Consider the following 104,497-nt stretch of genomic DNA (forward strand, 5'->3'; position numbering starts at 1 on the left):
GTTGAGGGATTTCTTCTTTATTCCATATTAAACAAATTAATTTATGAATTTGACATATTAATGAATTTCCACAATATTTAATTAACTCAGCTGGTATTAAATCAATGCCAGGTGCTTTGTTATTCTTTAGCCTTTTAATAGCATCTTTAACTTCAGTCAAGTTAGGTTCTGGAACTAAAGGTTCTGCTGTGTGTACTTCATTCACTTCTGATTTATCTCCTACATGGACATTTAACACACATACAAGAATGTAATTCTTGAGAAACAAAGAACTCCCTTTCCAAAGACACACCCAAATGTCAATCTTCCCCTTCCACGTAGTACACCCTGGATTGGATTTTGCAGAATAGTGAGGTTCTGTCATCTGGAGTAACAGCCAGTACAATCTATGGGGCTCGTGCTGCGTCGTCCCTGTGTGTTTGTGATTGCCCTTCATCCATTTCATCACTGTTCATCCTCATCATGATGATAGCCAAAAGTGACAGAAAAGCGAAGTAAAATAAACTCAATCGATCATTGTGATAACAAAAATTCTTGACCAGAAGTATAATTCCTTGACTTCTTGACCTACCTGTTGATTTCTATACTTTCTTGACTGGTAGGCATCTGCCACCAGTGAAGGATCTAGCAAATCACCTATGTGGATTAAAATTTCATGCAATGGTACATGTTCTGTCAAGTAAGAATGAGAAATTTCACGTTCAAAGCAAGGCACTAATGTGTGCAAACTGCACTATAGTGCTTTGTAAGTCTGTGTTTCAGTGATTATCACATGAACTTGAGCTACTAACAAGACATGAATACCCAATCAATTTACAATTGCACACAACATCACAATTAACCTTGAGATGTAAAAAGAGCAAAGTGGAATAACATCTCATTACAATTACAATTCCTCAACCATATAATACTGTTATAAAGTAGTTGGGGGTGAGCCAATACCAATAACGATGCAGTATGTTATCGGCAAAAAAAAGTAAAGTGCCATGAAGGCATATAGGGGGTATGGAGTTAGGGCCACACACTTTCTTGATCACAGCCAAAGGTTGGGGTGATGTGATCAGCACCATCCCCCAGAGTTTCCTCCAGGTACCCACTTCATACGATGCTGGGGTGGGTGCCGCAGCCGTTTGAACAGTGGAAAAATCCCAGTTCTAACTTGCCTGGGATCGCCCACAGGCCTCTTGCATGGTAGTCAGATGCCCTAATGACTGAGCTACCGTGGCTGTATTCATCGTAATTTATTTACACTTTTCCGAAATTTTTTTCTTTCACAGGGTCTGCAAAAATGCCACGCAATGATTTCGCGGAGTCTAATTCTTGGAATTATGCAAAATTCAAACTTTATTTCTTATTTTGGACAAATTTTGGTTTTTGTGAGTACATAACATGTATTACAATATTCTGATGTAATTCTTGAATATTTTAATGCATATAGTTAGAGAAGAATACTTCCACACTATTATTCATCAATATTTTAACAAGTTTTAATTAATAGAATTTTAAAGTATCGGTATCGGAGATAATCGGTAAAAGTATCAACATCGGTTCAAAGTGGTATCGGCTCAGCCCTAAAAATAATACACATGGGATTCAACAAAATAAATCTTTTATTCTCAAATTGTAACAATATAGTAAGGCCACTGTTATACACGATTCATTCTATGCAGTATTGCATAATTACATTATTGCACAGCTGGAACATAACAACATAATACTTTACAGTTATTTCATGTGTACTATTTTGATGTAAATGTTTAGGCACATGTGTACAAATACAGTGATGCCTGGCACAATAATGCCCCACGTAACAAACATGTGCATTTAGTGGAAAATGTCCCAAATTATGGACCACACGTGAATATTGTCATGATTAACCTTTCAGCAGGTGTGCTTTATTATTGGTTACAATTCATGTAAAAAAATGATTGTTGTAAACGCACTGAAAGAAAGATGGACCCTGAAGTAACTGTCAATGAGCAACTCTATACATATGTACATACTGTAGTGTATGTACTTTTTTGTAACTGTATTGTTATGAACTGTATTTTCTATAACTATAAATCAGTAAATTCCTAGCATTTCCAGCATTGTGGTGGTGTTTTTGATATTCCTTGCAATTTTTTTACGATGCTTCACAATCTCGGACCAGGTTTGGGAATGAATCAAAAATTATTCCTATAGTAACCTACAGGCAACAGTGCACGCAGCACACATAAATGATTTGTGTAACGAATGCTGTCCTGGAATGGATTATGTTCATTATGCGAGGCACCACTGTATACATTTTTGTAAAACATATCACAAAACCTTGATTCATAATGTCCATCAGAAAACTTGTAGATAATAGACAATAAAAATAAAGTGGGGAGTATATAAAATGGGCAAACAGTGATCACAAGTAAAATCTAATGACTTTAAAAGGACAAAAAATTCTGGCTAATATAAAGCAGTTATGACATAAATAGTCGATGTACGTTTTACTTCCATAGGTTAAATATCATTCAGGGCTTTAGAAATTGAACAGTGAATCCCAGAACTGTACTTGACATTGAAACATATCTGACAAGAGTACTGTCTATTATACTTCTAACAGACTGACAATTTATACAAGTATTCATACAAATATCACATCATTATCATCACCAAGAAATACAAACAACATTATATATGCCTTCAGTACAATTTCCTTATGATTATTAATTTTCAGATTGTCTTTTATTTTGCTTTATTGATGACTATTTTTGTTAACATACCTCTCAGCAGTATGCTATGCTTTATTCCGCAACTGTTCCTCCTTAATAAGTCTTGCTAGGCATGCAAAACCCTGAAAAATAAAATTAAAAGATGTAATTCATAATTGGGAAAAGAGAGACGCGGTAGTATATAAAAACGGAGAAACTAGTACTCACTTTTATCCGCGAAGCTGTTTTTTCTTCTTTTTCGATTAATTTCAGTGTCCACTGCCACCATCCTCGTTGGAACTTGCTGGTGGCCACTGAAATTAATCGAAAAAGAAGAAAAAACAGCTTCGTGGATAAAAGTGAGTACTAGTTTCTCCATATTTAAAAGATGTAACATTTTCCATGTATAAATTCACAATGTATAATGGACTGTTGTATTTTCCTGTTTCTTATTTTATATTGCTTTCTCCCAAAAATTACCATGAAGAAAGTTCATTTACATTATGAATAATATATTTGCAATTTTTATATCAGACTGTGGTAATATCATTATGGGTCAGTTTTTTATTATTTTAATTACTTTGTGTGTGATCATCCTTGGCATGTTATAAATCTTCTGGAAATCACATTGAATAATTGGTATGTAACAAGACCCTGTTAGGCATCTCAGAGACCGAGCATGTTGAGTCCTGGAAATCATAATTTTGTCCCGTATGAGCCCAAGGTTTGAATTTTGGCATGGACATTAGTGTACTTTCGCAAGTGCCCTTCATCGATTCCATCTAGTCATTGTTCGTTCTCAATGTCACAAGGCAGAAAAGCAATGTAAAGTTGGAAAAAAATATGAATGATGATTAGGTGACATTGAGGAAGGCACACTCTTAATGATACTCAGGTTATGACTTGAACCTGTAACCTCCGTAGCTAGATCATGCGTTGACTACTGATTGTGCTCACCCACTGAGACAACATGAATTTTAAGGGTTGCCACATGGTCAAAAAGTAAATAAGGAACAAAATCATATTCACAAGTTGAAAATAAGGGACAAAATCACAATCGCAAGTTGAAAATAAGAGAGAAAATCACCATCACAAGGTGAAAATAAGGGACAAAATCACAATTAGCAGTTGAAAAACAGGGACAAAATCACAATCACAAGTTAAAAATAAGGGTAAAAATCACAATCACGAGGTGAAAATAAGGGTCGAAATCACAATTAACAGTTGAAAATAAGGGACAAAATCACAATCACATGGTTAAAATAAGGGTCAAAATCACACTCACAAGGTGAAAATAAGGGTCAAAATCACAATCACAAGATGAAAATATGACAAAATCACAAGGTGAAAATAAGGGTTAAAATCATAATCACAAGTTGAAAATAAGGGTCAAAATCACAGCCACAAGTTGAAAATAAGGGTCAAAATCACAGTCACACAGTAAAAATAAGGGTCAAAATCACAATTAGCAGTTGAAAGTAAGGGACAAAATCACAATTAGCAGTTGAAAATAAGGGAAAAAAAATCACAATCACAAGTTGAAAATAAGGGTCAAAATCACAGTTACAAGGTGAAAATAAGGGTCAAAATCACAATTTGCAGTTGAAAGTAAGGGACAAAATCACAATTAGCAGTTGAAAATAAGGGAAAAATCCCAATCAGAAGGTGAAAATAAGGGAGAAAATCACAATTAGCAGTTTAAAATAAGGGACAAAATCACAAGTTTAAAATAAAGAGAAGCATGTATACATACTAAACATTTCTATTAACTTTTTCAACTTCACAACATAATTGAGCATTCTGCATTACATCACTGTGATGACCATGTGCTATTGCCATTTCTTTGTTGCAGTATTTGCAACCTGCTGTATATTTATTATCCCACTATCCTTAAACGACAGGTGAAAATTTTCTTCCTCCAACTACGACTTACGAAATATACACAGTTGTATCAGAAGACTATGTTTACCACTCACCTTGAAAAACATAGAACAGAACCATGCACCAGGCTCACTGGAAGAAAGCAGAAGGAGTGCATACCTGCTGAAAATTTTGTCTACTCTTTTCAGTACATCTATAGGTGTTTTGAAACATGTACTGTGTTCAGATTTTCAAATAGATATAAATAAAAATTGTTAATAAGGATGAATGAAATGTAATACTTATAGCCACCATTTTAAACTAAAAGCACTACAAAAAAAAAAAAAAAAGGTAAAGTGTTCCCCTGTGCATAGCACCACGCCATGAAGGCGTATAGGGGGTGTGGGGGTAACGCCCCACACTTTCTTGATCCTAAATATAATACTAAATAAGATATTTTCACTTGTAATTTTTCTTCTGAACTGTTTTCAGTAGGTCTATAGGTGTTTTGAAACATCTACTATGTTTAGATTTTCAAATAGATATAGAAACAAATTGTATATCAGGAGGAATGGAAACTTATATTTACAGCCAACATGTTGAGTTACATACACTGTATACAATATTACGTGTACACTATGTGGAAGAAAGTCATTCGACACACCGGTTTCAACTCTGAAACGAACTCCTCATGGAAAAGAGAGTACAGATGGGTATATATACGGCAGCACGAGGCTTCTCAGATCATTCACTGATAAAATGACGGAAAGGAAAGAGCTCAGCATGTTTGAAAGAGGGATCATAGTAGGCTGTTCCATAAGAGACATGAGTAGACGTAGCATACCTGATGCCCGACAGGTCCCTAAACAACCCCAGAACATTATGCCTTCGTCATCAAGAAGTGGAAGGAAAAGGGACACTGCAGCAATGCACCACGAAATTGAACGACCGGGACAGGAGAGTGCTGAAGAGGGAGATTCGGAAAAACAGGACCCATCCGATGCATTCGATTGCAGAATAGTTTCAAAGTGCGACCAATTTGACTGTTTCAACCAAGACACTTCACAAGGAGGCCCATGCGCTCGGTTATCATGGTCGAGCCGCTGCCCACAAACACCTGATAACAAAAAACAAGAAACGGCAGGGACTACGCTGGTGTAATGAGCGGAGAAACTGGATGGTGGAGCAATGGCAGAAGGTCCTATGGAGTGATGAATCACGCTTCACACTGTTTCAATCAGATGGGAGAGTGTGGGTATGGCAATTACCCAGAAAACATCTGTTACCCGAGTGTGTAGTGCCCACAGTGAAATATGGTGGTGGCGGCATAATGTTCTGGGGTTGTTTCAGCTAGCATGGCGTGAGTCCACTGGTACCGGTGTATGGCCAAATGACATCTGCGTCCTACCAAGATATTCTCAACAACTCCATGCTTCCCACATTGTGGCGTTTCCATGGAAACGAAGAATGTGTGTTACAGGACGATAATTTGACTTGTCATGTTTCCAGGGCTACGACGGAGTGGTATGGCAGAAAATAATGTCACCCGACTGGATTGGCCTGCTCAGAGCCCTGACCTCAACCCCATCGAACATCTATGGGACAAACTGGAGCTCCAACTGAGGTCGCTATCGCCTCGCCCTTCTACACTTCCAGGGTTGGTGACTACACTGCAGGAGGAACGGTGGAATATCCCACTCGGTGTACTACATGACCTTGTGGCCAGTTTACCATGCTGTCTAGCTGCTGTTATCGCTGCCAAAGGCGGACAACCTCCTATTGATTGCAAGAAAACTGATGGTATAGTGGAACCACAAACAAAACAACCTGCGCAGATCCGCGACTCCTGTACACCATATTCCCACGAGAAGGGGAGGGAGAGAGTGGACCATGCTTCCTTATGGCCCGAGGTGGAGGAAAGAAGGGAAAGCTGCGCGGGGACTTTTTGTCCCAAGGTTTTTTCCTTGTGGTCGATCTATATCCGCTGACATGTGGTGTCCAATGACTTTCTTCCACATAGTGTAATACTAAAGAGAATATTTCACAACTTGTATTTCTTCTACTGTACATGCACAGTTGAGTTTCAGTAGATTTCCAAGACACACACAGTAGAGTACAGTTGATAACAGTATATTATGTCTACTGAAAACAGTAGAAATTTCCAGCAGGGGTCACAAACAAGTGGGAAAGCAGATTTGGAATTAATATCTGTCCTACAATGCACTGGTGAAAGAAAAGTTAATGATCTAGATGTTCAGAAATATAGATACAGCCAAGGAAAATGTAATTTTGGAATACAGGATAATCAACGTGCAGGCCATGTTACTTAAATAAGGGACTGTCCCTTAAAATCGACTAAGCCTGACAAACCCTATGGATTCTAAAAGTAGCTCCCACTGTAACGGATGCCATAATGTTCAAATTGTATGCTACACAAAATAACTTTGCTTACTCGATCGATTTCTTCTTCATTGGCAGTGGAGAACGACGCTCTAACAAATTGACATGGCTTTTCAGGATCTATCATGAAACCATGGCCTGGCACACACATTATATTATTCTTGAGCCCCCTCTCCATTATCATGTCATACACATCCTTGACTCCATTTATTTTCATCCATAAAAACATGCCACCAGCGGGAACATTCCATTCTGCCAAACCTTGAAGGAAAAAAACAACAAAAAAACAACAACATATGTTTCACATCTAAAAGAAAATTAAATGACATCAAACACCTGTAAATTGCAGTTTCAAAGTTGTAGAAATGACACAACTATTAGAATCGTTATCACACAAGGACATATTTAGAGACTTATCAAGTAGGTTACTTAAATTATATAATCAAAATATACTTGTTTAACATCTGTTGTGTACACAAAGGCAAGGGTTAGATTGGGATCATATGGTTTTGAATAAGTACCCAATTTAGATTTTATGCTCAATGCTACTTATGCAAAAAATATTAATCAGGAACTTTACTTTTCATCAACTGGACATAAAATCATTTTCTGTTATTCAAGAAATATTTGATTTTTTACAATAAATTCATTGCCACAACAATTGTTATTATTATTTTTGTGATTTAACTACATGTAAGCTAGATAATAAATGTGTTCTATTATATATCTATTCTTATGCTGTCTTTTTGCCTATTCATGCAATAACAATATTAATTAATTTACCATTTAGCTATTAATTATATTAATTCCTTAATTACAAACCTTTATATTTATTATTTGTTATACAATTGGTTTGGACTCCTCCCGAATATATTTCTACATACATGCATGCTATCATTAAACACTGAAATTCTTTTCCTATTGGCCATGTTACCACATGCTGTCATAATCTGTAGTCAGCCTCTGTAGTAAAGGTTTGGTGTAGTGCTCTACAGAGCAAATATCCTAAATTTGAATCCTGGGTAAAGCATGGATGTCTATATTTACTACCTCACTTCCCAAGTAACCACAACCATTGGGCCAACGTCAGTTTTTGCATGGGAAAGGTTGGCTTTACGTTAGTTGGCAAATTGACGTTCGGCCAACGGTGGTTGCCAACATTTGCCCAACCATGGAAAAGTGAGTCAAAATCAGTTTTAAAAACAACTTTTTAATGCTAAGACAACTTTCAGGAGAATGCTGTAAATTCTAGTGTAAAATAAGTGACACGTAACAGTGTTTCTTTTTTAATATTTCAGTCACAGCACATACTGGAAATATAATATATTTTTAATGAAAGTAAAATATATTTTTAATTTGCAGTCACTCATCAGTCCTTTGTCAGTTGCCATGCATAAAAGATGTATTGGTAATTGCTTATTGTTTGTCTTTTTAGCTTTAGTAGAACAAGAACATTCTTACATGTTTATTGTGAAGGTGGTTAAACAATGTTAGGTGCAGACTGAATTCCATGAAAGGTGGAAAATTAAGTAAACACTAGAAAGTTTCTGTGCTATCTCTTGAAGGTATGGTACCTTGAAAACAATTATTCAGAAAGTGCTGTGTATTGTTTTTATTTTCATAAATAATTTGTACTATTGTTCACCTTTGGCCTCCCAATAAATTATGTATATATCAGAAGACAAACCTATGCATTATTTACTTTTCAGTATGTTGGGCTAACGTAAAACCATATGTTGGCCTAACATAAAACCATACGTTGGAACCAGAGCCAAAATTACCATTGCCCAATGGTATGTTTTTACGTTGGGCCAACCATTTTCAGTACAGTTGGCCCAACGTTGGGCCAACCACTTTTAGTTACTTCGGTTATTTCATTATTCCTCATAATCGTGGTTAACCTAGAGAAATAGAAAAGAAGCATACAATTAACAAACTAGAAAATATTTTTATTTTTACAACTAGAGTTGTACACTCCTGTTCAAATGAAATGACTAAACATTTTTAATCTTCAGAGTTTGAAATCATTTCACAAGTATCTTCTCAAGGGTTGAACCTTTGTCGTGAAAGTTCCATGATCGAGTCTAATTTTGTAGAAATGTTTACAGTACAGTTTTTCCGCAAGATTATATTTGCCTTGTAATCATGGGGTCTTGGGTTCGATAACTGGTTGTGACACACAGTGTCTCTGATACCACTTTAAACTTTAGATCCAGTCACAATTTTGTCGATCTGTGCATAAAAGTGGATCTAAAACAAAACTCAAAGCTAGACTGTATTCAGTTATTACCATGGACATCCGGAAGGGGGGCAAGGGAGGACCATGCCCCCCCCCCTGGAAAATGAATGTCCACCTAAAAATTATATATTTCGCACACAATTTCAGACTGAAATAGTGTTTTTAGAAGAGCCATCACTATTAAGGGGGAACATGTGCCTCCTTTGTCCCCCCTTGAAAAAAAAAGTACCTTGCTTGCCCATGGGAAAAACTTGTCGACAGTGCCTCTGAGCCTCAGGTTTACCCAGCCTCTAATGAATGAGTACCTGAGAGGTAAATATGGACCTCGTGAATGTGTGAATCCTCTACTTCCACACCACCGATGACATTGATATGGTTGCAACATGCGGGAGAATGCTGTACCATTTTTACCCATGCATATATTTTTTCATTACTGTGTAAGAACATAATGATTTTTTTTCTTTTAATATTCTGACAGTATATAGAAAGTAAGTAGATTTGAATATTGCCAATGCTGAAACTTATCACCGCTGTTCCGCTAATATGGCAACATTTTAAAACTTGCAGTTACATGCATACCTTTTAAGTGTTTTTCTGCTAGTTTCACCATTATGTCCCTCTTTCCTGCATAAAAGTCCTGAACATGCTTAAAGTGATCCATTAGCTTGTCGACTCCCCAGTGTTCAAATATTTGATTCACCAAAGCCTAAGAGACAGAAAGAAATAATTCTGAGTAAAGTGCACAGCTTTGTTTAATTATTGGGTTAACCCATTACCAAATTTAATCCCATCGGAAAGGTCAAGAAACTACAATTTATATTTAAAGTTTGATAAGATTTTCAATCTAAACTGTCTTCTTCTTGACCGTATCAACAGTAAAGTAAAAAGTAAAAGTAAAGAAAGTACTCCCCCGTGTAAGGATGTATTTAGGGGGATCCAAGGGGTCTGGACCCCCCGAAAGATTTACTAAGTACTAAAATTAAACAATGAAAATAGTGAAATAATAATATTACTAAAGTCAAATATTAAAAATATACTTCTTTGAATGACAGTACCAAAGAAGATTTATGCAAGATTTATTACTACTTATAATAATATGCATAAAATATTGCCAGGAACTTTACCTCTTGTCAACTAGATCTAACATCCTTCTTAGATATTCAATAAATATTCAATTAGTTATCTATTCGACATTAATTTTCTTGCCAGGGCAGTATTTTTTACAAATTTTGCCGACCGTAACTGTACGTCAGCTAGATAATGAATACGTGCTGTTATATCACTATTCTAATACAGTCTTGTTACCTATTCATGTAATAAAAATATTATATTAATTAATTTGAATATTTTAATTTATTATTATTTTGAGACACTTGGTTCGGACCCACCCTCCCCAAAATATATTTCTAGATACGTGCCTGCTCCCGTGTTTTGCACCATGACATGGTGGGGAGTGGATTTAGGGCCCCACACTTTCTTGATCATGGTCGAAAGTGGGGGTGATGCGACCAGCACCATTCTCCTGGCCTTTACCCCCCAGTTTCCTCCAGGTACCTACTTTATATGATGCTGGGTGGGTGCCCGAGCCACTTGGAACAGGTGGAAAAAATCCCGGTTCCCTCCCACCAGGGATCGAACCTGGGTCTCTCAACATGGTGACCAGATGCCCTAACGACTGAGCTACCACGGCTCTCTATCGACTGTGTTGTAAATTTTGGTCAACGGCACTGTTTTGTAGTTTGTACTGACATGTAGAACTATACACTTGAATCACACTGAAATAATATCACTATCACTGGTATGTTTTTGTCATTGTAAGAATTCGGTAAAATTCATTTAGATTACAATACTGCTGCATCTTAGGAACTTTTGTAGGAAATTAAAATTTGGCAGTCAATTCACTCAGTAGGCTCCAACAATGTAACATTACTGTCTGTTTCTTTAAAATTTTGGTTAAATTTATGTTACTGTTTGCTTATTTTCTTATTTGGGAATACTTCTGCAGTTTTTCCCATATCAATGTACTGTATATAAACTTACATGTGTCTTCTTTACCTTGTGTACAATTATATTATTATTTATTTTGTAAAAAATCCAAAACTACATATAAATGTGTGATGAAGGAAGCATCCAAAATGTGTTTAAATGTTTGGAATAAAAGTAAACTGGAACAGTGTGTATGAATACAATGACTAAACTACTAAATTACAGTATATGCAATGCATATAAATTATAATAAAACATACCTGAATCATATTTATGTTACGTCATTCACACGAATCAAAACAGCAAGTGTGACCATCGAAATAACATTTCTTAAAAAGACAATACCTATTAAAAACCAGACAAAATTGGAATGAGACTATTTTTATTCATAATTATCTCCTGCATCCCGATGTTTTGCTTTGAATATGCATTATACTGCAACTGGAAAATATCCACAATTTGCTACATGGCCATTAAATGAAGATTATATGAGGGTCGTTCAATAAATAAGTTTCCTTGTGCCATAAAATTTGTTACAAAAATAATTGAGTAACACTATGCACATGGTTGACAAACTCTGTCGCCTTCAAGGAACGATAGGCATTTCTCCCGCAGATGTGAAGGTGCATGCGCAGAGGGGGAGGAAACAACGGAACATCGTGAAACGCCAGGCTCACGCCACTAGAGAGGAGGGCAGCATGGCAGGTGCACGTGTATTGGACAGTTGGTGTCAGGAAGAAGTGGGTGCCGTAATTAGGTACAAATGGGCAAATGGCTTGACATTCACAGGAAGCTGGTTGCTGTGTACGGTGACACTGTAATGTCTGTGCAGATGGTCAGAAGGTGGTGCAACATGTTCACCGAAGGCAGACTAGGGATTTTTGATTAAGTTTGATCCGGTCATCCTTCAACTGTCTCCACTGATGAGAACATCGTGAAAGTGAACTGATCCGGGCGAACACAAGAATCAAGGTTCGTGAGGTGGCGAACACGTTGAACATTTCCCTTGGGACCGTCTACAACATCATCCATGAGGACTTGCGAAATAGGAGTGTTGCAAGGCTTGAACCTGGACTTCTTTTGCACAGGGCTTCGATAAGCTGGTGCAGCGTTGGGACAAATGCCTCAATGTACAAGGCGATTATGTTGAAAAGTAGTACAGGTATGTAGTTATCTAGACATGTAGAGTTTTCATGTATATATTACCAAACAAAAATATTACAACATATTGAAACTTAATTTTTGAATGACCCTCGTAATTACCTAGATAAGAAACAGCGTATCTCATTACCTGTGAAAAGGATGACGCATGTAATATTGACGCTTGAACATGCAGTTCCAAATTCTGGATGATAGGTTTTGGTCCCGTAACAAATCCCAAACGAAGTCCTGAGCTGAGTACTTTGGAAAAGGAGTCAAACCGAATGACTCGACCCTCAGTGTCTAATGAGAGGAAGCTTTGTGGGTTTTCCTGAAATGAAATTAGTCACACATGTATGTACAGCTATATGGCAACTTAGCATAAACATAATTTTCTAATAAGCGATTACAATGATTTGAATTTTTATTTTCTTCCGTAGACCCTTGTTTAAAAGGGCCATGGAAAACGTCAAGATACGAAATAGTATTTAGTTATTGCATCATTACACCAAACTAAAAACAGAAAAATACATCATTCCATTACATTACAAATCTTACCCATGTTGGTTCATGCGGGAAATTATTAAAAATCTAATAGCAAAATCACGTCACCACAAAAAATGGAAACAATGAAACATCACAAAATTAAGTATAAAACTTTAAGAACGAAATTAAAATGGGAGATCAGTAAAGCTTACCAAAATTATCTTGAAATTTCAGAAATTAATCTTGCTCACGATACTATTCAGTTTTGGTCTCTCATTAAAAATCAAACAAAAAATCCACCTGTGCAGCCAACTAGGTATAATGATAAAACCATTGACGATAATGAAAGTATCCAAGATCTCTCTGCAAAGTATTTTGAATCCGTATACTCCAAAGAAACATCATCCTACAAAAATCCACATCTGAATGTAAACATGAACTCAATTCCTAGTATCTTAAATATCACTGAAATATCACTAAATGAAATTGAGCAAGCAATCAAAAAACTTAAATCTAAAAAAATCTGCCGGTCCTGACTCAACCCCCCTTATGTAATTAAAGGATGTTCGAAAATTCTTAAGTACCCTCTTCACACCCTTTTCAACTTGGCTATTATTACTTCGAGATTTACATCAATGTGGAAAACATTTGAAATCTGGCCGATTCCCAAAGCCGCTGACAAGGCAGACATATGTAACGACAGGCCTATTGCAAAATTATCAGTACCAGCAAAACTCTTTGAGCAGATAATATACAAACATATATATGTCCATATTAAACCCATTCCTTCCCCCAATCAGTTTGCATCCTTTTCCCATAGGAGTGGGGAAAGATGGGGCGAAGTCCAGATTTTTATTCTTTTTTCATGGAAATTTGGGGGGCACGGCCCACCCCACCCAGTCTTTTTCACTTTGGCGTTCTGAATTGTACACAGTTGCATGCCCTGGTGTCTTAGCTTCAAAACAAAACTTACCCGAAGCAAATTGGTCCAATAGTCTACGAGTTATAACGTTTTTCCGAAATAAGTGTAAACGTTTAAAAATCGCGAGGAAAAGCCTTGGCGAATCAGGGGTTACATTCCGCAAACCCGCCCGGTGGCGTAAAGGTTAATACAGAAATTAGCCAACAATAGCCTTTATCCTCCACTTAAAACCCTTTTCTCTTCCTACCTGCAGAACTGCCGACAATGTGTCATGTATCAAGGCTGCAGATCAACTGAATACATGGCCAGTTCAGGAGTCCCACAGGGGTCAAACCTTGGTTCCTTGATATACTTAATTCTTATAAATGATTTGCCAGAGCTACTCACGAAATCTGAAACATTCATCTTTGCTGACAATGTTAAAATATATAAAAATATTGTAAATGCTGGTGACTGTACAGTGTTACAAGAAGAGCTGGGTAACTTGCTTGAGTGGTGTGAAATTAATAAAGTCAGCCTGAACTTAAAGAAATGTAAACACGTATCATTCACCCACAACAGACACCTTATTCAACATTCAGTCACTATTTTTAATATGTTAGTACAAAGTGAGAATCGTTACCGACCTAGGGGTCACTTTTGACCACAAGTTAACATTCCAACTACACATTGCCTGCATTCTAAGTGAAGCTCACAGAAATTGGGGATTTATAATGAGAATGGGTAAATAATTTAGAAAAAAGGAAACATTTATATTGCTGTATTATACGCTCATCAGATCTAAACTCTTAATATGCATCTCTTGTTTGGAACCCGCAATTCAAGAAACATATCAAAACAATTAGAGAAACTTCAAAATAAATTCCTCAGATATCTACTATTTGCACTTGGTGGTACATATCCGAAACTCATTCCTAGCAACTTATTACGCGAAATCTTTAATATTTCATCACTCGACGAAAGGAGGCAAATAAGTCAATTAACTTTCCTCTCCAAACTTATTAGATAATAGATTCTTCTCATCTGCTGTCAAATTTAAATTTTTACGTACCAAACAGTATGTTAAGGCCAAGAACTGACCTGTTTCAAATCCCGTTGGAAGAACCAAAATGACCGAAGCTGAACCCATGAGGAGAATGTGCAAGTTATTTAATTAAGTTTCTAAGACTAATTTTTTGTACGAGGGTCACTATTTATATTTGAGCCTTGGCAACACTGATTGAAGTTAGGCGCGATTTGACGTTTGCACGGAATCTTCTGGCATTATTGACCATAACGTACTTCAAATGTTTTGTCAATAGCTTCATTTGTGTTTTTTATGTTGCCTTGGAGATTGCGCGACAACAATAAAATGGAATTAACTTGTGAACATTTTCGTGCGATGATTTTTTACGATTTTCGACGTGGATTATCAAGACAAGAGTGCATCGATCAACTTACTTCCACATTTGGCGATGAAGCCCCATCCTTTGCCACTGCGAAACGCTGCTATAACGAATTTAATCGTGGCCTCCATTCGCTCACCGACGAGATTCGCGAAGGTCATCCAAAATCAGTTGTTGTTCAAGAAAACATTGATGCTGTGCAAAACCTAATACTGCAAGACTGTCATGTGACATACTGTCAGATTGAGGCAACCATAGGCATTCGTTCCACCAGCATGTATAAAATATTACATGATCATTTAGCTGTGAGAAAGGTATGTTCTCCTTGGATCCCACACAATTTGACAAAAACTCAAAAAGATGCTCGCGTCAATTGGTGCAAACAAATGCTCAATAAATACAATCGTGGTGCTTCAAAAGACGTATATAAGATTGTAACAGGTGACGAAATCATGGATATATGCATATAAGCTGGAACGTAAACAGCAGTCGACTGTATGGGTGTTTCAAGATGAACCCAATCCAACAAAAATTGTTCGCGCTCGAAGCACATCGAAACAAATGGTCGCCTGTTTTGTCAGGAAAACTGGTAATGTGGCAACGGTGCCTTTAGAGGAACGTAGAACGGTCAACTCTGAATGGTACACAACAATTTGTTTGCCAGAGGTCTTCGGTCAAATACGGAAAACAAACAAACGCCATCGGATCATTCCTCATCAAGACAATGCCAGCTGTCACACATCTCGTCTAACAACAGACTTTATGAACAGTCAAAAAATCGAATTGATGGGTCATTCGCGTACAGTCCTGATTTGGCACCCAATGACTTCTTCTTGTTCCCGAATGTCAAGAATAAATTGCGTGGACAACGATTTTCATCGGCGGAAGATGCCGTTGATGCGTTCAAAAACCATATTATGGAGGTGTCTCAAGAAGATTGGAAAAACTGCTTTGACAAATGGTTCGAACAAATGCAAAAGTGTATTGACCATAAAGGAGAATACTTCGAAAAACAATAAAGCAGTTTTCAATGCCAAATTCCTGTTTTTTCATTGTTAGGCTCAAAATATAAATAGTGACCCTCGTATGTTTTGTTTTGTTCATAGAATTTTTGTTTTCATTCAGCTTGTAGGGTTATATACAACAGTTCAGTGTCATTTTTATTGTATTGCCTCTGTGTTTCCTTTGTCTCTATAATCTAATAATTAAATTCTTTTCACGATTGTTATTAAATGTATAATGTATATCATTCATATTTCTGATTGATTTTCTTAGTTATGTTCTTGTTTATGTCATGGTGTCATCCCATATTGGAACACTGTAAACTCTGCGTATGGAGACTGTTGCCCACAAGCTTTGCCTCACTGCTGGATGGGATTCCTGGGCCGCTTCAGTGGACCTGCTTTTAAACCTTTTAATTTTTTTAATATGGGCTTTTTAGGAACACAGGAACTTTTACCTTATCAGAAACAAGGGTTTTTATAAGTGATTTTTACCCTAGCCTTCAAAATATATCCCTATATAATACGTTTTACGTGACACCATGACTGGTGTCTAGATATTCGTGTGAACCTGAAGAAGGAGGAAGTATTGACCTCCGAAACGTAGTTTGGATAAATTTATACTCACTCACGTAAGTTCTGAATTTTTGATACTATTTAGGTATTTACTCTTTTATATTTGATAGTGAGTAATACACACTTCATCATTATGTAATTAAATAAATAAATAAATTACAATATAAAAATAAACACATTGGCATTGCATTATTAAACAAAGAATGGAAAAAAATATTATTCAGTACATTGGCATTGCATCACTAAAATAAGAATAAAAATTAAAAAAGAAAAAAGTTTATTCTAGTTATTATGTTTGTAGTTCCACTATCATGAGATTTACTTGTAAAATGTATAAGGATTGAGCATGTTTCTATGAATTCTGCGAGACTAGAGAGCTCTTCCTGTCAAATATTTTTTTTCTTCTTGTGTATTTGGTTATTTTTAGTCATACTTGTAGTATTTATAATAAACGTTATTGGTTTATAGATTATAGGAAGTATATTGTCATTATTTGTAAACTTCAAATGAAGGGGGAGGGGCATGCATTGAAGTAAGATCGGTACTTTAAAATGCACACGGAACGTCTGAAGGAACCCATACTATGGTTGGAGTATTGAGTGTGTTTTATGTGAGCAGCGGAATTGTGCCAAGAACTCGTCCATGTTAAATTTTCACACATTCAATGCAAACGTATTTACTAAGCTACGGTTGTGAATGAAGGAAACTCAATCGGCCATTGAGACGTTTCCAAACGTACCATGATGTCTATATCGGCATTGAAGCCAACCATGACGAGGTGAGAACGACGAGGTTTTTGAAAGGGGTGCTTCGCTGTTCCTGCAAGGTCAAAATGGTCTGCATTCCTGTTGCCGAGAGCAGAGGCTTGGTAGCGGAAACTTGTATACCTAGAGACTTCAACTCCCTGCCCATTCGACCTGGCAACAATGCAGAACACTTCTATTACATTTCAGGAATGTGCTGACAAGTGTGGTGAATAGTAGTATTTTGAACAGGCGTCATTAAATTCAATGTAAAAGTGAGATTGGGTACATGGGATTCCCAAAAGCTACGTCCGCCTCACCGTTGTCTAGTAAAAGGTACTAACTTTTCACTATATCCCAGTCAATGTACAATTCAGTAAACAAACATAACTACATAAGTGTTTTTTTGGCATAGATAGCAGATAAATTACGTGAACTATAAAGTGACATATAATCGTGTCACTAGTAATTAATTTTCTGTGTACGCAACTAAAGTTACCAAACGTTTTGATTAACCTGGATGAGTCATAAAAAGATATGTTTGTATTCACGACTTATTTAAACATTATCTCTTTGTGCACAAAAGGGAGGCATTTCACAAGAAAGTGTCTGTTGTAACAATTTTACTAATCTCTGATTAATTTTCCTCAAAAGCGGAATATTTTGATTAAACTACCACCTCCCCAACCTCCCCCCCCCCTGCCTTGCTTAAGGAGAGCATCTACGTAGTTTTATAGAGAGAGTAATTGTATGGGTAATTTGATGTTGGATATTAATTGCTGTACATGCACGTACTAAGATTCCAGATGAGTTCATGTGAAAGTAATAAATAGTTGGCACACATATTGTTTGCCATTTAAGTGTTGATGTGAGTAAATTTTTGGATGGGCAAAATAAACGTAGAGTATTAGGTCAATTTTATATTGAGTGTTTGATTGTTTATGCTAATGACGTAATAAAAGACTGATTGAATATGTTGAAGTAATCTAAACAATCTTTCATATTTCTTGTACGAGATCGACATGATTTTTGTTAAATTTTGGGTACGTATGCATGTTATTGTTGAATAAATTGCAGTTAATACAAATATTGAATTATGTCGTAATTATCCCACAAAGTACTAGAATGTCGTATAACAGTAATTATAAACTGAGTAAAACATAACGTCATTGGTGGGGTAAAGTAGTTGATTGTTGATTGATAATTTTGTGCTTTACATGTATATTGAGTATTTCTTGAGTTGGGGCAACTTGGTAATATTGGCGGGCTGTAGAGCGAGACCTGATTGCGAACCACATTTTTACTGTAATCTTACCCCACAACATTTCCATTATCAAGGAGGTTCTAACGGACCCTGAAGTGACGCTATAAAAGCATCAATAGCTTCAAACAAATAACACTTTAAGTTTTACTAACTTAGTGTCTATCCTCCCATGGACCTGCACCGTGCTATCCTTTAAGATCTAGACAAGTAGAACGTTACATGGTACATCGTTTATGTACTGAATAAAGAGCAAGGGCCCCAGGATTGATCCTTCGGGTACACCTATTCACACTTTCCTGCTTTCTGACTTAAAGTACCACGTATGATGTATCTTATTTGGGTAATTTGCATTCTGTCCTGTCGATAGAATTAGATAACTTCATAAGTTGTCCCTCTTATTTCTATGTTGCTTAGTTTGACCATAAGCTAGTCTTGTTTGACCCTATTGAATGCCTTGGAAAGATATACAGTGTTTGCAACTTCGTGTTTCTCTAAGATTTCTGTTATGTAATCTATTAACTTTGCTAGAGCTGTGTTTATTGATTTCCCTTTCTGGAATCCATGCTGGTTTCTGTTTATGATGCTATATTTGTTACAAAAGTTTGTAATCTTTTTTTTATATAATTTTTTCAAACATCTTTGAAAAAGTGAGATGGGTCTGTAGTTCTCAATGTCTGTTTTAGTCCCTTTTTTCTAGAACCTTCGGTAATGCACCATTCCCTTTTTATTGAATTGTAGACTGCATACAGCAGGGATTCTATAATAGATTCTGAGCAGGATTTAAGTTCAGTTGACCATTCATCAGGCCAGTGAGATTTTTTTGTTTTCAAAAACCTCTTATGATTTTCATTAGTTCATCAGACCCTATTTCTGGGATATATATACTGTTTAAGAAATATTTGTGTGTTATTATCTCTTGTGTGTTGTCGCCATTTTCATTCTCTCGTTTGTGTTGGTTAAGTTAATAAAATATTCATTGAATAAGTTATGTATGCCATTTGGGTCAATAACTTCAGTGTCATCCTTAATGACATTTATTGAATTGTTTATGTTTTATACACAGTGCTTATTTACAATTTTCCAAATAACTTCGGGTTTATTTACAGATTTTTTATTTGTTTACTGAAAATATTTGCTTTATGCTTCTTTATGGCTTTCTTGAATAAGTTACGTATGCCATTTGGGTCAATAACTTCAGTGTCATCCTTAATGACTTTTATTGAATTGTTTATGTTTTATACACAGTGCTTATTTACAATTTTCCAAATAACTTTGTGTTTATTTACAGAGTTTTTTATTTGTTTACTGAAAATATTTGCTTTATGCTTCTTTATGGCTTTCTTGAATAGTTTTTTTACATTTTTGTATTTTTCCTGATGTTTAGTGTCTTTTTTTCATTCTAAATTTTTCATATTCATCCTTCATATTACTTCTGAAAAGTATAATGTCTTCTGTTAGTGGCACTTTCTTCCTACTAGGGTAGATGACCACATGCTGTGTGAATCTTAACTTTAATTGCTCAAGAAGGTTGATTTTTTGTGCATGTAGAAATTAACTTACCTTTTCAAAATGCAGAAAATAGTATGGATCATCTTCCAGTATGAGCATATCATATTCACAGGCTATTTTGTAGATTTCTTTCTTTCTATCATTTGAAACATTAACGCCAGATGGGTTACTTCCTGTTGGGTTGATATAAAGCAGCTGAAAGCAACAAAACATATTCACATGCTAATTATATATCACCTCCTGCATTCAATAATCTCCATGATTAGTTAATTATAAAAAGGTTTGGAAGTTGAGGGCGTATATAAGGTTGAAGGGTGGGGGAGGTGATGAATATGGGGCAGGTCTTGCGCCTGTGGGGTGAAGTGTCTGGGGTGGGGGAGGTTGGTGTATTTTCGACCAAGATGTTTTTGAGGTTGGGGGAGGGGGTCAGGGAAGACAACTCTCTGCGTTGGTCCTGAAAGATATCCCTGGTGTCAGGATCAGTGTGAAGGAGGAAATGTAGGCTGTGTTTGATTTTCATGAGGTGAGGGTGGTATTGGGTCATCAGAGCTGGAGGGTTGGTTTTGGATTGTTTGGTGTGGGTGTGGGAGGTGGTGGCTCTGGTGATTTGTTTCTTGATAAGGGTGGAGGGGTAGCCACAGTTTATTAGGGCTTGGTGCAGGCGTAGGTTGTATTTTTGGCAGGATGAGGGGTATGAGTTGAGGCGTTTGCCTCTGAAGACTAGGGAGAACAGGATGGCTTTTTCTCGTGTGGTGGGGGTGAGAGGTGGTGGTAAGTGTTGGCTGGCATCAACATTTTCAGGATACAGCATCTCCATTGTCAGGATAAAAGAAGGAAAGAATAAAGGTAAAAGAAATCGCTCAAACTGAAACCTTGCAGTTACTAGAGAATTCTAGTGATTATTTCTACTTTGTCATGATCAGAGGGATTACATACCCTGAAATATTGAATGGTCCTTTTCATGGGCGTCTGGAAGGGGGGGCAAGGGGGGCCGTGGCCCCCCTAGAAAATGAAAGTCAAACAAAAAATATGTATTTCACACATATAATTTCATTTTAGCCACAATAATATGTGTTAATTATTGCATCAACACCATAAATTCAAATTTAAGCAATGTTTTTTAGGGAACAACACTATTTTTGGGGAAAAAAATACCTTTCTTGCCCCTCCCTGGAAAAAATCCTGCAGACGACCATGGTCCTTTTGTGAACTTATAATTTCACGTTGTATTCCATGCTGTGCTTCAATCCTGGTTTTTTATGCAGGTAAGACTAAGTAATTTTCTGCATGATACATCTCGTATTTGTAGCAAGAATTTCCTTCGAAGTATTTTATCTTAGCATGTTTTACTTTCCATAAACCTACCTTGGGAACACCTTTAACCTTCAATTTATCTTCTGGTTTCCACTGGGAAGAAAGTGCTCGTCTTAGATGTTCTGCAGACATTCCATGACAATCCTCTTTTATGGGTATATATTGTGGTTTGAATGGACCCAGCTAAGAATGAAAACCACAAAAAAATTATTTGAAACTTCTATGTATGCTACTCTGAAAGCGAACTAGAGTACTGTGTAAAAATGTGGTGGGAACATTTGACTGTAAAGAATTTTCAAGTATAGAATGAAATAATTCTGCAACTACAGTGGTAATTATCATGAATTGATTATGACCCATTGACAGTGTAGTTGAACTTTCACAATTGTGCATTGGCAAGGCTGTCACCTTGTAATCAAGGGATTTTGGGTTTGCTTCCTGAGGTATTTTGGATCCCATTTTAAACTGAGGTCAAGTCCTCATTAGATTATCTATGCTTAAAAAACAACCCCCCCCCCACACACACACACATACATCATATCGGCTAATGTTGCCTTGTTGTTGCCTTGTAATGAAGGGATTCTGGGTTCGCTTTTACCTGGAGACAAAGCCCAAGTAACCAAAAGTGGTTGGCTCAACGTTTGGCCAACTGTACAAAAAATGGTTGGCCAAATGTATGAACATACTGTTGGACAACAGTAATTTTGGCCATGTTTCCAACATTGGGCCAACAGGTGGTTTTTACGTTGGGCCAAGGTACTGAACACTAAAGTATAGATTAGGAGATCTGGAGCCACAGGGTACACAACATGATACCCTGCCAGGTGACAAGATTTGAGATATCGACAGATGGTGCAACCATGATAAATCACTCCTTGAGACGAATACTGCTTGTGTTGTGTTACATAATTTACTGTAAAGCCAAATATAAACTTTAGTACAAATTATTTTGTGTAAACAAAAAATGTACATAACACTTTTCTTGTTCATATGGTATCACTGTTTTCAAGATACCTTCACATGGTAGGACAAAGCGCTTTGTACAGGGTTTACTTATTTTACACATTTCAGGGAATTTAGCCTACACATAGCATTGTTTATTTTACGTAATATAGATAATAAGCCACTTTGTCAAGAATACCTGTATGAATGTTCTTGTTCTGCTACAGCTAAACAAACAAACCATAAGCAATTCCCAAAACAGAAATATCTTTCTAAAATCTTTAAATGTAAAAAGCATGAACTGGTTCCTGCATTTTTCACTAATTTTTACAATCTAGCATAATATTTTACCCTTAGAATACTAGCTGAACTTTATTTCTGTTATTAACTATAAAAATAACAAGCTTTCTGTCTTTTTGTATGAGGGTGTGCTGAAAAGTAATGCCTCCTATTTTTCTTGTTACAGTGTAAACACATTTTGGATTTTGAGCAACTGTGCATTGCACTCATCAGACTTTTCCACTTCTCCATTGCAAGTTTCAAACTTCTATGGCCAGGGGGTGTTGAACTATAGCAAGGGAAACTGCACCATGTAATCATACTATGTCGGTGCACCTGAAGTAGGGTGAAGTGATTGAGTTTCTAACGGCAGAAAATATGCACCCAATTGACATTCATTGGAGAATGAAGGCTTTTTATGGGGATGAATGTGTAGGCGATAGTACTGTATGACCTTGGGGGTGTTTGTGCTCATAATGAAAATACCAGCCGAGGAACTCTCAACGTGTGTGACAAAGAACGGAGTGGAAGGCCAGCTGCGTACTGCAACTGATAAGGTCATCGGAATCGTATCGATGAACTCACTTGAGTGAAATGTCGCATAACCCAGGCAGAGCTTGCGTTCATGTGTGGCATATTACGGGAGCGAATGCAGACGATAATCACAGATCTGGGATACCGAAACCTTTGTGCATGGTGGGCACTTTGGAAGCGCACTCCTGACATGAAACGGAAGAGACTGGACATTAGCCAACAGTTGCTTCAGCACTACCTATCTGGCTCCATTAGATTTTCATGTTTCAAAAGCTTAAGTAACACTCGAGAGGAATTCACTTTGATTCTGATGCAGTGCAAACAGAAGTGAGGCAGTGGCTCCATCGTCAAGATCAACAATTCTACAGTGACGTTTTATGAAACTGTTCTCTCCTTGATAGATGTGTGTTGATCACCAGAGTCATTATGTGGAAAAGTAATTGTATAGATATGGACAAAAATTTTTTAATAAAAAAATAGGTGGCATTACTTTTCAGCATGGCCTTATAAATTGAAACAAATTTCCAAAAAGGGGACGGGGGGAGGTTGAGGGAATCATGATAAGTGCGGTAACATGGATAAATGCTAAGAATTTTATTCTACACAAAAAAACACATCAAAATTGAGATATAATTTACATAGGAACACTATTATAAAGTTTGAAAAAATCTGAACATGTGAAGCTTAAAACAATACGAAAGTACATACTATTGCCATTGTTCCCGAGTACAGAGGATCTTGTATGACTACAGGTTCGCCTTCTTCTAAAACCATTTCTATTACTTTAGACAATCCATCCAGGCTGCCAACTGTCACAAGCAAGTCTGTATTTTCCCACTGGGGTGGATTGTGAATCCTTTTCTGAAGTTCCTTGAGTTTAGCAAGCAATGGAGGCAATCTGAAATGGAACAATATTGTGTTCATTTTGTACAGGATGGCGCACATCATTGTATCTACCAATATCAGTTGGAAATCTATGACAATAAAATTTCACATTTGTGCAACAATGATAATAATTTTGGTCATATAATTATTCCAAATTTATTCATATAATGCAATTAAATGTGTCTGAAATTACTTCCTGTATTATAATGGGACGGATGGAAGGAATGGACAATATGGAACGTGGTTTATGATATCCAAAACATAAGGAATCAAGTGATTCAATTTGTGCCTATTGATTGATTGATTTAGTTTATTTTACTTCGCGTTTTGTGCCTCTTGGCTAATTTGCGAAGATGGGGATGAGTGATGAAATTGATGAATGGACATTCACAAACAACCAAGCCCGACCGAGATTCGAACCCGGGACGCTTGGCGTCGCAGCACGATGTGCTAACCACTCGGCCACAGGGTCGGGCAATTTGTGCCTATTAATGAAAGAATAAGCAAGATAAGACTGAGAGGTAAATTTAGAAACATTACTATCATAACGGTCCATGTACCTACAGAAGATAAGGACATTACGGTAATGGAAGAGTTTTAAGATAAACTAGAAGAAACATACGAAAAGGTACAGAAACACGACAACACAATAGTAATAATAGGAGACTTTAATGCCAAATTAGGAACCAAAGATGAATGCACAAAAGTCACTGGCAAGCATTCATTACATCTAGAAAGTAATGAAAATGGAAAATTTTTGATCCAGTTTGCAATAAGAAGTAGAATGGTTGTGAAAAGCACATTTTACCCATAAGGAAATACATCTGGGTACTTGGAAATCACCGGATGACAGTACAACTAACCAGACAGATCATGTCCTAATTAATCGTAGATACACATCTTCAATAACAGACGTAAGGAGCTGTAGAGGACCAAATTGTGACACCGACCATTTCCTTGTCAAGACAAAATTGAGAGATAAGATATGCAAGAAAACACCTCAAAAAAAGGAATGGATATAAAAAGATTAGAAAGAAAAGAAATAAAGGAAACATATAGAAAAACGATAAGGAGTAAATTAATAGAAGGAAAAGAAGAAAGTATAGGGATTCAAAATAGATGGCAAGAAGTAGAAACAATAATTAAAGGTGCAGCGAGGGAAGTAATAGGCTATGAGAAGGAAAAAGTAAAATAAAAATGGTTTGATGAAGAATGTTAACAAGCAATATAAAAAAAGAATGAAGCTGGAAATAAAATGATACAAAGGGAAACAAGGTGTGATTGTGAAAGATATAAAGAAATGAGATGGCAAGCAAACAAAATTTGCAAAAGTAAGAAAAGAGAAATTATTAAATCTAGAATAGAAGAAATTGAATACCTCAGTAAACAAAACGAAACCAGAAAAATTTATGCTGCACTGAAACGAATGAATAGAGGATATCAAGCCCAAGCAATTGGTTCAAGGATAAAAATGGTGAACTTATAGGAGAGGAGCATATGACATTACACAAATGGACAGAACATTTTAAAGAACAATTACATCAGGGAGATGAAGAAGCAAGAGAGAGGGAGTAGGAAATATGGAACAAGAAACAGACACTTCGGAATCATGTGTGGAAGTGTATGAGGAAGAAACACCAACAGAACAGGAAATTGTAAATAAGATTAAAGAATTCAAATCTAACAAAGCGCCAGGAGTAGACGAAATTACCTCTGAACTAATAAAGTATGCAGGTCCAGAAATGAAAAAAGAAATATGTAAATTGGTAACGCAAATATGGGAGGAGGAACTAATGCCCACCGAAAACTGGCCTCCTCTGCCCTATACACAAAAAAGGAGATAGGATAGACTGTTCAAATTACAGGGGTATTACACTATTAAACGTAGGATATAAAATCCTTACAGGAATTATTAACGACAGATGAGAAATATTCAGAGAGCATAATTGGTGAATACCAATGCGTATTTAGAACAAACAGAGGCACCACCGATCCATTATTATGCAACAAATAGTTGAGAAAACTACAAACATGGAATAGATTTACACATACTATTTATTGATTATAAGCAAGCATTTGACAGTGTGAACAGAAGAAAGCTTCTACAGGCAATGAAACATGTTTCAATTCCAAGAAAGTTGATTAAGTTAGTAGCAATGACTTTGGATCAAACCACGGTAAAAGACAAAATAGGACAACAAATAGGGGAAGAAATTTCAGTATACAAAATGAGTAAAACAATGAGATGGGCTATCCACTACATTATTTATATTGGCTTTACAAATGGCAATACACCAGGTGGATAAAAGAGGCACAATCTTTTTCAAAACTAGTCAGATCTGTGCTTATGCTGATGACATAGCAATAATCTCCAGAACTGAGAAAGAACATTACAGAATATTTAATCATCTAGAACAAGCAACCAATAAATTAGGATTACAAGTAAATACACAAAAAACAAAGTACATGATTGTAACTTCAAACTATCACAGAAGAAAATATTGAAATAGGTAGTAAAATATTTCACTGTGTGAGCACATTTAAATACCTTGGATTATTGATCGACAACCAGAATAACATAACCAAAGCTATCAGACAAAGAATTGAAACAGGGAATATGCAGTGGCGTCTCGTCCCTTGGGGCTTCCGGGGCTTAGCCCCTAAAGAAAAAACGGACGTATTCATGTAATTATCAATCACCATAACGCATAACTATCACACAGTCTTTTAAAAGGCTATTTTTACCCATGTAAATTCATCGTCTGTTGCAATGGATACGACAGCGCTCCTAGCGGCATTGATGTCAATTATCGTTTTCCGGGGCTCGTCGCAAAGGAAGGCGTGGCCTACACCCACCTACACTACAGTGAAGGTCACATGCTAGCAGAGAGAGGAGGGGAGAGTCCAATGGATTTGAGTGCTGATTCGGGGCTACTTCCGTTGCGTCGCGTTCGATCTCGCATGTTGTTCTGTAGTGTTTTGGTGGCTTTCATTCGCTATGTTTGAGTGAGTTTGGCAGGGTTGATGTTCGAACACAAATTGATGAAGGAAATAGGCTCTCAATTATAAGACACAATGAATTTGTCCAGAAAAATAGGCATATATTAAATAGAATTATAGATTGCTTAAAATTATGTTGTCGACATGAACTTGCTCTACGAGGACATAATGAAAGAGAACAATCTTTAAACAGAGGCATCTTCCCAGATTTATTATCCCTTCATAGAACTCTATCAGTAGATTGCATTCATTTTTTATTTAAAATTATTTAGAGGGTACCTTTTCAAAAACAGTAAAAATGACAAACATAGTTTTAATAACTCCAGTGGCAACAGCTGAATCTGAACGATGTTTCAGCACATTGAAGCGTATTAAAACATAGTTTTAATAACTCCAGTGGCAACAGCTGAATATGAACGATGTTTCAGCACATTGAAGCGTATTAAAACCTGCTTAAGAAATGCAATGGGACAAGACAGACCAAATGCCTTGGCACTTGCTTACAATAGAGATAGAATACATTTCAAACATAGAGGGCTTCAACGAAAAAGTAATAACAAAATTTGCTGAGCAGAAGAACAGGAGTCAACATTCGTAGAAAGGTATGTTTCACAACAATGCCTGTTTCTTTTGTAATCATGTGAATTGTCATTATATTTTAAATTCTTTAAAAAAATAAGTCCAGTTTTGTAGTTTAGAAGATAAATACCCGTTTTTTTGTAATTCATGTAATTTGTCATTACATTTTAAATTCTTTCAAAAAAGTAAGTCCAGTTTTGTAGTCTAGAAGAAAAAAATACCTATTTTTTGTAATTCATGTGAATTACACATGAATTAAATTTAAAAAATAAGCTCCGGCCAAATTTGAGGCCACAAGACGCCACTGAGAATATGGCTTAACACATTGGGGACTCACGACGGGCATAGCCCGCAGTGCACTTAAAGTCAATGTGGACGAACGACGGGCATAGCCCATCCTGTGGTATGCAATCGCTTTGCTGATTGAACTACAGGCTATGTTCGTACTTTGTCTCATGTGCGTGTTCATTCAAGCCCCTCTGTTGAAATTCCGACCGCTAGGTGACTCATGTGCCATTTTTATCTCGCACCTGCGACGGTTTGTGTTTGGGTTGATGTACGTTGCATTGTTTAGAATGACGTCGTTAGATCCAGACTGCATAGCGGAAATTCTGCATGAGGATTCCGCCTCAGAGTTTGAAGTTAGCGACGATTTTGATGATGCAGATGAATTTGAAGATTTGGAAGGTAGGTTATATTCCTAATAATTAATTGTTGACAATATAAACAGTGTTGCAAACTATAGCATTTTATGAATGAAATGAGAAGAGGTAAATTTTTTGGGTCTATTCATCTTGCCTCTTGCTTGATTCTCCTACATGCACTGATGTATTTTTAGTTTTTCCATTTATTATTTTGTATAGTGTATGTCAAATGAAAATTTATTTTATTTATTTAGTTTATTTATTTATTTGTTTAATTTTGCAGATGATGCTGAACCAACTGATCCATCGTCTGGTCCTGTCCTGCAGCCACTTTTTCATACAAAAGATAATTACCTGTAATTTGTAATTATTTTTTGTTATGTGCACATAAGAGGTATTCTTATGCAAGATTCAAAAGATGTATTGATAGTTTATGTAGTTAATTATTGAAATTTCCAGATTACGAACTTAAAATATCTCTATATTAACATTTGTTACAATGTTGTAATGTTCAAAGCAACAGATTGTGGTGAAACTTTGTATAGAGGCTATGCAGACCATGGGTAAATAAAGGATGATGAAAAAAAAAAGAAGTTAACATTTTTGACAAAAGGTTGGAATGTGGCACTGAATAACGACAACCAGAATTCAGACAGGACAACTTTATTTTCAGTTGATGTCAGTGCAGCAGTGTTTGTGAATGTCCCTCTGGAAGCGTAAGACAGTGTCATCAATAGTCGCATGAAGGGTTTCCTGCGAAATAGTAGCAACATCTCGTGTTATGCTGGATTTCAGCTCTGGAAGAGCCCCTGTACACAGTCAGAAATCACATGGGTTCATGCCATCTGATACCAAAAGTGGTAGGAAAACAAAGAAACAATAAACTAAATCAATCAATAGAAGAGAATAACAAATGAAATAAATGTTGCTTATTTAATTTCAATATCTTTACAATTATTTGAGTCCTTCCAAAATATTCTCCTGAAAAACACGCATGTTTATGTATTGAAACACAGAAAGAAATAATATGGTGTATCTACAAAGGACCTGAAATATGTAATTTATAAAAGTTACATAAAATTATTTGGAATTTACCCTTGCGATGGACCATACTGCAGGGCAGAGTCCAGTGTTTTTCCTTTCATAGTAAACGAGGAGCCATCTTTCAGCAGAATTTTTGCTTCCTCAAATGGAAACATGCTTGAATTTGGAAGACCACCTGCGAGGAATACCGTTTCCGGAGGTGCCTTTGCATATAGTTTAGCTGTAAAGAAATATGAACAATTAAGATTATATTATTATTATTTAAAAATGTCTGCTGGGTAAACAGAGAGAGAGAGAGAGAGAGAGAGAGAGAGAAGGAAAGACAATTTGTGCTGACTGCTCACACTGATGCCTTCCTCACACACATTCTGTGTTTGGGCCTCACCGACGGCATAGTGGTAATGTCATCCAGTGACGTGCGGTGACATCGACACTTGGAGTAGCAATCAGTGGCATGCCCAAGTGGGGTTGATGGGACAACCCCTCCCCCCATTAGGGCCCAGAATTTCTAAAAGAAAAGAACATCAAAGGCGGAAAAGATTGCAAATTGAGGAATGACTACTAAAAAGGTGCACGTAACTCCTCTCTTCCGAAAATAAAAAAAAGATTTGATTTGACTACTAAGCTAGAAATCCCGGGTTCGAATCCCGGCCTGTCCACGGGTGTTCTTTGCGTATGTCCCTTCATCAGTTTTATGGTATCATCTTCGCAATTAGCCAAACATGGCAGAAAACTGAAGTAAAATAAACCAAATCAAACAATCAATCAACAATTTGATTCTTGTTACTTAGGGTCGCTTTTTGCCACATTTGATTAATTGCGATGATGATATGATAAAATTGATGAATGGACACACACAAAGAACACCCATGCCCAGGTTGGGTTCGAACCCAGAACCCGTACTGTCATAGCACACTGTGATAACGACTCCCCCACGGATGTTTGTCAACAACAAAGACGAGAAAAAAGTGCTAACCATTCGGATACGTGGGTATCGGTAAAGCAAACTATAGTTTTCAATTGTACATGCTTAATGCTCTTTGGAAAAAAAAATGCATTGCTTGATTTCCCTAATTCCTCCATCTCATGATGTTGATACGGAAGGATCGGGGTTCGAGTCCTGGCCTGTGCTTGAGTGTTTCTCTTGTATCCACCCCTCACCTGTTTCATTGAATCTACGTTTACCATCATGGCAAAAATTAGGTAAAGTGATGGAAGAGCAACGTTAAAAAAAACAAATAATTTCTTCCCAGTGCATCTCCAGGGCACTGCAAAATCAGGAGTCCAGAGTTCTTTGTTTATGATTGTCCCTCATGACTTCCATAAGCTCATTAGCTACTTATTGCGATTAAATCTATACAGATAGAAAAAAAGTTATGGGAGGTGACAAAAATTCAATATATTAAAGGGGGATAAACTGGTAACAAAATACTTTTATGTAGTTTCTTCAATAATATTAATTTGGCCTCTTAGTTCTGGGATACATTTTTCATTCCAAATTATTTTATTATTCACTGCAGAGTACAACACATAGGAACAAGAATTTGCGCTCGTCATGGTTTCGAATCCTGGCCTGGACATGGATGTTCTTTGTGAGGTCCCTTCATCAATTTCATCATGTCATCACTCATCCTCATTTCTGTGATAACCAAATGTGGCAGAAATGTGAAGTAAAATAAACCAACCCAACAACAACAAGAATTAGCGTTCTCTTGCCCAAATAAATACATCTCTATTTATGACCGATTAGCTAACCATTTTTCTTTTAGGCCAACAGATTAGTACATTTAAATGAAACACTACTAAGACGAGAGCGAGAGAGCATGAGCAAATATTTGTTATATCTTCCGTATTTGAAAAAAATAAAAGAAAGCATAACATTTCAAAGCATTTTTGTCTGCACATAATACGTTCCCATTTCATAAAGAATAAAACAATATATTTTTACATCCCACATTATACATACATATTATACAACGTGTATAAATTTGTGGTGTAAATACAGAGAACATAAGTACTGCAGAAATTTCTCCCCTGCGTTCTTCAGAGGATTTATAAAGGAATCGAAGGGAAACTAATCCCCTATCTGTTCCTATAGGAGATAGACCGGGGTACCATAAACCACGACCACCACCATTGCAGTGGGGGGCGAGGTACAGGCAGAATTCTTCCCTTCTGGTGGCCGTATCTACATAAAACTGGTGAGGTGGAGGAAAACCCAGCTAGAATAGTAGCCCCGCCCCATCCAGTCTTGCTCGCTCTCACCGAGGGACGAGAAGTGCATGAAAAAAGAAGTGTTTTATGTGAACTGTGGCTTCAACAAGACAATAAATATTGTGATTTGAAATGTGAGATTGATTGATCTATCTCTGCTAGACTAGCTACTCCTCAGTGTACGTCACTGATGTCATCCTTTTGTAATCAAGGGATCGTGGGTTCGATACCTGGTGGAGGTGCATAGTGGTTCGGATCGCACTTTAAACTATAGGTCCAGTCCCGATTAGCCTTACTGTGCATAAAGTGGGCTTAAAACAAAAAATCAATTAGTCAATCAAACCAAAATCTGAGTTTATGAACTACTGCATGGCCATTGGGAGGAGGTGCGGGGGGAGGGGGGTATCAAACTGTTACATCGACCCCCTTGGAAATTGGCACCCCTCATTTCAAGTTTTATTTTTATTGTTCATTTAGTTAGTATTCGAACAAAATAACCAAAGTAAAAAATGTGTCAGAATGAAAAACTGAACATAAAATACAGGAACCATATTCTACCATCTACACCAAAGAATAAGTTGCTGCAAAGTTTACAAAATTCTAAAAGGTAGAGTTTTCAGTGGGAGGTCACACAAAATAAACTTTATGACTAAAATTGTCCATTAACTTTTAAAGTTTTTTCTTGAACGACGTGTGTAAAAATTAATAGAATTGCTATGCATTTCATTACACTGCCTGCATGAAATGTAAAAAAAGAATTAAAAATGGTTATGCTAGATATTCACTCACCTGGCATATGAGTCTCACATGGAGATGATGATAACTTTGGGATAAAATCTGTTTACAATACTATTATTGTATATTAATAATAATCATAACCCTTATTATTGTTGTTCTGCACCATGGCCGTGCAGTCTAGGGCATCATGATTTGGGCTACGGGAAGCGTGCAGCTTCAAGTCTCTCGGGGGAAGTGTAACGATTTTTCTCATGAGATTTTGGCCAGTGTAGGGACATGATGAATTTGGGGAGCTACTAATGAGTAGGAAAGCCCAGTCATGCAAACCTACAACAACTGAGTGCTCGTCGTACTGACCACACGTTACACCGTAACTAGGCTTACCTATTTTTTGGGGTCCAACCCAGAACATATTTGCGATCAACTCGTTGCTGCTGAATTTCAGTTTTCTTTACAAAGTATGCTTAAAAACCTTAACATTTTATTGGAACATTAAACTATAAATTGTACAAGAAAAAATATTAACATTATTTTCTAAAATCAATCAATTAATTTTCAAATGTTTAATTGAGTAATACATTGTCTGATGTTTAGGAAGCCTCCCTGTTCTCTGTTCTGTTAGTTGACTCAGTTGAACTTTTCACTAGACATTACTTTTTTTCAGAAATGGCTTGTTTGTTTTAATAACATCATGAAATTCACAACATGAAACTTCTGAATTAATTTTAACTTTCAGCAGATGTTTAACAGTGGATACTAGAAGTCTACCTCTTTCTGCTGACCAAATATTCCCCATAATTGAAAATACTCTCTCAACTGGAGCAGATGTTCCAGCCAAAGACATAGCAAACTCAACCATTTTAGAAATATTGGTACATGAAATATCAGTCTTTTGAAACAGCTTAAAAATTGGTCGTGAATATTCAATACCGGTAGCTATTTTCTTGTTCAGATTCTCAAAACCCCGGACATTTTGCAATCTCGGACGTATGGTAAGCCTAACCGTAACTGGTTGATGATCTTCCTTCTCAGCAGGTGGAAGTGAAGCTGGTAGTAGGTAGGTAGGCCTTGGTCCTCACAGGCTGTTGCAGTATGTTGTTTTTTTTATTGTTGTTGTTATTATTAATAATTATCGAGACAGAACTGGTCTCTGAAATGTTGGTGTTCATATATAATAAACCAAGTACAGTGCTTAAAAGTCTAAATAATTCAACATGAAGCAAACACCATGATCAGCTACAAAAACAACAGCAACAAAAGTGATATATTACACTTAATACATAATAAATATTCGCCAAGATGACCGTGTCATACTCACTTAGCTCCCTTATAAGAGAAGGCTTCCTTCTCTGTGCAAACTCAGTTATGAAGCGGGAATAATTCATGTTTATTGTATCTTTGACTTATCTAGAAGAGAAAAAAATATAAGCTTAAAGAGGAATACAAAAATAGCAATTCATGAAATAATGAATTAAATGGTATGAAGTATAAATCACAAAATGTAAACCCTATCACTCTACTTCCATTAATTTGTAATGTATTATCCAGTAGGATGTAGAATAATTTATTATAATTTTACAAAAAATCTTTATCTCATGATTAAGTCTTCTTAAGCTGTTCTTTGTTACTGAATGATCAAAGATATAGATGAGCCTTAATCTTTAATTAATAAGTACTAGGGTTATGGGCATTACTTCAAAAATTGCCATGGGGATGGTGGTCGGGGGTCAAGGAACTCATTTTGAAGCATCAGGGTATTAGATATACACCCTTCTCCACCCAGGGCTGAAAATTTACAACTGGAGGGAACAATCCAGAAAGGGTGATTCACTCCCTCATCCTCTTCAACAAATACCACCCTGCTGTCATACCATGGAGAGTACCAAGTAACTTAATGGAAATCTGCTGATTACCCAGACTTGAACTTAAGTTTCAATCATATGTTGAGCCTATTGCTTATGAATGATCATCAAATTGTATTTTTATTGTTTTAGTCACTTTTTCTGCCTCTTTAGGTAAGTCATCACAAACCAAAATTAGTGATAATGCCTTATCAATTATTTGAATCTAGCGTTTCTGTTGACATAAATCTTCAAGGAATAATTTCATAATTCATGGTTGTGCCTGTGGTTCCTCATAAAGTATAATTAGAAGTTGGTTTCAACATAATGCCCTGACTTGATTTTTTTGTATTTAGTGTCAATTTTCTGCCACTTTTGGTTAATCACAATGATGAGGATGAGTGATGACATAATGAAAGGACACTCACAAAGAGCACCCATGCACAGGTTAGGATTCAAATCCAGGGACCCTGGAGTATTAGCGAGCTCTGCAAACCACTCAACATAATGTCATCAAGATGGAGTACATAGGGGTGACACATTGGACACCTCTTTCCTTCAGAAATGTTTAGCTTATTCATTTGTTAAAGTCCGCGTGTTCATTATATCCCCAGCTGTTAACAAAGGGAGCGATACTCTTTGTTAAAAGAAACACCCAAGCTGACGGTTTTCTTTTGAAGTAGAAGCAAAAAACTGGAGTAGGAAAGCTATGTTGCCAAATTGAAGAGAGATACAGAGGAAAAGCAGAAGGAAATTAAAGAATATGGAAAGAGAAAATAAATACAGATAAAGATTAAAAAGGAGGTGTTTAAGGGTATTATTGAAGGGGGCGAGAGAAATATCCAACTCTTACATATTAGGCCTTAATTGACACGGGGGTTCTGAATTAAACGTTGGGGGTCTTACATTATGGCTCGTATTTTAGTTAGAGGGAGATTGAACATTAAATTGAGGGGGGTATCCAATTCTTGTGTATTACTATTGTCTTAGACTGTTGCGGAAATTCTGGTGTGGAGATTGAGAATTAATTTTTTTGGAGGGGTCAATGTTGTCTAAAATTAGCATGGAAATTTTGGTGGTAGGATTGAGTATTAAATTTAAAGGAGGAAATAGGAAGCTATTGATAAAGTGTTAAATCTTAGATTGTCAAGAGATTTCTGTAGTGGAGAGAGAGTTCAAATATTAAATTTTGGAGACTGTATTTAGCGATATTGTATGTACAAGTTTTCGACCCTAAACGTGCTAAAAGAGAAGCTGGAAAAGGAAGTATTGACACCCCATTCAATTAATATTCTTGAAAACCTGCAAAGAAATGGGTGTAAACGTTTTCTTGCTCGCTTCACTTGCAATCATGTGTTGCGAGAATGCGTGTTTGGCGCTTTACTGAGGTGAATGTGAAGTTTTATACTATAGCTGCATTACAAGACATAAGCGATATTCTCGATATTCATTAATAACATCACTTCTTAAAATATAATGCTTAGTGTTGGTATACTGCTTAATTTAAAGCGGGTGCATCATTTGGGACAAAAATATATCAAATCTGCATTTCTAACTTGTCACAGGAAAATTTTAAATTTGCACTGAAGAAAAAATCCAAGTAATTATTGTTATGGATTATGGTTTGTTACTAAAATAATTATATTTACCCCAGGAAAACAGGGGGTGGGGGTGATTTCTTTGAGAGAGGAACCCTGTTATATTATCGCCCTGAGGTTAAGAATTTCTAGCTAGGGTTCTGTAATGTCTTGTGAAACAAATTGAATCTGCCATATGGCTGGAGCATATTATTTGGTTTGCCAAGGTTGGATTATTCTATCTTTATCTTAAGTTGTGTAACAATTTGTGTTAAATACTCAAATTGAGTTTTATAAACCCACTCAAAAATACTATTTATATGCATATTTACATATTTTAATTTACTACATTTAACCAATCAATGTGCTAGTTTTAAGTTTTTTCGAAAATCGAACAATCAAAAAACATGGACAATGTAACATGGTATTTCATTCAAATAGACATCAACTATTACACATTCATCCAAACTATTTTCGGGGGATTATGAACGATTTTAGGGGTGGTCTTGAGTGATGGGCACCCCTGTTTAGGGAATAAGGGCAGATCAAGTATAGTGTTCTGTAAAGCTAAGAAAAAAGTTACTTTCCGTAGACACACTGTCGTAATTAAATACTTTGTGGGGATTACGATATGGTTTGAGGACGCGAATGATGTTTTTTTTGGGGGGGACACATGATATGATCTGGGGGGGGGGGGATGGGCACCTCTGCTCTCCAGGAAGGAAATAATATCCTGCAATGTTGTCTTCATTTCATACTTGGGATTTTCACTAGCAGCTGTGAGTGATAACTTGCATTATGCAAAGTCTAAGGAAAAACTAAAAGCACAACACTATAACAAAGCAACAAAAGAGCAGCATAACACAACAATGAAATAACACAACACAACTAGTTAAAAAAGATCAACCCTGCACGTGGTTATGGAGTAAAAATAACGAGAGGCACCTTGCAACTACAAGAAATGTAAAGAAAATGTGGCAACAACGTCTGAGTGCATGCACTTATCGGGAGCGGTTTGGCTATTGTTTGCTATTGTTGCCAGTGTTAAGTTTCATGAGGGTTGCCGATGGGGACATAATAAACGTGCACACTTTATATAGTTTGGAGAGGACTTCACATTTTTTTACGAAGTGACTAGTCTGGTCTGACTTTCTTTCAAGTTGCGACTTTCCAAAGAGAACTCAACAGAAGAATGTATATGTGGGAAATCCATTCCATAAAACTGTTAAAATCATCATGCCATAATTCTTCAGAAACTCAGATGTATATCCAAGTGAGACCATCTAACCATGTTTTGTTGAATACCCACTTATGCAAATTAAACAAGGCAAAGCTATCACCTGTGTATTACACTGTGCCATGAAGGCACTTATGCAGACATACGGGAAATGTAAGGCCCCCATTCTCCATTTGAGGCATAGTGGACGTGATGTGATCAGTACCATGCTCTAGCTGGCTTTACTCCCAGTACCCATTTATTACAGACATGGTGAGTAGCCACTTTATGCAGTTCCAACAGAAGATCACCAACTTCAGATCTCTCATTCAGTGCAGAGACTCCTTCTGACTGGACTACTGCAGCTCATACATATAATTCATAATCATAATCCCTATTCATCCGTTGACCCATTTTGCATGGGTATGGATTTAGTCAGATACATGAAAATATGAAAAAAATGGCGGCCACGGTAGCTCAGTCGTTATGGCATCTGACTACCATGCGAGAGACCCAGGTTTGATCCCCGGCAGGGGAGAACCGGGATTTTTCCACTTGTTCAAGCAGCTCTGGCACCCACCCAGCATCATATAAAGTGGGTATCTGGGGAAAACATCACATCACGACCCCTTCGGCAGTGATCAAGTAAGTTTGGGGCCCTAACCCCACACCCCCTATACGCCTTCATGGCATGGTGCATAACACAGGGGAGGACTTTACCTTTTTACATGAAAATATAATATAAGCTATGGTATGCAAGCTATTACAGTATAAGAACAAAATTTTGATTTCATTCCATTGACCATCATACAGTGGTTGATCCAGTCTTGAAAGCCAGCGAAGATAGCTCCAATGGGACTTGAATGCACTGACCATACACCAAGCATCACCCTGAAAAATCACTTGGCAGGCTTTATCACTAAAAGGGCTATTGTGCCACAAAGTTAAGTTTTTGCTTGTATAATCACCTTAAAACAACATGCCATTCGAGAACACCCCCAGCAATGATGGAGTGATCAGCATAATGAAATATGGAGTCTGAGTCCTAGGTTCAAACTTGTCCAGGCTTTGATATATTTGTGTTTGTCCTGTTAGCTTACAATTCATCTTTAATGCTGTGATTAACACAAAAGAGGAAAGCAACACAGGAGGCTGAGTTTGTTTTCTATTGCAAGTTCATTGTCTCCGTTTATTTGGTTCCTAATGCCCCCCTCCTCTTTTTGAGATGGACTGAAAGGGACATCCATGAGCAAGCCACTACATGCAAGACATTTTGTACAACCGGGAGAAAACTGCCGGTCTTGAAGAATCATTAAAACACACCCTAGTATTTGAATTCCTTTTTGGCAGACAAGTCAGGTAATGGTAAAAATTAAGACTAAATACGCGTTGTAAGGTTGTTTTCCAGGATTGGGCATGTTGGTAATGCAGCGTTTTTTTTCGCTAAATCCCCAACAAAGGCATTTTCTTTTATCTTTGCCGACTGTACACCCAACGGCAAAATAAATAGTATGTTAATTGCCAATCACCATTCAGTCTTTTTTCCACAATGATCATGAATTGAAATAAAAACGTCTATAGGTAATATCTGCTTCGCATCAACAAAATTCTATACCATAAAACAACAGAGGATGTAGAATAAAACAGAATGAAAATAGCGATGGATAACTTGCCATTATTTTTGCCGTTGACTGTACATACCCAAGGTGGATCCCTCCAAGTGCACCCGATAGGTTGCCATGTGCACAGGCACGTGGTTTTTGAAGTAACAAAATTTTCCACACACGAGCTAACGTAGGTTAAAATATCCTTGAAAAGCATTCATTGGAAAGAAAAAACCCACTAAAATTGCAGTACTGCAATTTCATGAAAACTCGTACCTGCAAACCAACCCTACGTCAGAAAGAAATACCGAAAATTCCCGAACCCAAGAAGTGACCAATGTATTCACAACTCGCATGTAAAAATGCCACCTTGCACCACGCAGTATCATACAAAACAGTGACAGATGTAGTTACGCAGGGGGGGCCACTCCGCGACTTGCACGTTATTGGCTAGAGCTTGTGACGTCACCAAGCGGACACGAGCGGTTGAAAGCTATGCGTAGAATGTAGCAGATGGCCCATGAAACGCTGTGTTTTCATGCATCTTTTGATATTATACACCAAAGCTGTTAATTTGATTTGACAGCAAGAGATCAAATACGCGATAGAAGAATACATTTATTCCAAAACAATGCATAGTTTATTTTTTGCGTGATATCTTGTCCCTGCAGGCTGTAGTCCACTGCCGGCTTTTCTTTCCAGCTAACCTATTGCATTTATTTTAAATGTCTCATTCTAAGGAAAGTTCTTGTCCGGGCATATTCTGATATGTCTTTTTACTGAATGTCCTGGAATTTCCCTTTAATATTTTTACGCTACTTTTAACATTCTCCAGTTGATCGCCACGATGAGGATAAATTTGTTTTTGTTATTTATCGTCTTCTTCCACTTTTGGCTAATCGCGACGAACAGGATGAGTGATGATTAGTTTAAATTGATGAAGGGACACTCGTAGCAGGCACGTATCCAAGGGGGAGCTTAGGGGGCTCGAGCCACCCCGAAAGTTTGCGGTTTACAATAGTTAAAATGAGGTTTTTGGTTTCTTGTGGTGTGAAATAAAATAACGTGACGATAATTTAAGGAGAGAAATAATTATCGAGTCAAGCACGTATGCAAGGTGGGAATCAGGGGGCTCCAGCACCCCATTCAGGAAATTACGCTACATAAAATTAGGTTCATGGCTTCTTAAATAATGTGATGATAATTTCAGATAAATAATTTTCTAGCCAAGACACAGAATGTTCTATAACCCTGTTATTGTTAATAGCGCGCACCCAAGGCGGGATCAGGGGGCTGGAGCCCCCCTTAATTTTTTCAGTTTACACTACATAAAATTAGTTTTTTTTTATTTGATTTATTTCATTTTACTTCGCGTTTTGTTTCTCTTAGCTAATTTACGAAGATGGGAATGAGTGATGAAATTATGAAAATGATAAATTGACATTCACACACAACCATGGCCGAGCGGGATTCGAACCCGGGACCCTTGGGGTCGCAGCGCGATGTACTAACCACTCAGCCACAGGGTCCGGGAAAATTAGGTTTTTGTTTTCTTGAATAGTGTGCCGATAATATATAAGGAGAGAAATACTTACCAAGGCAACACGGAGAATGTTCTATAACCCTGTTGTTGATAATATTGCATTAAAACTTTTCTTGCGCTTTCGGTGTTGTCGCAACACTATGCAAAGACTTGTCAGCATTTGGAAGCTGCAAACGTAGCGCCACACGTAGGACGATTTATTGTAATTTTTTAATCTCTGGAAAGCGCGAGAGGGAACGTTCTTGAATAAGAGAAGGAGTCGAACTACTGGCAACATTAACGAATCGTTTTATCTGTGGAACGTTCTAGAATATAATGAGGTTAAAATACGCGGCTTCAATTTCCAGGTTGATCTGTACAACAGAATCGCTTAATGAGTATTCAAAGATAAGTGTGATAGTTCATACAGTCGATTAGTGATCAGTCAGTGTCTATTGGTGGCTTTATAAGATCCAGTGATTCGAAAATGAAAAGGACTAAATACCATAAAGTAACGAAGTCTACTACTAGTTCCAGTTCGGGTCCAAAGCAGAAGGCATTAACGACAGCGGAATTTCCGGAGCCTCAGTGTAGTGCTAGTTCGGGTCGAGGGGCGAAGAGATCGAAGGTCTCTCTCTAAAGTGAATATTTAAGCAGTAACGGGTATTGGAGCGGTTAATTAAAAAAGAAATAAGCTGCACAGATCAACTGAAAATCAAAGTTTTGAGTGATGAGTTAGTTGTGCCCGGACCAAATTTTCCCAGAATTTTAGAAGAGGAGGGTTATGCATACTATTTTCGGTGGTCAGTCCTCATTTTGCCATCTTTTCCTCTCTTTGACGTTCATGTTTTTAAGGAATACTTTGTCAAATTGGGTTATGACCTCACCAACCCTCCCCTGGGCACGTCACTGGAGATAAATGAATAAGCATTTAATCATATTGGGAGAAGAAACACTAGATGTGTTGGGATCGGAAGGGTTTTCATTGTGAATTAATTGTTTCGAACTGTATTCGAGAAGACTTACTTTGTTTCGTGCCAATATATGACAAGACTGCGGAAGTTGTGACAGAAATTGTGAACACTTGCGAGTGCTTAGGCCTCAATATGAATAATTTGGTGGGTTTCGGCTTTTATAAGAACTGTAAACATGGGAGGACAAGACACAGTAGTGGTGTTGAGGCTCGAATCAGAGAGAAATATTCGAGAAATTTCTGCGTCCAGTTCGCAGCCAACAGTTTGAGTCTCGCGTTGTCGAGTGGATTGTCCATACCGTGCGTGTGTAACAGCTTCGTAAAAACACTCGAAGACGCCATAGATGTTTTGATGTCTGATGATAAGAAATGGACAAACACACATACTGAGATGGTTCCGGCACACAATGTTAATGCATGGAAACAGAGGAGTTGAGTGGTAAAAAATGTTCCGATTTCACGTTCTGAATAATTTGGCAGCCTTGAACAGTGGCGACGATTTTGGGGATAGTTGCTCCCCATTCTTTTGCCTTCACACTATGACCTCTTTATGCTAACCCTTGTATACCAAGGGAAGAGAAAGTAAACTTTTCTTGCACCCTCACTCCCCTTTTGAACCCAATTGCCACCACTGGCCTTAAACATACAGTTGTGAGGTTCTATCTATACACCTTAAAAATATGGTGTTCAGCCCCCCACGAAGGGAATTCCTGGATACGTGCCTGACTCGCAGAGAACACCTATGCCTATGCTGGGACTTGAACCGGGCCGGCGAATGAATTAGATGATGGTTATTGTATAAATGGTGTCTTTTCGGGAAACATTCAAATAGCAATATTTCTTTCAGGTAATATATCCTAGGAACTTCATTCTTGCGGGCTTACTAGGTTCTGGCATGTTGGCCAACAATCTGTGTACTACTCTGTACTGTTTGTGATCCACATGGATTTGTGATCATCCATTTCATCTACTCACCATTCATTTTCATCTTTGCGATTAGCCAAGGGGTAAATTATACTTGAAATAAAACAAAAGCAATACAAATACAAAACAAAAATAATGGAACGATTATGCTGTTACGTTTTCCTGTATTTTAGGCACGTCGCATTTATCAGCCAACAGTCGGAGATTGCTTTTCGGTCGAATGATACTTCTAATAATCGGAGGTAAATGCAAGCTGAGAATTATAATTTGATCTCTTATCCACCTGAGTTGAGGATCTAATTTTTTGGATTTTATTTGTAACAATATTTACTACTGCGAGGAATTAAAAAAAAACTTACGGCTAATTTCGCCACTGGCTTCCTATTCTATAATAGTTACATTTGTTGTAAGGACATAATACATTAATTTACTTTGTATAAATATTACATTATCCATCGCTTTTCCTAATTAAATCTCATACCATATCCAACACACACATAAAATGTGTTTTACTAATAATACAGGTAGGTTTGGTTTGAGTTGGTTTTTTAAGTCTACTTTATGCACAGTAAGGCTAATTGGGACTGGACCCACAGTTTAAAGTGGGATCCGAACCACTTTGTGCCTCCACCGGGTATCGAACCCGGGACCCCTTGATTTCAAGGCGATGACGCTACCACTGCGCCATCGGGGAGGACGTGTTCCTTGCATTTTTCTTCCAGACGGCCAAGGGTACTTGCAAGGGGCACAAAGGGGCAATTGCACCCTTCGATTTAAAATTTTATACAAATAAAAATACCTAGTCTTACCATAAATACTGTCCCAAAGTTGTAAGTAAATAGACACAAAATGGTGAGAGATATTGTAATATCAGAATAACATGAGGTGCATGGATGCATTATGAACCAAAATCACAAATAATTATTCGAAATGGCCACCATTAGCACTGACACACTTCTGAAGTATTCATGGCCACTCATCAATGGAATTACGCAACACATCAAGTGGAAACTCCGCAGCTGCCTTCTGAACAGACCGCTTTAAACTGTCAATATTGGGATGTCTCTTCTTGCAAGCCATCTCCTGAAGCTTGGACCACAATTTGTAGTCCAAAGGGTTTAAGTCTGGACTGGAAGAGGGCCAATCTGACGTGGAAATGAAGTCAGGAACATTTGCCTCCAACCACTGCTGGGTGGTGCGTGCTTTGTGTGCTGGGGCTGAGTCCTGCTGGAAGCTCCAATTCTCTCCATGGAAGATGGTGTCGGTAAGATTCTTGCATAGTTTCTCAAGCACTGTCTGCTGGTACTTTGGCTGATGTTTTTACCCATTTTCACAGAAATGGAGCGTGCCCTCATAGCAAATGTTCCAGACTTCATTTCTACTTCAGATTGGCCTTCTGCAAGTCCGGACCTATACCCTTTGGACTACAAATTGTGGTCCAAGCTTCAGGAGATGGCTTGGAAGAAGAGACATCCCAATATTGAAAGTTTAAAGCGGTCGGTCTCTTCTGAAGGCAGTTGCTCATTTTCCAGTCGATGTGTTGCGTAATTCCATTGATGCGTGGCCACGAAGACTTCAGAAGTGTGTCAGTGCTAAAGGTGGCCATTTCGAATAATTATTTGTGATTTTGGTTCATAATGCATCCATGCACCTCATGTTATTCTGATATTACAATATCTCTCACCATTTTGTGTCTATTTACTTACAACTTTGGGACAGTATTTATGGTAATACTAGGTACATTTCGTAAAATTATCTTGCTCGCTTCGCTCACAATTTCTCCTATTCTTATAGTCCAAGTTCAGAGCCATAGCTATATGGGGCGGCGGGAGTCGGCCCTGGGAGCCCCCGTAAAATTATTTGCGCCCTATTAAAACAATTTCTTTCTATGAAACTTAATATCAAATATTAATGATGACACTGTAATCCAAGAAGTCATTGGTCAATCAAGGGATTCCTATTTTTGTCAGGTGTCGAAACATGTATTTCAACTATAATATAATACAATTCACACAATATTTTGCAAAATGGTTAACGTAACCAGTAGGCAAACATTGTATGTAGTGATACAAGAGTCTCCCCTTTGAAGGAAATAGAGTCCGTGGTGGACTAAGGGACCCATGTTTTAATGTTTTAGCAAGGTCAAAAAAAGTATTACAATTTTTTCCACAATTCATCAAAGTGCAGATCCTAACCATTATTATGTAATTAATCCGATTTTGCTTGTACAACACAACACAATGGTGTTGTTGGATTCTCGATAGATTCCTTTGTGCGTAAAAAATCTTGCGTACTGGAAACTAGAGGGAATCATTATGAAGCATGATTTATAAAGGGTTCCCTTAATCAGTTCTGCAGAGAGGCCCAAAGCTGTTGTTAGTCATCAATTAACATTATCGACCTGTAAATATCAAGTAGGGTGAAGACACATAATGGTTCGGATCCCACTTTAAACTGTAGGTCCAGTCCAAATTTATTTATTTATTTATTAAGTGTGCATAAAGTGGACCTTAAACACCAAATCAATCAATTACAATATCAAGTAGGTACAGTCTCTATTAGCCTATTTATGTTAAACTTTATATTCTTTGGCAACCTGGAAAGGTCATTATCGAAATATTGCTATTTGATGTTGCTCGAAGTTTTTTTTTTTTTTTTTTTTTGTTCGTTGCAGTTTCAAGATACCATCCCTTTTCTGTTACTTATAGCTTTTGGGGGAGGGGGGCAAGTGCCTCTGTGTACTCTACCATAACATGTGCCAATGCGACACAATATATTAAAATATTGCCCCCTCTAGGATTGACTTCGCCCCCCCCCCCTACAAAAAATTCCTGGCTACGGGCCTGATAGAATAGCTTCTTTGGTCATTATTTACATGGCAGCTCTTCTCATTGATTGACGAGAAGATTGAAAGGATGTGCAGGGGAGAAACGGCTGTCCTGTAAGTCGTACATTATATTTTCAGCACAATTTCTCAACAAACGCACATAAAGTAATAGTGCAATTGTTAATTAGTGTTCGCTACCTACGAGATGTTCAAAGTATTATTGTCGCGGACGATGTTTCAACTTCAAAGCTAATAAATCTTATCTTGCACTCAATATTCAATGAAGCAATACTTAGAAACTGAGTTCCGATTGTGTAAAGGTTTTTGAAAGTTGCATACGTGATGATACGGAAGGCGAGTGTGGAAGAAAAGGCCAGAGGCGCAACCACGAATTTTTGTCTGGAGGGAGAAAGTACCAGGATAAACGTACCAATAATAATAATAGTAATAATAATAACATTAATAATGTCATTATTATTACTAGTGGTAGTAGTGGTAGTATCAAAGACGTTATTATCCTCATAAATTACGCAAAAGGTAGGTAGATGTCTGTGCTAAAGCATTTAATTGGAACAAACGATTTGAAATATTTTTTCAACACCAGAAATTTTACATTAGCTAATAATTGAAAACAAGCACACAAACTGTATTTTTGAATGTCAGAAAATGAATGATAAATGCGTGCCGAAGATATTTTTTTGGTACATATAACATGTATAACTTTCATATGTTTTACACATAAGCAACATGGAGCGACATAAAATAAGAAAATACATATGCAAGATGCTAACACTAAATTATGTACGTATTCAAAGTTTTTTCATTACACATATACAAGACATATTATTTAAATACATCACATTAAAAAAAAACAATTATATTGCGAGCGAAGCGAGAAAGTAAATTTTTTGATCCAATTTTTGCAATTTAAAACAATATTGATTTAATAAGGAACAAATAATAGCACATGGCGCCAAGGCATTCTCTCTTTCACATTTTTTAAAAATTAGATTATTTGGCGCCCATGACCGACTCCCGACGCCCCCTAGCTACGTCTCTGAACTTGACGAGACTGAGAAAAGCTGGCACTGCAAGCAAAGCGAGCAAGAAAATTTTAGGAAATGTATTTTTATTTGTATAAAATTTGAAATAGAAGGGGGCAATTTCTCCTCTGTGCCCCCTGCAGGTGCCTTTGGCCATCAATGTTTGCCCCCCCCCCCCTAGAATTGACTTCCGTCGAAGGTTGGGGGACAATGCCCCTGCCCTCGCCTGTGGTTGCACCACTGAGTAAGTCCGAAATTTGGAGGAACAAATTGAATCAATCCTGCTGCAGCAACTTTTTGGGAAGCGATGATCACTTTATTCCAGGCGATTTTCTTCTATTATTATTGCACGTGGCAGGAGCACAAACATGTTGATTTGTTCTCATTCTACCGGCATTCAAGAAAAAGTGTGTATAAGTAAATAATCGACCCATTTATCTCAAGCTTCCGTATACGATAACGAAGTAAATTCCATTCTGTCCGCTTAATGACGTCATAGCGCGCACAGCATCATGGGAATAAATCTCGGAACCTCGGGAATGGCATACCTTATAAAGGTACCTTGGTAGTTACGCATGACTAAAGTGCTAAAAAGTTCAACCAAAAGGTATTATGTCTGTGGTTCAACCGCGTGCGTAATTACAACCGGAGATATTGTAACTTAAGCGTCCTAACTGTATATTTATTTATTTGATCATAGTATCTACACGTTAAAAAAGAACCCAAAAATTTGCATAACATTTACAACCATTTTACAACTTTCTACTTTTAATAATTGCAATTTCATAATCTTATCTTCCTTGAAATATTAAGTATGTTCAGTTGACAGAAATCAATTGTAACTGCATGGCTATTATGAAGCAGGAGTTTCAGAAAATACGGCATAATCTTGTATAATTCCAACATCGTAAATTACTGTCATCCTTATCGATTCTCAAGGATAACAGCAGACAGCACGAACCACAGGACGACCAAATCGAAAGTGTTTACGTTGCAGTTGAATGACTGTCATTTTTTTCTTCCTTAGTTGCCACATTTGTATTCTTCCTTCAATACAAAGTACTTTATTTTATCGCTCGTTTCACTATATTGCAATAATGACTATTGTCCTACACTAAAGTAGGCACACGGTTCTCTCCTGCCACAGAATCTAATTTTCTGCAACAAGAAAATAATAAAAAGTGAAATGTAACTAGTGGCAACATTGATGAGCGTGTTCATCCATCAAGCATCACAGCTGAAATGAAAGCACGGTTGTGGTGTTTGTTGCTTACAGAAAGCAACAGGTGTTGTTATTGTTATTTTATCAATGTCTATCATGAACTACGTGCAAGTACTTAGGTGACAGTAGTGCTACATAAAATATGACAGCGGCAACAACAAATGCTGGGTCTTCCAGCCCAGTGAAAATTATTGCAAACATATTCATATCTTTTATAGGTGCAGGTGTTCTTGGTTTACCATATGCCTTTAAAGAGGTACGTAATTTTTACTTTACCCGGAAATATTAAATAATTAATATTGTACCACGTTTAATTCCTACGCACTAGCTGGTCCATTGGAAATACAAGGCAGAAGATTGTCAATGGAAGGAACAGTGTACACAGCATCAAGTAAAAGAGGATACAAGTTGAAACCATTCTTAAACTCCTTGAACAATCAAGTGTGGAACTGATGCATCCAACCAACATGTCAGCAGTAATAAAAATTTGTTAACAACAAGACGTCTCCCCTCCATTTTTTTTACATTGTAACTTTTTGGTATAAGGAATAGTTATGAACTTACTGGTGTGAATGGAAGAGAAGCACATTGAATCATTTCAGTGTGCTTAAATATATGTATCATATTTCCTTCACAGCAATTATTGGCAGCCAAAAATATTCTCTGGTAAATAAATAAAATAAAAAGATTTGACCGGCCCAAGTTATATTTACTTTTTTCTGGTATCATTATTATAAACACACATTATGTACACGATGCTCTACATTGTTAAACTTTTTGAACTATCAAGCATATATCCCTAGATGATGCACCCAACCAGCATGTTAGTAGTGTTAAAATACATAAGTTAATGATAACAGTATATCCCTCCTACTGACATTTACTTTGTGCTGCAAATTGACATATTCACTTATTTTTTAAAACATTTGGTAACAGTTTAGTATATCGAGACACATTTAAATCAAATATTTTGTGTTTCGAATGGTTCGTACTTACCAATTGTGTATTGTGGAACATAGTTCAAGGTGCCATTAAGCTTTTTACACGAAAACAAACACAAATTTTCACATACAGAGTACTTCTTTTGATTCATTTCTTCGCTTTCGTAACACACAATATGGCGGGCTGAGGTTGACTACCAACCTTCTTCACTGAAAAATACCTACTATCTTGTTCATCACTTGTGCAAATTGTACATTATGCACGGGTACCTGACGGATAGCCCCACGAACCATTATGCACGGTAGCTGATGGATAGCCCCATGAACCTTTCACGGATAACCCCACGAACCATTTCCGATAAGGTTAGGTTAGGCAAGCATAGTTAAAAAAAGGGTTTGGAAACTCTGACAGGGGCTTACGTCATCAAACGTATGCAGCATCTGGTTCTTGTTGGGGAAGCAAATGAAAACAATGGCAATTGTGCATTGGTGAGATATTTCTCTTGAAAAATACATGAATTCTCGGTCAAATATATTCCACGATGAAAGAAAATACCTCGAGGAACGTTGTAAACCTTGGAGAAACTCATTTCCGTAAGTAGTTTCTTCTGTAAAATTGAAGAAATGTGTCTCCGATATACTAAACACTAAACTGTTACCAAACATTTTCTACAATTAACCTTTAGCGAACAGTAGCTCCTCCCAACTAAGCCTCTCAGAAGCCTCTCAGGGCAGGAAATTTACAAGGATGCAGTGCCCAGTGCTGCACAAAAGGATTTGTTGAGGGGAAACTCTTTACTGTAGCAATGGGCTTTTTTTTTTCTCTCAAAGATTCATGTTCTTGTGGGAAGCAAAATTTTGGTGCTCCCTTCTTAGAAAGCACAATTAGATTAAGATTTTACACCAAAAAATCCTATTTGGATAGCCCCGGTGACCCCTGCAATGCACAGAAGTGAATATAAACATCTAACATGTTCTACTAATATGGACCTACCGTGAGAAGTTGTGTTGATAATCATTGAATAGTTAATCATTTAAAAAAAGCTAATTGTATTATGCAGTAGTAAAAAAAGCCTGACAGTTTCCAATAAATATCCCAGTCTAGCACTACACTATGTAGTAACGGTTCCAAATGTTTAATGATTTTTGCAAGTTTTATGGGGGTATTAGGAAGTGTTTTAAAACACTGTAAATTGTGGAATTAAGTTTGAAGCTTGTAGAAACCAATTAGCACAGTTAAAAAGTTTCACTAAGTGTTATTTACTGAAGAAATTATGATCTGAAAAGTAGTTCATGCAAACATTTGCATTTCTTGGTGTCAGCCATTTTTAGAAAAAAAAACATGCTTTAAAATTCATGTTGACCAAAAGAAAATAGCCAGCTTTTGACAGACATCCAATTCTTGTTTTGCATTGTTTTAAGTATTGCATACCTTCACATGTATATTGTTGTTAGAATAATCTAAAGATGAATCTAAAAATATCATGATTTTTGAGAAGCATTTTGGTTATGTCAACAATGATGTGTGTGTGCATTATGGCCTCCATTGTGTTTTGTATGCTTACGTGAGTAGGTTAGGTGGATCAGGTTTGATGCTTTTGACATAATACTCCTGCATTTTTGAGCAGAGGTTAAAGTAAGCTGAGAAAGTTTGAGATCCACTGTCTTACCAAATCCCTAACCCTAAAACAAATTGTGCTAACATGTTTTATGTTGAAATGTTGGATAACCTTTATTGGTTCCTAGTTTAAAGAAGACTGCTATAGGGTTGAAATGTTACTTCTGAAGTGTTTTATTATATAATAAAGACTGCCTTGGTCGGCATTTTTAGTGTTTTTCTAACATGGAAACAAGGTTTAATAGTATTATCTTTTATTAATGTTTAAAATACTACTATGTATTAATGAAGAAATACAGAAATAAATAATTTTTGAAGCTTTCATGATGGTGATGAAGGTTTTTTTGGGATGTTAGTCAGGCCAGTTCCGTATGTGCTTTCGAGAGCTAACATGACACTCATCTTCAGATATTAAAATCTGCCTCTGGGCTTTTGAGAACTAACACCACTCTCGTCTGCAGGGAGTGATGATAAGCTCTCCCTATTTTGTAATGCTGAGAGTCGAGTGCTGGATGAAGACTTCAATCCCTGAAGATGAGAGTGATGTTAGCTCTTCGAAGCATGTCTGAAAATGATCTGGCTGATTTTCACCGAAACAATATAGCTGGTTCATATCAAAGTGAAATTCATGTGCAAACATACATATATGTTTTGTTCCCTGAATAACTACATTGGTTTGTCATTGTTAATGTTTTTTTTTTTTCCAGGCAGGAGTAATGGAAGGCATACTGATAATGTGTGTGGTGTCCTTCTTCAGCGTGAAAGCGATGCTTATCATTATCGACTGTAAATACCAAATTTTACATGGAAGGACTCATTGCAGAAGCTTCAAAACCAAGACAGCTGTGTCAGAAGTTAGTCTGCCAAATGGCGACAAAGTTGCTGTCCGTCTTCCTTTGTTAAGTGATACCGAAGACGATAGTGATGACCCTTACAAACTGAACCGAGTGAAATACCCTGAGCCAGATGTTCACCTAACTTATGGGGATATAGGTCAGCTGCTTTCCTGTATTATGAAGTGCTGAAAGCAGAGTATCGCATGCTAGTTAGTAATGGAGAGAGAAGCGATGTGAACATAACCATAGTTATGAGTAGGGGTAGACAAAACTAAAAATAATTCATGCACATGGCTCTATTTCTATGTTGTTTTTTTTTTTGCATCATGAGTGCAACTAGCATAAGCTATGAAATGTAATCTTAAAACATTTAATTTATTAATTAATACAAGATTGGATTAAAGTAATTAATTCTTACACCTGAGTGGTCTTCCTAAAAAAATGTTCACGTGGTAACAGCATAAATAACTATGAAAAACATTCTAATATATGGCCGACTATCATTTCACTCCTGATTTTTAGCTAGCAACAGTGCAAAAGTTTATAATGGCATGTTTATTATTCTGATGTTATGATTAGACCTCGGATTTTTAGGTTCTACCAGGTAACCAAGAAAGTTCATGCGGTTTTAGTACAAAGAAGAAAAGGTCCAAAACAAATGTGTTGACCTTATATTTATTCTGCAAAATATCCACCATCCGCTTCTACAACCTTCTCCCATCTTTGTACAAGCCTGTAGATGCCATGTTTGAAAAAGTCTTTGTGTAGGGTCGCAAGAAACTGCACCACCGCGTTTTCAACCTCCTCGCGAGTTTGGACATGTCGATTGCGCATATGGTTGTCCATAGACAAAAAAAGATGGTAGTCTGATGGAGCGATGTCGGGTGAATACGCTGGATGTGGCAGAAGTTCCCAGCCGAGAGAAGAAATCACCTCCAGGGTCATCTTTGCTGTATGCGGTTTAGCGTTGTCTTGGTGGAAAAGAACACGCTTCCTATTCACTAATGCAGGTTATTTTTTTGCAAGCTGTTCGGCCACTCTTTGCAATTGCACGGAGTACACCTCTTTGTTGATGGTTTTACCACTTACTAAGAACTCATAATGCACAATCCCAGCCGTAGTCCACCAGACACACAGCATCACCTTCCGCTGATGAAGAGCAGGTTTTGCAGTTAAAGGTATGGTGTCATTTGACGATAGCCAATGGTATGAGCGTTTCTTGTTATCGTACATTACCCACTTTTCATCACACGTCAAAATGCGGTCCAAAATTGGACAGTTGTTGTTCCTAGTGAGCAAGGAAGCGCAAATGTTCAGTCGTTGGAGACGGTTCGCAGCAGTCAGCTCGTCTGGGACCCACTTACTCAGTTTCCATGATTTGCCAAGCTCATGCAAGTGCACACGAATTGTTTCAGCACTTACCGCAAATCGTTGAGCGAGTTCTTGACACGTTTGACGTGAATCCTCTTCAATTGCTGCCTTCAGTTGGTCCACATCGAGAGATTTTGGTCTGCCCGAACGAGGTTTGTCTGCCAGTGTCTCATCGCTACTCGAGAAGGTCTGAAACCACTTTTGCGCTGTCCGTTCACTAATTGTACCTTCTTCAAACGCTGCACATATTTTTCTTGCTGCTTCCGCTCCTTTTGTGGCCAACTTGTACTCATACAGTAAACACGCCCTGATTACTGCATTCGACACAGCCATAGTTCACTGCGAATACTTGCTCCCGAACTATCGACTGCGACCTGTTATCTACGTTAGCCAACGTGCCAAGGAATGAGCTTTCCGCCAATCACACATACATGTATCCCTGGCGGCTGAACTGCGTACTACCCCACGAAAACTACGGGCAGTTGTAAAAACCGCATGAACTTTCTTAGTTACCTGGTAAAAAGTGTGCTTTTTAGGTTCCTAAAATAGGCTCTAAAAATCCTAAATGGGTTCTAAAAATCTTAAATTAGGAATGAAGAAGCCTGAATTAGGTTGCAAAAAAATTAAATTGAAAATACTGATTAGATACAATCGTTAAAAACAAAATTTCACAAGAACCGTAATAACTAAATATTAATTTTATAAACAACTTTTTATTTCTTTATATCATTTTCTATATTATCTACAAATTATTATAACTACTACACTTGTGCTGTTAGCAAAAGTTACTTGTTGATATGAGAAATGAATCACATATGTATAATTTGTTGCACAATATCTGGGAATTATGAGTCAATTATTGCCTCTGAAAGTTACTCATGAACTTTGGTACAAGCGTATGTTTTCTCTATTCCCATTTTTCCCTCCGTAAACGTGAAAAATTGCAACTTTTATTAATCCAAATCCCATTAAATTTATACATGTTTATAAATGTCCTGAGACAAGTTCAGTTCACTTTTCATTTTTATTTTTTTTAGGAAGAAAAAGAAAGCTACTTGGGAAACAAAACAAAATTTTCTCAATCCTTTATTTTCTTGTGTGTGGATAAGGGTGTGGGGCGGGGGGGGGGGGTGACAGGGTGAGAGTCTGTAACATGTAAGGTTGGAATAGAGAAAACGTCTGCTTGCATCCTTGAATTTTTGGAAAGTTCGCCTTGAAAACCAGGAATTATACGTGAATTTTATCATGGTCCTAGTGACCACCATGAATCTTTTTGCATGTTATCCACTCACAAACTTTTGTCTGTGAGGATCATTTCAGATCCTGAAAATGATCTTTCAACAGAAATTTAGTCAGTGATGCAAATTTGAATGCTGAAACGTTACTTCGTAAGGTGTGAATGCCAAAAAGAACCAAACTGACGCAAAAGTGAGCAAGGCAACCCAGATCAGAAGTTTGCACTTTGGACTGTGCAGGCAGTAGAGGCCACTGGGTGTCAAAACTGAGGTGGGGGGGGGGGGGGTGGACAGTTTACTTTATGTTAGTAGGCGAGCCTTAGCATTGAGAGTATAGTACAGGGGTTAAAGGTAGGGGGGGAACTGCTCCCATCGTTTAGAGCCTTGTTAAATACCATGTACTTGGAGGGAGGGAATTAGACAGAAAACATGTTTCAAACACGCCAGTCATTGAATTATTTTGCCACCAAACCTAGTAAATACCTAGCTGAGAGGTAAAAATCCTGTAAAACATAAAAAAAATATAAAAACCTAAAAAAAAAGGTTTAATTTAGGCACATAAACCTAAAATAGGTTATTTTAGGCACAATAAAACTTCGTCAGTTGTTGCGTTTTTGAATGAAACGCTGACATAACTTGTTATTTCTTATTTACCTGCAAAGCAAAAAATAGATTAAAAACCTAAAAATCCAAGGTCTAGTTATGATACAGAAAAAACACAAACATTAAAAAACACACACTATACTCATTATAAATAAAGGTAATGCAAAATTCCATAAGTGAACTTGAAATAGGTATATTAAAAAGAAAGAAATTTTGACACCCATAGTTGTGGAACGCAGGCATCTGTAAGACTGAACTGCATGGTGGACCAGTCCTTTCAGGACCACTGGCTGCCATGTTACTTTTACATTGGGTGATTCATGTTTTCTACACCCGCCGCAAAATGACTTTGGACCTCGTAACAAATTCACAGAAAATTCATGTGATAAGCTATTAGATACACAAAAAATGCATACGGAGTCATGTTGACTTTACTTTTAAGAACCATTTGGATGCGCTTAGGCATGGAATCATTAAGACTTTGGAAGTAATTTAAGTCCTAAAGATGAGATTCAACTTCCCATTGTTAGAAAGGTTTCCATGGAAACGAAGCCTAAATATTGGACATGTAATGAAATTTTCTACGGAATCCGATAGAAGGCATCGAGCTGAATCCATTGTGCGTAAAATCATTTCTCTATCTTAATTAGCAATGGAGATATGGGCATTTGAAATTAGGTAATTGTTTATTTCAAGTCATCTCCATGGAAACAACAACAATGGCTAAAAATGAGATTCAACTTTCCATTGTTACAAAGGTTTCCATGGAAATGAAGCGTAAATATTGGACATGGAATGCATTTTTTTACGGAATCTGAAATAATAGCTTTTCACATGAATTTTCTGTATTTTTGTGCTTTTGTTATGACGTCCGAAGTCATTTTGCAGCGGGTGTAGCTTTCGAGATGGGAGTCGGCTGGTTTTGCTTTCAAGTAGCTCTCCACTTATTCTCGAAATTTGAAGCTTCCACCAGGATTTGAATTTTGTTATTTTGCATCGCCTTTCTGCCACTTTTGGCTAATTGTGGTGATGAGGATGATTGATGATATCAAATTGATGAAGGGACATTTGCATGGCCAGGGTAGGATTTGAACCTGAGACCCCTCGTGTTATAGCATGCTGTGCCAATCACTCCTGTGTGGATGACAGTGCTTCAAGCAGGATTTGAAACCAGGATTGCTTGCACCAAAGCTGAGATAGCTAACAAGCTATTCTGAATCCCAGGAATGATGTGGTATTTTGTTTTACGGGTGAGATAAATCTTGCGGGAGATCCCAATGTACTCCTCAGATTTTTTTTTAAATTTGCTTTCTTTTATAACCAAAGATCTCAGTGTTTCGTGAAATGCAAACTTTGTGTCAATTCATGGAAGCCACTACAGACTCACCAAGACTGGGTTCGCACTAAGGTAGTCTTCAGACCAAACTAACAAGTGATACTTGCCATTTGAAAACGAATCTTTAAAAATATAAAATGGCATGACAAGTTTCATGTGTCACTAGTGTTCTGACTCAATCGCTTTCATTGTGTCAGCTTGGTCAGTTGGTAGCGCAAGCACCGTGAATGCTTTTTAACAGACTGGAGTGGCCATATCACTTCAGTCTGAAAGCTCCCTATCATGGTATAGTGTGTAATTTGCATATATACAATAACTGACATCCACAAACTCTCAGAATCAAGCAATTCAAAAACACAGTGCTTGTCTGTATTTTATCCACCTCATAAGGAAGGAATTCTTAGTGCTTGAGTTAATATAATATTGTGGATTTGTAAAAAAAAATGTCATGCAATCAGCATACAATGTACTGGAAACCTAATGATTACACTCTGGAATGTGATGTCAGAAACAGCTTTATCAGTTTCAAATGCTATACACTAATCATATTATGAACACAAAATTAGTCATATGCTACACAACATGCATAACTTGAATATTTTCTTGAGCATTATAACAATTATAGAACTTTTATGCACACGCATGTATTGTGCTGAAACTTGATATAGAGGATAGAGATGATGAAGACCATGGGAAAGTGAATGCTGATGGGAAAAAAAGTAGTTCAAATTTTCACCACCAGGTTGAAATGTGGCATCAAAGTAACAGCAACCAGTAATTTGAGATTATGTCAGCAGTGTTCAATATGCACCCTGTCAATGCGAACAACCCTTTGGCAGCATAAGACTGTGATCTATGGGTGCACAAAGCGTTTCCCACAATCTGCGCTTTCCAGATTTCACCAGCGTGTATCAGACTGGTGCACAAATTCGGTGAAATTCGGAAAGCTTCACACTGTAAGAAATGAAAGTTAGATTCAGAATGCACACGCATATTCACATTTATCAGGAAAAATTCACCATCAGTGACCAAATCACAGAAGATATTTCATGAATATTATATATTTTCACTTAACGCCATCTTATTTTGCATGTGCAGTACGAATTTAAGTGGTTTTCTTTTGAAAAGATATAAAATTTTGCAAATGGATCCTTTCGTGCATGTTGCAGCAGAAGACGGATGCATGTTTGCATCGGCATACTTTATTTCACTTTGCGTGCAAGTGAAGGAGCAGTAGTATTTAAAATGTCGACAGTTTATGCCTGCATCCACTTTATTCGCCCTCAGTGCAACAAAATTAGTATGATATTCCATACTATTGCCTAAAGGATGCATATCACGAATCAGAACAAGCTTCAGTGCAGCCATTTTGACCATGAAAAGGTTACTTAAGATAGAACTAACTACACCTTCACCAGCCGCATCATCTCTTGAGGCTGGTGTAAATTGATGACGTAATGGTTTAACCTGGTGAAAGTTCTGATGCGCCCCGGTAAAATACGGAATGCCGAAGCGAGCATCAGCAGTGCACTAGCCCATCCACCGGTGAAATCTGAAAAGCACGGTAAGCTTTTCACTTTTGCACCAGATTTCAGTGCCACATTTTAACCTGGTGGTGAAAATTTGAACTATATTTTTTTCCACCAGCATTCGCTTACCCACGGTCTCCGTAGCCTCCGTACCAAGTTTCAGCACAACCCGATTCTTCGAGAGAGGACTCTTGAGTAGGGCAACTAAAATTTTGGCCACCCAGTACAATTTTTTTTGTAGAATTTGTCAGGGTTGCTACTACATTGGCTGAAAAGAACATATTCCAGTTGGGAAACTAGTTTGTATCCATATTTCTCAATGGTGGTTCAATTACTTGTGGTCTTGCTGAAAACTTGAAGGTTTTTTTTTTTTTTTAGAATATGATGTGTGTGTGAGCGTTCGTTTGTTTATAGAGTTGAATTTTAGCAGAGGTCAGTATATTGCTTTAATCTCATACCAATAACATCAATTTATGCAGGCTTTATTATATTTCGTGTCTTGTTTAATTGTACCTTTTTTTTCAGGTTTTTATGCTCTAGGACATGGTGGAAAACTGTTAGTTGATATTACAATTTTAGTTTCTCAGATTGGTGAGTGCTAAGTTTTATTCTTATTATGTTTGATATGACAATTGCTTTTGAATTGTCCTAGGTTGCGAACTTGTAATTGTAGTGTTTAGGAAGAGTAACTATTAAATTTTGCCAATGTATTCACTTTATTTATTTTGTCTTGTTTTCATGCCAAAAATATGGCTGTGGAGCCTTTTCTTCTACTTGACCATGTTTAAACAATATTTAAAAATGAAATTTTAGTACCTAGTCTACATTAAAATATTGAAAAAAAAGAGAAAAAATATGAAAATTTACAAATAAAAGAAAAATATTCATGTAAGGATAACAGTCTAATCTATAAGCACTGCAACACAAAAACAAATACCCCCACAAACATGCATGTGCACGCTCACATATTCTCAGACAATAATATGGAGTTTGAAATGCTACGTTGAATTGTGGGTGTCAGGACTCTTCTGCAAATTAGTGAATTCAATTTGTACCTAGTATAAAGTGCTTTGCTTGCAGCTTTTAAACATGTCCTGAAGGTGTGTCCTGGATTGTGAAGAGTGGCGTGAAACCCCTATGTTGCATGTCACTTGTCACTACATTCTTAAAGCTCCCTAAAGTGTGCATGCTTGTGTTTTTTTTTTTTTTTTTTTTTAACTAACAGAACATATTAAGACAGAATTGTCTGTTAACAAGATTCAAAATGTGCATCCAGCATTATTTATTTCGATGTTCTGTTGTTACTTAGTTATTATGCACTGTATATTGAGGTTTACTTTTACAGTGTACAGAGAGTTGTTAGTTTGATTTGATTTTTGTTTTGTAGCGTTGCTTTTCTGCTACTTTTGGCTAAGTGCAACAGTGAGGATGAGTGATGATGTGATGAAGGGACACAAAAATCACCCATGTCCAGGCCAGGAATCTGCTCTAGCATTGTAGCGTGCTGTGCTTACCACTTTTTCTGTGGAGATCGTCATATTGTTATTAGTGAGGATAGTATTTCAAATACTACCTACATGGTCCCTTAAATATAATCAAACATCATGCCATAGTGAGATTTTTTTTTTCTCTTTATGTTGCTAGAATATGACTTCATCAAATGCATATTTCTCAATTTTGACCATTTTCGATTTTCAAAACTCCCCTCTGCTTACATTTAGATATTGCTTTGTATCTTTGTATCATCATGAGCAAATTGTATATGGTATGTGTTTTTAAGCAATAAATACAGGGTGATTATAAAGTTTCGATCCATTTCTGTGAAAAACAGATATTAGAATCAAACCAATAATGAGAATGGAAAACCTTACACTTAGTAACACATAATCTATCAAAACTTCTGCAGATAATGTAAACCCAACCTCAGAGTAACACATAATCCATCACAGGTTGAACTTAGCCTTATTCCATATGACCACCCTGCATGTCCACACAAAACTCCCAGCGACGCACTGCTGCACAAACCACCTTTTCTAGCTAGACGTTTGGGTGGTCATATGGAATAAGGCTCAGTGCAACCTGTGATGGATTATGTGTTACTCTGAGGTTGGGTTTACATTATCTGTAGAAGTTTTGATAGATTATTTGTTACTAAGTGTTAGGTTTTCCATTCTCATTATTGGTTTGATTCTAATATCTGTTTTTCACAGAAATGGATCAAAACTTTATAATCACCCTGTATAAGCTTCATATAGCCATTTGCAGTGTGTAAAATCTTGTATTGCAAATACAAGTAAAAGTGCAAGTATTGTAAATGAACAAGAAAATGTGTAGATCTATTTATTTGCAAATTGGCAATAATATTAATCCTTTCACATTTTACTCCTTTGCAACTCTCTTGTCTAATTTTATTCATTTGCCAATTGCATAGTTTTGCAAGGGGTCATGCAAGCGACTAACAAAACTCTAAAATAAGCCTCATTTATTGCAGAAATCTATTTTTACCACCTATCTTCCTCTCTATTTTTCTTCCAGGTTTCTGCTGTGCATACTTAATATTCATTATAGAAAACTTAAGCCATTACTTCCAGTCATTAACTAATATTCATTGGCTCTTGATTCTTCTGCCACCCTTGTTCACACTCACATTGCTACGTCATCTAAATAAGTTGGCAGTATTTAGGTAAGTACTGTTTTTTTAATTATATATTTTTTTGTTTGTTTAGTAAAGCGAGTTTTTACATGCCCACAACTTCTTATTTCAAGGTGACAGCTTTAACCATTCATCTGAAAGTAGGATCTTGTTTGAGAAATGAACTTGTTAAAAGATTGTTCTGTTTTTATTAGGGCTGAGCCTTTACCCATACAGATACTCCTAGTGATTTCCACCGATACCAATGCATGAAAATTATAACAATTAGAAGTTGTTAAAAGTATTGATTAAAATTAGTGAGTATTCTACTCAGATTGTACAGTCCCGTGCGAATTAATTGGAACAAGATATTTTTATGCATGATAGAGTCTCAAACTTGACTATAGTTTCATGATGATGAATCTATGACAAATCGTGTAATATAAATTATATAACAGAAAGAAGAACATATTAGCTATTAAGAAATATTACGAATATGTAATTTATTGTTTCTGAATAGTGTAATTGATGAATTAGGGTATAAGTACAAAAAAATAAGTGTGTAGTTATTGTCATATTTCAATTAATTTGCACGGGACTGTATGTGTGTATGTGAATTCGCCCACTGATAAATGTATGAACGTTGAGAAAATATTTCAAATAAAGTAGGCCAATCAGAAATTAGGTCTACAGTCCCGTGCGAATTAATTGAAATACGACAATAACTACACACATTATGTATTTTTTTGTACTTATACCCTAATTCATCAATTACACTACTCAGAAACAAAAAAATACATATTCGTAATATTTCTTAATAGCTAATATACCATAAGTTATTACTTACCTCGCATTATATACCTTGATTAGCCTGTATAAATCACAATCTATCATTAAATTATTTAAAATATTTCAAAGATCCTTTGTAGTAAATAATGTGAGTGCCAACTATAAAACAGTCAATCGGCAACTTGTGTTCAATAGAATGCACAATTAAGAGGTATCATCATGTCGACAATAATTAAGGAGATTATACGAAAAGTTAGGCAATATACTAGCGGTAATATTGTAGCTGGCGTTGGATATTAAGGCGATTCGCAACAGGTTGTCCCACAGGTATGTTACAATGCAACTGTGTCATCAACTTCTGGACAACAAGGGTACGTTCAATTAGATACAGCACTATCTTTTTCAGAATTGGAAAACAAATTAGGAGTATCTGTAAGTATGAGTGGCAAATATGGAATGTTTTCTGCAGAAGCAAAAGCAAATTATATAAGATCTATGCAAGATAAGGATTACTCAATATCACTCAATTATTATGAGTATGCTACGAATAATGTAGCAGTACAAGTTGCAGGTCATGGTGAGAAGGCTTTAACTGAGTCTGGTAAAGATTTTTACAATGGTGGTAAGAATAAATATTTTGGGTTGTTATGTGGTGATCATTATATTACTTCTTATCAACAAGGTGCATTATTGACCATGGGCCTTAATATCAAATTTAGTAATCTAATGCAAAAAAAGAATTTGAGGAAAAAGCTGGTGCCACATTTGGTGATATTTTATATCTTCTTTCTGTTATATAATTTGTATTACACGATTTGTCATAAATTCATCATGAACAATAGTCAAGTTTGAGACTCTATCATGCATAAAAATATCTTGTTCCGATTAATTCGCACGGGACTGTAAGTAAAAAATGTTCAAGAGAGTGCCTTGATTAGACACTATTGTGGTTTTGCGAGTATTTTCAACAAATTTGCACAAATTACATATCTTATATTTACATGTGTGTGTGTGTGTGGGAGAGAGATAGAGAAAGATATATATATATAGATAGATATAATATTTCTGCTTTGCCATCAGAAAGGCTCCTTTTTATAGTCATTTATGATGCAATAAAGGGACAAAATTTCACATATTCTTCCCAGAAAGCTATGTGAGTAACATGTCAGGTTTTAAATATTGTTCAAACTTTTTTTGCATAATTAACAATGATGCTCTTTTTTTGTACAAGGCAAAATTAATTTGGGAATTCAAGCAATCAAGTTCTGTGCTGAGTGCAAAGATAATAAAAAAAAAAGAATCAGATCTTATGATTGTAATGTTGAATATGTTCTTTGTGCAAATTTTTGGAAAAATAATGAAAATTCAGGTCCCTTAATCATGATTAATATGAGCATTCAGAGACAAGTACTAAATTGGGAAATATACGCGGTAAGTATCAGTCCTTTAAAAATGTGCTATAAATTTCTATAACACTGCTTTGAAATCTTTTCTGATTTTATTTAATTTCTGATTTAAGTGCACAACTGTGTTCTCCTGCGTGTAAATCACTTTTACTTTTTTTTTGTGTCTTTTCAGTCTTTTTGCACAAATTTCAAATATATTTGCCTTTGGTGTGGTGTTTTGGTTTGATTTTGAACATTATCATGTTGCACGCTTCCATCCGAAGGAGTTTGCTATCAAAGGATTCCCATTCTATTTCGCAGTAGCGATATATTGCTATGAGGTATGTGGACGTAAATAGAAATTGTAACTCATTTTATTATTAAGATTGATTTGAAATGTTCTTAAATGCACAATGGAATATGTAAGATAATTGTGATAAAAATTCCATCTCTAATATTTGTTATGTTCTCTATCTTCATACTGGTAACAAAGCTACCTCAGAAAAGTGCAAGTTTTAGCAATACAGTAAAAATAACTGTACAGGGTAATTATAAATGATTCATCGGGATTGAAAGGGCTGCATTAAAAATATATATAACACATGCAATAAAGAATGATACTGTACATGAAAATAAACAGAAACTGTCCAAGTTTCAGACATACTTTCACAAATGTTCAATGTGGCTTCCTTTCGTCACAGGACACACATCTTTGCGATAGTCTAGTTTGCCCCACATGTGCTCTAGCATATCCCTACTAATGCTCGTAAATGCAGCTGTAATGCGATCCTGCAGCTCAACCAAAGTTGTTAGTAGAGGTTGCACATTCACTGTGTCTTTCACATGCCCCCAAAGGAAAAAATCACAAACCATTAGGTCGGAAGATCTAGGAGGCCATGGGAAAAGCACTAAATCATCTTTAGCACATTGCCCAATCAACGGCGTGGGAGTTCTTCATTCAGGTAGCGACGCACCTCAGTGTGCCAATGGTGCCCCATCAAGTTGGAATACGAAGTTATTGGACTCCTCTTTCACTTGTGGAAACAGCCACAACTGCAGCATATCGAGGAATGACATACCCGTCACAGTGTTCTTTGCGAAGAAAGAGGAACCGTACACCTTTGATTTAGACACTGCAGCAAACTACATTCACTTTTGGGGAATCTCGTTTACGTTGCACTGTGGTACTTCAGTACCCCAGATAGGAACATTATGGCGATTAACCTTGCCAATCAAATTGAATGTCGCCTAGTCTCTAACAGCAGAAGCTCAAGAAAACCATCGTCCAGCAGAAACCAGCACTAAACCTGGACAATGGGCAAGCACACCCAACTTGGCACCCTGTCCTCAGAAAGATCCCCGACCCGAAAAAGAAAAGATGCTATGCACCTACCCGACCCCCCTCCAGTCACGCGGGGAACAGGAACGGCACATTACCGAGCAATTCTGCCCAGCCCCCCAACCCCCAACTGACAACGCCACCGGACAACAGGAAGCAGACGACACAAACCAAGATGCGCGCGCCAGTGCTGCCGAACGGGAAAAATCGCAACCACCGCCGCCCGGGAACAAACAAAGTAGTGACGCGGTACCATCTCCGCTTCAAACGCCGTACCCTTTTGTGAATGAAGACAGTGGATCTTCGAAATTAATAGGATTGAACCATTAAATTGTGCAACGCGGAAGTACGAAATCTTCTAAATTTCACGTAAGTAATTTTAAACCGCGTTTACCGCAACCACCATGAATTCCTGCATGGAGTTACAAAATTCATATAGTTTGATGAGGTTGTCCGGTTGTAACATTTCCAATGACTGTATGCGGTACGGTTTCAGTTGCAATTGGGTTCGCAAAATCTTCCAGGCAATTGGCTGCGGAATATCAAGTTCCCGACAGGCGCGATATGCTGACTTCTGTGTGTTACGCACAAAACAAACTCGCTCCACTGTTTCATCAGAAACACTTGGACATCCTGTGCTTTTATCTTTTTCACAGGCAACCAGTTTCCTTAAACTATCGATGCTATCGCAGAATGCTTTGGTGACCTGGCGGTGCAGTTGCAAACTGTCTCCGGAATGCATGCTGTATGATAACAACGGAAATACACTTCTCATATTCCAAAACCCATAATGCTTTCTGCTGCATAGATGCCATTTTAGAAATTTGGTTTGTGCTGCCATCGGTCAGCAGGTGCCAAGGTTACAAATATGAGAAATTAAACTTTCAGATGTGTTCTTTCGTTTCATGATTAGCACACGCATATTGTATTAATAGTTTTGGAAATATTTCACTTTAAAACCCAATGAATCATTTATGCTTACCCTATATTCTCCTGCCCGAGAATAAGATTTGTGGTGGGAAATAAAGTACAGTATTACAATAATGAAATACTTTCTCCTATTATGCGAGGTGTATTCAGAAAATTGATTATATATATTGCAAATATTTCGACACCAGAAGTGTAACCATATTTTCAGACTTATGCACTGTAACTGCAATTTTAGGAATTTTTGCAGTGCCACACTGATGTAAAATCCAGAAGAAAATGAGGTATATTCTAAACAAAGCAAGTTGTACTCAACCTTTTATCTTTGTCCTTGAAAACTTGCCTGAGGGATTGTGAGAGTCACCAGAGCATCCCTTGTTAAAATCTTAACCGCCTTGTTGGGATGTTAACGAAGAATGAATTCAGACGCTTGCAAATATGAATTTTTGATTTTCTCGATATTTTTTTGCTTTTTAAGGACAAAATGTGTTTAACTTCACAAGAAAGGCAACAATTTCCATTTATGCCAAATTCGCATTTTTTTGTAAGTTTGAATGCATGAAAAATATGTTTAGAACATGTCACTGCATATACATAAACACTTTTTTTCCCAATAATTAGCATTTTTTGATGTTATCATGTTCATAATTGGGAAAAGAGAGACGCGGTAGTATATAAATATGGAGAAACTTTTATCCGCGAAGCTGTTTTTTCTTTTTCGATTAATTTCAGTGGCCCCTGCCACCATCCTCGTTGGAACTTGCTGTACTGTTGCTTGGCGTGCATCTTTTGTTTGTAGCACACAAACCTAATTCCAAAATAGCTGATAAACTGAACAAACACAAACTGTACTTCCTCTCCCCCCCTTAATAACCCAGGTGTATACGATGCAGAGTGCGAATGCAAGGCACATTACATCGGCAGGTCCATCAGAGCTGTCAATGAAAGAATCCAACAACACCTAGCAGATGTGAAAAAAGCCCAACCCACTACTGGTCTTGCTATACATATCAAATACAATAGCCATAAAATTCAAAAGGTTCAAGTCAAACACACTGCCCACATGCTCGTAGACACCAAAATCAAGGAAACGCACGCCATAATGCACTTCCCGCACGAGCTAAACATCGATAGCGGGCAAACGCACCACACTTGGATTCCCCTACTGCAACAGTTATCGCCCGGAAATAGCAGACGACACAGACCCGGATGCACAGTTAACAACAGTGCACCTAGCGGCAGCCAGAGAACTACAAACAAAAGGTGCACGCCAAGCAACAGTACAGGAAGTTCCAACGAGGATGGTGGCAGTGGCCACTGAAATTAATCCAAACAAAAAAAAACACAACAAAAAAAACAGCTTCGTGGATAAAAGTTATCATGTTTGTGAAAAATCAAGGTGGGAAATAAGGTAATGCAAACTTGATGAGAGCTAATAATGATACATTTTGTTGTCTTGGTCTTAGTAAAAAGCTTCCGTGTAGTGAAATTATAAGTGCTTGGGTCGTTGGTCAAGCAGTCCCATGTTTGATCCCTGGTTGGGGTGCCAAAATTTTGGTGTTATCGTGTATCGTAAGGATAGTTCAGGAGTGGACCCTGGTCTTGAAAGTCATAAAAGAGCAGTGATGGGACTCTCTGTGCTGACCAGGCATCATTCAATGAAAAGCCACTTGGCAAGCCTTTGCCCCTCAAGGGCTGTTGATGTTAAGTTAATGTCTTAATAATAGTTTCAGTAAACACAATGAAAATGAACATTATTGAAGGCAGAGGTACAATCTGCAAGGTAATTTCTTACGGTGACACACAAGAAGGTACAAGCAACAACGTCCATGATTATAAAGAACTGGGGATTATTGACATCCTTTTAATACCCGTGTATAACAAATTTTTCCAGTGGCTGAGTTTTCTTATGGCCAAATGCTGATTGGAGGATTATTTAATTTTATTGTTAGTTTCAAAATAAATCCCACCTATTACTTTACACCTACCAGTAGTATGAAATCCAATATGAATATTCTATATTGTATTGCAGTTATAGTGTTTTGTCCAGTGACAGTAAATAAATAATGTTGACATCTATTGGGAGTCAGATGATTAAGCTTAGTGAACTAAACTGTCTTTTTTTTTGTTAGCAGTCTGTCCAGGAGTCTGTGGAGCAATGACATGTATATTAGGAAACAAGGGGAGAAAGCTAGTGGGTGGAGCAAATCAGTGTGTGCTGCTGCAAATGGTTGGGAGCTGCAGTTGCATTTTATTTCCCTCTCCATGCAATTCCTTTCCCTATAGTGCATTTATTTGTCGAGCCCTCTTGAGTCACTACCTGTACAGAGGACTTGTTTTCGTTCACTTGTTCCACAGACTACTGGAACAGAGAATACAGGGTGTTTCTGTGATCTTGATTCAAACTTGCAGGGTTGATGGAGACTGACTATGAAATAAGGAACCTCAGTCCAGAAATGCATCATTAAAAAGTTATATAAAACCCCAAATAGTTTTGGCTCATGACATTGGAATAAGACAAAAGCTCTATCGTATCAGCTCTGGAGTCATTCTGACAAAATAGCAAGGATTCTTGTCAACAGGTCCTCCTCACTCAAACGGTTGACGATGGTGTGCTGAGCCAAGGGACACCATTTGCACCCCCTCCTGGCAAGAATCCTTGCTGCCTGTTATATCGTCAAAACAACTCCGGGGATGTTAGGGCAGATGCAACAGAGCTGCATCGACGCAGTGGGCTGCCATTTTGAACAATTACTGTAACATTTTCGTTGTAGAGTGCTACGATACATTGTAGTAAGGTCCGTATTAAATCTACAAGCCACATCTTTCAATTATCTTACTCCACTGTCATAGGCATAGTTTTGGCTCATAACTTTTTAATGGTGCATTTCTGGACTGAAGTTCCATATCTCATATTGGTTCTTCAGTCAGTCTCCATCCACCCTGCAAGTTTGAATCAAGGTCACAGAAACATCCTGTTAGTCTGGTAGACTTTTTCTCTGCACTTCAAAATGTGCAGATAGGACCGACATGTGTTACAGTGTAGACCTGTTCTAATAATCATGCAAGAATGCTTTGTTTAGCCAATTCTTGGTATATTTCTATTTTCCATTCTCTTCTAGGGTGCTGGAATGATTTTGTCACTAGAACAGTCTCTAGCTACAAGAATAAGATACCAATTTCAGCAGTTTTTTGTACATACAATGATTGCTGTCACAGCCTTGTATATACTTTTTGGAGTGTCTGGCTACTTATCATTTGGACCAGGTATGTTGAAGTCATAATGTATAAAGTCTGTAATAAGTGAGTCTACACTGATGCCAATGTATTGGTATTGGCCGATACTAATGGCTAGAGCCCGGATTTATAAGCGAAATGTATATTCTTTTCCAGACTTCTAATGGTAAGAAGAAAGGTTATACTTCGTATTACATACCTTGATGAGCTATTTAACTAAAGTTGAAAGTGCTTATAAATGCTTATTTCTGCAGGAAACAGTTATGCTTGCTTATTTTATGATTTTGGTTTAAAATAGTATATTTTACTCAAATCTGTCATATTTCAATCCTATTTCAATCACACTACAGCATCGGGATGACAAGATCAATGCTTCGAAATAGAAACTGCATCCTAGAAAAGATACAGTGCATCCATGATCATTTTTCCAAATTACCTGATATTATAACACAGTTGAAAGCTCCAAATAATACATTGCAACATTCGCTTTCTCTTATTGATGAAATTTCAGTAACGTTGTCTTCAGAAACTCACAGTGTTGGTAAAATTGTGTCCGACAAGCTCAGTCAGGAATTACTGAAAAATCCCGGTTACAAAACACTGTGCCAAATTTATAAAAATGTTTCTGGTGAAGAAACAGACATTGAAGAGGAATTCGCCGAAGAAGAACTGTGCTGTTTTTCACATGCGCCTGTGATGTCATGCTACACAGAAAGAACATTTTCACTACAAATCATTCTTCACTGACAGAGGCATGAGCTTCACACAAGAAAATTTCAGGATTACCTTCCTTACATACTTTAACAGCTTTGAATAAGTTAAGAGATCTAATAAACAAATATTTTTTCAGATTTTCCTGTATTTGTTTATGCTTATTTTGGTGCTTATTTTTTTCATTTTTTGTGCTTATGAACTTGCTTATTTTACTGTTTGATTGTGCTTATAAATCCGGGCTCTACTAATGGCATTGAAAAGTATATGTTGGTATGTAATCTCCGATACCAGCCATTAATTTTCTGGAGTCACTGAGTTCACAAAAATGACGTGCGACATTTTTGTAGAGTGTAAATATACTGTAAAATATGCACAATGCATAATTTTTCATTATTTTGTTAACAGCATTGTGGGGAAAAATTGATTTTGTGATTAAATAATTATTGTATATGAAATTAAGAATATTTTAAAGCAAAACTTTGAATAATGGAATACTTTCAATTAAAAACTATATTTAATTTTTTTTAAATATGCTGAACTACTTTAAATTGCTTCAATTTCTAAGTATTTGCATCAGTATTGGTGAGAATCTGTAAGGGTATCGGGTCAAAGTGGTATCGGCTCAGCCCTATTAACTCTCCGTAACCGAGTGCTGCCTTTTTTATAATTTTGAATTATTTTCCTTAGCAGCGCAATAATGGTCGCGAAAGCACTTGGTAACTTATCTTCACTATACCCTCGAAAACATAGAGGCGTTGGCGCCTGTTTTCTGTCGTTCTTTCAGTTGCTTACACTCCTCTGAAGTGACCGGTCTCCCTTTGGCGGCACTCAGTACCGCATGCTGGTGTGTTTCATATCTTAAATCACAGCACGCCAGCCGTGAATTTGGGGGAAATAAGAAGAATAAAAGCGCGGTACGTTGTTCGGAATGCAAATTATTTTATGCAGAAACCATTGCAGTGCCCATACGAAATGTCGGAGTTGTCAAAATAACGATGTTGAAAAGTGACAACATTCGGTTCCTTATGTTAGAGTCAGTATGTCTTTTCTTACGTATACCGGCTGTTTCAAATCCGGGAACTTTTCTAACGTTGGAAGCGGCCCCGGTGCCCACCCAGCATCGAATGACATGGGTACCTGGGGGAAACCCTGGGGGGTAAAGGCAGCCAGGGGCGTGATGCTGATCACATCACCCCCACTCACGACCGGATCAAGAAAGTGTGGGGCGTTACCCCCACACCCCCTATATGCCTGCATGGCGTGGTGCTAAGCACAGGGGAGCACTTTACTTTTTTTTTTTACCTCGTAAGAGTACTAGAAACAAATTGAGTTTTGAACACTTTAAAAATATTTTGTAAGTTTCTTCGAGGTGTGTTTTCTGAGTCAATAAGATTTTGACAGAGAGTTTTGGAACAAATTGTTCCTTCGATTTGAAAAACACATTGAAATTTTTTGAAAAAATATGTTGACATTTTTTTTGAAAATACGTAGAACATTTTTGGAAAATACTTTGATAACTTTTGTGAATGGAGAGTTAATTTTTAGTGCCTTCATTATATGGCAAAGTTTTAATTACTTTTAGAATAATATTTTGGTACACTTTCTTCAAGAGTCTAAGCCTGTAATTCTTTGAGACTCTTTCATGTTTTTTACTTTCTTTTTAATAGCTTATAAAAATGTCCGAAATGAACATGCTTGTGTTCATGTATAGTTCCCCTGATTTCCAGTAAGTGCTAGTAAAATTCAACCTCGATTTGCACCAATAATTCACCTAAATGACGTTGGTTTTGATGAGGCAGCAATGAGGATGCAGATAACGGAGGGTTAAAAAAGTAAACAACATTTTTACAATGTCTTCAAGCCACAAAAACAAATCTGTTATTTGTTTTGAGAATGATAGTACTTTTCAATTTCTAAATTTCAATTTTACATGTAGTGATAAGTAAAAAGCAACACTTTAAGCAACATGTGATAATTAAATTTCTTTGGGGATGTGGGGACAAAGGCCCAATTTTCTCAGACCACATGTCAGCAATTAACACTCCACTTCTTGAAAACTACACCCATGATATTTCTGTTCTGTCTTTTTTGTTCATTAGTATACCTCTAAAAGTATTACATACTCGAATTACAAAATAATATATCCATTGTTAGAATTGAAATTCTCGAAATTGTTTCTGTAAGCTGGCAACACTTGCTTTCACACATTGTTATTTTTTTTCCATAAGAAGTATCAGCCTGTTTTCAACAAAACTTTGTATGGCTGTAGGAATGTACCCCTGCTACGTACTACATTTTTTCATTCACTTCGGTGTATTGTGGGAGCCCCAGGAGCGTACCAATTTTTTCAATTTTCTTCTTGTTCCTTTAACACTTGTTATTGGGATGCACAATGTATAAATATAAGCCCTGTCTGTAAGAAGAAAAACAAAACCAATTTCATCTCTCTACAACAATTAGTTCTTGAGCTACGATTTTGTTTTGTACTTCGCAGCAAGTTTGAAAAGCACATTCTCTGTCTGCTAAAGCTTAAATGTCTGTATCATGACTTTTATAAAAATATTATCTTGTAATAGATTTTGAAATATGTGCATATGATAGTAATCTTCATTATGTACTAATTAGTTTGATCCTTTTCATTCTAGCGACCAATGAGATCATTACACTGAATCTTCCACATGGGACTGGTTTAGATTTTGCAATGATAGTGAAAATTTGTTTATGTTTATCCCTCTTCTTCACATATCCTGTGATGATCTTTCCAGTTGTAGAATTGTTGGAATCACATTGTCTTCCGAATAGGAATGTTCACAAAGGGGTAAGTACAAACTGAAAAGTATAGAAGTAAGATGACAGCCTATTTGTGATTGGACTACAATTCTAACCACTGCATAGTGTTCCCACTCTGAATCAAAGCGAGGGTGTTAGCCAAAATAAATAGATGTGATTTCAAAATGGTAGTATGTAATTTAAATTTGTACGTTCATGCTGCAAGTGCTAATTTTTTCCTCTACTGTATGCGATTGATATGATTTACATGTCCTTTAAGCAACAGTTAACACATTTACAGATGTAACATCATCATTTTCAAGTATGTCACTTTCCATGTGTGAAACAATATGTATAGTTCCAATTTATGTATTCCCTTGTCATCATCATTCTATAAGTCCCACGTCGTGCTGGCTACGGAACACATGCAGGTTCGAGTCTTCTTGGGGAAGCGTAACAGCTTTTCTCCTGAGATTTCGTCCTGTGTATGGGACTGGTCGTCACCCACCATTGTGAGGAAATTGGGGAGCTACGAATGAGTAGTGTAGCCCAGTCACCGAACCTGGCAATGACAACTGGGGGTTTGTCGTGCTGACCACACGTTACCCCGTAACTGGTTGATAGGCCCTGGCCCTCACAGACTGTTGTCCCATTACTAATAACTTTTTGCAAAAGTTTTACAATACACAACATACACTTTTCAAAGGCCTGTGTAAAATGTTGTGAAGTGTTAAAAGAATATACGTAAAGCTATTAATAGTTCAATGTTTTTTTTATTGTTATAAATTTGACAGTACCTCAGGACACATGGACAATCTGTAGATTTTTAGAAATGAGTTGTTTGGAGCCAAGGAAGATTGGACTATCTGTAATTGAGACTTGGCATTTTTTATTTTAGCTTTACTTCAAAGAGGCCACTGTATTCTGTCTCTTAGTGGTAAGTTTAGTTTTAATATGAATGCAATAATTTTTGTTAAATTGGAATGTGCACCTATATCTTTGATTTCTTATTTTCTGAATGTTGTCCTTATGTCTGAGTTGCACAATTATTATGCACTGGGGTCATATGTGTCATTTGAAATGTTATTTCAAACCATTTGGTGAACCCACTAGGAATCTCTTAATATGCTTTTTTATTATTATTTTATCTTTTAAGTGTGTGTATGTTTTTATGACAATAGTTATCTTCTGTAATTTCATAATTGTCAAATATCAGCCATGTAAGGGAGCTTTCAGATCGAATAGACAAGCAACATAGGGGCTTCATATTATGAAATGGGTCCTATCTAATCTGTAGAAAAACATTTAGTGCAGCATTTGGTTGGTAGTGCTACCAATAACCGAAGTGACATGGTGTGCGAAACAGCTCAGTCAGAGTGACAAAGATTTCCTTTATTTCCGAAGGTAGGTTTCCAAGTAACACATGTCATTTGTTGTTGCTGGTTGCATGTCTCTTGTTGGCTGTCATGCGTCATTTGTCACTTCAGTTCGAAATCTTCCCAAAGAACACTTGGTGTTTCGGAAATGTGATACCATGCTTGTGCGGTGAGCACCATTACAAGTGGATGGGCAGCTAATATGGTGGTTAATAGCCAAAGCAAGTTGGCGTAAAGATTTTATTTGGAGCTATGATGCAACTGTTTTCGCAGACTTTTTTCTGCCTTGGTGGTCCAACTCGTTAAGCACATGACTCACTACCCGAGGTTTTTGGTTTAAGGCATGGGTATTGGTGTCCCTTCGTGAATTTGATGTAGTCATTTTAATCCTCAGCATTTGATTAGCTAAAAGTTTGCAGAAGTATAATTCAAAAAAGTACAGGCTCAAATTGAAAAATATCAGTTTTGTGGATATTCTGGCAGGCTGTTGGTTTGTCAGTGAACCTCAAGTTTGCATGAAAGGTGAAGATTTTGACTGTACCATAATTTATTTGGCAAATAGCAACATGTGTCTTAATCAAAGTATGGCTCACCCCTGTTCATTTTCTTAATTGGACCTAAGTCATCAGTTGGTTGACTTTGTATGATGGAAGGGGTGATGTCCAGGGGAAGATTGAAATGTGGACACTGGGGATACTAATAAAAACAATTGCAATTTTCCCATTTCAGAGATGGTACTCCTTTGGCTTGGTGGCAAAGTGCATTCAGTATTTTACTTACACTTTTGTCACTGGAAGTTCAGCTTTTAGCCCATGTTAGATGTAAAAAACCAAATTAAACAAACAAACAAAAATACACATGTATGCAAGGTATGTGAGCTTATCCAGGATTCGAACCTGGGTCTCTGCTGTACAATCCACAGCCATTGCTCAACGAACTGACCTCACAAGGCAACCCTACTTTCACCTGATTGTACTGTTTTACACACATGAGAATTGTCTCAGTGATACCACAGCAAGATCTCTTGCCTTTGAAACACTGATGAAGTTGACATGCCGAATATTTCCCAGCATGGAGCTGAATATTTCCGTACATTTTGTCACACTCAGGACATGCACAACAAAAACATGTACTAGTAAGCTCCACACTGGAAGATACCTGTCAACTTCACCAGCATTTCAACAGCAACAGATTTCATTTAATACCACCAAGACAATTTGTGCACAGTAAAACAGTGGAAGGCAAAAATCAGATCAAACCAGGCCAAGCTCAGTTGGTTGAGCTGTGGATGGTATGCCAAATCTTAGGTTGGAATCCTGGGTGATATGTTTTTGCTCAGATTTCTACTTTTCTTTGTAAATATTGCTCTTTTACGTCTGACCACGGCTAAAAACAGCACTGCCAGTGGTGAGAAATCACTAAGCCAAGGTGTATCAGTGAACTGAGACAGGAAACCTGGGTCTGTCTCGTGATCAAGCCTGCGTTTTTCATTCAAATTTCTACAATGTATATCGCGTATGTGCTCTAAAACATAAAATAAACTAACAACAAATTGTACAGGGTTAACGAATTTAGAAGTACTTTATCATTTATACAACGTAATATTCATGCATGCAGCATTTTAGAAATGCTAGGTAGAAATTTTTCACTTTCATAAAGGAAAAAGATAGACACATTGGATGAAATGAAAGAGAATTTGGCTTAAAAGTAGCTGAATAATATAGAGTTCCTCCTCTGCAAATGTACTGCATAAAAAAGAAAAATTATGCATTATTAAGTGAGGCAAGTGTACATCTACAGCTTCCTCAGAGATTGATGACTGACGTTGCACACTCGTTCTGATTGACTAGGCTACTTTTAAATGACGCAGCCATTCCTAATTTTCCATCTCGTCACTACATCACACTCTGCCTAAAAACCACAAGTTTTATCAGTCATTCAACCACAAGCATGGCTTTTTAATTTTCAAAATCCAGTTATATTTATCCTGCAAAAGACTCTGGTATTTGACAGTTGAAACAGAAATGTATATAGAGCTGGATGTTTTATAATCTGTGTAAAGTATCTACAGAATTTTCATGTAAATCTTTCTTTCTGTTGCAGAATCTTCTTAGGCTTTTCATTGTATCTTTAACTGGAATTATTGTGATAGCCATTCCCAATTTTGCCAGTCTTATGGCACTGGTTGGTGCTACATGCTGTACATTATTAGCATTCATTTTACCAGGAATATTCCATTTAATCATATTTAAAAAGTAAGTACTTGTGACATTTAAGATTACTTATGCAGCAAGTGCAAAGGGTTTTCAGCAACTGTAACTTGCATTTATTATATCATATTCTTGAGACTGACGAAAACTAATTTTTATGCTGGCTGTACACTTTTGTAGGGAGTTCAGATGGAAAATAGAGAAATATGAATCACCCAATCTCAAGTGTCAGATACTCAAAAAAGGTATAACAATAAAAAAATTAATGTTAGTGATGATGGGTGAAAACATATAATTTTAGTTTCTGTGGAAACAAAATGTCAGCTTACACACTGTAATATTGATTTTTTGGAGCGATTATATCTACCAACACAATATTTTCAGGACTGAAATATCCAACGAGTTATGCAAATTTCAGAATACTGGTTAATTTTGCACCAGAAAGTCAAATCTAGTAGGTGCTAAGAGATTTAATATTTTTATAATAACAGAGAAACAGTAGTATATTTATGTGTTATTTATGTTGTTTTTTTTAGAACAGAAAATGTTTAATATTCCTGAAATAATTGAAGACTTATAATGTGTATCAAGCGGTAATTATCAACATTGATATATTCAGAAGAAAACCTTGCAGTTTTGTAAAAGGGTATTGAGTTTTTGATTTAAGTCCACTTTATGCGCAGATAGGCTAATAGGAACTGGACTTATAGTGGTTCAGAAACCACTTTGAAGTATGTGCCTCCACCGGGTTTCAAACATGGCGACCCATGATTTGATGGCAACAGCGTTACCACTATGCCATCCGGGAGGCCTGTAAAAGGGTATGAAGTTAAATTCAGGTTAACATTTTCTATGGAGCTATCGAGTTCATTCACTTGCTTTTAAAAATCTAAACTATTCTCTCAAATTTCACCGTCTCATACCTCTTTTAATCTGTCCATGGGAAAACCTAAGAAAAAAGAAACAACCTGTAAGTAGTTCAGGCACTAACAGTCGAAAGCATTAGGGCAAAATCCAAATTAATTATAAACTATTTCAATTAGTTCGTTCATTTAAACATTATATATTTAATTACAGTGGAATGACGATTTTATGTTTTTAATGGAATCAAGAGTGAAAAATTTAAAAATCTTGAAAATTTTATGCCATTTTAGGACTGTTAAATATTGTAGGATATCGTAAAATTGGGGTTCCACAGTATATTTTTGTAATCTTCAACTATTTAGGTGTTTTTAACAAATGCTATTTTTTCAGTTTGCTGACCCAAAAGCAGAAGTTCCTGGACATATTCCTTGTGGTGCTTGGTGTAATCGGAGCGTTAATTGGCACATGGGACGCACTAAGTCGGATACACAATGCAGGTGACGTGCAGCCACATGCAAGTGTTAGGCAGCTCGATGCGGTGGTCAAGGAAATGTTCAATGCGACAACTCTAGACTATAGTTCTAATAATTCCAGCATCGATTTAGATATGTCGTTGCTTTCAAATAGCAGTGCTCATGAAATGTTCTAATGGCAGTTGTAATTGAAGTCATATTTGAAAGTCAGTATTCCCCTCTGTTTTTTTAATAATTCATGCAGCTTTTTTTTAGACGTGACATGTATATTGTATGTACTTCCATGTTTTCCTCACCCCAAAGTTTTTGTTTTTTAGTAATGAAGACATTTTTTCCCTTTATTTTATATAATTTTTTAAGTTGTGTAGAATGAGAGGGCTAAGCCGATATGAAACCGATGTATCAGTGTTGCAAATTTAATTGCCAGTACTTTGCAATAGTTTTCGAATCTATGTATCTTCTGATATGTGCATTACAGCAAGGTTTGCTATTAGGAAACACTAGGCTCTTTGTGAACTATATCTGAGAGACCCTTTGCAGTTTGAAAACTGAATATATAGGCAACTTGCATTTCTCATCAAATTCTACACTAAAACTACCATGATTATTAGTATTGCATAATTATTATATACATATACAGGGTTTTGCTGTGAACTGCTAACAACATGTAGCAACATGACATGTAGATAACGTCCAGGCAAACAACTTCCCTTTATAACTTTTGCTGCTGATGCCATATTTTGGTGCTAGAAGCCCTTGAAAAGCATAATTTATCCTTCGTGTATACACTATGTGTTACAGGTTCATGGTTTGCACTGAATTATTCTGTATAAAAACTGTACTCTAAGGGTTTACTTGATTGCAAATGGAATTATATCACTAATTTAGGCTTATTTTCTTCCTTCTATTTGAATGTGATCACTCTTGCACAAGAAATGAGTGAACAAACAATTTAACATCATTATAGGTGTATACAGTGGAACCTCAATTTTATGGTTTTTTAGGGGGCCAAGCTGAAAAGGTTAAAATGCAGGAAAATATGAAATCTAGGAAAATTTTATAACATTTTTTCTATTTCACCATTGAATACATAATGAAGGAAAATGTAAAGTTGGGATTCCACTATATATACACACGTATTTCAATAGTGTTTTGTTTAGTCTATGACTAAATTTAAACTCAATTGCTTCAGTGTTATATTGAAATCGGTAAGAATCTAAGAATAGATCAGTATTGGCTAAGCCCTAGAAGTTAGTGAAGGAAAATTTAGTGTTTAATGCTATGAAGACATGAACATCAATATTTTTATTAGTTTTTTGGGAAATGTGGTCATTTGACATCGTGTTTAAAATCTTGTGGAATTTAATTTTGTTTAATAGACATGTATATATGTTGTGTGAACATGTGTGTTTATTTGCTACATAATTTTATTGCTGCAAATGTATTTTCCTCTTCTTTTAGATGTTAACAAATATGTGTATTGATAAGGAATGCAAATAAGAGTTTGCATTAGTCTTTGATAATGTACCTGAATGGTTAAAGTAACACCAGAGAGGAAGGCAGTTAGTTCGAGCGATTAAATTAGCCTGTTTCAGAGAACTCAAATGAATGAACCGCAAATGTAATGAAACGAAACCAAGAAACTGAACCAATGAAAGAGCTTTTGTTATTCTTATAAGATGATCACCAATCCAACAGGCTATAATCACTCTTTCAACTGCCTTCCTGACTGTCGTTTACTACAGAAATAGCAAAAATTCTGGACTGCATGCAAGAGGCAATTTTATCAAAGAGATGCCATGTTGTTATAATTTGAATGCTGATTGAACACGAGGGATGACAATGATTATTTGGTTGATAGTGAATAATAACGAATAATAGTATATTAGTTTTTCAGTAATATTGCCAGTGATTTTTAAATTGCTTCAATAGTTCTGTAGTACAGAATTCTATTCTTCTGTGGCAGTTCTCACAATGCAAAATTAAAATCCACACACTAAGCAAAAAAATTGTAATCAATTTTGCAAATTTATGCAAAACCATGCAATAGCATTTATGTAATGGAGCATGGTCTGGGGAAGGCTACAGAAATGTAGCAATGTTTTTGTAGATTTGGGGGTAATGAATACCAAAAGTTGATTATTTTTCATTGGTTAGATCTTGTTTTTGCACATGTGCAAGAAACCAACCATGGATGTTGCATTGTATGCCCTGTATGCAGGGACTTTTAAGTTTTTTGTTTTACAATAATACCGGAAAATGTTGCTGGAAAGTAATTATAAATGGATAAAATTACAATGTTAAATACATAACTCTTAATAATGCAAATTTGGTCTTTTTCCATGAATTACACCACTTTATATGCATATATAGCAAGTAATGCCACAATAATCTGAAATATACAGTCATGCAAATATTCTGTGAATGAATAATACTCTGCAAGGAAACCACACATTGGCCTAACACATGTTGGGTCAATACCGAACGCAGGTTGGCTTGCACCAAAGTCACATTGTCAGTTCAATTCTCAGTTGAAGCATTTTGCACAGTGGTTCGGATCCCACTTTAAACTGTAGGTCCAGTTCCTATTAGTCTATCTGAGAATAAAGGGGACATAAAAACAAACTTAACATCTGTGGCAATATGAGAAGTTGTTTCAGAATGATGGTAGAACCTGTCAGAATTGTCAGTAACCATTCTGGCAAGTTGCAACAATGTATAATGTAGATGCACAATATAATTTAAATGCTGTCCATTTTCTAGAGCTTAAAGCTTTAACCTTTTAACATAATTTGTAATAACTTTAACATACTCGTGACAGAGCCTAATGCGTATTATCCAAAATGTTGAAATAGCTGCTAAAACAACACTGCAATAAGTACATAATAATGAAAAAAATATATGATGAATGTGATAATTTTGACAGTTGTGAAGAATTTCAAAATAAGTGAAAAGAGTCCATTCTGTAGTTATTGAAAAACTGATATACTGTTAAATGATTAGTTGTCAGTAGAAGCTTTTCCTACAATATAAACTATCAGATTCGTAAAGTGAGCATTTCATTACCATCTTTCACTAGTGTTTGTTGAATAGACTAGTTCACTATTGCTTATTTTATTGGCTCATCCCTATTGCTAATACATTTAGCATTCAAATCTATTTCCTTGGAAGAATTTTTCATACATAACTCAATCTGTGGGACCAAGGATGTTTGGAGTGTTAGTTAAATGAAAGAAATGTAATGTAAATGTTTATATGAATGGAAAGTAAGAAAATGATTATTCAGTATCAATAGCACTGAAAGTGTGCAAAGCAGCATAAAAAAAAACAGTATACAGTACTAATTTTTTGCTTTTTGTGCTGGAAACATGAGTCACAACATGTTTTTGTTTTTAATTGTTATATTGCAACAGCAAAACCATGTATTATTAGGTTTTATTTAACTGAGTGTGTGTATGTATAAGAAATTGCTTAAACAGAAGCATGTTTGTTAGTGGTAGAAATAATAAACATATTTAGATAAATAAATTGAAGCAGAGTAGTTCATGTTTATAAGAATTGTGTTTCCATTGTTATATGATCGTGTTATATATTTTTCTTATAGGTGAAAGTTGAGTAATTTTATAAATATATTTCTTTTTGTGAATTTATTTATCAGCTAGTAGGAAGCTGAAGGCCGTTAGTTATCTGTATTTCTAATAATGTTGTTGTTAAATTGTTCTAGTCTCGTATGTTAAATATGCATATTGAAAATATATATATCCCTTGATTTGATGTATAGTGTGAGAACTCTATAGCAGTATTTATGAATTTGATAAACTGATAAACAAATTCACTGTCCAATCCAGTGTTTTTTATTAGGATATTTGCTACTGCATAACTGTATGTGTACATAAAGATACATCAGAAATGCCAACAAGGTAAAATTTATAAAATGAATTATTTTGTCTATTTGAAATCTGCTACAGTTCAATTGTCTTGTGTACATTTGGATACTGATTGAAAATTAGGTCTTAAACTCGTGCCCAAGACCCATTTTAGACGGTAGGCCTCTCCGATGGCGCAGTGGTAGCGTCGTTGCCTTGTAATCAAGGGGTCCCGGTTTCGATACCCAATGGAGACACATGGCACAGTAGTTCGGATCCCACTTTAAACCGTAGGTCCAGTCCCGATTAGCCTTAATGTGCATAAAATAGACTTAAAACACCAACTCAAACCAAACCATTTTAGATGGAGAGACTTTTCTTGTCATTCTTTCTTAGGATTGATGCTATGCTCTTCCGTGTCTCCCTTATATTTGCGTTCTTAAATAAAAAATATGGCTGAGGCAGTCCCTATACTTTTCCGAGTCTGAGCATTTTGCAGGGTCTGAAAAATTGCCACAACACTCACAGTGCAGCTTCTGTAAATTATACAAAATTAGGGTTGTGATCATGGACATCAAGAGTGGCTAGGTATATCAGTGGTAGAGCAATGCCAAGGTATGCCAGAGGCCTGGGTTCGAGTCTGTCAAGCCTGCATTTTTTTGCTGAAAATTTCTACATAGTACATCTCCCATGTGCCTAATCTTCAATATTTTACTTGAATGTTGTAAAAAATGTTTTTTTTTTTTTAAATATGTCTGTTATAAAAGCTGTTATGAGATTTTCAGGGTCATTTTCATGCCATTTCTGTTAATAAAAGGGCTAAGGGAAATACTTCTGTCTAGTATGGGCCTACACTTCCCCCTTCCCCTTCCACATACATACATCAGAGTTAAGCATTTTACCAGGTGTAAATTATCTTGTTGGTAGTTCTGATATCAATGTAGTGGTGCTCAATTAATGCTATATTAAACTGACAAAAAAATTTAAGAAATATATGAAAACTCCATATTGTGACCAGGAGTCACACATCTTAAATCTTGTAAAGTATTATACACAAATATTGTTATTGGTGCTAAAAAAAGTAACTTGCAGTGCATATTGAAAATTGATTATTAAAAACCCTTGTGCTACTGTGTAGCATTGTATTAACTGTTTTATAATATATATTTTTATAATACATGTTAGTAGTTATTAGCAGTAGTACAATCTTGTTCTTCCTTTGTATTGCTAATGTACATTTATCAAGGGAACTTCGAGACCAAAGTGACAAGGGCCCAAGTTCAGATTGTTTAATTCTGAATTTATCATAGTGCACAGGCATTTTTGTATGTGGTTCTATTTCTAATTATGTCTGTTAACGCATACTTCAGAGCCTTAGAGGTTACTTAGTGTTTTCTCGTTCATATACTCCCATATGATTTTTTCAAAGCAGCCATTAGAGTTTACTGTGAGCTTGGATACGGACTGCTGGTGCCATGTATGTGATGGGGTGCGAAGGGGTGTTTCGTCACTAAATGTTTTTGTTGTTACTTTAGGTAGGTCAGGTCTAGGACTCTTAGTATTAAAATAATGCTCCTAAATACCTGATCACTAAGGCCAGGATTTTTATGACATCATATTTTTCTTGGTAAGGGTGATGTGTTCCCTAAATATATAAAAATTCATATTGTGAAGAAACTAATTAAATGAAGGTGCTTTTTAAGGGCATACTTTGGAATATTTGGCCATTTATGCATGATAGAGCATATTTTGATGGATTTCCGTTCATATTCAGCATATTTTGGCATTTTCAAGAAATATACAATCATTATCGAAGTGGATTCGTTCTTACTCCCATGTTTACTCGAGAGTTGTTTTTTTTTTTACTGCAGCAAAATCTTTTTCATTTTTATTTGAGAATTTAGAGAAAGTATTCATTGTGCATTGTAACTCAGGGCCCATAAAGTGAACTAAAAATAGCACGTATGTGAAAATATCTCGGCATTTAGATATTGATGTTTGAAACAGTCCAGTTATAAGAGCATATTTTTCAAATTATACAGGGTAAGTCAAAATGATGGACCCGATTTCAGACATTTATTCTGTGAAATATAATAAACATGTTATTCTGAGATATGTGCTAAGAAAGGTCAACTGTCAAAGTTTTTTTTTTTCAAACAAATCACAAGTGTTCTATGTGAGCACCTCGCGTAACACGGCACACATCAAGCTGATAGTCTATCTCCTGCCAAACCTTGTGTAGCATGTTGCAGTCAATATCAGCAATGGCTGCTGTGATGCGGGCACACAGGTCATCCAATGTTGTTGGAAGTGGTGGTTTGTAAACATGATCCTTGACAAAACCCCACATGAAGAAATCACATGGGGTCAAGTCGGGGGAACAAGGTGTCCAATGAAGGAGAGGTCGATCTTCCGGAGATGCACAGCCTATCCAACATTGTTCCAATGCCCCATTGAGATGGTCCCGCCAGACAGTTTTCTGTGGAAGTTGAAGTTCTCTCGCTGCCTGGTAGGTGGACTTCTGTGGACTCCGCATGAAACATGTGCACATTCGTTCCACTGTCTCTTCCCCAGTCAACGGACGGCCAGTCTATTTTCATTTACAGATGCAGCCCGAATCTCTGAAATGTTCACACCACTTACGAAGGGCCTTCCACGTAGGTGGTTCTCTCCGATATTTGGTACGGAAATGCCGTTGCACACTAATCACAGACTTGTTCACATGATAATCAAGCACACAGAAATATCTCTGTTCTCCAGTCAACGCCATTTTCCTGCTCGCTGCTGACTCCTAGCGGTAGAAAGTGAAAACACTGCGTGGAAACTAAACTTTGAAAGTTAACCTTTCGAAGCGCATGTCTCACAATAACATATGTTTATTAGATTTCACAGAATAAATTTCTGTAATCGGGTCCATCATTTTGACTTACCCTGTAGTGCATACGTATATTGTAAAATTTTAGGTCATAAGAGCATATTTTATTTTGCATATTTTGGTGATTTTTAGGTCATAGAAATCCTAACTCTACTGATCACGTAATATCTGGTCATGATCACAAACTGCCTTTTGATCCTTGCATCAAAATCTGCAAAAACTCATGCCAGAATCCACTGTAAACCAAGACGACCTGCTTACGGATACTACATTTAAAATCACAATTTCTCCGGTAACTAACACTTAGTGAAGCTTTTAATTGTACTAATTAGTTTCTCCAAGCTTCGAAGTTACTCACACAATCATTTCCAGTATTATAAACCACTTCCTAATACTCCTATAAAACTTGAGAAAATCATGAACATTCGTAACCTTTACCGTAACATAGGCACGTCCTCTCTATAAAAGCATTCACTGCAACCAACAGACCGAGGCAACATGATGCATACTATTGAGGAAACGGCCCAGTTCGAGTGACAAGCAATGTGTGCAGCATGTTTTGACGTTCCAGTATGAAAGGCTGTATTTATTTCTTAAGATTCATTTCCAAGTAACCTGTGTCACTTGTCACTTTGGTCTGAAATCTGCATAAGAGTGACATTGTTGTGTCCCATTAGGAATTTGCATAACTTGAGACATCAGTTTCATGTTTTAAAGTGGAATGGTATGTGAATATATACTTTTTGGAAATTGTGAACGTCACAGCACTAATTAAGAGTTACTGGTTACATTGGTTCAAAGAACGTAATTATCAATCTAGAAAACAGGCTGGATTGGCTTGTCTGAAGAATTTTGAGAACGGAACTGACAATAGTGTAAATAATGTAATGAAGGCAGCTTTTTTTTGTGTAGGTAAATGTGCATCAAGAATGATCGTTGCAATAAGCATTTTTACCATTTATGTGTCATTTTAAACTGCCATTAAAATACAATGGTGCTTTGGGTATTATTGGTGTTGTAATTTTTTAGTGAGAAGAAATATGCATAATTATATTAATTGTTTAATTAACGCTTGACAAGAATTAAGAGTAATATATTTCCTATCTTTACTCAGTCAACTATTGCAACATTTGGGAAAAAAGAATACAAGGTTAAACATGTATAATTACACATTGGTATATTTTTATTGAAATATCTGATATTTGGCAGTATTGAGTAAAAATTAAAACTTTGCATTTGTTCAAATAGCGCAACATTTTTGCTCTCATTTCTAAATACACCACTATATATGATAGTGTGTATATGTACTATTATGAATATAGCTGAGAGAGTATCCATACCACTCTAACTATATTGTTCAAAAGAAAAAAGTAGTAATATTCAGGCAAGATCTGATTAGATTTATTTGTATTATTTAGCATCGCTTTTCTGCTACTTTTGGCTAACGGCGACGATGAGGATGAGTGATGATATGAAATTGATGAAGGGACAGTCACATAGAACACCTATGCCCAAGCTGGGGCACCTGGTATTGTAACATGTTGTGCTAACCACTCCACCATGGAGGTCGGCTATTCAGGCAAGAGAACTGAGGAAATATAACAGAAATGTTACTATTATCAACCCTAGAACACTACCGTATGTAAAATTTACGTATTATTTGCCTTCAAATCCCTCCCCTACCTCGCACCTACACACCCCTCAACCTAGCAGTGCCTCAAGTTGTCTGTCGGACATAAGGCAGTACTGTGGTAAGGAGGGTGCAAACGCTGATCATCTTGTTTTGGTTTGTTATGTTATGCACTGTACGTCAGTTTTACATAGCTGTAGTAAAACGAGAAAAATGTTTCACGTAATTTTGACATTTGTAAATTCGTTTACAACCATGCACTATTTTCTTGTAAGACTTTAAAATTACATTCGTTCTTTATTTACAGCATTATGAATATTATTATTGTTTGCTTTTCATTGTTTCAACTTTTTGCCTTCATTCTTAATGTATAACAATGGTGCAGTGGTTGTGTCCTCGCCTTGTAATCAAGGGGTCTCGGGTTCAATTCCCGGTGGAGGCACATAGTGGTTCGGATCCCACTTTAAAATGTAGGTCCAGTCCCGATTAGCCTTACTGTGCATAAAGTGGACTTAAAACACCAACAATCAATCAATCTTAATGTATGAACGGGCTTGTCAATCAAGACCTTCTCTTAAAATATTCTATGTTTAGTAAAAACCATGGTTTATACATTTTAAAATGAAGAATAAAATTCGAATATAAGGAAAATAAAGAAAATAATGTTCACAAAGAATCGTCATTTTGTTTGCATGATGTAGAGGTTGTTTTAAAAATAGATTCCTTCATGTAGGTAAAATTTACTTAGTGCTAATTACACTGTAATATTGGAACACGGTAGTGTTCTAGGGTTAACGCAATGTTCTCGTGCATTGTAAGTGAGAGCGAGAATTAATTTGTAAATGCACTATCTTATGTTCTGTTATTTCGATAAATTATTCATTTATCGTTCTCTACTGTAGTTCACAGAATTGAGTTCCAGCCCTTGTATGAATGCTTGTTGTGAGTATCCCTTCATCCCTTTCATGTACTCATTGCTCATCCTCATCGTTGTGATTAGCCAAAAGTGGCAGAAAATGACGCTAAATATACAAATAATACATTTTTTCTTTTGAGCAGTGCATAATGTTCTGATATGTATTGATACACTTGTGTGAATCTCCCAAGAGTATTTTTGAGGTGTAATCAAATTTGTTCATGGTTCACACTCCAGGTATCCTACAGGATACTTGATAGGCTTTATGTCAAAAGTGGGCAAAGATTCAGATATCCATATCTGAAATTGGGAACATATTGTATTACAGTCAGTATTAAAAGTTGCTGAAGGGGAGGGGGGAGTCTGGCAGTTTTCCCTCTAAGAATATATGTATAGTCCCGTCATAATTAGTCTCTTGTTTTGTCATCAAGAATATGCAGTATTGGAACCTAATTTTATGGAGGATATGAGAAAGTTGCACTACTTACATGTAAAGAATCTTTACTGAAACACAATCATTGTGTAATTATAATTGCAGGTAATATATTAGAAAGAAGAAAGGATATAATTATAGTTGAGTGTAAGTCCACTTTGGAAACGGTACGCTAATTGGGATTGGCTCTCATCTGATCCACTATTTGCCTCTGCCAGGTATTGAACCCAGGACCCCTTGATTGCAAGGCAACAACATTACCACCACACCATTGGAAAGGCCAACTGTACTTTAAGTATTACATTTTTGTATAGTATTATTGTAAACTAGGGTGGGATCTCTTATAGCAACCCATAAGTAATGAAACCAAATGAACATTGGGATAGAAATTCTAGACCAGATGGTTATTTCATATGGAAAACATTTTTTCAAAAATACTTTAAATATATTTGTAATGAAAATATTCACTGCCGTAAAAATTCTTTGGTTTTCAGAGCTTTTTAATATTCAGAATTTTTGATATGGAATTGTGAACCTGTACTTAAAAAAAAAAAATCATATATATTGTTTTTCTCTAAATGTTGTTTTGGATCATCAAGTGTCGCAATTGAAAATGTTATATATGCAATCAATTAAAATAAATTTTACTTAGTAATGCAGTGTGGAGTGTGGCAGTTCATAATTACATTGATCAACTGTTATAATTTCAATTTTCAATTCAGCAACACAAGTGAGAAAAAATCTATTACAGTTAATATTCTTTACTAATAAATATGTAGTAATTTGACAGCAATTATCAAGGTTAAACATGCTTATTTCTTTCCTTGCATTTGTGGGACCAACATACTTTACAAAACATTCTGAGAAGTGCATTTTCTTTAAATTATTTCTTATTATTATTTCTTTATCATTATTTTATGGTGAGTTTGATGTAAGAGTCATTACACGTAAGATAAATGTTAATAAATTATGTGAGTGTCACAAACCATGTGTCACCCACTCTTCTGAGTATCAAAATTTTCATAAAGTTATATTATTTTTATTATCCAGTTAATGTTGGTGCAATGTATTTTTGTATTCAGTGGCAAAGCATGACTTTGATGCCAGGGTAGACAGAAATAAACCCTTCAAAAATGTTTTTAATTGAAAGAAACTAACTGTCTAAATCAGTGGTTCTCAACCTTTTTCAGTCAGGGACCCACCTTGAAGAATATTACACTTCATGGGGCCCATAAGCATGGGCACCGGCAGAATAGCTTGTTGGGGTGCGTACTCAGTTTATAATCATATTCTTGCTAACATTGAAGCCCTCTTTTACAACACGGGTTGAATTTAAATTGTTAAAATTAGTAATTTAATTTAAATGTTTTTAAGACACAGTACATAAACTTTCGCCCGATTTCGTGACCCACCAAATACCCCCTCATGACCCAGCAGTGGGTTGTGCCCCATAGGTTGAGAAACGATGGTCTAAATCCAATAATTCATGTTTGTACATGAGAGAGAGAGAGAAAGAGCATCAGTGCCTAATGAAAGTTAAATATGCACCTGATCTTATATTATTGAAACACCTACTTTAGAATTTACAATTGTACCTGAATGAAATTAAGACAAAAGTAAATTCTCATTAATCATTGCAGTAAGACATTTGTATGTGTACTTTTGTTATTAAACATTGTTTTGCTACCCCCTGTTGGTTAATCATGACAGTAAGGAAGTGATGGATAAATGGAAAAGGGAAAACTTACAAAAACATAAATGGCCAGGCTGGGATGCGAACCCAGAACTTTTATGGCAAGATGAAAATCAACCACTTAAAATGATCGATCACTGAGCAGGCAGCAGCAAGATATTAAATAAGAGTTCCTCCAAGGGTGAATGTTAATGAATAATATTCAAGCTCGGTACAGTACATCACAGTCTTGTATAATATTTTCTTTCAGATGGTTCAAGTTTTTAATGTTAGGTTCTGTGAAGACTGATTCAAAACTTTCTTTCCGCTATTGTAAATGACATATTAATTTTCTCATTTACCATACGAGAGTAGGTAGATAGTAGCTACTCTGACTCTACTTATGCTTCACTACTAATACATTAGCGAAAAACATAGTCCCACGGCAATTCTGATTAATACTAATATCTTCTGTCCTCATTTCCACTATAAATCATATCTTAGGGTAAAAGATCATGCCATTGCCATCAATAATTAACTTTTTTCATGTGTGTGTGCAAATAAGGTTTGATTTGAGAAGAAAATGTTGATAAGCAGCACAAAATTGTACAGCATACAGTTTTGTTTTCATAGTAACTTTAGTTTTTCATGGGTGTTGGATGAGTGTTTCACATTTGCACATTCATTTTTGCTTTATTTTACTCCTCAAATTGAGCAGTTTTTAGATGCCCTTTCCGCACATGTGTGTGTGTGTGTGTGTCCAATGTACATATTAGAATTTAATAATAATAATAATGTTTGCCCCATTGTACTTACACATATGCATTAGGTATAAGAAAGGACAAAATATATTTGAAGTTGTATTTTGTTTATAAAGTTAATACAGGAGTTTCATGTTCGAATATTTTTCTGTACGTGTGAATGGATTTTGACTGATGTACATTGAATGCATAAATATTTCCAGCAGACTGCCCATTGCAGTTTTTATTCTTTGTGCTCTTAAATTCTGTGTTTTTATGAAATTGTACTGATACTTATGCAGAGGTTCTCATCTGCTTCGTTGGAATTTTATTTAGACTCTTGGCCCTGATATTGCATGTAACAATGAAGAATTTGCCACGTAATATTTACACTTTCCACTCTATTGCAGGTTCAAATGTTGAGATAGCATTTTTTGGTTGTTGTGCTATTTACCCACGATGCAAAGTTTCTCCACCTAGCTTTCAGTTGAATGTTGGGGGAGAGTGAAATTGTTAGTGCAACAGTAAATTGCATATGAGTATAGGTGCAGTGTAAATTACAAAACATTGCTTTGCTATAATGTTTATAAACATAGAACTTCTTAATTATGTACATTGCTTGTAAATGCCAATGAGAAAAATCAATCAAAATTTAGCTATTAAAATTGTATCCGTAAAATATTCTGGATGTATTCTCTATCCTCATTTTCACTGTATGGTTTATTTTTTTAATGTAATTAGTTATTTTTGTAGTCTGTAAATCATGCAATTCTATATTCTTTTTTTGGTTCTTATATTTTAACATAGATGTACACAGTTGTTGCTTTTATTTATGTAAATACACATCTAAATATTTTTATTTTGAACTCTGTACTTAATTTGTGTTTGATTTGAAGATACTATACTCGTAGCACGTGGACTTCTTTCATGCAAATATCTTCTGTATGTTTGAAAATATGCTTGTTTTGTTGAGTAAACATTGTTACAGAAACAATTATTATGTAGTATTACTGTAATTCAGCCAGCCAGCACAATGTTCCATTTATACTACTTTAATATTTTTTTTATTCTTCAGTATATACATAATACTAATTGTGAATAACAGCACTACTAAGAATGAAGAGTAAGTGTGTCATCACATTTGTCATGAAAAATTAGTAAAAAATAAATATGAGCAAGCTTCCATCTGAGTTATATTGTTTCACTAGTTCATAAAACGAAACCCTGCTTGTTATCTTGAGAAATTATTGTAATAAGGGTTAGACAAAACTAAAAATAATTCAGGAGTCAGCATATTTTTTCAAATATGGGCTAAGTAAACATGAATCCAACTGAGATGAAGCTACACATTTTGAAATGTGACCCTAACATTGAATTTATTAATTAATACAAGATTGGATTAAAAATCATTGTCTTGCGTCGGAGTGGCATTCCTAAAGAAGGTTCTCCCAGTAACAGCATAAATACAGGGTGACAATTAATGAACTATATGAAATAAAACGGAAATTAGTGACAAACCACGTAGTACACAAACTGTATTGCACATGTAAACGACACTACAGGCATTCGGATTTAGGTTATAACATGTTCGATATGTCTGCCATCTCTGGTGATGATGTGGGGCAGACGAACAGCAAAATTCTGCATGACCCGCTGAAGTGTCGAAACATCGATGACCTCCTGAATGGCAGTTTTCAGCTCGGCAATGGTTTTGGGGTTATTTCTGTACACTTTGTCCTTAACATAGCCCCCTTCCAGTGGCCTCTGGGTACCCCAGAGCCAGAATGTGGTCCCCAAAATACTCCTCCAGGACATTTTCACTTGCAAATGGCCGACATCAACACGTTGCGTGCGCATACGCATACAAATTCCCATCATGCCCTGTGGCCAGCCACGCAGTTTGGACGTCATCATGCGAACTATTAAGAAATTATGACGGTTTTATTTCATATAGTTCATTAATTGTCACCCTGTAACTATGAAATATGTTCTAATATATAAGCAACTCTACCATATTGCTGCAGATTTTAAAACTCTGCAAGCAACAGTGCAAACATTTATAAAAGAAGTATTGAAAATATCATTAACTGAACTTTATAAATTAAAAATAAATAGCATTGGATTTGAAAATTTAGGCGTCACGTGAAGTTTTCAGGTGTCATGGCGACTGGGCACCCTATATTTCTCTACCTCTGATTGTAGTCAACTTTCTCAAGTCATTAGAAGAAAGGTATATAGCCAGTAGCATATGCAAAAATCTGTATGAAATGGGGTGTGACATTTCTTTTAGCTGTCAGTATTATCAGGGAAAGAGGCAGTAAAAATTGTCTGATCCTAATCCAATCAAGGTGGTTCCTTTTGTTTGTTTTCATTACAATATGTGAAAAAAACTAGGGTTGTGCGGGACAATTTTTTGGGTTGGGATGGGAAATTTTTTAAATCCTGACATTCAGGATGGAAAAAAATTGCAATTTCCCAACAAAGTCGAGAAGTTTTCGGGACGGGAAATGTTAAAAAATTTCCTAAAGCTCTGGAAATCTCGAATTGTATGCATTATTTTCACCTTAAGTAATTGTTTATGCATTTCTGGAATAAAAACTAACAATTTCCGATAAGTTCCAGACACTCACAATGCAGAAAATGTCTAGAATTAATGACTTTTTAAAATTACCAATCGGTATTTCCTGACTGCTCGGGATCCTGAAAAGTCAAAGTCATTTCCTGAAGGGATTGGCTTCCTGATCCCGGTCCAGACTTTTGGGATTCCGTGCTGCCCGTAGAAAAAACCACACATCATGACAAGTGCAACCAAGATTGTTTACTATGGGGAGTGGGGCTTTGCGTGGCCAACATTGACATCTGGAGAGTAGGAGGTGATGCAGACTTCAGTGAATGTGTAGAAAATTACATATCTTATCATGCGAGTAATTTCATTTCAGACAGCACTTTGCATTAATTATTATAATGTATTATTAATTATGTGTGTTTCTGCATAGCCAAGTGGTTTGCGCTCTTGCCTTTGGTGCAAGCCGTCCCAGTTTTTATTCCTGGTGGGTGCCCCAAATTTTCAGTGTTGACCCAGCATCATGAAGACAGTTGGGTACCTACTTCAAAAGAAGTAGTTGGCTTCAGTCTCGAAAGACAGAAAACAGCAGCAACGAGACTGGAAAAAAAGTGACTGAAAAGCGAAGTAAAATAAACCAAATCTATGAATCGAAAAGGAAATTCCCAGACGGCATGTGTTCCAGAAGTGTCTGAGAATGAAGCAACATGTTAAAAAAAAAGGTAAAGTGCTCCCCTGTGCATAGCACCACGCCATGAAGGCGTATAGGGGGTGTGGGGGTAACGCCCCACACTTTCTTGATCCGGTCATGAGTGGGGGTGATGTGATCAGCATCACGCCCCTAACCGCCTTTACCCCCCAGGGTTTCCCCCAGGTACCCATGTTATTCGACGCTGGGTGGGTGCCGGGGCCGCTTCCAACCTTAGAAAAGTTCCCGGATTTGAACCGGCCGGGGATCGAACCCGGGACCTTGAGCATGGTAGTCAGACGCGTTACCGACTGAGCCACCGCGGCCGAATGTTAGAACTTAGAATAATAGTAATGACTGGGGTGTGGAATTTTGCCTATTTGCCTTTTTAATTCCTTTGTAGTAAAACATAGGTTTTAATGTTTAAAGTTTGTTTCATGGTATTTTTAGTCCAAAAATACATTTTTATAATGCCTATAAATGCCTAGTTTGATGGTTAGCGCCTATTTTGCTTAATCGTGCCAAAAAATTGCTATTCTGTAATTTTTGCATCAGCCTTTTTTACGTGCCTTTGGCTTTCTCTACATTGAAGAAGGCTTTGTTGATGTTGTACTGACTGATATCTGGTATTCGCCAGATTTGAGGGTCTGAATTGGAATATTGATGAAAATATTTTTTTTGTTACAATGGTGCAAATTCTTTTTTCATGATATGTTTAAATTTGCACAGTTGTTAGCACAAGCTCTTTCTGTGAGAATTAATTAACCCTCCCGTTGCCAAGCTTTTCGACAGCTTTATTTTACCAAGCGGGGTATTTTGACTACCCCAATACAATTTTGTGATTTAGTGTAATATTTGTTTTTAGATTCTGTTATTTTCAATGAATATCTTTATTTAGTATTGAAATACAGTTTTTCAAATTATTAAAAGTATTTAAACTGAACATAAACACCGTATGGTGACACTAGTGCAGCATTGCCATGTATACGCACTCTAATTCAACTCAACAATAGTAACCTGATGCAATAGACAACAATATATGTTATTTGAGCTAAACAATGGATGTATGGTAAAACTCAACAATGGAAAAATTAAATAACTAAGATAAATGAGAGACATATTTCGTAAAACCTTCATTTTTGACAAATAAGAAGATAAGACATTTCATACCAAGCGGGTTAGTCTCACAACCCCACCAATATATCCCGTCAATAATAAATATAAAAACAAAAAAATTGAGTCAGTCACAAGTGTGAATACAATTTCAATCATTTTAGGACAAAGTCATGAAACTACAAGTACGTAGCTCTTCAGATAAAATTATTATAGGGAAAACTCAGCCTGGGGTAGTCACAATACCCTGCTTGGTAATGCGAGGCTTAACTGACGATTCCCAGCAAATGTGAATTTTGATCAAAAGAGTATTAATAGTTTGTTAATCGTTAGCACACTGTTTTGTATAAACTGAAGTGCTAATACAGTATAACTTTGGATTGTAAGAAGAAAATTGAAATAAGTTCACATTCATTGCCTATTTTAATGTATTTTTTAAAATTTTTAGGGTGTCTCTTTAGTGCCTATTTTCATCTTTTTGGTGCCTATTTGAGAAGTTTTTAGTGCCTATAAATCCACACCCTGCTAATGACTCAGTCGGGATAGTGATCGTGTTCAGCTCCCAGATGTTAGGTGACCATTGCTCGAATACTTAACACACCCCAAGTAATATGCCTTAAATGTAGGGGCGTGCTGTGAATTTTCGTGGTAGACAAGCGATGGGTCAGTTTTGAGTTTTTCATTTCGACTAATTATAACATTTTCAATGTAATATATGGGGTGAGTGTAAGGTTAATTTAGAACCAGAGTTATCAAAAATTGGACATTGGTGAAAAATTTTAGGAGGGCATTGAGGAAATTGAGGGGGGGTAGGGTGTGTGTAAATAAATCACTGGTATATACACAGGAGTTGAGTTGGTGTTTTAAGTCCACTTTATGCACAGTAAGGCTAATCGGGACTGGACCTACAGTTTAAAGTGAGATCCGAACCACTTGTGCCTCCACCGGGTATCGAACCCGGGACCCCTTGATTACAAGGCAATGACGCTACCACTGCGCCATGGGGGAGGCCCTATATATACACAGGAGGGGGCTGGAATTGTAAAAGGGGCTCTTGCTCCCCCTGCTAAACCGGCCCCTACAATGTGTATTTTGTCATTTTTTTTTTTTTTTTTTTTTTGCCTTTCACCCTTTTGTAGGAATACTATGCCAAAAGAGTGGTTCCAATCCCCCTTTTGTACGTCACTGCACGAGTGTGATTTTGGGAATGTTCATGTCTTTGCACTGCATTATGAAAGTCATTGTGGCCTGTATAGTTCAAAGAAAATGATTTGTTAATGACATTGTTGCTACATAACTACATAATATGTATCATCCTTGGCTTGTAATGAAGGGGTACTGGTTTCGATACTTGGTCGAATGGTTCGGATCCCACTTTAAACTGTAGGTCGAGTCCCAATTAGCCTTTCTGTGCATAAAGTGGGCATTTTTTTTTTTTTTTTTTACCGAGACACTTTTCATTGCTTAATGAAAACTTTCCCGTTTTTCTTACTTGTTTCGGTTATTCATAGTTAAGGAACACAGTCTCTTGTGATTCACCACCTCCAGCTTTTCGGTATATGTTTTTGAACTGAATGGTTTTCAAAGAAGATCCCTAATCGACTCCGTACTTTCACCACTCCAAATCGATGGCTCGTCTCGTTTCAACCCTGGTGGTTATTTACAATGTAGACCATACTTTAACACAAGACAGCAAAAACACCACACAAAAAAACATAATAATACAGGACGATGGTCACTGTAAAGAACACACTTATTGACATATTGACGTAATCATTGACTAACTTCACAAGCTAATTTGTTCATTACTGTTAAGTTTCACACATGAATAATCGTACTGAGTTAGGTGGTGCTACGCATGCATAGAAAATTCTGGAAGTTAGCAACACTTATGGCCAGCATGGATGAGGTGTTTCCAACACCCTTGCCAAAGATGAAACGAGCCGGGGACCGCTTGTGGTCAGCTCGGCTGCAGCCGCTTTATGTTTGCAGCCAATTCGACAGGAAATAGGGGAATTTAAAAGTCTGCATATGTAAATATGTTAAAAGTAGATCAATTCCATTCCAAGTTGTATAAAGGCATTGAAATACATGAACTTTAAGATATAAAAATTGTTTTCTTTTTAAAAAAACAATGCATGCGGTGCTTGCTGTGCCTTCCTTTACCGCACACTTCTGCTTAAATGATGATCGTTGCTATGGTCGATTCTATACTCCTTCCAAAAAAGGAGGACATTTACCGATTTCTAAAAGAATCCGGACAGACACCTAAAAAGGAGGACATGTCTGAATTAAAGAGGTCGTCTGGTCACCTTATGTTTCGTGAAAGAAACCAAAGCTCCTTTGAAGGTTTGGCAACTGTAAGTACCTGGGCCCTTTATTGCACGAGGGCCACATACAAATGATTTAGATGTATCTGCATTATGTGATCCTTAAAAGTGGTGGTTTGCACATTACACTTGAGCTCCTTCCACGCATTCTCCCTAGAGGTCAAGTCAATATACCATTACCATTTCTCTGGCACTTCTTGAAACTCTTGTTTGGGGGGGGGGTCTGATTTACTTCCTGACAACATTATGTAAGGCTTCACAATGTTGGAATCTGTGGCCATGCAGGGGATTCATCATCTTGTGGATGAGATCATAGTTACTGAAATAGGATGGGTGTGGGAGCATGGTGCACACCGGTGACTGCAGGTCAGTTTGAGTCTGTTCACTGGTGTGTGGCTGCTCATTGTCATGCAACAGCAACATATTCTGAGACAATTTTCGACACTAGGATTTTGCTTCTCAATGTTTGTAGGGAGGCACAGTTGCAGTCAGTGTTGATGTCAATCCATGTGGCAGCCAGTTCATCATGATTATGCCGTGTTAACCCCCAAAACACTGTTCCCATTTGGTTCACAAATATCTTTTCAGAGTGGGGCTGCCATTGCTTCGACTGTTCCTTGGTTTCAGGTGCGTGGTAAAAAAAAACATGATTTGTCCCTGATCAACTGTGTAAAAAGGCATCCGAGTGTGGATCATATGTCAGCAGCTCACAACACTTCTGTGCGGTGACTCGAACCAGTGTCCGTAATCATCTCATCAACTATGATGTGTTTATTTTTGCTGATAAGGTCTTTGAATCATTTGCTCTCGATGTTCTTCGACAACCACTACTGGATCCCTTTTTCACTGTTTTGTTGCCATGTACAAAGCCTGTCATCAAGTTTAACTCAGTTGCACGTGAAGGAGTCACTAAATGCCTGTGAACACTCACAGTGTTCTCTCCCTAATTCAATAAGAAACATGCGGTCCATGTCTGCTCATAGTAGCAGCTCTCCATCATTTGCGAGACTGGTTACTGTTCTGTGGGACTAACTAACACTGTGGTGCCATATCAGAGCTACATGATCTTCAAGGTCGGGTTTTGATCATTTGTATACAGCCCTCGTAACTAAAGCTCATAAGAGGACTCTTGAAGTAGATGCCTATTACATTGATCAATATGCATCTTTAGCTATCGAGTCTGAAGGGATATGGCAAGAACGAATTTCAATGCAAGTTTCTGAGGAACAGATTTGCAGAAGGAAGGTTGTGTTATAAAAGGAAGAAATGTATTAATTGTTTGCAGATGTCAATCTGGGTCATTCTGTAAAGTTCTAAACCACACTTGGAAGATGTAGTTGAATAGGAAGCTGCAAGGAAAATGGAAAAGAGTGTGTTGCAATCAAGACATGGTAGAAAGGCATGAAGGATAGGCTGAGGTCCATCATAAGTTGTAGCAGCAGTGGATGGATATTACTCATGTAATTACATGATTGATAATTACAAGTAAACCTGGCAGAAGTTCATTTTCTAATTGCCTGTCCACAGCGATCTTTAGCATACAATGCTAATTGGACATTATCCGTTGTCTAGTGCTTCTAACTATACTTATTCTAACACTACGTTTCGAGAGAGCACCTCTTCACTCGTCTTTAGGTGAACAAATCTATATTTGCCAGTGGGGGGATCGAACCTATGACAGACCTAAGATTATACCCCACCCCTGACAAAAAGAAACCACTAGATAATGTCAAATTAACATTGCATCCTAATAACTATTGTCGCTAACATTCAGGGGGCCATAACAAACTTGACAAAACAATTTTGCATCCACCATTGTCCCTCAAATTAGTCTGATAATACACTCCTCACAAAAAGTTTGGAACATTGTTATATCGGGCACAACAACTTTTGAATATTATATGTTTGACAATAGGTGATAAGCACAGTGGCATATGTCGGTGAAAAGACGAGAAAGTTCACCAAATACCTCGTGTTGTTGAATTTGAAGGCCGTGTCTATAACCTATTGTCTAATACAACAATATTCCAAACTTTTTGTGAGGAGTGTATAATGTGGAAATATAAACCAAGTGAACACAGAAAACAACTTGTTGACTAGAAGAGTATATATATCAGTTATTGCTTAAATATATGGGTTGCTTTCGGGATGTTTACAAATTTGATGGCTTCAAGTACGTGCGGTTTGCAGATAAACCCAACTTCCGGTTTCCTAGCAAAATACTTGTAGAAGAAGGCGGGGTGCGGTTGGAAAAATCAGTGGCTATTTCTGAACCAATCACGATCGTTCTTTAACAGCGAGAAAACCAATGATTGATTAATTTCTTTGCTTCTAAGAGAATTCAAGCGGAAGTCAATTTGTATAATGAACCGGATTAGATGATAATGTGACCTTTGCCAGAACCTGAAAAAATTACGTTTATCTGCCAGTATAAATAAGGAAAATAATATTAACCTTACCTTTATGCGGTAAGCAGTGTTGTTTGGGAAACCTGATGGAATTGCACCAAATTGGTAAGACCCTTTACGATTGGCTGTTTCTCCCCACTTAAACAAATACCAACAAATCCTACAAGGCACTCAGAATGTTCGTTATCTTGTAAAAACTCTTATACTGATAGCACCTTGAACTTTTCATTTACAACCTTGATGTTGACTCTGTTATCTTGTAAACGGTACTATCTTCAAAGATATTGTTTCGCATACATATACCATGTAATCATACCTACAATTTGGAACTTGTGAAGAGGTGTTATTCAGCAAACTGGATGTGAAAGTACATATTTGAGGCAAAAGTCTATTAAATTATACTTCGTCTGCTAGGGCCGTCGTTACTGCTCTACCAAAAAGAGAAAACTCTCTCGTGCTAATTTTCAACCCTAAGTGAAGGAAGGGAGCGTGGGTGATGCAATCAGCTGCTTGCCTTGTAATTTTGACTCTTCGTTGCCTAAATATGTGACGTTCCTCAACACTTTCGTCACCATGTATTAAGTGACAAATGTTTTCATCATCATACATACTTTTTCTACGTAAGTCTATCCCAAAACCCATTCACATGACCCATATTGGTCGCAAATTACAGATTAACATGGTATCAGTCATCAGACGTCTAATTATGACTTCAATACTTTGTCATATATTTTTCTCGCTGATAAGTGCATTTCTGGAAATTTTAACGCTACCTTCCGCCAGTTATTAATTTATAGATTTTTTGTGTGGAGTGGGAGATGCTATCCCACCATCATCTGTTACGCTCGCTTTTTTGGCATATCTTATGTTTTAAAGAATGGAATTGTGCTGATGTGGAAGTAGATGTTGTCCTCTACTGATTGGTGTTGCTTGTTTCAGTTCATGACCGTCACATTGCAGAAAGCAGCGTGAATAAACAGGGTGTCTCCCGGTACGATAAGTACCTTAATTCCATGGGTACCTGTGTAGAAAAATAGCTCAAAGCATGTACAGTGACCGGCAATAAAAAATGAGACATGTATATCCTGAAATACTCGCTTCTCTGCAAGGCGTTATGTGGGTTGCCTAACTCTGTGGTGGTAGAAACTGCCATTGAGAATTTGCTATTAAAATCCACTTATCGCAGTCGAGTTAAGCAACATATACAACGCCTTGCAGGGAAGCGAGTATTTCAGGATATACGTGTCCCGTTTTTATTGCCTGTGACTGTACCTTCAGAGTAAAAAAAGTTTTGTTCAACTAACTTCTTTCATTTTTTCAATAACAAACTGGTACTACTTTCTGGACGTGCCTCGTATATCAAGACGAGCCCGAGATTTCTATTGATTGATTTAATTAGGTTGTTTTAAGTCGCTTTTTATGCCATTTTGGCTAATCGCAACGCTGAGGATGACTGATGATATGATTAAATTAATGAATGCACGCTCACAAGGAACACCCTTGAGCAGGACGGATTTCGAACCCAGGACCCCTGACGTCATAGTACGCTGTGCTAACCACTTCGCCACGAAGATCGCCGCTTGCTCTTCGAGATCGAGACAGGCACTTATTATTCGAGACCGAGATTGCCAAGTCGCATCTCGTCTCGATACCATCCCAGAACCCAGCGGTCTGCTTACGCAGTTGCAAGTCGCCTCTGTCATTGGACAAGGCCGGTTGCTATGCTGATCGCGGGCCCAACTGGTGGCTGATCTACTTTTTGCTACATAGCTCCAACTGTCCACGAATCGTCTTCGGGGGTGTGTGGCTCGATGAGTGTCAACAACCTCAGTTGCGAAGTTAAAAGCTGTAGGGGTAACATCTCCCGTTACAACGTTGCGAAGCGTACGTCTGTTTTTGTCTGTTGCTTTTTGTTTGCACAATATTTCCGTGCTTTGTGTAGAGGAAAATAACCAGACCCCACTTATAAGCCGGACGCCCTTCCTGTTTCCGTAAGTAGGTGCTGACGCGTGGTGGCAATGGGCAAAACACGTCAAGAATAACGAAAAGATTGTGTAGGGAAGGTATCAGCAGTAACGTGCAAGTATCAGGTTATAACAATCAAAGCTTTCCAACTATCAAGTAAATAGATTAATCACGGTAATAAGCAATAAAAAATAATTGGACTGTGGCTGTACCCCGAGAGTTGCGCTGTGGAATACGGATGACAATCCGGTTTCCCGAGCGAGGAGGCCGATCCTCGGGTAAAAAGACAAAAAGATACAGCTTTGGAGCCAATGAACGGATTCGATGGAAATTTAAGACAGCCCAGTATCAGATCCTGATCGGCAAAATCCCAAAAACACATGATAGGAGGTGAATTAAGGGAGATATTAAAGGTTAAAGAGCGAGAGTGGATGACAATACGTACAGACTCCCCGTCGCTCTCTACGGAGCGACCGTGCAGAATAAAATGGATCTGGCGAGAGGGTAGCCTCCCTTCGAGGAGTCGCGGTAGATACGTCAAGGAACTCAAATTACACGGGCAAAGATAGAAGGGTAAGATGCCACGGTTTGAGTACGATTTAACAAGGCGTAGACCGAGAGGGTATCATAACGAACATTTGGAGTAGCACATAAATAGACAAGCGGGGAAGCGATTGATTGATTGATTGATTTAGTTTATTTTACTTCGCGTTTTGTGCCTCTTGGCTAATTTGCGAAGATGGGGATGAGTGATGAAATTGATGAATGGACAATCACAAACAACCAAGCCCGACCAGGATTCGAACCCGGGACCCTTGGCGTCGCAGCGCGATGTGCTAACCACTTTTTTTTTTTTTTTTTTTTTTTACATCTGATTATAACAAACTTTTCATGATGACTATACAGGTTTTACAAACTAGGATATATTACATTTAGAAAATTCGCATAGACATTGTTCTTTTTGCTTGCCGACATATTTTGAAATGTGTGCCTTAAATAATGCACAAATTGTTCATGAAAGTCAACTTGCTGATAAGTAGAGGCAAACCAAGCATATTGCCCCAGTAACCACAATACACTGTTCTGTTTCTTTTTAGGGAAATAACTAAAATTGGGAAACAGAAGATGATCAATTGTAATATTCTTCTCATTGGTACGACAGATGACACTTACGAGTTTCGCAACATATTTCCATGACGTAGCGGTTATTAAGCATTCACTGAGCTTATGCACTAAACTATCAGGCACGTTACATATTAAACATAATGATGAATCTGCCATGTGCAGATCATAGAGTTTCACTCGAGTCAGCAGTATTTGATGCACTATAACGAACCACGCCGATCGTATTCTTGTTGCGAGATGCCTCGCGTGTATATTTTTCCAAACCACAGGCCAACGACCTTCCGGGTGTCTTGCAACTATCTTTACAGCCTGTTGAGACGCTACACGCATTCTTCTGTACATGTGCGACACCACTGGAACAGGCAGGGTAGGAGTTTGTAACAAGCCATAGCAGATCTCTACTAAGGTCTCACGGAGGTACCTAAGGTTGTGGGGGAGGTTAGTCACGTTTATGGGGGGATCCAACTGTATATGGGCCAAGCAGTCTCGAAGAACATGACTTGTAAGGCTATCAGGGCTCTGAATCATCGTCTCTATGTCCGCTTGAATGCGGAGCGCCTGGCTCTTGTGGTGCACGTGTGCAAGATTCAAGCCTCCCCCAGCATTATCTAAACACAAGGTCTCGTGATTTACACGTAGCAACTGCCCATTCCAAACAAACCAGTTCACTGCACTTTTCAGCTTTGTTACATCCAGCATTCGCATCGGAAGTATTTTGGCTATAAACCACACTTTCGAAAGAGCATACACATTAACAAACGTGACTCGTGATTGCAAGCTAATGTTTCGAAACTTATTAATTTGTAGCACTGCTTTTACACTCCCAATCACTCGATCATAATTTACTTGTATCATTCCTTGCAAAGCAGGCGTAAATACTACACCAAGTATTTTTACAATGTTTACAACAGGGAAGTGTTGAACTGGTGTGTGTGGTGGAGAATTATTTAAAAACATCAAACAGGATTTCTTTACATTTATGTGAAGGCCTGAATACACCCCAAATTCCGTCGTTAGTTTATGAACCGTGTCCACATCAACAGGTGACTGAACTAAAATGGTGACATCATCCGCATAAGCTAAAACTTTTAGCGACTTTGACAGAATAGTTATTCCTTGTAACCGTGCTTCCAGAGAGGCAAGCAGGGGACTTAGGGAAATACAAAAAGCCAACATGGATAAGGGATCTCCCTGTCGGACACCTGTGACAATGCTAAGCGTTTTTGTCAGAAACCCATTAATCTGTATTTTCGATTCAGCATTGTTATATAGCCCTTGCAGTGCTGAGAGAAAATTCCCCCGTATGCCCCTTTTGTGGAAAACATGAAACATATAATTATGGTTCAGCGAATCAAACGCACGTTCGAAGTCCAAAGCTAAAATCGCTTGATCCTTTAAATTTTTCTTATTATGATTACTGGTAACCACTTCACGCAGCGTTTGCAACACTGCATAAATGTTTTTATTTTCACCATATACATATTGCATGTCCCCCACCAAGTTGCTTGAGTACGGCATTAAACGTGCAAGCATACATCGTGTGAAAATTTTATAGTCGGTGCACAGGAGTGTAATGGGGCGATAATGAGTGATCTCTGTCGGCTTTGCACATTTCGGTACTAATACTATAATACCTGTCTTGGAAGTCTTGCCCATTTTATGTTGCTGAAAGGCCGCGTTGACCCACTCAGTTAAAGTCTGCCCCACTAGCGTCCAAAATGTTTGAAAGAAGCACGTAGGAAGCCCATCCACACCAGGGGCGGAGAAAGGCTTTGACGCTTTCACCGCTTTATATACTTCTTCGAACGTGAAATCCTCATCAAGCTTGGTTCTATCATCATCGGAAAGTACTTCCGTAACTGCATCCACAACAGAATCATAATTTGTATTGGCAGGTTGGTGCTGCGAAAACATCCGAACATAATGCTCATATATTGTACGTTGTATGTCCTTAGGTGCTATGATTTTATTACCCGCTCCATCTGCGAGTTCAGTAATGAGTTTCCGTTGTGCATTTTGTCGTTCTTGTATCACGTGACTAATCGACACCGCTTCTTCAGGGTCAAACTGAGGCAGTCTACTTCGAATTTTTGCACCCATACGTTTGTGGGCGGTCATATTTAAGAGTATTGCTTGTATACGTTTAATTTCCGTATGAACCGGTCGTCCTGCCGATGCTTCTTCTATTAATTCACGCAACACACGATAATAAAAGTGATATTTATTATTCCAGTCACGAGACCTCTCTTTACAGAATGATATACAGAAACGTTTAACTGCCGGTTTTAGGATTTCATCCCACCACCGAAGGATGTCAGTACGTCGAAGGCGATGCGTCTCCCAAAATCTCCATTGCTCATGAAATGCTAGTTTAAATTCCTCATCAGATAAAATGGACGTATTCATTTTCCAATACCCATATCCCCTAGGCACTAAGGGAAGATCAATGTTAATTGCCATTATCACCGCCAGGTGGTCCGAAAAACATGTAGGGGTGAGAGAAATCGAAGTAACTTTCTGACGCAGTGCCGGGGTAACATAGAACCGGTCTAGCCGGGACGCACAATTGTCTCTAATATAAGTATACCCCTGCTTATCAAAATATTTATCTGTCCAAACGTCCACCAATTTAAAACCAGACACCAATTTTTGGAGGGAATTAGATGTTGCAAAACCAGGACGTTGATCTTGTGGAAGCAAGACGCAATTGAAGTCGCCGCCACAAATGATATGTTCCTTTACACCTTGCAGTTCAGCCGCCACATCTGTCGCAAAAAAATTGTTCCTCTGTGATCTCTGATTTGTACCTGATGGGGCATATATATTGCATATCCAAACATTTGCCACTTTCGCACATATAATTCTCCCATTAGGATGACACACAACGTTAGTGATGGGCACCGTATTTTTCACGAGAAGCGCAGTCCCCGTTGCCTGACAATTTGCATTATTATATACTACTATAGATGGGGGCAGTTCAAAATTTATCACTTGAACTTCCTGGAGAAAGGCTATATCGAGAGACGACTGGATAAAAAAGTCACCCAGCGCCTCTTGTTTATTCTTGTTTTGTAATTTGTTAATGTTAATCGTGCCTATTCTGAGTGTTGTAAACATATCTATTGTATTCGTCCTACATGTTATCAGGGACGCTGTATCCCCCTTATTGCCAAGGCTCTCCTTGTAACCATTATACCCGACATTTACACCACAATACAATAAGACCAATAAATGACAAAAGTACCACATCAAGTAAATGGAACAGAGTGGTACAAATCGTTGATCTTCTTTACAAAAAGAAGAAACTTATATATACAAAAAAAAATATATATACTCAATCACTCTATCATACCTATCAGTCCCCTAGCAAAAGCCCTTCTTATAACCACAATCATTACACACTTACAAAAATTACTTAAACCTCCTCAACATTACTACTCAGTCCACGAAATCAGTTTGTGAAAAATTTAGTACTATTAACACTGTTACCTTTAGGTACATTGCCTAATTTTTTTTTTTTTCTAACTAACCTGTTTATAATCATGTTTAGTGTTGTCAGTATCCACTCCACTCTCTCGAAGAAATATTATAGAATGTACACCTGCAGTATTTTTCTTCTTTTTTTTATGACGCACACGACAAATAACTTTGGATACTACACTAGGGGTGGTCACTCCTTCCTTTCTTCTGTTAGTGCAGATACCCATGGGTGTGGACTCAGGACTCCCCAGATACCTGTGGATGTTGAGGCAGAGCTCCCCCGGGTTTTTTCTTCTTGCTTATTGGCGGGACGAATCGTGGTCTGGATCGCTTGTGTCTTGAAGAGCGTCGTTGTCCTTTATCCGTGTTAATTGCCGGAAATTCATCCTCTGTTTTCGATTCATCCCCGGATCCACCTTCTGTGCCGGTGTCTACTTTCTGGAATTCTATCTTCTTGTCTGCTTCATTTCCGAGTTGTGGGGGAATTCCTGAGGTGTGTTGTACCTTGTCAGGTCCATCTAGTGTTGTTAAGGGGTTGGAGTTGGAGCTGGAAGGTTGGCTACTCTCTTCATTTTCACCTACACTTTCACCTTGTTGTTCGTTATGTATTTTGTCTTTTTCGGTACTCTTCTTTTGGCTTGGGTCGTTTGGTGTTAACTGTGTTTGACGCTCTGGATCCGTAGCGGGTGTCTCTATTGTTTCATTCGTGAAATGGGGGTAGGATCTATGGCAATTGACCTCTTCTCTTGATGTTGTATTCGAGTTTTGGGGTCTTGTCAGTACTGGAAGTACTGTAGGTTGGGATACCATAGGGGTCGTTCCAGTGGTCAAATTAACAGGGACTCGTCCAGTTCTATTAACGCGGGGTCGTCGCGAGGGGCATTCTGAGAAGTTGTGTCCCTCCAAATCACACCCACTGCACGTACGTACTTGACCAGAATAAGTTACCCAGTACCTGTCTCCTTGTATGGTAATGTACGAAGGGATTGCTTTCCGCAGGGCCATTTTAAACACAATGCGCCCCGTTCGTGTTCTATAAATATGTTCTTCTGAATACCTCTCTTCCTTTACGTTCAGCACTTCACCGTATTCACTAATTACATTACGAATCGCATCGTGGCTTACTTCGTCTGGCACTACATGCACACTTACAAAAACACTCTGCTGGTCTGCCCATTCCACATCTATTTTATGCCGTCCGTCTGCATCATAATAGGGCACTTCGGCTCCATAATCATTTAATAATCGCTCACCCACAACTTTCGTTACAAATTTCACAAATACACAGTTTCGATAGTAATCAATTTCAAAACTTTGAACTTGGTTCGATGTCACACCGTACGTGTTATGAAACCACTTATGTAAATCCCGCGAAGTAGGTCTAGATTTTAC

General features: G+C 37.0%; 2 protein-coding genes across 6 annotated transcripts; one reads left to right on the forward strand and one right to left on the reverse strand.

Moving 5' to 3' along the window:
- Nucleotides 1–260: 260 nt before the first annotated feature.
- LOC145993787 (kynurenine/alpha-aminoadipate aminotransferase, mitochondrial-like) lies at nucleotides 261–96,709 on the reverse strand. 4 transcript variants are annotated; one of them, XM_083129590.1, is made up of 11 exons: nucleotides 96,587–96,709; nucleotides 33,687–33,775; nucleotides 29,468–29,636; nucleotides 23,973–24,162; nucleotides 21,561–21,692; nucleotides 20,247–20,390; nucleotides 12,461–12,640; nucleotides 9,763–9,889; nucleotides 6,997–7,205; nucleotides 2,757–2,827; nucleotides 261–472 (listed from the first exon to the last, which is right to left on the reverse strand). In XM_083129590.1, exons 2-10 carry the CDS (start codon nucleotides 33,751–33,753, stop codon nucleotides 2,771–2,773), a joined length of 1,275 nt encoding a protein of 424 aa, XP_082985716.1. In that variant the 5' UTR covers nucleotides 33,754–33,775; nucleotides 96,587–96,709; the 3' UTR covers nucleotides 261–472; nucleotides 2,757–2,770. The 4 variants fall into 4 exon arrangements, with proteins under 4 accessions (XP_082985716.1, XP_082985713.1, XP_082985714.1 ...); XM_083129587.1 differs by lacking the exon at nucleotides 261–472 and having other exon boundaries at nucleotides 1,593–2,827; XM_083129588.1 differs by lacking the exons at nucleotides 261–472; nucleotides 96,587–96,709 and adding an exon at nucleotides 38,883–39,017 and having other exon boundaries at nucleotides 1,593–2,827.
- LOC145993786 (uncharacterized) lies at nucleotides 46,730–79,321 on the forward strand. Of its 2 annotated transcripts, XM_083129585.1 has the most exons (10): nucleotides 46,730–47,373; nucleotides 50,384–50,669; nucleotides 57,112–57,177; nucleotides 59,122–59,269; nucleotides 61,586–61,733; nucleotides 66,781–66,925; nucleotides 70,255–70,427; nucleotides 71,277–71,315; nucleotides 73,858–74,009; nucleotides 75,219–79,321. In XM_083129585.1, exons 1-10 carry the CDS (start codon nucleotides 47,260–47,262, stop codon nucleotides 75,475–75,477), a joined length of 1,530 nt encoding a protein of 509 aa, XP_082985711.1. In that variant the 5' UTR covers nucleotides 46,730–47,259; the 3' UTR covers nucleotides 75,478–79,321. The 2 variants fall into 2 exon arrangements, with proteins under 2 accessions (XP_082985711.1, XP_082985712.1); XM_083129586.1 differs by lacking the exon at nucleotides 71,277–71,315 and having other exon boundaries at nucleotides 46,732–47,373.
- Nucleotides 96,710–104,497: the final 7,788 nt, after the last annotated feature.

Source organism: Lepisma saccharinum, chromosome 10 (genome assembly GCF_977018435.1).
Source record: "Lepisma saccharinum chromosome 10, izLepSacc3.1, whole genome shotgun sequence".
Classification (NCBI taxonomy): Eukaryota; Metazoa; Arthropoda; class Insecta; order Zygentoma; family Lepismatidae; genus Lepisma; species Lepisma saccharinum.

What these genes read in the sequence shown, in the direction of transcription:
- LOC145993786 (XM_083129585.1), top strand. Translation starts at nt 47,260, where the DNA reads ATGACAGCGGCAACAACAAATGCTGGGTCTTCCAGCCCAGTGAAAATT. An exon ending in AATAAGTTGGCAGTATTTAG is followed by an intron (nt 59,270 to 61,585) that starts GTAAGTACTGTT and finishes GTGTCTTTTCAG; the next exon opens with TCTTTTTGCACAAATTTCAA. An exon ending in TAGCGATATATTGCTATGAG is followed by an intron (nt 61,734 to 66,780) that starts GTATGTGGACGT and finishes ATTCTCTTCTAG; the next exon opens with GGTGCTGGAATGATTTTGTC.
- LOC145993787 (XM_083129590.1), bottom strand. Translation starts at nt 33,753, where the DNA reads ATGAATTATTCCCGCTTCATAACTGAGTTTGCACAGAGAAGGAAGCCT. An exon ending in CAGTATGGTCCATCGCAAGG is followed by an intron (nt 24,163 to 29,467) that starts GTAAATTCCAAA and finishes GTTCCATTTCAG; the next exon opens with ATTGCCTCCATTGCTTGCTA. An exon ending in ATGAAGAAGAAATCGATCGA is followed by an intron (nt 2,828 to 6,996) that starts GTAAGCAAAGTT and finishes TTTATTTTTCAG; the next exon opens with GGTTTTGCATGCCTAGCAAG.